Source organism: Barbus barbus, assembly GCF_936440315.1.
Source record: "Barbus barbus genome assembly, chromosome: 13".
NCBI classification, from domain to species: domain Eukaryota; kingdom Metazoa; phylum Chordata; class Actinopteri; order Cypriniformes; family Cyprinidae; genus Barbus; species Barbus barbus.
This window is the reverse complement of record NC_136741.1, coordinates 27,641,192-27,785,370: the sequence shown is the minus strand read 5'-3', so window position 1 is coordinate 27,785,370 and position 144,179 is coordinate 27,641,192. Positions and strand designations below refer to the sequence as shown.

The following is a 144,179-nucleotide window of genomic DNA, read 5'->3' as shown; positions in this document are numbered from 1 at the left end:
ATGAGATGTTCCTTGTTCCAATCCATGAACAAACTGTATATTTATTTGTAAATCCCTGTTCTCTCTTCCTTCCTGCTGTCACAGAAACGTTGTAATGTACCACTTTGTTTCACCAAAGCCTGATCATTGTCCAAATCTGTCCCTTTTTATGTAGTATAAGACCATAATCGGAAAAGTCAAATTCCATTGAAGATAGTAGATATATAAATTTTAATAAAAAAAAAATAAAAAACTGGCATGTTTTATGCCACTTAGTTTACAGCCATAAATTGATGTTGTATAGTACAGTAAAATCAGCAATATTGTGAAATATTACTGTTTAAAATACCAGTTTTGTATTTGTATATATTTGAAAATGAAATTTATTTCTGTGATGCAAACCAGAATTTTCAGCATTAATACTGACATGAAGCATCAGTGTCACATGAACCTTCATGATTCAGAAATCATGCTAATATGCTGATTTTCTGCTCAAGAAATATTTCTTATCATTATCAATGTTGAAAACCTTGTTTTGTGTGCATCCTGACAATTTGTTTTTTTTCAGGATACCTTGACAATTACAAGTTGAAAAGAACAAACATTTGTTTGAAATATAAATCTTTTGTAACAATGTAAAAATCTTTACTGTTGCTTTTGATCGGTCTGAATCCATAGATCATTATTGATTTATTTTAAATTAGTTTTGGTTGTAATTGACAGAATGCCACAGCTTGTGTTGTTAGAGCTTAATTTGTATTTAACCTGGAATATTCCTTTATTGAGCCCATATGCTTTGATACAACACATAGGCTTATTAATAAGTACATTCAACATCACAAAACCATTGGAGACTGAGTATAATGTCTACTAAAATGCATTTACTCCCCTTTTCCCCTGAGCCGTTCGGCAGCGTAACAGATGGTAACAAGCCAAAACCCATATATCAAACTCTTAAGGAGTTGGAAACTAAAACCGTTAGTGAACCTTCCATTGAGGCATAAACAAGTAGCAGAAAACCATGTGGAATAAATGCAATTAAGGCACTTAGCCAAAGCAAAAACACATGCAATTAATGCTCGCATAACAACAGGAGGATATCCGGCAATACTTCATACAGGTAACCTCCACTAAAAAGTCAGGGATGTAGAACGACAGCACGCCAGCTTGTTAAATATCGCCCTTTTACCCACACTCCTCCACAGTCTTCATAACTCCAACCTAACGCTTAATTAAGTTCCAACGACAATTCAGCCCATTTTCTTGGCCAGGCGTTTATTTTCGAGAGCTGGGACTCAAGGTGCGCGCGAGTGTAAAAAATGAAGCACATTTGTAAGGAGCTTGCCAACAGCTGTGAGACAGCCAGTTGGGTTGTTTCTCAATGTAATTAAAATATAAAGGCAAAAACTCATTACTGTATGAAGCGAGTGATATAGCGCTCAGGCAGTTTAGCCCTAGAGCATGTTACATAGAAGTGGAGACAGTTTATGAATTAGATCTGTTGGTGGTTATTTATTTAGAGGCGTTGGTTGGTTTAAATATGTTGATGTGATGAATTTGGGTTGAAACTGTGTTCAAGCAGCCCACTTTCAGCATTAATTTCCCTCTTTTTAAGTTTGCATGAGGTTTCCACTCCTCTTGCTGCTTTTATGCCTTATATACAGCTTGATTTGGCATTTGATTGAGCGGGTGGATGCCTACTGAGCTGGTTGAATCAGAAATGGGCCTTTAAGTTGCTCTCGTGGTATGTTATTCACACCACTATACAAGCTGATGAAGAATTTAAGCAGCAGCAGGAGCGTGCTGCTGTTCTCACGTCAGTGCTAATGGCCGTCCATTGTGTGCTGATGAGGTTTAACTGCAATGCAGCTTGGTTTTATCAGCTATTTCTATGACGTTTTAAACAGGTCAGTCATTATGAGATGGATTTTGAGCTCTCGTTGACATTTCTTTGTGTGGTATAGGTTGGCACATTAAGGTCAAATGCGAGGGGGGCATATAAATACTGAAAGGATTTCAAACGTTTTAGTGCTGAAATACCGTGTAATCATATGCTACATGGGTGAAACCTTTCAAGAGCATGTCTGTGTCATACCTTAATGTCAAATGATAGATGTAAGGAATTATATTTTGCTTAAAGGAATACTTCACACAAGAATGAAAATTGCTGAAAATTCACTCACTGTCAGGCCGTCCAATATGCAGTGAATGGGTGCCGTCAGAATCCGAGTCCAAACAGCTGATCAAATCATCCACAAATAAACAACAAAACAACCAAAGACATTTTTTTAACTTCAAACCATTGCTTCCAGCTTAAATACGAGTCCTTAATCATTAATATTGCTACAGTAAAAACGTCTCGTCTGAATCAGGAGACAAATGCAAAAATCAAGCATCATTTATAAGTGAAAACAGTTCTAAACAAGACTTTTTATGTATTTATGGACACAAATTTTGGTCTTAATCGATGGTTTAAATTTAAAAAACCTTGCAGACGTGCAGCTTTTCACTTCACAAGATGTTAATTGATGGACTCGAGTCGTGTGCGTTACTATTGTGATGTTTATCATTGTAATGTTGAGGGGGAAAAACATAATTTAGATTTAATTATTACGTCATATTAGTATTTGTTACGGATTTAAAAAATGTATATCAATCAATATTAAAGTTTCTCTCCTTCAGACTCTTGTTTTATTGTTCCCCTGTTGTCTAGGAGACCAGGTCCAGGTTTCCATAAACAACACTCACCAATAATAATCATTATGAGGTATGTCTTTCCTTTGTATTGCTTTTGGAAATCAAGAGCAATAAACACTTGTCTTGTCACTGCTTCTGTCCTCGTAATTGCATTCAATTTACAATTCTATACTGTTTTCCCCTTGCTAGAGTTTCTCCAGGTAAAAGGACTCACATGAGTGAAAGCTGAATAAGGTGTGCGACACTACAAAATGAAGACAAAGTGTGCGAACAAAAGCAAAGCCTTGCTTTAGCAATGTGTAGCTGAAGCTACATATTAATATTACTAAGTATCTGTATGTAAAATGTACACAAGCTAGTGCTGTTTTTGTTAAGACTATTAAAAATCATTTTGAAAAAGTAAAATATAAATAGATGCAAAACAAACTTATTTAATTAATTTAATTTCATTTAGAAGCCAAAAACAGATAATATACAGTATATACAGGTGTGTATATATAAAGGTTATGACATAAAAACATGACATTTCAAGTAGCACCACTTTTTTTGTAAATGTTTTGATTTAAATTTGATTAAAACAGTCGATCATTAAGCTTAGCGCAACAAATTTGCTTAATTAACTATTTTACTTAACACTGTGCTTTTCGGTGTCTTTCCAAATCTAAGTGTAAGAACCTCATATTTGAATACTGAGTTCACGTTGGAAATCAAAATGAATTATCACCTATTACAGTAACTGAAGAGAGAACAGCATTAGCATTGAACCTGCAAGTACTTTCTGAAGGTGTTCTTTCACTGGCAGACAGGTTAATTATAAGCATGCTGATCTATAGTTAAGTAAAAAAAAAAAAATGTAATTAATGGATTTTACAGGTCATTTCATGTAATGAGCCGTGCATTTGCATGTTTTTCAGAGCTAAAAACATCCAGTCGCTTTTCTAATTTATTTGGACAATTCCCATTCTTAGCCAAGCGTCTTAAGGTGGCTCCCCACCTCAGTGCGTCAGTATTTAAAAATGGCTTTGTCTCCCAATAATCTTCTGTCTCCCCCTCAGCTGTGATTTGTTTCCTCAGAGAAAACAGAATTTCCATATTATTCAATTACTTTCCCAACACATCACCGTTTTAATTGAATGAAGCATGTCTCCAATTTAGTGGCAAAGTCAATTGAGGTGGGACCAAACTAAACTAAAGTGCTTAAAGCTCTTGCTTATGGAGGCTCCCAGATGATTGTGCGAGTCTGAGGAAGCTAAGCAGGTTGTGCAGTATTGCTGCCATTAGCCCTTTTGCTATAGCGTGATCAATTACGGTATCTGATGATTCACCGCTGCGGTACAGGACGTCTCCGGTGCCGAGGGCACGGTGTGATTTATTTTTCTTCTCTGCAGACCTCTTATGATGACGGCTGGAATGTGGAGGGGCAATTTGTCCACAATGGTTTTGCAGAACCTTGCAGAAGTGGTGATGATTTCAAAGTAAGTTCGGCACTTGTGGCCATTGTAAGCTTTATAAAAGGAGTTTGTTCCCCACAGAACACTGAACTTAGTAATACTCTGGACCATTTCAGTGATCTGCTGCCTGGCAATAATGTGAGCATGCACTGCAGCACTACAGTTCTGTTCTTTTGTCATGTCTTCGAGCTTCAGCTCACAATGGTTGACTAGTGCGACAACTAACTAGTTGATTAGTGAGGTTAACTAGTTTCTTTTTTTATTATTATTAATTATTATTATTATCAGTAGTAGTAATTATAAATAAACAGGGTTAAAATAAATATAATAACAAATAAACAGTTTTTGGTCAGGAAGGAAGGAAGGATCTATCTATCAGTTTTTTTTTAAGTTGTAAGTTACAGTATGTTTGTACAGTAGAGTATATCTGACTCTTATTTGAGAAAATCAAGGATTTTTATACAAGAACATTTACTGTAAAAGATGAAAAATATTCATGGTAACACTTGAATTATTATATACAATATATTGTATTATAAAAGTATTTAAAATGCATTACTTATGCCTTGTAATGCACCTTACAATGCCCTCTCATAAGTAATTGTAACCACAGTTAAATTTATTATTAGTGGTAGTACTAATAATAAATAAACAAATGGGGTTAAAATGGATTTTATAATAATTTATATTATAATAATATTATAATCATGATAAATAATAAATAATTTTTTAGAAGGATTTCCAAGTTGAAATTCACCAGCTAAAATAATCCAAACAAAAAATAATACTAATATATATTTTTTAATTAGTTGTTGTTTTATGCTTTAGTTTTGATGCACTAACAAGTGATCTTTAACAGTGAATATTAGTGAACAATCTAGTTTAAGCTATGAGTTACAGTACACCTGCACGGGACAGTTATTATCTGAAAAGATCAAGGATTTTTTTAATGGTATGAGCTAAAGGCTTCACGTGAAGTTATACCATATTGATTTTTAACATTTAAGTCAGCTGACATTAAAGGCAATGCAACATATATTGACACAGATGTATAAATTCACATTAGTTCATCACTTTACAGTAAAGAGTCCTTCACTTTTCATTCAGATCTTCCAGTGCTCAAGCAGTAATTTGTGAATGATGGGGCTGCTGTGTTCTCTTATTGTGTTTAAGGTTACAAACGGCTCTCCTGTGCTGCGCCTGTAAACTAATATGGATCACATTGGTGCTTCCCATAAATTAAAGTAAAATACAGTGGGGTTTTTTCCTACTCCTTTTTTCTTTGATTAAAAGATGTGTGCATCATAGTCCCTCAGCTCTTGGCTAAAAGAGTAAATTGTGCTGGTTTAATAAGTTGTGAAAGCAAATCTCCCTTTCTGCACATGATTAATAAGCTTATGGTAATTGGGTTGGAATGTCCTCAGAGTAAAACAGATACTTTTCTTCTAATTTACAAGACAAATTACCCATCATCAATAATATTTTGCCTAGAGAAATCTTTGATTTTGGCATGGTGTTCCTGCACTTTTAATCAAAAATACACACACAGCATTTCTTCTTTATTAAAGTTGTACGATTCATATTAATTAATACATATCCCCAATGTCTGCATGCAGTGCGTAGATTTTATGTTTGAATGATTACATTTCTTGTGTTTTTGCACAGAGCCTTGAGAATAATGCAAATGGATGAACTGAGTGAGATTTGCTTGAAAATATAGATTCATGTTTAACCACAAACTATGCTTTAGAAAAAAACACCATTTTCATTTAACAATATAGAGGTTTATGTGAAATTGTGCGGTTTCAACAGATCTGTAAGTAATGATAACTAGAGGGGTTTGTGATTACTATAAATATATATTCTAATATTAATAATAGTGTATGAAGATGTATTGTGAATCGACTGTGCGTTTAGGGGAGGCTCATTAGATTTGATTTTTTTTTTTGGACTGTGGAAATCTTCAGCGTTCCCAACGTTCTTGAAGAGGGTGAGTAAATGAAAAATCTCCATATATTTGCTATTCTGTTTGGTTCCGCTTGTGGTGTTTAAAATAACTTCCGGCACTGTAATTGAATTCTAGAATAAGCCCACTCATAATACAAACACAGCATAGCTCATTATGCGTGTGGGGATTACACTGAGAGTTAGTCTGCCCACTGACCTAAGATGAGCCTCAACACACAAATCTTGATGCAGTCCTTGTTTACAGCACACACACAAGCACATATTCACTGCCAACTGACAACAAGTGCTATTACAGTCAGTATTAGAACAATACAGAAACCATCTGCCGACCAGATTTAATCTGATCCAATTAGCACACCATTTGCATTGATTAATCCACAAAAATGATGACGTAATATATAATTGACGCATAATATAATTTCTGAATGAGTCAGTTCATGCCAAATAAAATCGCTAACAGACAAATTGATCCTAAATCGCTGTCTGGGAATCGTAACCCATTGCATTTCATGTAAATTAGAGGTAGGAGTGAGAGAGAGCCGGGTAGAGAAAGAGAGAGAGAGACCGTGACAGAGAAAAAGAATTCAGAATCAGGTTAGAGATGGACTCGTCATTTTTCTTGCTGTCAGCTGTTTGCCTTGCAGTGGTGAGGGTGAATGACAATTGTAGCTGTGACATTCTACCTCACAAGAAAACTGTAAAACTTGCATGCATGCAGTGGGAAAGTAAAATGCACCTAGTAAACCGATGTTCCATTTGTGGTTCTGTTTCATCTCACTGCAGTCTCTTCAAGCTCGTAAAATAAATACTTAAATAAATATTCATGTGCGTGTATTTATTTATTTAGATAAATACACTATCCTTTACATAATGTACTCTTTACTCAAATCCACATAATTTTTTATCTGTGGGGCTCCAGAGCACATCAGGTGTTTCAAAACCTTTAAAGGTTAAAAAAATATAAAGTAACTGTTTTCTATAGAAATCTGTTTTAAAATGTGATTTATCCCTGTGAGCAAAGCAAAAATTTCAGCATCATTACTTCAGTCTTCAGTGTCACATGATCCTTCAGAAATCATTCTGATATGCTGATTTGCTGCTCAAAAAAAATTGATCATCAATGTTTATATTTTTGTGGAAACCCTGACACATTTTTAGGATTAATTGATGAATCCTAACGGTATAAATCTATTTGAAATAAAATGTTTTGTAACAACAGTGTAAAAGTCTTCTGTCCCTTTTTGGCAATTTAATGCATTCTAGCAGAGATTTTTTTTTTTTTTTTTTTTAGTGCTGTCAATGATTAATCGCGATTAATTGCATCCAAAATAAGTTTTTGTTTACATAATATATGAGTGTGTACTGTGTATATTTATTATTTATATATAAATACAAACATGTATGTATGTATGTATGTATGTATGTATATATTAAAGAAAAATATATAATAATAATATAAATAAATGTATATACATGTAAATATTTTCAAAATATATACTGTATGTGTGTGTGTGTGTATATATATATATATATATATATATATATATATATATATATATATATATAAAATAAACACTACACATGTCAACAAAAACTTTTAATTTTAATGTGGTTAATCGCGATTAATTGTTTGACAACACTTTTTTTTTTTTTTTTTATTACTTACCCCAAACTTTTGAATAATAATGCATATAGCACTCCATTTTAACTACATTACATAGATTGACTAATTTAATTAGTTAAATTAACTTTTTAGTTATACTGTTTAGTATTGAATGAAATTTTCAGTTCGTCCACCACCTTCACTGTGCTTGTCGCAGTGCATTCTTGGATTGTCTTCTCTGCTTTTAGAAGGCAGCATAAGCAGGCAGCTACTCTCTGGAAAATCCTTTGTGCCATAAAGCACCTCGAACGTCATAAAGCACTCACTAGATTTTGGAACAGAGTTACAGAGCCATTTAGTTTTATTGCCATACTGTATATGCAAGTAATTTCAAAGAGATTTTACCTTGATATGCTAGTGGATACACTAGTACAGAATTCCAAAAATGCACACTATAGTCATTTATTTGAACATCAGCTTGAGTATATCATTATTTATATTATAATTGCATTGCTCCCCATTTTCTCATTAAATACAACTAACAGTGCTTTTTTTATTATTTTTAATAGGGGCAATACCCCTGGAGCAACCTGGGTTTACGTGCCTTGCTCAAGGCCACTGTGGCGGTGTCTTGTGAAACCATACTACTCGCACTGAAGTAGGTAAGCCAATGCATCAGATGAGTTCTGCTCCAACAGTATGAATGCTTCTTGCTTTCAGTAAAATCTTTGTGCACAACAACCCTGACATAAAGCCTTTCTTAATTCCCATCTTCGCTTTATAAACTCAATGAAATATACTTCAGCGCACTGTTACAAAACTTTGCTGTGTCTTTCTCAATTGTTTGCCATGGAGGATGCACAACAGGACACAATGACTCTGTTGTCCCACTCACAGGCTCTTGGGTGCATTTGTACACTTGCATTCTGGTATTTCTTATGGCTGCCCTGCAATAGACACGACTTTTAACAATAAAAACAACCTTCAGCCAAAGCTGTGGCACTTAAAGCACAATCATTATGCAACATTTCAGCAGCAGATAAACACACAAACCAAATATCTCTTTGGAACATAATTATTATAAAGGCATTTCCCTTGTGAAAAAGTGCACTTAAGTATACTTTTACAAAATGTACTTATTGCAGAAATATTTTACTTTAAAAGAACACGCATAAGTGCAAATTAAATGTTATTTTTGACATTTAAATATTTGCAATTAACTTCAAATGTATCACATTTTAAAGTGATATTAAATGTAATAAGTTGAACTTGAGTGATTTTTAAACCACTTAAGTGGGACTTTTTAGTACATCTTTATATGTACTTTCATAATTGCTTCTAGTGTCTTTAAAATATGTTAAAAATGTACTGCTAATGTACTGACAAGCAATTAATGTTAACTAAACATATGTAACCATGGTTCCCCTTCAGGAACTCGAGCTGCGTCGGAAAACGCTAGGGAAACGAGATGTCCACGCCGCCAGACTTGCAAATCCCTGTTTAGTGTGGAAGAACACAGCTATGGCAAGAGAACAGAAGAGCCAGGGGTGGCTCGCAAATCTAGGTAATAGAACCTGACGAACGTGAGGGGCGTAGACCATCCCGCAGCATTGCAGATGTCCTGAATAGGCACACTTGCCAGAAAGGCCTTGGAGGCCGCCATACTTCTTGTTGAGTGAGCCTTGACCCCCAAAGGTGAGGGGAGATCAGAGGACTCATAGGCAACAGTAATGGCATCAACTATCCACTGGCTTCGGGTCTGCTTGGAAGCAGGATGACCTCTCTTAGGGGGACCATAACAAACAAGCAGTTGGTCCGCCCTTCTCCTGTACCTGGCGACAACGGAATTGACGGAGTCGCCATACAGACCAGAAGGCGCAAGCGGGGCGTCCATAAGGAAGACCCTGTCTTTCTCTTTCATATCAGACAGGGTCAACCATAGGTGCCTCTCCGCCACCACGGAGAGCAAAATCAGCGGTTCTCCTAAGTTCAGTTATATCATCTGAATTAAACTGCTCTCCTTCATCTAGCTCTTTTAGCAGGTTGGCTTGGTACGCCTGTAACACAGACATAGTGTGCAGACACGCACCAGCCTGACTCGATGCCGTGTACCCCTTGCCCACCAGCGCTGATGTAGTACGCAGCGGCTTGAAGGTAGTTAAGTTGGCAACCGCACGAGTAACTTCCTCCAATAACTCCTCATACTGTGGGGACTGAGGGAGCGAATCCTCAACGTTCTCCACATTAACCTCCTCGGAGGAAGATAGGAGAAGCGCTGAGCCCGCTCCCCGGGGGGAAGAGGCCGCAGAACGGGCTTCCGATCCGGGCAACGGATCCAGCTGCGAACCCCACGAGTGCAGCTGCCGCTCCACCTCGGTGGAAGTGGGGCCAGCACCGTGAGGAACGCTGGTGAAAGCTCCCTCCTCAAAGAGAGCCTTCCGGGAGCGAAGCGTGGCCCTCGAGAGCAGACTCTGCGTGCTTCGCTCTCAAGCAGACCACGCACAAACTGTGTATCCCTGCTCGTAATCTAGCGTTGGCAAGGAGGAGCACACAGTCTATAACGCGATCTGCTTAGCACTTGCTTTAGTCACTGCTGGATTTTTGGTTGCTGAATGCTTGGTGTAACTTGACAGACAACAGTAAATACGACTCACAGACATAGATCGTGACTAACACACACAGAGAGCTTTGCTAAATGACAGAAAGCTGACGCCGACTGCACCTCACATAATTTTAAGCTTCCTGGTCATGACGTCACCCGCCTCTGACGTCTCGCCCATCGTTTGGTCTGATTACACATATGATTCGGAGCTTGATATCGCTGTAGGCGTTCCCCTAGCATTTTCCGACGCAGCTCGAGTTCCTGAAGGGGAACCCTCTACATTTATTGACAAAACAATCTCTAAAACAAACACAAAAAAAGCTTTTTGCTGATGCACAAGAAAAACCCAACATTATACAGAGTTGCAACACTTTAACTCACTTATTAGAGTCCGGAGAACAATGCAAAATCACTTACATACTTACAAAAGTACCTAATATCGCCATCATAGAAAACATCATTCTGTATGATGTATAAGCCTCTTTCCTCATTGGGGACCTAAAAATGTCCACAAGGTCAAAATTTACTGGTATTACTATCCTTGTGGAGTCATTTGGTCTCCATATCGTATAGGATTAATAACACACAAACACACATACTTAATACAAAGACATTCAAGAAAATTATCATTCCATGTACAACAAATGAGACTTTATTGTAAAACATTACCAAACTGTGTTAATGGTACCCTCAATTTCACAGACAAGGCTTAAGACCAGCCTCAGACTAAAATGTAATTCTGAGCTGTTTCAACTGAAAGAAACTTGCACTGACTGATCTTTAAAATATCAGTGCCTTTGTTTTGTCTCAAGATGCACACCAGTAATGTTTTTTTTCTAAAGCATGTTAATGAAAATGACTTAAATGTCCTAATTGAACTATGGCCGAATCTTGGCTTAGTCTAAACCCCGTCTGTGAAACCAGGCTATAAATTCTCACTTTTCAAATGCAAAAAGAAAATAAAACACACACAACAACATTATTTCTAGAGGTGGCTGATATATTGAATATTACTGGTGGTTATAATATCGATTCTATACATTAAATATTACAAGATCGGATCTTTGAATTGCTTGGTAGCATTAAATTGTACTTTCAGCAGCCAAATTTCTTGGTCCACGCACGCGATAACATTCCGATATCAGAATGCATTCATAGATAAATTGTAATACAGTCCATACAGCAAGAACTGCCGGGTGTGAATGAATGACAAGACTAAATTTAGACTAAAGAAAGCTTATAACAAGATATACATACTTGATTCATTATCTGCAGTAATAAAGTCTCATCTGTAATCATCCAAACTCGCCGCTCCTCTGTTCTCATTTGATCAGCCAAGCTCCCTCGAACGTCATGCGTCGCAATTACAGAAACATGGCGCGCAGTGCATTTTTCAAACCCTGCTGAAGTAGCGCGCCATCATGACGTAGTATTTTTGGCACATGAGCATAAAACAAAAGAGATACTTTGTGTGGTTACATGTTATTCCAGGCTATTCATTTCTGTTTAAGTTGTCCTAATTCATTGTGTAGTTAGACCAAAGACTATTGTTAGACTCATTCACGACTCATTCAAATTAATTTAGTTTAGATTTGTTCAACTTTTGCTTGCAATTAATGCAATTAAATGTGTGTTTAAGTGAGAACAACATAATGATATTGAAAGTGTTCTGTACACTGATGTAACCGTACTATTACATACAAATACAGTACTCTCATAAATGACACTGTTTGGCAAATATTATGTCTCAAATTAAACTTCATAGAGTTCATAGCGCAAGAGCTGGTGACGAAAATTTCAACAAGTTTTATTAGAAAATACTGTATAAGAAGTTCAAGTTTAGAAGAAAAATAAATTTCAAGTCCATTAATGCACACTATTTAATTACAATTAAAATACATTAACAAATGTAAATTTGAAGAACACACTTAAGTTGAAATTAAAATAAATTATTTTACATGTGCTTTAGTATATTGATAAATATATCAAAATAAGTGTACTTATTTAAAACACAATAAAATCATAATTATGGAAAATGTATGCTTAATATTTAATTAGACATTATTATTATTATTAAGTGCATTTTTAAAAAATGCACTTAAGTATGTTAAGACCTATTGCCATTAAAGTGTACTCTCTTTAAGTACACTTAAGTGGCCTTTAATTTAAATTATATTATTATTTGCAAGTGCACTTTTTAAAAAGTATACTTTTAATAACTGAAGTGCACACTAAGTACACTTTTACTGCAACTAAGCACACTTCTTTTTCACAAGGGTTTATATGAACCTATTAATATTAGGCAGTATAATGCAAGTACGTAACATCTGATCTACACTACAGCTGTTAAAGCTGTTGATTTAAGGGTAAAAGCTAAATCTGTTTCTCTGCGACCCTGGTTTTTGAAAAGAGTTGTAACAATCAGATTTTAAAAAGTTTTCAGAGTTTCTCTATGGTGTTGAGCAAACGTTGATGCTTCAAGCCTTTGTAAGACCAAAAGTTGCAAAGATGGGTCTGTACTGTGATGAAGACAGCAATCTCAAAACAGAAAATTTCTAGCCAAAAAAAAGTTTAAAATAAGAAAAAATGTAATGGGTGGCTGCCAGGCGTTCTGTTCAATAGTACTGCAATTAATTTTTAGCAAGTCCATTCAAGGTGAAAGGCAGAAGAAGAAAGGTAATACCATTGCCATAGATTTTTAACACAATTTCTTTCAAAGAATTTCAAAGTTATTTTTGTACTTTACAAATCCTGCAGAAAAGAGCTATTTTATATTATTGTATTGCATGGACTTGAAAATTATAATGGATGCAATTGACCCCTTATTGAGCTCCGCCCCCTTTAGATTCATTACTGTTGTACTTGACAATACGTCACGACTTTACTTTACTTTACTTTGTCATAAATTAAACCATTTGTGAAAGTGAATGGAACGGTTCCTGACATTCCTACAATGCATACCCTATGGGACTTCTGACCTGGATTAATACAAAAATTAACTATTAACATTATTTATCTAATACGGTAGATGTTTACACTGGTCCTTCATAGAATTACATTAGAGAAACTTTTGAAGAATTGGTTAGCAACGTTTTTATGGTGGGGTGTAGTGAAGGGTCAGTTGTAATTGTAGTGTTCTTAGTGACACTGTAATTAAATGACATTGATTGAATCTAAATTGCCAACCTGACCTAGTTGTTCAAAGTCATCTAAGGTTTAGAAGAAATTTAAATTGTGTAATAAATTAATGCAATTCTCATCAGCTGTGAAATGTTTTTAGCAACAAAGCAGGCTAGGTGTTTTCTTGACTACCAGGTGCACGTGCATTTTAATTCAGTTACATCAAATGCCGTACAGATAAGCTTAGATTAGTTTTAATTAATTAATGCGGATACTTGTGATTAAATAAGTAATTACAGGCACATAAACTATTTTACTACATCTGTTGCATAAACACATGCTTAATGATCATGGGAATAAACACTCTTGAGTTAGTCATAAAGGATAACTGGCTTAAAGGGAAAGTTCATCCAAAAATAAAATTGTCACCATTTACTCAGCCTTATGTCATTTAAAACTGTATTTAATGTCTTCCATTGACTCTAATCACATTCTTTTCTATTTACATTTATGCATTTGGTAGTTATCCAAAGCAACTTACACTGCATTCAGGATATATCAGTTCTTGCTTTCCATGGGAATCAAAACCTTGCCAGTGTTGGAGCCATGCTCTACACTTCTTTAAAACTAAATAAAGACTAGCACTAATTAAAATATTTCTTTAAAAGGTTGATATGTTTAATTTTGTGCCAATGGTGTCACTAAAGGGTTTCAAACAGATTCCTCTGAACATTTCACCCCATCTTCCATTGGTCGAACAAATTGGTAGCCCCGCCCCAATCTCACACTATTGGTTGAGCCAGTGTTGGGCTGGTTGGGAAGTTTTACCATAAAAATTGCCTTTTTGAAAATACATGTTTTTTTTCAATAAAATAATCTGGTTGGAAGTCATTTTTAATTGCCAGTTTCTCATTTGGACTCAAACTTGAATAAACTGATCAATACTTTTGTCTTCTCTCGCATCGATTACTGCAATGCTTTGCTTGCAGGTGTTTCAGAAACCACCCTAAATAAACTGCAGTATGTCCAAAACTCAGCTGCTAGAATCCTGACAGGGACCAGAACTAGGGAGCACATCACTCCAATATTGGAATCCCTACAGTTGCTCCCTGTTAGGTTTCGTATTGACTTCAAAATTCTCATGCTTACTATAAGGCCTTGGTTTGGCACCGAATTATCTATCAGAACTTCTAACGGTTTACTCCGTTCCTCTGATTCTGGCCTTTTGACTGTTCCCTCAACTCGTTTACGCTCTATGGTGACCGGGCATTTTCCTCCCTTGCTCCAAATCTCTGGAACACTCTCCCAATATAATATTAGACATGCAGAATTTTTTAATGTGTTTAAATATTCTCTGAAAACTCACTTTTTTAGACTTGCTTATCTGTGATTTGTAAGGTGCTGAGGGGAAGGGTATTGTTTTCCCCTTCATTGTTTTTGATTGTTTTTATTGTTACCTCTCTACTTTTTTTTCTTTTAAACTTTGTACCCTCTTAAGTGTAAAGCGCTTTGAGAATGAACTTTTAAAGGCGCTATATAAAAATTTATTTATTATTATTATTAATTAGCATTTTCTTTTTCTGAGTTTCTGTCTCAAGATGTCCAGGGTTGGGCAAAATTCAAAAGTTAAGAATTGGCTCCCTTTCAATCTATGAGTGTAAATTTAATAGCATTGGCCGCAAACACAAGAATCTGGAATTTGAATTAGAATTTCTATTTTCAACAGGTAATGTTGAGCTTCTTCCACCCTGGTCAACACAAGGTAAAGTATTAAATATGATGAAAAACATTTTTGTCTTAAACTGTACTTTAAATGTTCTTCATTCCAGTTATCTATATATATTTCAATTTCCATTTGTTTTAATTCTACTTCCTTACATGCTAATTCAAATGGAAATTCTTACATGATTGTTTTAGCTACTGAAATAGTCTATATATATGAATATACAATGTGTACAGGTATCTGTCCAGACCGACGCATGAACTCTCCCCTGCGCCGGATCTCCAGTTGCCTCCCCGTGAGCTGTGTTTACCTGTTCCAGGACATTAATACAGACACACTGATATCTTCCCACTGTGCCGTGCAGTGAGTCGGAGCTATCAGACATACACGATCATCCTTTTGAAAAATCAAAGCTGGGTTTCCAGCTGAGCAAAGTTTGATATCCAAAGGCATGCTGCCCGACGAGGCTATCTCTGCTATGTTTTGATGAGGTGAAGTCTCACACTGTTACGACGGATGAATATTTATTTTGGATGACACTTTCTAAATTTGCTTCTATCATTTGATTGGCCAGGTCTCTTTATTCTGCCAGCGACATTCATGCATTTGCACAATTTCCCTGTGATTTCAGGCACTAAAACTTGAGGATGACCAGCGGACCACTATGGCCAGAGATCTTCGAACACGTGCGTGCAATGACAAAATCAACCATATGGTGCATGGCTTTTATAGCTCAGGATTTCAGCTAAATAGCTCTCTCTGTGGAACAATGCAACAGAACAGTGAGCCGTGATGGAGTCTGGAGTGCATAGCTTGAGGTGTTTGATAAGACCTGCACAGGCTTAGCTCTGAGGGGTTACTGAGGTGGGCTGACAGCATTGTGTGAATCCTCAGGGACTCTCTGCCTCTATGATTACAGCTCGCTGCACTTTCTCTCTCTCTCTCAGCTGTTTGACTCTTAAAATAGACCCTCAAGGTCTGGCTGGCTGCTATTCCAAGCTGTAACTCGAGAGATTTCTAAAACAGAGTGACCACTTGCTCTTTTGTCCATAACCTGCAGAGTGTGAGATGTGGATGGTGTCCAAGGTGGAGGACAAAGGTCTAAAATGCCACTTCTTGTCTTCAGAACATTTTTCAACCTTCAATGAAGTTGATTCCCCAATTTTTTAGCACATTTTTTTTGAACATGGCTGTACCAACAACAAAAGTCAATCCAAGAACAGATCCTACTTGATAAATCAGGTGAAGCTACCAGATCAGTAACTACTGTTGTTATAGATCTCTGCACTGATCGTTTGACTCCTAATTTAATATCCCATTCAAATTGAATGTTATTTGATGCCTCAGACTCTGAATGCATTGCCGTGTCTCTTGGGATGATGTATGGAAACAAAATTGCAATAATTGCATTAGCTTTACAGTTGTTCACAAGGAAGGCTCCTAACAATCAAGCACAGGATAAATGTAAATTAGGAAAAAAAATAATTAGAAAAGCATTTACCACTGGTGAAGGTTTATTGTTAATTACTGTACTGTTCAAAAGTTTGGGGTTTTTTAAAGAAGTCTTTTATGCTCACAAAGACTGCATTTATGTGATAAACACACTGTAAATATTGTGAAATATTATTTCAATTGGAAACAACAGTTTTCTGTTTTAATGTTGCAAAATGTAATTTTTTCATGTGATACAAAGCTGAATTTTCAGCAGCCATTATTCCAGTCTTCAGTGTCACATGATCCTTCAAAAAATAATTCTAATATGCTGTTGTGCTGCTTTATTTATTTATTTTTTGCATAATGCAAAAGGTATTGCATAATGTTCAAGTGGCATTCTGTTTCACTTTTCCCAGTAAGGAGCTTGATAGTCTGACTTCCGATTTGATGTAACTGTCATGGTAATAAATTCTAGCTGTTAATTCCAAGATATGAGCAGTCTGATTGAGTAACAGCATGTTTATCTTTTTTCTTTACTTGGTGGTCATTCTTCATATCCCTTGTGCTAATTAAACAAATGTATTTTCATATTTGTGGCAAATAAGGATAATTATGTAAAATCAGAGATGGTACATGTGAGACTGGCCTTTCTCAGAAATTAGTTTGAACACAAATCAGGGGCTTTGTTCAAGGACTCCTCTTGAAAGTGTACTTTTGCTCTATAAATGACCAACATTTCTACTAAAGGAGTGTTTTCATGTTAAAAGCACATTGAATTCATGAGGATTGTGGGTTTTTTTAGTCAAAGACATTTTTTCAACAACCTTGAAATGTGTTCTAACTGGCAAGTGGTAATAATGTACTAGTGACACTGAAAATTCATCAGCAGTTTAACCTGCATTCAGACCTCTTGCTTTCAGATATTATGAAAAGTGTTTTCGTAACGAATAAGCACAAAGTGAAGTGTATAAGAGGCTGCGCTTGAAAGAAGATGAGAGGGCCGAGTTGAGAGATGGTTTTGCCGGGATACTTGTGGTGTGGCGAATGCTGACCGCCACACCACAAGTGTGCAACCGAATGTCTACGGTTGATGCGTAGGAAGAAAGCACTTCACCGTCCAACTTCATGCAAATATGCTCCTATTAATCCCCCGCTGTGCCAGAGAAGGTAGAACTTCCTGCAGAGAAACACACACACACATACAGTGCACGCGTACACACACGTGTAGTTTCATAGATGGTAGGCTGGCTAATGAAGCCGTGGAATTAATCACTGTGTAAAATGACTAAGCATTTTCAGTCTTCTGCACTGATGGCCACTGTGGGGAGTCATTCATAAAACAGCAGGTGGGGATGCCACTGTGATGTCACTTCCATACTTGTTGTCTCATATGGCAGAAGAGAACACATTCATCTATACTCTGCATAAATCACTATATGAGCTCTTGATATGATTGGCTGTCCAAGTTGCAATTAATGTATTAATATAATATATTAATATATAGTATGAAGTTCATATGTATATTTTATATATATATATATATATATATATATATACAGTGGCATGCAAAAGTTTGGGAACCCCTTGCAGAATCTGTGAAAATGTGGATAATTTTACCAAAATAAGAGAGATCATACAAAATGCATGTTATTTTTTATTTAGTACTGTCCTGAGTAAGATATTTTCCATAAAAGATGTTTACATTTAGTCCACAAGACAAAAAAATAGCTGAAATTATTAAAATAACCACATTCAAAAGTTTGGGAACCCTTGGTTCTTAATACTGTGTGTGGTTACCTGGATGATCTTTTCACCCCCGGCTCTTAATGCATCGTGTTTCCTTCAGGAACATCAGTGAATGTTTGAACCTTTTTTAATTGTTGTGCTTGAGTCCCTCAATCATCCTCAGCGTGAAAAGGTGGATCTCAAAATCATACAGTTACTGCTGGAAAGGGTTCAAATATGCAAAAGATGCTGGAAAACTGAAGATTCTGCAGGACCTGGAGGATTTTTCTGAAGAACAGTGCTCAGTTGAACTGTTCAGAACAAACAAGGGACTCATGAACAACCATCACAAAACAAAAACACTGTCGTAGATCATCCAGGTAACCACACACAGTATTAAGAACCAAGGGTTCCCAAACTTTTGAATGTGGTTATTTTAATAATTTCAGCTATTTTTTTTGTCTTGTGGACTATATGTAAACATCTTTTATGGAAAATATCTTACTCAGGACAGTACTAAATAAAAAATAACATGCATTTTGTATGATCTCTCTTATTTTGGTAAAATTATCCACATTTTCACAGATTCTGCAAGGGGTTCCCAAACTTTCGATCCCCACTGTATATATTAGTGCTGTCAAACGATTAATCGCGATTTGTAACATGCCAAAATAAAACCAGAAATGCATAAAGATTAAGAGAGATATTTGTTGTGTTACAAAAACAGGATCAAAAATGCTGTCACAACCTTTTTGTTTTTTTGTTAACCTTCACTTTGCATTAAAGACGCTGAAAATGTGTCACTTTTGCCAACATACTCTTTGAATGTTAAAGAAACACGCATCATCTCAGTGAAAGCCGGAGGAGAGATCAGTAACATGCACTGACCCATAGATGAAACCTGTCCTGCTTTCTATTTTCCAGAAGGAGGGTTTTTAGAACCAATAAGGTCTGTAATACCTGGAGAGAATCATCTGATAGTTTCCCCATTCATCTCAATGGCAGTTTGTTGGCTGGCGCAGGAACCCTTAGAAGTATGTGACCTGCTTTCTGCCATCTTTGCGTGTGGGCAAAGATTGTGATGGGTGAGTCTATTACACACTTTTAGGAGCCCTCCAAATAATTTGTCACACAATAACATTGAATAATCTGAGCTGATGTGACTCATCACTGAGCTGACTTGTGATTTGTTTCACTTCTAAACAAATACAGTATTTTGGTGGATTTTGATATGAGAGGACAACAGGGGATGGACATACCACTGGAGGAATTATGGACAGAGGGCTCATATTTTAGCCAGAAGCAACTTTTTTTAAGGTAAGATGCTTTAATCGTTTCTTACAAACACATAGCTTTTCACTTCACAAGGTGTTCATTGATTCGTGTGGATTACTTGTGGATTTTTTTTATGTTTTTATCAGCTGTTTAGACTCTTTCTGATGGCACCCATTCACTGCAGAGGATCCAATGGTGAGCAAGTGATGTAATGCTAAATCTCTCCAAACCTGTTCCAATGAAGAAACAAATTCATCTACATCTTAAATGGCTCGAGATAAGCACATTTTCTGCAAATAATTGTTTTTAGGTAAACAATTAAACATTTTTAAACATTTAATGTAATTAATTAGATTAACATTTTTCAATCCCTGATAGGACTTCTTTAAAAATATCTTATTAGATCCAGAAAAAAAATGATGATTTGACATGAATACAAAGTACTCCTACAGCTAGCACGTTTTTTTTTTTTTGTTTTTTTTAATAGTACTGGCATACTTGTATGCAGTCTTTTATTTTACAAGCATCACTCCAAACAACTGATCATGCATGCGGCCCATATGCTGAACTGACTGCCTTTGTGTCAAACAGCTGAATAGGCATTGAGAATGTGAATAACTTTGTGCTGCATTACAAAAAAAAAGCCATGTTGTTGATATTGAATCTTTTGTACAATGCTAGACAATGCAAAGCCTTATATTCTGAGAAACTCTTGAATCTGTGCCAGACTGACAGTGGTTGGATGCAAGCATGACAAATGTGTTTAGGGCTTACGGGACAGTACACAGCAACACGGACGTCTCTGTTTGCCGATTCCTAAATTTTAATTACAAATTTGGGGGTATGTCAGAGATACAGTTCCGCTACGTCTTCCAAATATGGTGGCGGCACTAACATACTAATAAGTAATGGCACGGATCTGTTGGAAGTTGGAAAGTAACATGAATACTGATAAAGACGCTGATTGATAATGAATACTTGCGGCATAAATATTCAGCACTTGCAGATCACCATGGATTAGCGCAGTTCTTTCAACGCTGCGACTTCAAGGCATCGTGGGAATTACGAATTTCAGTTTGGTGGCACTTAACATCAAGAGAGTCAGTGATGTGAGCCAAAAACTTTGTGATATGTCATAAAAGAAAGTCAGTGGAATAATATAAATGGAGGTACATCTATGCATATCTATAAACATCTGAAATCGCTCAATAGATGATTAAAAAGGTGTTTGTGACTTGATGGTATAATTATGTTGTAAAGGAAGGAACATTGTGTCATAAAGAGGACTTAAAGCTTAAGTGCACTAAAAGTAGAGAACACAAGTACTGTAAGTAGTCAATCATCAGATGCTTTTATCCCAAGCAACCCGCAGTATACTTATTGCAGTGACAAGCCCCAGGAGCTCCTGCTGTGAAGTGCTCTGCTCAAGGGCACAGTGGTGATCGCTCAGACCAGTACCAGCTCTGAGCTTTAACCAATAAGTCACATGAACCCTACATATGACCAGATCAGGGTCTTGACAGGGCGCGTCTTTGGAGCCCCCTGCTCGCATATTACAGTATACTGTTCAGTAAGATATCGGTAAGATTTTTTTTTAACAAAATTAATACTTTTATTTAGCAAGGACACATTAAATTGGCCAAAAGTCACAGTAAAGACATTTATAATGATACAAAATATTTCTTTGTTATATGAAGGTCACATTAAAATTGCATTTAAAGGACGTCACCTTTTCAAAATTTGTGTGATGTGTGGAGAAAAAAGTCAAGGTATTACGAACAGAATATTTTGGGGCATTGTCTCCTATCAGCATCTTTGTTAAATTATGCAGAAACTGTGGAGATTATTTAATTGTGTATTTATTAATTTTCAGTTTGCATTCACGTATGGATGTCCACTATTCACAATCCAGTTAATTCCTAATGGATAAAATTCTCAGGCTTCATTTTCCCCACTGATTATCCTGTTTCACTTAGTGTCACATTATGGAAATAAAATTGGTTTATGCTAATGGTTAAATTGTTGCAGATGTTGTACAGCATTTATAAGCATGTAAAAATTTAGCTCAGCTCATACCAGGCATGAAAAAAAAAAAATCAATCTCAAATTAATTTCTTGTCATTTCTTTGTAGAGCTGCTGTTTCAGTACTTTGCATATGACGTTGTTATTTTTCATTATTATATGATTATTTTTAAGTCGTGTGACTTTCAACCGAACAATCAATCCATGTTCGTTCTTAGCAGATCAGAGGAGAGGCTAATTATGCAGATGGCCTGGACTGCAGGCACATTCTGGATCTTAGTCACATACTTATTCTCTGTACTTGTAGACCTATGCATACAGAATTATTAATGATGATTAATGCATGAGTTCACACCTACTATCCGTGGCTTCATGGCTGCAATATTCTGACTGGTGCTGAGACGATGAAACGGTGAACATGCCGCGCTCACACATTCGGTCGTGCATGTACTGTATCTTCTTTGCCTTGCTTTTGTAATGTAAAATGTGCTGATGCACGATAACACATCACACCATGTATCGCTAACATCTCCATCGTTACTGATTCCTATGCTCCATTTCTATGAATAACTCCATTTCTCCAGGGACAGTAACACAATCAGCTGCTAATGCTATTTCATTAGCTGTCCCCTCATGTGGGCACAAGCGCACATACACAGAGAAATCCACAAACATACAGACGCTGCACATAGTTCTCTCAATTTAGCTTGACACCGGTTCACCGCTGGAGAGTTATAAGTCACATAATCTAGTTTAATTGGTGAGGAATGGTTTATTTTCCAATTTCTGCTTTTATGCTAATGAATTTTGACTTGTGATTATTTTTTCAATAGCAATAGTGACCATTATGTCCATTTGATCTGTTTTCCGGTTTATTCTGAATTGGAGTTTTTGTCTTTTTATTATTATTAGCTCACATAGCTTTGAAGCTATTTATATTCTAGTGGGCTCCTAAAAATGAATTATATGCATGTATTTATGTATGTAATTATTTGTTTATTAATTCATTTGTTTTTATTGGAACTCTGTATTGCAGAGAAAAATGGATTGACGGCAGCTCTGAGACGCACAAAACACCGTAATCAATAAACAAATTTACATTCACGTTTATGTACTATTGCTAGTGTTTATATTAAATGTATATAGAAGAGAAAGCTACACTTATGATGCAGTTTCATGAGGTCTCTGTGCAAATCAAAAGATCTGTTGCTGTCGTTTAGAAATGAGGCTTTAAATCTCACTGAAGTAAAGAAGCAAAAGTTATTGGTGCATATTTACCATTCTTTTTCTTTTATTTCCTGTTTTGTCTATAGTTTCAATTGTGTGGTTTGAAGTATAGTGGAGTAGAAATATGGATTGACAGCAGCCCTGAGACACACTAAATGCCATAATAAATGAAGTAATATACGTTGACATTTGCTTTCATACTGAAGCAGCATACTCGTATTGTGTTTGCAACAATTACATAGGCGGTTAACCAAGGAAGGAAAACATCAAGTACAAAAGAAAAGACCTTGGTGCAAATAAAAATGACACATAACTACAATTGCAATAGGGAATACATGTTCATAAAGTTCTTAAAGGCGCACACAGTGTTCTGGTGTGATTTCAGCATGTCTGCGACCATCTCCATGTGGTTTTCTAGAAAACTGATATGTCTGGAGTCTTCATTGCACGTGAGTGACCATGATTTTAATGATATTTCTCAAAAGTACTATTCATTTTTTCAGAGTTTGGAAAATGAATGCACCTTTCAACCACAAGGTGCCAATAAAAAATTATTGTAGTAGAAAATGGGAGTTATCCTTCATGTAGTTAGTAATGGTCAATAGGGGTTATTATTATTTTTTAATTGATTTTCTTGACAAGCTAGATGACTTGTTGTGGAAAACATTGTGCTGTTATGGTGCCAATTGACCTTCAAGACAGGTGATGGAAATAAGTGATTGAATTGTCCTGATGAGTCAATAAGACGTCTGACTCTGAGCATATGGTTTACCTTCTATCTAATTGAGCGCTGTCTAACTGAATTATTGTATTGAGCTGTTGTGTCCTTGAAAAGTAAGTCCACATCATCGGCAGAGTTTATAGATGTTATTTTATCAGTTAAAGGACATATTACTATTCATACTTTAGAGACCGGGATTTGAACAAGCCCTGTTTTGCTTCCATAGTGTGACATACTGTATTTCCAAGTAAAAAGGCTATTTGATGAGGGGGGAAAAAATGCATTAGACCGTGAAAAGTGAAAAGTGTGTGTTTCAGACCTGAATGTTCATCAGTTAACATCTTGCGAAGCAAACATGTTTGTAAGAAACAAATCCATCAATAAAGCATTTTAACTTAAAACTGTCGCTTCTGGCCAAAATAGTTCATAATCCATAATAAGGCTTCCTCCAGAGGAAAGGTCCATCCCCTGTTGTCCTCTCAAATCAAAATCCACAACTGTTCTGGACTGTTTTTGCATGTAAAGTGTTTTTTAGATTTGTGCATATTTCTCTCCTGATTGAGATGTGCTGACTTTTTCACTAGAGAAAGCAACATTATGGATAAAGGATTCATATTTTAACAGGAAGCATCAGTTTGAAGTTAATGTCTTAATGCTGAATTAGTTTATTACAAACATGCATATTTTTGCTTCAAAAGAAGCAATGTGGATCACTATTGTGATGTTTGGACTCTCAATCTGACGGCACCCATTCACTGCAAAGGATCCATTGGTGAGCAAGTGATATAATGCTAAATTTCTCCAAATCCTTCAGATGAAGAAAAAAAACTCCTCTACATCTTGGATGGTCTGAGGGCGAGTAAATTTCCTGCAAATGTCCATTTTTGGGTGAACTATTCCTTGAAGGTATCTGATTTAACGTGTCATTGTCAAGATTTTGTCAAAGCCTGCAAATTATAAATTTGTCACTTCCACTTCACTAAATGATAGTAGAAACTGTATGTTGTTGCATTTTGTATCTATAATGGAATGAACAATCAACAAATTTTTAGATTGAGGTCTTTTATATATTATTCAGAAAAAAACGACTTAGCAAAGTTTAGGAGCAAGCAAGGGAAGACAAGAAAAGCAAGAAGTGATTCCTGTTCTTCTAGACCTTTTGATTTACTCTCTTTCGGACGTCTTTATGGATGGCAGAAGGCACTCCCTCAGTGCATGCTATAACAGCACAGTAATTGCATCCACTGCATGTCCTCCAAAGTGCTCAATTACTCTTTCCTCATCTTCACCCGACCTGGAGGCGCGCACAACAATAACCTTGTCATGAGCTGGCTGTTTTAATGTCTCATATATATATCTCTTTAACATCCCCCTTCTCCCACGTCAGCACAGAGCTCGGACCGTGAGAGCAGATGGACGTTTTAAAAGCATATGGGAAGTTTTAGCATGTGAACGTGTACATCACTGTGTACATCACTTTGGCTTATTGAGTTTGTGAGGTTGTCAGTAACCATCATATTTGCGAAGAGAGTTGTTTACTTCAATTTGTAGTTTGTATGATGCCGGATAATTAATAAGACATCCTAACAACAGTTGACCAGAGCAAACCATCAGACGGACTTCTTGACTCACTGATGATATCATCACCTATTTCATGCAATTTTTCAAAACATTTCGCTGCTCAGCATGAATATGATGTGTTATTTCTACACTCAGTATTGTGTAATTATATTGTTCTCAGGACTGTTTTAGATGGTGCAGATATTAGTTTATGGTAAGGTAATTCTTTCACATCTGTGACATGTAAAGAGATGAGATTTGGAGATTATTTCATCTAAATGTATACAGTTAAAATCTTAAGATTAATTAAAAAAAATGGTAAAGTAAAACTGCATGGTCAGGAGTTTTAAATGATCTAAAAAGTCTTCGGGGAGCTTATCATTGACTGCTGACTGGTATTGGGGGTGATAATAGAGAGGATCAGTCTGTTCTTTTAACTGATGCATATTTGTATTAAACATTTGTGCTTAAAATTGGAAAAGATTGAAATTATTCACTTCTAAAGTGTGCAAGCAGCCAAGCATGAATTTGGTATACATATGCTACGGTTTAAAAGTTTGGTATCGTTTTAAACAAAATAAATTTCTTAATTCAGCAAAGGTGCAAAATTCAAAGTAAAGATATTTATAATGTTTCCAAAAATGTGAATTAATATTAATCAAATATTTTTTGACTATATAATTTAGTATTTTATATTCACCAAAGAATCCTTAAGATATATCACAGTTTCCACAAAGACACTCTGCAGCACCACTGTTTTCAACATTGATAATAATAAGAATGTTTTTCAGCAGCAAATTAGAACGATTTCTGAAGGATCATTTGACACTGAAGACTGGAGTATGGATGTTGAAAATTCAGCTTTGGATCACAGGAATAAATTACGTTTTACAATATTTGCATAGAAAACATTTAATAATAATAATTTATTTTAATAATTTCTGTATTTTTGATTAAATAAATGCAGCCTTTCTGAAGAAGACCTCTTTATTTTCTAATTAATTTTCCTGTTCTTGTTGGGCATGATTCATCGCTGCGCAATATTCTCCACCCCCTTCAAGCATCTGTCGAGCACTTTTCACCATCCAGTGTGTTCCTGATGGATAAATTCAAGCTTTTTTCTAGATTTATTCTCTCTGTAAACAATAACAGAACATGTATTTTATGGGTAGCTGGTGAACAGGTGTTTTTTGTATCATTGCTGTTACTACATTGTGCGTCGTAGCTTGGCTGCTGTCTGATTAGCATTCAAGGACCAGAAATCTACATGGATTTATGTACATGGATACTAATCTCCATTTTAGCAGTTTTTTTCAGTCCCCTGAAGTTGATAAGAATCTCTCTCAGTGGTTCTCTCTCTGTCTGCCCCTGAAATTGTGCATCAAAATGCAGATCCATCCATGAGAACTGAGTGCAATGGTTGCAAGCTTCTTGTGTAAAATAGTAAGACCCTTTGACTAAATCTATTCCACATCTGCCCTCTGCCTCACGGTCTTTCTTTCTCCATCAGCAGAGTTCATCTCTCAAAAGACATCCAGTCAGCAAGACCACCAGTACGTAGACAGTTTATTCCACTTCTCAGTCTTTTCTTTATAATCTCCAACTATTTTCCTGCTATTTTCCTGTCAGCCAAATGGTAGTATTTTTGAAGCTTCAGAAAGTGGCACAAACTGTATTGTGTGTGTGTGTGTGTGTGTGTGTGTGTGTGTGTCTGTATGTCTGTATGTATGTACTGAAACTGAAAAAAATTAAAGACTAACATGTAAAATGTCAAACCATTGTTATGGCCAAAACTAATAGTAAATATTGAAGTGAAAACAGCATAAAATTACAATGTATAAACCACATGGGAAAATTTATATAATTAAGTAAACACTGAAAAAGTTTATAAAGCCCATTGGAGCCAATATACATTATAAATAAACATTACTTGGACCTTATATTTGTCAGCTTATTGATGGATCAGACTTAGCAGTGTGTAGTCGGACAAGCCACTCTTCCAATAAGACCAGGCAGCCCTTTGCAGGAGCTAATCACAGAGGAAATGCTACACTGCGGCCATCATTGATTAAACCTCCTAGAAATCAGCATGATTGTGCATTACCAATTAAAGAGATGTGAGAAAAAAGACGAATTAGCAATATTTCTCCCTCTTGCATCCTTTCAGACTCATTCTGTTTTCTCTGGTCTTTTCTGTCTCTCTTGCTCTATGAGCATGACTCGGCTGTTGTTGTTGTGTCTGGTTTCAACCTGTTCTCCCTATGCTAACATGCTAAGCTAATGTGCTCATTACAGTTGATTCATATGTGTCTTGGCAGCGCAGTAGTGGGTCAGCAGGCATTGGTGCGAGCGAGGATGGATGGTAATTAAAACGCACTTGGCGTGGCCCGCAACCTGTCCGCTCCAATACGCAGCACATGTGGAGCAAGAGAAACCTGCGGTGTGAACGCGTGTACCATTTGGAGTTTTGATTAAGAACGTGGCAACACTGGCAAGAGCATTTATTGACCTGCAAGAGATAGAAATCATTATTGTTTTATAAATTTTAATGTTGTATAATGTTATTTGGAATGCAAGTTAGTTTTTCTCGCTAAATTTGACAGGACTAGAGACACTGACAATGGTGACACACAAAGCTTGGTGCTTTGGCTTCATTTGGAAGAATTTTATGGTTGGATTCAAAACTATAGGAGTCTGAAAAGCTATTCTTGATAATTATGTCTTGCAAGTACAACTTTTGCATGATACGAAGGCTCAAAAAATTGGAATCAGGCCTAAATAAAGGATTTTACGTTATCTGAGAAAAAAATGGTTGATTTCAAAAGTTTAGTGTCTAAGATTTTTTTAATGTTTTTTGAAAGGCATCTCTTACACTCACCAAGTCTGTAAAAACAGTAATATTGTAAAATATTATTACAGTTTACTCCACTACTTCAGTCTTCAGTGTCACATGATCCTTTAGAAATCATTCTAATATGCTGATTTGCTGCTCAAGGTACATTTGGAAAACAGTTGTTGTGGCTTTTAGTGTGTTTCTTACAGTTGCTAGGGTGTCCTGATGGTTGCCAGGGTGGTGCTATGCAGTTGCTTTGTTTTGAATGTTTTTCGCTGTATTGCTTGAATGCGTTTTCCAAAAGCAACTATTGTTGCAAGTTCTGTCATTACCAATAGAGTTCAATGGAACTTGCAAGTTGCAACCATAATTAGCTAACGATGCTTTTGGGAAACGCATCCCTGGTCATTTCTAGGGTGTTCTCGATTGTTGCTTACAAGCTCAAGTCAAAAAACAACACCAAAGGAAGTTGCCCAAGTCTCTGATATTGTGACTTGAGTTTCCTTCTGGCAGCAGTAAAGAGAGAATGAATACTGATAATTCATTAGCTCTGCATAACCGCTGTCTCTATGGTTTACATTATCTTTTGTTGTAAACAACAGCAGGAATGGATTATCAGATTCAATCTCTTTGCGAGTCAGATATGAGGAAACAGAAAATTCAATTAGATCATCCCTAACCAAACAGATGAGCGCTGTTTAATTTCTGTAACACGTCGGACGTCCACCAGCTGTCACTGAGTCAGTCTGAAATTAAACATTGACAGGTTATCTGAGATAACAAGCCTGTTTGACAGATACGTGGCATTTGACCAAACATCCACATCTGTGACAAAAATCCAAATTTATTCTTAGAGATTAAATGATACTGTGTACTGCTCTGGACTTGCGGCTTCTGTTTGTCTATCTAATTATTGTATTCTATTTTTGTTAATTCATTTGTTATCTTACTTTGCAGTGTTACATTTTTTAACACTACGAAAGATGCATATTACCTTCAGGAAGATAAGGGGTCAGAAAATGTCTATAAATCCTGGACACCTGAGATAAATGGGGTCTAATGCTACATGGGATTGAGAAAAGTTTAAATTTTCAAGTTCCTTCTTGGAAAAGTGCAATAAAATTACTAAATTGTATTTCCAGCTTGTGCAGAAATCCACAGACCAGTGATTTGTAGGTGTGTGAGTTCAGATTGTGCCAATGTTTGCAGAAACGGGTGTGCAACACTTCCAATGATCCTCTCTGTTGATGTCCATACAACTGCAGAACAGATATTCTTTGCATGTTTATCCAATTTTATCCTTATATCCCAAACCTCACTTTTTGAATGGAACGTAGCATAACATGAAATAAAAATTGACATTACATTTATTGGTGAACTGTCCCTTACAGACACAGTCATTGAACAATATAAGTGTGTTTTCATAGCTGTAGATAGATGAGTCACACGTAAAATAATTATATTCAAATGTCAATCCACTGTAAATCAGCTGCTGCTAATATTGTAATACTACTCATGCACTGATTTGTGACTGCGTGTTTGAGCTTCATCAAGTTGATTCTTTATCGTCTATCTTAAAAACAATTTTATACACTATAATTTTTGTTTCTATAACGTGTAAATATATCCCCTATAGCATTCTAAAACAAAACCAATCAGAGCGCCTTGTTATCACTAGTTTTATTTTGATTTCTCGAGTCTGCTATTAGCTTATAGCCCATTAGCATCGGCAGCGTGGCTGCCGCTAATCTCTCTTAGATTGCTAATACTCTATACACATTACCATTGTTTCACTGTTACTTGCTTAAATGGCGGATTTGTGTCTTCTTTTGAGTGCAGGTGAGGATTTGAGCTGCATTCGGAGCAGCTGGAGCTGGAGGCTGTGGAGAAGCAGATCCGCAACCTGGTGGAGAAGCAGGCCCAGCTGAGAGAGCGGAGAGCCGCGCTGGAAACATCCCGGGCTGACGCTCACAAGTCCGGGGTAAGTATACAGCACACTGTTAACACTCCCACCACCTCTACTCTGTGTGTTTCTCTGCACAGACCCTGTGCACCCAGGATGCGATCTTCCCAGATGTCCTTCACTCCGGCGCTGGGACGCCACGGACCCTGGGTGCATCAGCAGCAGAAGACGCGAGCCAGACCCCGGGTGACGACCTCTCCCCCTCCACCGCCTCCGGTCTTCGAGATCTCCACCAGGAACCGCTTCGCTCCCCTCCGCAAGACGGAACACGATGCTGTGAACGTCGTAGACTCCATCGTCCGGCATGTCCGTGCTACGTTAGCTGAAGGTAAAGTGCACACTCACTGTTTCCCCGGTGCTCGTGTTCTTCGATGTTTCTGCGCAGATACCCGCGATCCTGAAGGGCGATGAGAGCATCGGTGCTGTCGTGCTGCACGCGGGGGTTAACGACACCAAGCTGCGGCAGACGGAGACACTGAAGAGGGACTTCAGGAGCCTGATCGAGACGGTACGCAGCACATCGCCCGCGACGACGATCATCGTGTCAGGACCGCTTCCCACGTATCGACGAGGACACGAAAGGTTCAGTAGGCTGTTTGCTTTAAACGAATGGTTATTGTCATGGTGTAATAAACAGAAACTGCTCTTTGTTAATAATTGGAATCTTTTCTGGGAGCGTCCTAGGCTTTTCTGTGCTGATGGCCTGCACCCCAGCAGAGTCGGAGCGGAGCTCCTGTCGGACAACATCTCCAGGACGCTACGCTCCATCTGACTAGTAAGCCAATTCTCAAATGACTGCTATGATGACTTTTGTTCTACCCACTTTAAAGATAGAAATACTTGCGTTGTCCAATCTATACAGACTGTGTCTTTTCCCCGAATAGCGAGGTCAAAATATAAATTTAATGCAGGATCTAGAAAAAATCTGATCGTGATTAAACCAGAAAAACGCAAAATAAATGAACAAAAACTATTTTTAAAGCTTGGGCTCCTAAATATTAGATCACTTGCACCCAAAGCAGTTATTGTAAATGAAATGATCACAAATAATAATTTTGATGTACTCTGCCTAACTGAAACCTGGCTTAAACCAAATGAATGATCTACTCCACCAAGCTACTGTTATAAACATGAGCCCCATCAGACTGGTCGTGGCGGTGGTGTGGCAACAATATATAGTGATATTCTCAGTGTGATAGAAAACAGGATACAGGAGGTTTAACTCATTCGAAATACTTCTGCTTAATGTTACACTGTTAGATATGCAAAAGAAATCTCTCCTATCTCTTGCTCTGGCTACTGTGTATAGACCGCCAGGGCCATATACAGATTTCCTAAAAGAATTTGCAGATTTCCTCTCAGATCTATTAGTTAATGTTGATAAAGCGCTAATCGTCGGAGATTTTAACATTCACGTTGATAATACAAATGATGCATTAGGACTTGCGTTTACTGACCTAATAAACTCTTTTGGAGTCAAGCAAAACATCACCGGGCCCACTCATCGTTTTAATCATACGCTAGATTTAATTATATCGCATGGAACTGATCTTACCGATATAGATATCGTACCTCAAAGTGATGATGTTACTGATCATTTCCTTGTATCGTTCATGCTGTGTATTACTGATATTAATTAGGCTCTAAAAGCTGAAGGATCATGTGACACTGAAGACTGGAGTAATGATGCTGAAAATTCAGCTTTGAATCACAGGAATAAATTACATTTTAGAATTTGTTACAATAAAAAACTGTTATTTTAAAATGTAATAATATTTCTAAATATTACAGTTTTTACTGGATTTTTCATCAAATAAATGCAGCCTTGGTGACTTCTTTCAAAAACTAACTTAATGTTGGATGATTTAATCAGTAGCCTCAGAAATGTAAGTCTTGCTCAACATTTCTCCATTGAATGTTTCTCTCAGAAATGTCACAAAAAAATCCAATTAATATTGACTTTTAAACCCAATTAACAAACAGTTCAATTAATTATAGAATCAATACCTAGCCTTCAAATTTGCTCCAAATAATTTCAGGCAGGTTTGTATATAACAGACTGACCGTGCTGAATCTAGATTCATGTGATGGCAATTTGCGGTGGAACGGTACATCTCTTCACGTAAGCTTACAGAACTAGCAGTGTCCTGGTCAAGGGCAGCTGTTAGTCGATAGCCTGTTGATGAAAGGATGCTGTGATTGAAAATTGTACCTCAGATTGCCGCACACTTGGGCATGTGGAGAGTGAAAGACTCTCGATTGGCCCTGTTGAGCTCACCCTATGGACTCGTGTGTACGTACGAGGAATTAGGAGATGGAAGATCAGTAGCATTTCATTTTAGATGGAACATTAGAAGGGACGTGTCTCCACCCCAAAATACATAACCTAGGAGATTTAAAATGGGTATCCAACGTTGAACAATCATTTGTCAATAATTGCGCAGTAACGCAGGGATACATATTAGCAACATGCCTTGCTGCGTGAACTGACTATTTGAACAACAGTAGCAGCATGCTCATTTTCAGCTTTATGTTAGAAAAGTGCAGCTTGTTTTGCATGTGGACAGGATATGAATTTAAATTTTTAGTATATTTTTTTGCCAAAAATGGGGCATTGTATAAAATACACTGTATACAATACTGGTCAGAATTATAAGCATACTTGGTAAATATGTATTAGAGAACATTTATTTAATTAATGTGATTTTCTCCCACTTTCAATCGTTTGTCTATAAAAAGGTTAGATTTTTGTGAATTAATTGAAATATCAAAAGGATAATCAAAGCAGTTTAATTTTTACAGCCATCTTTACTTATATCATTTTTACCAAGCGTGCCAATAATTCTGATAAATTTGTAATAAAATGAAACAATTCAGGTAATTCTTGTTTTCTGCAATGGTAGCTTTTTATTTTGGATTATTTGAATTCAAATTAAAATTAATTTTGGTAATTTGATTAATTGACAACATTTCAATGCAAATTGAAATCAGTTGGTATCTCTAGTGAGCTCACTGTCTATTATGCTGTATGTAGTAAAAGTCACTCATCTTCATGCAGATGGGTTTTGTTGACATTCGCATCACAAATATTTAATATTTTCTGATTGGCTATCATTCCACTTTTGTAAGATAAATGCAATTTTCTCTCAAATGCACCAGCAGTCCATCTCAGCACTTAAGCTTTTGTTTGGGCACCCACATTGTTGGAAGGAAACGTCGAGAGCTTTCACCTTAATTTACTGAACACCTGAATAGATGGATGGAAGGCAGATGAATGGAAGTTGGTGAGCGTTTAGTCGCGGTAGACATCTAGTCTACGCTAAAGTGAGCAGAAGTCTGTTGAATTATCGCTGCAGTCTCTTATGCCTATATTGGAACATTTTTCTTTTTATTCTGTTTCCGAGACATGCATTTAATTTGCTTGTTCTGGAATATTGTATCACTGAGATAAGCATATTTAGTAGTTGAATATGCTGTCTTTATTGTTCATTAATTTATAGCATTCATGTCTGTTGTCATGTACTCTGACTGTACAGCATGACATTATGTATTAAACGGCATGAAATGCAATGTTCCTGATGTGCTCATTTGATTAGAAAACCAAGTGGTGTCGTCTGCCTGTTTTAGCTTTGTAAATGACAGGAAAATCATCCTTTTTTTTCTTTTTCTTTTTTTTTGAAAAGTTGTGCTTATATAATGGGAATAGGAGGGAGCTTTCAGAAAAGTTTGCTCTTTTACCCATTGATTATTTTTTGGATACGCTAGAAGTGCATAAAGGTCAACGTTTTATTCATGCCATCTTGGCTGTACAGTAAAATGGACTCATTCTCGGATTAGGAAAGACTGACTTCAATAGAGTTTATGCAGCAAGAAAATCAAGTATGAAAAATGCATATTTTAATAAACTTTAAAACAACAAAAGAGAACTTTGTTCTGTGTGGAGTCTTTTGAATCTATTGTGATACACAAAATTGCTTTGTCAATGTCCATCTTTTACTTTTATTATTTAAAGGGTTAGGGTTTGTTGTTTGCCAAGTGCATCACAGGTACCAAAGGAGTATGGTTTAAGAGTAAAAATGAATGACAACCCCACTTGAAAATACAAAAGTGTCATTGTTACCTCAAGGAGCCATTTCTGCCTGATCCATAAAAATGGCTTTTATAAAGTATAATGTAACCCAGTGCAGTTGTTTTTTATTTGATATATTAAATAATTTATTTGACTTTAAAACTATTTCATTTATGTGTTACAACATGGAACTCAGTTTCTAGGTTATTCAGGTTTTAGTTTTACTGCCTTTTCTTTTAGTTGTTTTTTTTTCTACTCTTGTCTATTGACCTGCATTTCTGAGTGCATATATAGAGGTCAGCATGGGTTATTTTTCAAGAATTGCATCAAAATCAACTCTTGCGTATTTTTCATCACAGCAGCTTGTGCTCGTGTGCTTTATGATGGGAAATCCCTGGCATTTAAAGACATTTGAACACTGGGGTTTCATGAGACTTTGCAAGCGCAGTGGGAATTGCCTCCCTAAAGGTGTGAATTGGGAATGAAATGCCAAGTTTAAGATGTTACAGTGGACAGATATTGTTAGTAGCTGACAAATTGCCTCAACATTAGTTCTTTTGAACTACCAGTCATGTCTAAGATCTATACAGTACTGTCCTCAAATGCGTGACCCTTCTTAAATGCCAGGGACTCCCTGCTATCAGATAACTGGACAAGCCATTCAAAGGAGGGGCAGGCACTTCTCAGCAAATGCCAAACAAAGTCCACCGAGTCAATTCTGTCATGTGTCTTATGGAATGCGTTTGTTTTTGTTGTTGTTTTGTCAAGCTCGAGTTTTTATTTTGCGATGAACTTCCTTGGATGTCTCAGACACCTGGGCTTTGAAAAATAAATTGAAAAATAAATAAACAAATAATTTAAATTAAGTGTGTGTGTGTGTATATATATTGTGAAGAGTCGGCTCCCTCCCCCCTTATTATCATCACCACCCCGTCCCGTATTCGCCGCCCTTCACCAGGCTCCCGACGGGAGTGGGTGTGTGAGAGAGGAGGGGTGCTGAAACAGCCAGGACTGGCGGCGTGTGATGAGGCGCACCTGATGTGAATAGAGCCTCATCACCGCTGCTGTTTAAATGCCGAGCGCACCTCTCCTCGGGAGACCGGTCTCTTCCCCGTGCATGCACGCTGGTGTCCTCATGGGTTCAGGAAGGGCGCATCGAGTAGGAAGACTGCCACACCATTGATCTGCTGACGGGCCAGGATGTTGGGCCATCTAATCCCCAGAAGTGGGCCAAGGAATAGGACGAAGCCGCTCGAGAGAAGCCACCGCCACTCGGTCCCGGTCCCGAGAGGGTAGCGTGTGCGGCCACCGGACTCCGCCCCTTACCTGGACCCTTCCTTCCTGAACACTGCCCTCCTTCACGTACCCCGCAGCACGACGAGGACACCAGATCCCCTGTTTATTTTGGACACTTTTCCCCCTTGGACACTATTTTGATTATTATTGTTTAATAAAAACCTCTCCGAGGCCTGACTCCACACCCACTGTGTCTGTCGTATGCTCCTCCCGCCACAATATATATATATATATATATATATATAAACAGTTGGCAAAGTACTGTTCAATCTCAGCAATTATAGGAAGCATGTTTATTTGGAAAAGGCGATTGTTTCCTGTACCCTTAGAACTGTTAATCCATAACAATGTGCTGATTTGTTTTAATCTGTTGATCATTCAAAAAGTTTGATTCCTAATGATATTTGACTTGTAATGTGGAATCAAATAAAGTATATGAAAGTGAAAGGGAAGTGACATACGGCCAAGTATGGTGACCCATACTCTGAATTCGTGCTCTGCATTTAACCCATCCAAAGTGCACACACACAGCAGTGAACAGACACACACCGTGAAAACACACCCGGAGCAGTGGGCAGCCATTTATGCTGCGGTGCCCGGGGAACAGTTGGGGGTTCGGTTCCTTGCTCAAGGGCACCTCAGTCGTGGTATTGAGGGTTGAGAGAGCGCTGTACATTCACTCCCCCCACCTACACACACACAGAGACAGACAGGTCACTTTATTAGGGACGCCTTGCTAGTACCGGGTTGGACCCCTTTTGCCTTCAGAACTGCCTTAATTCTTCGTGGCATAGATTCAACAAGGTGTTGGAAACATTCCTCAGAGATTTTGGTCCATATTGACATGATAGCATCACGCAGTTGCTGCAGATTTGTCATACAGATTTGGCACAATATGATAGTGAGTTACAGTATGACAGAATTGTCATTTTTAATTCCTTTAACCATTTTGTAAAATATCCATTGTCTTATTTTATTCCATTTGTTCGTTCTTGTTCTTATAGCACAAAAGAATCTACAGAGCAAGTCTGGACATCTGGCATTTTCTCGACCATCTTCACCTCCATCACACTATCCACCTCGCGTTTGACGATGTGTTAACACATGATCTCCGGATGCTGTGGCATCATCTGACCTTTCATTTTTCTACATGCCCAGGATTGTCCTCATTTAAAAGGCCCCTCAGTGTTGACTTTAGGTGTTCAGCATCCAAGAATTATTGAGACTCGCGATTCATCAATATGTTTACAGTCAATGAGGGGCTGTATTAGTTAACGGCTGGCCATCGCTCTACATAATTACCTCTGTATTGACCATTTAAATGACCAAATTAGCATGGGGTATTTTCAACTGATTTTTTTTTTAAAGCAAGAACAATTTAAGAGAAAGCATCTCTATCATGCTGCTGACAGTCCAGACCTTTTTCTGCTGCTAATATTCAGTAGAGTAAGTAATACGCCCATTTATTTCACTGCAAAAATGTCAAACACCCTCCCAAACATGGCCTTCAGGGCTACATCCACCTCAGGTTTTTGTTACCTACTGTAAGTTGTTGCTTTTTGAAAGCATCAAAATTGCCTTTGTGACTAATGACTGTCTGGAAGGAAGACGTTGGAAACATGTTCGATGAATTTCCAAAGCAATTTCTTTGTCGTCTTTGCGTAATGGTCTCTTTTTACAGACAAGCATAAAATCGAGGCTCTTTTTGATATTGTTGTGGTGTTTTCTCACAGGACCTGTGTGGCATTTAGCTTCTGTTTCTGAGCAAATCACAGTGCGACAAATCCACACAGATATCCAGTCTTTTTGTCTACACCAGTCAGTTTTAATAGGATCTCTTCTTCGGGGCTTTTTTCCCCGTTAACAGGATTCAACAAATCTTGAGAGCACTATGGAGCGAGTTCTCTCAAGGGATAGTGTGAAGCTGTGAATTTGGAGGAGTTTCAACTGGAGCAGATGTGCTAGGACTAATGTGCGTTATTTATGCTTAGTTTTTCTCTCTCTCTCTCTCTGCTGCTCTTCTGTCTTTTGTTTTCTCACTTACTGGCTTTCTGTTTCTTTTTTGTACAGTTGCCATTTTCCTCCCACACTCCCTCAAAGTGTCACCTGTGCCTCTCACCTCCCGTGTTATCATTAATAGTGGCATATCTATATTTGTTCACCCTGATAAATTTTTACTTCCCTCTGAGGAATTGAATTAAAATCTCGAGCTTTCAGTTTAATTTTATCTTGTAGCTCAGGGCTCAAGGCTAAGCTGTTGCTTGCACACAGTATGATGTCTCCATCACAACATAAACAAAAAAATAGATGTGAAATGGGCGCATAAGCCCCGCGGAGATACGGTAAATACCCGAGAAAAACATCTCGGTAATCCTTGCCCTAAGTGTCGCTGTGTCATTGTCTCATATCTTTGAGAGAGGCAAGGCTGCTTGAGTGTGTAGTGCTATGTGTGTGTGTGTGTGTGTGTGCGCGCAGAGACACTGTGTGGTGTGATGTGAACTTTTGATATACATTTTTTTTCTTAAGAAAATATAATGAATACAGTTTGTAATCTCAAGATATTTGATGTGCACACAAATAGTCCAACTATTTTCACCCTTAAATCAGACGTTTTGTAATCTGACAGCTACAAATTGCAATTATCCTCAAAATTGCCTATAATACAATAGACCCTCTTAATGTTTGCTAAAACACTGCAATACAATAAATAATCTTAATGGCATTGATGAAGAACCTTTTAAAATCCATGGAACCCTTTAATTGCAGAAAAGCTTCTTTATGGTGGTAAAAAAAAGGTTCTCAAGAATACTAAAATGTTAAAAGAAATGGTTATTTTGACTAAACGGTCCTTTAGAGTACTAAAAGTGGTTCTGTTATGGCATTTCTGGGTGCAACCCCCCCCCCCCCCCTTTTGGAACTTTTATTTGTAAAACTATATGTTAGCTGCAGTATTCAGTATGCATACACTACTATCACTACTATGCTGTTGTAGACATTGTGTATTATTTCACATTGTATTAAAAAATCCCAGCAAACACAGGATGTTACTGGAGGGTTGTGACAACGTGCTGAAATGGTCGACATTATTGTCTGAAGGTTGTCACTATGCTGTCAAAATGTTTTTACTACAGTTCTGAAACATAAATTAAAATTCTCCTAAGGTTACCACTGTACAACATGTACACATCACGGCCCTGAAGCGAAGTTCCGATGTCAGACTTTTTTGACATTACAGATATAGAATATAATATCTTTGTTGGGTTTGAGCACTGGATGGAAGCGCTATAGGAATACTTGACAGACTGTTGAATTATTAACCTGGTCAGTTGAATGACAGATAGTTTTGTGATGTCAACTCAACTCGCCATGTAAAATAAAGCATGGTAACAACAACACTACACTAAAAATAAATTTGTGTAGAAACACTTTTCACTCAGAAATTGCTTGTAAATTGTCTCACAGTTTTATGTTCTGTAATGCCTAGGTTTTAGCCTGTCATTTCTGTTATGTTGCAATAAAAAGAATAAAACAGCTTTGACTATTCATCTCATGTGAGTAAATATCATTTTAATGCTATTTCTCAAAAAAATACGGTTCCTTACTTAGCTGCAAAACTTTTTTAATTAACAAATTACAGAGTTTAATTACTAAATTACTGCGTGCACCTTTAAATGGACAGATTGTGTGTCTGTCTCCCCCTGCGCAGACGCGATGGTTTGCTCCACACCAGCGCTGTTTATACTGTGGAGCCGCTGCTTTCCTCAGTCATTGCGCCGCTGACAGATCCTCACTCTCTCTCTCTCTTGTTGCTCTTTCCACATTTTTGCTCTCTGACATTTTCACCGGTGAGTACTTTCTTCTCATTTTCTCGTGTCTTCATCTTTACCTCTTTTCTACGTCCTCTTTTGATTTGGGATGTGCTTGCATTTTGTTCTTCTTCTGAGTTCAGCTGACACTCATCAGTTTTTAATGTTTTACCTTCTTGGAGAGGGGGAACGTCAGGTTTTGAGTATGTTATTTTTTATTTTGTTCAATATCCTGTAAAGGAGCGAGTGCTGGACACGATTTTGTTTTGCTTTTAAATATTTTTTCTTTGTATTTATCAGTTGGACATTCACATGTTTTTCCTGACGAATTACATCAATGAGAAAAGACGTTTTTCTTTTTTTTTCTCTCAGTTTTGACAGAACAGCTATGCTTCTTTTTTATATATATTGATCAAAATGGTATTTTTGTGTGGGGACTGATGTGATGTTTGTGTGTTCTGGAGCTGCAGATCCTGAGAACATTTAAACACGGCTGGACTGTTGAATAACATCCTAGATCTGCTATTCCACCGCAGTTGTCCATGTTATGCTACTGAGACACCGAGAATGTGGACATGCTGCGCAGATATCTTGACTTGATTTAGTTCACTGTGGGTTCTGTTTCCCAGGGTCACTCATTCCACGTAATGCGTGTCTTTTCCGTTTTGAAAAGGTGATAAAAGTACATTTCTTTAAGATATGTCAGACAAATAATATTTTTAGTGTTAATAAATTGCATTTATTATATCTTGAGCAAAACTATCTATCTATCTATCTATCTATCTATCTATCTATCTATCTATCTATCTATCTATCTATCTATCTATCTATCTATCTATCTATCTATCTATCTATCTATCTATCTATCTATCTATCTATCTATCTATATCTATCTATCCATCTATCTATATACTTTATAATAACAAAAGTTGGTGTCAGATTTTCATTGTTAGAGACATTGTTTACATATGTTAGCACTAGGGACACCAAGGCACCCTATTTGTGGAATGACCCTGCAAGCATGTTGTGAAATTGCTTCTGTGATTTCCTGGCTGTGTCTCAAAACCTAGTGAGCTGTCTACTTAGGCAGCATTTTAGGGCATCTTATGTGCCTGCAGCAGTGCACAGCTTACTGGAAGCATGCTTTATGATGCCAAAAATGCAGCCAAGGTGGACTTCCTTTTTTCAGCTCTTCTGTTATGCCGGTCTCATACAAAGTCTTGTATTCTTGCAAGACCGCTGTAGCTTTTTAATTACGTCTAATTACTAGAGCACTAGTTTGATATGTAGAAGATGTAACTGGACTAATAAGTATTTGAGATGTGCAACAACATGATGGTTTGAAATGCAATGCCACTGAACTAAAATAAAAATAAAAATATTCAGAAGTTGTTTAAGGTTTGTTAGTCATGTTCTGCCCATGTTGCCACTTTATCTGCCACAAGATTTAGGAGGTCATGGCAAACAAGTAAAATGTATTCTCCTGTCTCTTTTCCAGTCTCATGCTTCTCGTCTCTACATATAGACATATATGCCTGTCTTTTGAAAGTCCTCCATGACTCCATATGATCTTTAGTGCATGCACTTTCGCTTTGAAAGTCCATTATTGCCAGTATGTGGCCAGGTATGGTTTTTAGTATTAAGAAAAGCATACGGTTTGACCTTCCAAACACAGTGAAGCACTTTAAGCCATTTGTTCATACATTTTCTACAGTAATGCTTTGTATTACTCATGCCCTTCAATTGATGTGCTTCTATATTTGATTATGAAAGATTTTATTCTGTTTACTGTCATGCCATTAGATGAATATATTTGGTTATGTTTACATCTTAATGTCTGTGTCATTAAATAGCAGAATGTTCTTTTAAGGTAGAGATGTGACTGTGTAGTGTTTTTGGGATGAATTATTTTTATTGTTTATATTGGTTGGTCCATTACGGTCTTTCTCCGCTTGTACCGCTGTTAGCTTATCTAGGGCATTAGCTGCCTACCTCAAGGACAGCCAACTCAAGTTGACCACTTACAGCTGCTGAATTCAAATAACACACTGCAGCGGCAGCACTAAAATTGAGGCTTTTATAAAATAATGGGCCCATGCATTAAAATGAATCTACACATTAGGACAAAATGGACAAAAAAAAATTATGTTTGAATGCCAGTAAAATGTTTGCATGTCAAAAAAAGGTAGGATACTATTTACACTTGTAAATAAAAAATAAGAATAATAATAAAAAGTAAAAGCAAAGTGATTAATCCAGGGAGAAAATGCTAGAAGTGCTACCAAATTTTAATGATTTAGTGGTTAGTGATTCATTCAGAAACTTCACACTTGTCAAAAGGTGGTTTTCCATTGCTATTAATTATTTCTCAACTTCTAGAAATGTACTGTTAAGGTCACATGCTGTGTCTTGTGACTTCCCAGTGTTCAAGATACTAACTATAACCCTGCTTTAAGTAGTTAGCACCACTGACGTGACATTGACATGCCAGTTGGATATATTTGGATTAGCTTGCAGCTTTGTCATGAAAAGTTCAGATATTATTAGTCACTATACTTTTTTTTTTCTTCCATTACAAGGCAGTGGCAAAAATTCCTTTAAACCAGCTAAATGTCAGGAATATTAAAGTCTCATGGGCATTTTTATGTTGGCAAACTTTTTCAAATTCAGACCATATTCATATTTTTCAAAATATCAAAAATTAAAAAGGCTTATCAGACTAATTAATTATTTGGTCAAAAGTCAAGCATCATGAATTAGAAATTTAGATTACATGTACATTAAAGTTTAATGAGTAAATTGGCAGCTGTGCTGTTAACACACTGTAGGTCTCTGTGATGTGTAATGAATTCAGTCAGTTAGTCAGAGGAAATCATAACCTCGTTATTTCACCCACATATACCAACACACACACACCATAATGCTCTCTTTACATGTGTATGTAAACCATTACTGCCAGTAAACTAGTTAAGTTGCATTACCATATAAAGAAAAATGCTGAAAAATATTAAAAGACAATTTTGCTTTAAAATATTGTAGTAAAAAATGTACATAACCTACATTTTATGGAAATTATGTATGTGTCAAAGCACTTTTATGTATGCTGTTATGGTAAAATATTTTTACATTTGTAAAAATTAATGTAAAAATTAATTGTTCCTATTTTCCCTACATAAAACCTCATATTTGTTTAGGTCATAAATTGTCTACGTTTAAGTGTTTTATGTGCATTTTATTTTATTAAGTTAAAGATTTTTACAATATTACAATTATATTTGTTGTTGTTATCTTTGTTGTTATTTACAGTAAATTACTGTTTTTTTTTTTTGTTTTTTTTTTTGCTTTGTATATTTAACATTCTATAATTTCATGCCAAATACAGTATGCAGTCACCAAAATGGCATCCTTTAATCTCTGTAACTTCAACACTGTTTTTTTTTTGTAAAGTTCTGCCATCCACAGCTCCTTTTTCTTTTTTTCTTTTCTATTTTCTTTTCTTTTCTTTAAGAATTAGTTCATTTAATCCTAGATTTTTGGCATTTCATCTTCAGTGTTTGATGTTGTCTAAAGTTTCTTTTTCAGTTAATGTATCTGAGTGATGTTTTGGGGGGGATGCGTGGCATGACTGTCAGTCCTTTTTGCAGCAGGGGGCAGTGGCTGAGTGGACGGGATATTGTATGACTGGAATGCGCCTCAAATGTCAGTGGCTGCCGCCACCCAAACAACTAATCCCACGATAAAGCCCCTGCAACACATTCAGAATTAAACATCAGAACTGTGCTTAGATTGATCGTCCCCCACTTGACTCTCCATTTGGCCGGCCTTGATGTGAAACAAGCTTATGTTTGTCAGCATCTTCATGATTGAAATGATGGAATAACTCAAGTTACTCACGAGTTATGCTGTCAATGGAAGTTTCCATTAGGCGTGACTGTGAAAGAGAAGACTTAGGATGAGGGTCAAGAGTGAGACACTGAAATTAAAATATTTATTTATTTTCTCTCAAATTGAGCTTCCACTGGAAAATTAAAATTGGCTGTGCACTATTGGAGAACAAATTCCATCATGCATCATTATTATTGCTCGTACTGTACACCCTTACATCATATGATGCCATAGAAGAACCACTTTTGGTTCACCAAAGAACCTTTCATACCCCTTTTCCACCAAGGCAGTTCCAGTGCTGGTTCAGAGCCAGAGCCTAGTTTCAAACCAGTTCTTTGTCTTTCGACACCCAAAGCACCAACTCCAAACCAGGAAAAGCAGTTTGTAAGTAGCACCAAAACATTGCTGGGCTAGAAGGAAGAACCGCTTGCGTCAGCGGCTGGGGGCGGGGTTACCGTGACCAACAAGACCAACAGAAACTTTGGACCGCCATATTTGAAATAGCAGCTAAACACAAACGCGTTGGATTTGCCATGTTTGGATGCCGATGTAGGTTCGCAAAGCCATGAACATCAATAGCAACGCAACGTCCGCCATTGTTGATAGTTTGTTTAGGTTTGTTCGGGATGGATCGGTGCTGCGTGGATCGGTCGGTGCGAGGCATCGGGGTGCTGCTGGAGACAGCTCTGCTTTTGGATCGCTCTCGTGGTGCTTTAGTGTGTTGTGTGCCGATCGATCGATCGTTCTGCATGGTGCCGATGCACTCAAACAAGTCTGTTGTGTTTGGCGCTGCCGTGGCTGCGCTAGTGAAACGAAACATGAAATGTATTCAGTGACATAAGACCTGGCTCTGTATTGGCTCTCTAGCCTGTGGAAAAGCAACCGGTTCTTAAAAGGCTTGCCAGTCAAACCAACTAAGAACCGGCAATAGCACTGGCTCTGAACTAGCACCTGGATCCTGCTGGTGGAAAGGGGGTATTGGTGAACAATTCTTAAGAGAACCCTTGGTTTAGTTTGAAGATAATCTAAGGAACCTTTTTACACTATAAATAGCATTTAGTGGAATGGAAAGGATAAATGGAACCATAAATGTCAGAGAACCTTTAACCTTTGATCCATAAGTATTTAAATTCCCCTCCCTTCACTGTTTGTGTTACAAACATGAATGATACTTCAAACCTTGCAGCTTGTTGAGGAAATGTGTACTTTAAGCAATAAAGCTTGTGATTCTTCACTTGATGGGTGAAAAAAAACTTAACCAAAGGGACTTCAGCCATATCTACAGACCCTAATATCAAAGACTTACTCTTTTCACTTGGGCCAGTAAGAAACCACCCGGAAAACCAGAACCTGCATAGCTACATGATAAAAAAAAAATAACGCTCAACGTTTCAATAACGCTCATAGGAACGAGAATACCAAAGCCGCTGCACTGGAAGTGTCTAGACCCCCCAAGGTTGTGTAGTGTGTGCGCACAAACATTGAAGAGGTCTCAGACATGACTGGGCACAGCCTCAGGACTTTCTTCTGGTCGTAAAGAGCGTTTTTAGGTCCGGCTCCCTCTTGGCTGTTGAGTGCTATGAACTGTTCCCCAGTCTTTCATGAGGGGGTGCATGGCTTGCACACTCTCTTTTGCTTCTCGCCTCAGAGGAGCTGGGCCAAATTGGGACTGGGTGGCCAACAGCCCCTACACTAGAGCTTGGTGGGAGAGAAACTTATTGAAAGCTTTCTCGGGCTTCTTTGCCTCCCTGCGCTCAGATATTTATAAACGTCAGTCTGATATGCCTGCAGAACTGCCGTTGTATGCAGGGCAGCACCAGCATGACGTGCTGCATGAAACGCTCTCCCTACAAGTGTAGATGTTGCTCTACATGGCTTGTTAGGGAGCATTGACTTTTTCGAGTGATGTACCCCCAGGGGAGAGATAGCCCGTTAGCGTCTTCTCCACCTGGGGTATCATCATCATAGCCCTGTGCCTTTGAATCCACAATAGTTGAAAAATTCAAGGTTGAGGCACAAAAAACACAGGACAAATATGGCTCACTCCATGAACAAGTTCTCATCATGGAGGTCACCAAAGAAGGGGAGAGACTATCGCTGAGGTCCCTGCCCCTGACCACCTGACAGAAACCTGTCATCTAATTTGGAGCATCTAGGGGTCTACTGCTCTTGTGGGCAACATCCAGCTTTAATCTGATGACACTGATGATAGGGAACACAGAACACCACCTATAACATTGAGGCAGTTTGCACAGGGAGGCACCACAATTTTTTTCCTCAGAAAATGTAAAAATTTGTTACTCTTATGCTCTCATGTTCAGCTGCTGAAATCCTGCTACTATAAGTATTTGCTTTGTTTTGAACTGCAGGATCCCTCACGCACTCCAGATCACAAGCACTGGGACCAAGCAGTATAGCCGCATCCGTCTCCTGCTCACGGAAGAGATCTGAGAGGTACGTGCAACTTCGGTTCCCAAGCCTGAGTCTCTACAAACATAGATCAGCAGTAGTGTTTGATCTGAGCGGAGTTAAAGTTCAGCATTTATACTGACAAATGTTAACAGGGCTTTTGTGCAGCATGCTTGTTCTCTGGAAATACTGAATGGGGATTTTAAAGCCGCTGCAGGTCTTCAAACACACAAAGTCTGGTTCACACAGAATGCGTGGTTTTTTAATTGACTTTGACTGTTGCCCTGTTTCCCGCTGCTTTCTCATGCATGAGCATGACATTTTTAAAGGGGTCATCGGATGCCCGTTTTGCACAAGTTGATATGATTCTTTAGGGTCTTAATGAAAAGTCTATAACATACTTTGGTTAAAATTTCTCAATGGTATTGTAAAACAACACCCTTTTTACCCTGTCAAAAACAGCTCTGTTCATACTGAGCCGTTTCGTTGCATGTTCCTTTAAATGCTAATGTACTCTGCTTACCCCGCCCCTCTCTTCTGTGGGGCGACAAGCTGTTCTCATGAGACTGTAAACTTTAGCCGCATTCAGCCGTGGATCTTGCTAACTAGCGCATTATTAGGAAAGGCGATTTGCAAAGATTAATAAAAATCACAAATGATTCACGTGAACATAGACGCATTTAAGTAGATTGGGGGGCGCATTCCCTTCAAAAACAAAGGTAATTCTCTCCATCTTCAGCGGCTCAGATGTCGGGAGTAAATGACGATTGCCATGTTCATTATTACATTAACAACAAAACACCTCAATCGCTTAGAAGCCATTCTTGTCTACAACCGCTCCGGCGTAGAAACAATGGCGGACTGATGACAGCTGATGATTTTGTGATAAGTCTGTGTTGTGCTGTTGATTTCAGAAGATCTTTTGTCATTGGTTTATCAATGTTGTCTTCTGAGTTGGTTTTTTGAAAGCATAGTTCACCCAAAAATAAAACTTTTCGGTAGCACTTTACAATAAGGTGTCATTTGTTAACATTAGTTCATGTATTAACTAATGTGAACAAACAATGAACAATGCATTTATTACACTATTAATCTTTGTTAATGTTAATGAAAATACAGTTGTTCATTGTTTATTCATGTTAGTTCACAGTGCATTAACTAATGTTAAGAAACACAACTTGTGATTTTAATAATGCATTAGTAAATGGTGAAACTAACATTAACATATAAATGCTGTAGAAGTGTTATTGTTCATTCTTAGTTAATTTTTTACTAAAGTTGTTAACTAATGTTAACTAATGAAGCTTATTGTAAAGTGTTACCAACTTTCTGCTCACCCTCAGGCCATCCAAGATGTAGATGAGTTTGTTTTTCATTGGAACAGATTTGGAGACATTTAGTATTACATCACTTGCTCACAAATGGATCCTCTGCAGTGAATGGGTGCTGTCAGAATGGGAGTCCAAACAGCTGATTAAAACATAACAATAATCCACAAGTGATCCACATGACTTCAGGCCATCAATTAACATCTTTTGAAGTTTTTGTAAGATTGGTTCAGAAGAGACACATGCACAGTTTACCTAGAGGACCCATTGGTGAGCAAGTGGTGTAATGCTAAATTTTTGATTAAGAAACTAATCAGCATCTTGGATGGTCTGAGAGGCAATACATTTTCAGAAAATATTCATTTCAACTAGGCCTATTCCTTAATGTTAAAGGTGTTAAATATCAGAAAGCAGACTGCGCAAATCATTCGCAGATAGAAGTTGTTTCTCTTTGGCTAAAAGTGCTCTTTGAAAAACCTATAAGGCTTTCAGAGACAGGTGTTATTTCTTAGGACACCAATATCAGTGAGATCTGTCAGATACAGTAATAAGAACATTTTATATTTGTTATTAAAAACATTGCTTACAGCACCTTTAAAGTTTAATAGCCAAAGCATAAGGAAAGAAAAACTCAAATGAGATCTCAAATATCTCAGTTGTTTCACCTAGACTGTGGACAGAGATTAAAAGCAGTGCAAATGGGGAGAGTGTTGCTAAAATTTCCTCCTTTGAGACATTTCTCTTCTGAAGTCTCCTCTGGAGTTTCAAAAGACATAGTAAGTGCTCAGATTCCCAAAATCTGCAATCAGTCAATATAGATTTGAACTTTCAAGGCCAAACTGTCTGAGCTAGATATTATTATTATTATTATTAACAGTTGTCTCATTTATATCTATTTTGTATGATTTCTCCTGAGAAATTTTAAAAGAGGCATCTGAGACAAAGTCGATAATGAAATATAATTCATAATCTTCTGTTTTGATCTCAAAGCAATAAAGTTATTTTGGAGAGTTTTGTTTTAATAATACAGCATGCATATACTGTTATGAACTGCACATATTAAGTCATAAAGTGTTGGACTGAAGATTTTGTGTGAGAGGTTTTGTGTTGTGTAATAACTAAATTTGAAGCAAATTAAATTTTGATCTTTTCAATCCATGTATATAAAATCACTCTTCATTCAGTCACTAAACGGCAAACAATCTTGCAATCTGGGGAATATGATTTGCAAATTTGTTTTGAATGTGGGTGGGCTGAGTATTTTTAGACAAACTGAGCTAAATGTGTTTGGCATGAAAGTCTTGAATGAGCGTTAATTAGAGGAAGCACTGCAACAAGGTCGGCTTCGGTTTGGCGTTTTTGACAAGAATGTCTGGAACGAGGATCTTGATGAAAATGTTTTGAATAGTAAATGTGCATCAGAGATGCAGCGAGCAGATCCCGGCAGTGATTCAAGCATCTCTCTCTAATCAGCACTAGCTAAGAAAGGGCATGAGAATTATAGATACACCTTTATGAAAATTTCATGAAAATGTTATTCATGCGTTCAGATATGTCAAACACCGACCGCAACATTGGCCAGAGAGCATGGCGAATCCTGCTTACTGAGAAAGAGAGAGGAGGTTAAGGGAAACTGTGCACCGCTTCACTTTGTTAAATTAGCAGTCTGAATTCAGTCATATCCGCGGAAGAAAAGACAACAAGTTCTTTTGAAGTCAATTTCATGAGCTATTTCCATCACCTGCCTCACCAGGACTTGCACTTAGGCTCATGCTTTGCAAATCAGACCCAATTATGTACGTTCAGTAAAAGCACCTTTTTTTTTTTTGAGTAAGAACAAAATGAGCTTGCAGTGAATATATCTGATGTGTTTTGTGGAAATGAGTAAGCATTTCCTTGGAACTCAACCCACATGGGGAGCCACCACCAGAGGTTAAATTGGGATTTTGGAGGTGGGCAAAAACATTATGTATGCTACTGTTCACAAATTTGCGGTCAGAAGGATATTTTAAGAAATTAATCCTTTTTTTAAAGCAAGGATGCATAAATTGATCAATTTACAGTAAAGCCCTATAAATAAAAATTAATTGTAATATTTCACAATGTTGCTGTTTTTTTAATTTTTTTTAAATGCAGTCTTTTTTTATGCGCATAAGACAATTCTTTCAAAAACAAAATTGACAATGTTAAAACATTTTGTTATTATGAGGTATATGGTGTTTACATTAAAGTAGTGCATGTTTTGCATTAAAGTCAATGGCAAAATGTGCCACTTTAGTACCCTTAAAATATTTGTCAGAAAACTAACAAAGCCTTCCCTTTAAAGCAAAATCAAATAAACATATGCAATCAATATACAAATATTACTCAAGTCTATATGGTATATGTTGTCTTGGCTCAGTTTAACCCCAGCCTGCAGCTTATTTACAGAAGTGCTCTTGTTCATTGTACAAAGCTCATGACTGGTCAATATTGCTAGACGAAGAGAACTTTCATTTGATGGATGAAATTCCAGTGAGCTTTAAGCCAAGTCATTGGTTTATTATATATTGCTGTGTGTTTTTTCTATCAATAATAAATGTTCTTTTCCTGCAGTATTTGCTGAAAGGAATATTTTCTATATAAGAAGGCCTGACCTATGCCATGAGTTATGGGTTCATTTAGGCTGTGTGTGTGTGTGCGTGTGTGCGCGTGCGTGTGTGTGTGTGTGTGTTTGGTGATGCATTACACAGACGTTGCATCCCCGCTATCTCTCACTCTTTGCACCAGCTTGTCTTAAAAGAAACACACACACACACACACACAGAAAACACAAAAAAATTATAATGAAATATTAAACATTCTGGCACCTAAAGGGAAATGCTCGAAGTATAAGATTTTATAATAAGGACAATTATCGCAAATATTTGCTATATTCTTGTGTAATATTCTGCTCATTTCAATCCAGATCACTTTTATTTTTGTATTCAGTTGTTTTCTGCTTAAAATTACCTCAACTAAAACTCATTATCAGCCAGCAGCTGTTATATAAATCGACAACATGTTTTGCAAATGAAGAGTTTCTTTTTTGTGATATTGGTTTTGCTGGCACTAAGAAATGTGGTTTATTGCATAAAGCAAAGGATCACAAATGCACGTTTTCTTTTCATTGCACACTTTTTAAAAAGATACAGTCAATGTTACTCTATTTTTTTTTTTTTTACCTTTGCCTACTGCAAGTCTACTGCTTCTGAGGATTTTTTTCAACAGAAAACATTAAGGCTCTAATAATCTCACATGAGTTTCAGATCTCAGTGTGAGCTCAGATATTTTTGATCAAATGATCTAAACCATGTTATTTTATTCACAGTGTTAGCTCTGTACTCTCTGAACATCAACAGTTGACTCATTTGTTTGTATTTGCATTTCTCCCAAGAATAGTCAGACAAATTTGATATTTTATTGAAACCGAATGAACTGAAAACTCAATTAGGTTTAAACAGTTAGCCTCTTCTCCTGAGCTATAAAAGAGCAACCTCTAAGCAGCAAAACACAGCAGAAATGCAGTAACATGCAACAGTGCCTTATATAACATTTAACCAATTCTAAATATTGTTTAGCATTTCATTTGGCGTGATAAAACTGAGATGTATTTTCCATGCTTTATCTAGCTTAGTAAATGCGTTTCAGCCAAGCTGTGGTAGTGCACATTGGTGTCAGGTTGTATAGTTCATGAGTTGTTGCTCGTAACCCCGGGGGTCAAGCTTTTGAATTAATGAAGGAACCCTTTGCTGCTACAATATGATGTCTGACAAGACTTTTCCCAGTGCATGCCAAAGACCTTCGGTCTCTTGCTGCAGCTTTTCAGCTCTAATACGTTAGATATATTGCAGTATATAATATTAAGCATTTTTTGACTATTTATCGTGACTATATGGCAAAAAAGTAAAGATTTTTAATATTTTAAAATATACAAACAAATGGTTGAAATATATTTTATTATTTTTAATTATTACTTGTATTTTCTCATATATTTTAGTATATAAAAAATATTGGATTTTTTTCCCCTTTGAAGTACATTTTGTTATATATTTTTAAATATGAAGGTTTAATGAAAATATATTTTCATTTTGAAAAATATATTCCCTTAATCTGCACAGTTTATATATTTCTAAATATATTTTCCTATATTTAAAATAGATTTTAGCCAGATTTTTTATGATTGATTTATTTCTTTTTTGATAGTAGGGCAATGGGTGGTAAACGGAAGTGGAATTGTAATTTTAGTAATGTTCTTGTTTAGTAATTCATCAGTTTGTTTTTAATGATCTATATAGGTTGAAAGGGCTGAGATATAGCGGTTAAAGCACAGTGCTTCAGTGCTGAGTCTTGGTTTCTCTGTTTTTGACTGACTTTTTGCTGGCACAGCCCAAGTCATATCCCATCATGCCTTTCTTCTTGTCATTGTGTCATCTTGTCTGAACCAATTTGGCAAAGAATGGAGCATTACAAGCTTTTATTGTGCATCAAATAAATGCTCTCTTTACCATCTACAGTATCGAACATGTTGGAAGCCCACTGTTGTCAGTCAGCTTCAGCGGGGCTCAGAAGTACACAAGCCCTCCATTTTCTCCAATATCTCTGGCTCAGGCCTAATCAGGCATGACTGATCCTTGAATCATTTACAAGAGGAACCCGTTCCATCGCATAGAGTTCTGTTTTTTCGCCTGCTTGATACTGCCAACAAACAACATGCACGGATCAAGAGAGACCCCTGAAAGCCTCACATCCAGAAGAGCTGCTTATGTGGTCTTGGGTAAGAAAAGATGCATCAGTGTTCAATCCTCGTCTTTGGCACACAGATTCATTTCAGGCTATTCACCAGATGAGATACGTATTGAGCTTTAAAATCTCTTCTCTTCAGGAACACGAACCCGGCGACTTTACATCTCAGACTTCACTGTGTTCTGTCTGGTTGTTAACCAGAAGACTCACAGGGTCATTCCTTTTGAAGTCTGTAACTCATAAATATTTAATATGCTTTTGTTGAAATTTAAGTTTTTCATTAAAATGGTATATCAGACTTTCAGGAATATAATCTGGTCAAGCTCAGACACTTATAGGTTATAATTAATAAAGTTAAATTGGCTGAGCTTGTCTAAAGCATATTTTTAATATTAATGTGTTCTTTGAATATTAGATATATCATCAAAAATGCATTAACATTAAGTAATACAAAAACATGCACTTGTCAGTCTCAATCAGTTAAATTTATGGCTTGATTATATACACATTGTAGCAAGAACAAAGGTCATGAAGGAACTGACAACAAAAGAGACATGAGAACTTATTTACCAATTCAGTTTTCAATTTGCAAGAAAGTCATTTTAGTTTGAAACATTTTGATTAGAGCAAGACCAACTGAATTGCCTACTTTGAATATTTAAAAGCAATGAAGAATTAAAAAAAATGACCTAATTGATATGGTTTCCATCTCTAAAGAATGTTAATTAAATATTTAATCCACATTTAGATATAGATGATGAGGACATAATAAATGAACAGCATAATAGGAACAACCCATTTGACTGACTGGGGTAGTTCACATGTGTTTTCTTGTTTAAAATGTGTACAATTATGAACAGATAGTATAAAATGTGTAATTTTGAGTAAATTGGCCATCTGCCGTCCAATCGTAAATTGATTTAGGAATAGTACTTTACATGAGTGCAAACATTTCCCTCTGTCCTCAGATATAGCGTGTAATCCTGAAGGAGAATGAATGAGTGTGTGGTGCTGTCCTGTTATCCTAGTGGCTGTATCTGATAGGAAAATCACCACTTAATGGGAAGATAATGTGTCAATTAATTCTCCCTTCATGGCAGCGGAAAAAAGGTGAAAAGGAAAGAAGATAATTGTTACTTTTGGCTCAGCTCCTTTATCCAAAGACATCCAAGTCATGTGTTTCTGCTTCTGTCTTGAGAGCTGTTACTCAGATAGATCTGTTGATTTATTTTGTTTTTTTGCATTGCTTAAAATAAGCTTCAATTAATGCCAAAGCATGTCTTAGTTGCTGCTCAACCATTTGAAGCAGTGTACCCTTGTTTTATATGGAGGTCCCTAAATAGAAGCGTTAATTTTGTTAATGAAAACTAGGAGGAAAGAAATTGTTTACAACATTTTTTTCCATGACTATGTATTTAAAATGTATAAAAAATCATACAAAACTTTCTAAATCCAAATCTACATTTTCTTAAAAAAAAAAAAAAAAGAGGAGGAAAAAAATAGACTTCTGAAGAGTTACTGTCTAGGGTTGCCAGTAGTTTAAATTCCCCTATTAGAGCTTGTCGCTTAAAAGGACAATATTTTTCTGCACAGCGTTTTACTTAATCTTCACAACCTGGCAACCGTGTGGTATTAACTGAAGCTTATATTAAGCAATGCATGAAGAAGAAAATAGTGCTGATGAGCTCAAAACGTCGACAAACAAGTACAAACCCGATTCCAAAAAAGTTGGGACACTGTACAAATTGTGAATAAAAACAGAATGCAATGATGTGGAAGTTTCAAATTTCAATATTTTATTCAGAATACAACATAGATGACATATCAAATGTTTAAACTGAGAAAATGTATCATTTTAAGGGAAAAATAAACTTATTTTAAATTGCATGGCATCAACACATCTCAAAAAAGTTGGGACAAGGCCATGTTTACCACTGTGTGGCATCCCCTCTTCCTTTTATAACAGTCTGCAAACGTCTGGGGACTGAGGAGACAAGTTTAGGAATGTTGTCCCATTCTTGTCTAATACAGGCTTCTAGTTGCTCAACTGTCTTAGGTCTTCTTTGTCGCATCTTCCTCTTTATGATGCGCCAAATGTTTTCTATGGGTGAAAGATCTGGACTGCAGGCTGGCCATTTCAGTACCCGGATCCTCCTTCTACACAGCCACGATGTTGTAATTGATGCAGTATGTGGTCTGGCATTGTCATGTTGGAAAATGCAAGGTCTTCCCTGAAAGAGACTACGTCTGGATGGGAGCATATGTTGTTCTAGAACTTGGATATACCTTTCAGCATTGATGGTGCCTTTCCAGATGTGTAAGCTGCCCATGCCACACGCACTCATGCAACCCCATACCATCAGAGATGCAGGCTTCTGAACTGAGCGCTGATAACAACTTGGTTGTCCTTGTCCTCTTTAGTCCGGATGACATGGCGTCCCAATTTTCCAAAAAGAACTTCAAATTTTGATTCGTCTGACCACAGAACAGTTTTCCACTTTTCCACAGTCCATTTTAAATAAGCCTTGGCCCAGAGAAAATGCCTGCGCTTCTGGATCATGTTTAGATATGGCTTCTTTTTTGACCTATAGAGTTTTAGCCAGCAACGGCGAATGACACGGTGGATTGTGTTCACCGACAATGTTTTCTGGAAGTATTCCTGAGCCCATGTTGTGATTTCCATTACAGTAGCATTCCTGTATGTGATGCAGTGCCGTCTAAGGGCCCGAAGATCACGGGCATCCAGTATGGTTTTCCGGCCTTGACCCTTACGCACAGAGATTGTTCCAGATTCTCTGAATCTTTGGATGATATTATGCACTGTAGATGATGATAACTTCAAATTCTTTGCAATTTTTCTCTGAGAAACTCCTTTCTGATATTGCTCCACTATTTTTCGCCGCAGCATTGGGGGAATTGGTGATCCTCTTGCCATCTTTACTTCTGAGAGACACTGCCACTCTGAGAGGCTCTTTTTATACACAATCATGTTGCCAATTGACCTAATAAGTTGAAAATTGGTCCTCCAGCTGTTCCTTATATGTACATTTAACTTTTTTCTTATTGCTACCTGTCCCAACTTTTTTGGAATGTGTAACTCTCATGAAATCCAAAATGAGCCAATATTTGGCATGACATTTCAAAATGTCTCACTTTCAACATTTGATATGTTATCTATATTCTATTGTGAATAAAGTATTCACAAAGTTTATGAGATTTGTAAATTATTGCATTCCTTTTTTATTTGTAATTTGTACAGTGTCCCAACTTTTTTGGAATCGGGTTTGTAAATTGTAATTTAGCGCAATCTAAAGAATAAATGAGATTTTCCGCTCAAATTAAAATGTAATACAGACAATCTGGGTTTTTTGACACAGCTTTTGCACTGCATAAATCTACCATCAGACCTTAATAATAAGACCAATCCAAACTGTAATAAATCTAAACATGATTGTGGTTGCTGAACAGTCTTTTTTGTTCCTGTTTAATTGAAAAACATGACTGTAATTTGGAATTAAAATTGTGAATTTTACTGTTCCCCTTCAGGAACACGCAATGTCTCGTTCCCTCTGGGAACTAGGGTTACATACGTAACCTTGAGTTGTTTTAGCTTTTGATAAAAGAGTTTTTCAAGTTTTCATAATGTAGTGAGTGTGTTAATTTATGATAATTTCATGCCTAAATCAGAAAACTGTGCATGAGTTGACACTCTCTTTATTTGTGCTTTATCTGTGCAATGAAATGTCTCAAATAATTAATCTCAAATGATTATATTTTGAGAAGTAATTGGGATTATCAGTTTAACCATTATGACTAAGTTTTCATTGAATAAATCTAGACTGAAATTCCCAAAGTTTGGAAGAGTCTAGCGATAACACTTAAAAACAAATGTAAGTATTGTTCCTTGTTATGTGTTGGTTTTCCTTTTTAAATTACCCACCGTGGTCAATAGGTCTTGAGCTACATGGACACAGAAACAATCTCTTGGGGTAATTATTCCTTTCTTTTCTGCTTGAATAGATGTTTGGTTGCTTGACCCTTAGAGTTTCTGAGTGGTTCCTTGAAAAGCGTCCTTGCAAATGAGGCTGATGATTAGCACATCAGACTTCCACGACATCAAAATGCACAATGAATGAGAGCTGAAATTAGATTTGATTCTGTTTTTGTAAAAAATGGTTTCAAAATCCAATATCCACTTCCATAAAATAGCTGAAGGTAAAGCTTTAGAACTAGTCAAAGGGAATTTATTGTTAGATGTTAATATGATTATTGAAGCTTAAGACTTTGAGTCTGTCCGCCTTTTGAATTTGTACAGGCTTAGAGATGGAAAGATGGGATGTTAATGAAATTTTTCTACATTCCTACATTGCTTGAGTTGATTACCATCGGTTACAAATAGTGATCCTTCACCTTATGAAATCACTTCGGCATCTTTGAAAGCTCGCTATAGTCTTTTGATTTCCACCACTGTCATTTGAACACATTTTTGAGTGAGACTTACCACGACTGAGGTGCCCTTGAGCAAGACACCGAACCCCCAACTGCTCCCTGGGCGCCGCAGCATAAATGGCTGCCCACTGCTCCGGGTGTGTGTTCACGGTGTGTGTGTGTGTGTGTGTGCATTTGTTCACTACTCACTGTTGTGTGTGTGTGCACTTGGATGGGTTAAACGCAGAGCACCAATTTCGAGTATGGGTCACCATACTTGACAATACGTCACAACTTTACTTTACTTTACTTTAACATGATAAATCTGAGCGTAATCCAGGTAGCACATCTTGTAAACTACAGAATTTATACTTAGCCTCTTTTAATGAGTGTCTCTAAGGGTTTCCACTAATCCTGGTTAATCTCCTTTAATGGTGTGATGTATCCAATAAACAATTCAGCACGGAGGACCGGATCACCAGAGGGTCTGCATACTTGACCGCAAACATGAGGAACTTTGGAGAAATCTGGGGCATGTACTTTACATTCACAGCTTCCATTTGGGGAAATCATGCATTGAAAACGAGCTTGGAGAAGGTGGATAGTCCTGATAGACATGGATATGACGTGCGTTTGAAACGTTAGATATCCATTTTAGATACTGAGATGTTGTAAAAGCAGCATTTTGGTTGGCGTGCCTGGTCCTGCATGCTTTTTCTGTGGATGCTTCTCCAGAGCTACAGTACTAGACATCTCTGGCTTCCAAAAGAGCTCTGAATTTGCTGTGAAGTGCATGAATTACAGATGTTTTCACTTTTCACTCGGTTTCGTTCGACTGTCTCTGATGATATGTCATTGCACATTTCTCCTGTCAAGCCTTCTGTTGCTCAATTAAGTCCTTAAGTCAGGATGTCACGCATTCCTTTACTGAACCTTTTAAGCATTGAATGACACTTGGAGACGACTTGGCACATATTCTTGATACCATAATTGATGGGCGCTGCGTGCATGAAGACACCTTTGAAAAATAATGAGCATGTCAGACGCTTTATTTAGTGGTTCTTCACACCCTTTTCAGTGACTCCAATTGAGATATCAGCGCCATCATTCATACTGTCTTGTGACTTGGGGTGAAGTCTTAATGCAATCTTGACCCATTTATAAACTCTTGTCAACTGAAAATCCACAGTTGGCTTCACTTATAGGCTATTTTGGCTTTGCTAATGAAGCAAAAAGCCCCGGAGGTGCTGTATTATCGTGTATGTTCTGCGTGTTGTTATTCAGCGTGAATTTGATAAGTGAGTCATAAATTTAAATTAGACTTTATGGAAATCAACATCTAAGTGACGGATTCAAAACAGTGCCTCATTGCTTTTTTCCTTAGATCTCAGTCCCACACTTAAAAATAAAGGTTTTAGAGTTAACAGTCTTGATGCCTGGAGAATATTTTTACTTTTATAGGATGCCATTGCAGAACCTTTTTTAAGCTCTATGGTACTTCAAAAAAATAAATAAAGAAAATGTGCAATTTTATTTCTTCTAAAGAAATGGTTGGATGGATGGATGGATAGAATTTATTTATTATATATTTATATTATTATTATATATTATTTGGCATTTTATTTATTTGTTTATGCTGGAAAGCACTTTGGTCAACGGCAGTTGTTTTAAATGTACAATAGAAATAAAATTTGTTAATATTTTTGATATTTATATAATATTTATATTATTAATTAATTTATATTAAGTCTTTTTTTATTTAAGTTAATTGTGTATTAAAATTAAATTTATAATTAATTGTATTTGTGTAATTAGAAGCATCACTGAGAATAATAGGATAATAAGTAATACATAATAAATAATAAATTAAATATCTGGACATGTTGCAGTAATAGAGTTAATAAAATATACACTATTTTTATTATAATTATATTTAAATATATGTGATTTAATTGTCAAAAATCTTATCCAAAACAATGCTATATATAATTCTTTTATTATTATGCATTATAAAATGTTTTAATTACTATTATTTTATTTATTTGTTCATTGTTTTGTTTTTTTTTATATGGGGTGAAATGTGACTTCCATGTTAAGAAATGACAAAAATGGTTCTTGCTAAGCAAGTGGGTCTTTGCTGAAAGAGTGAACTGATCTTTGTACAGTAGGAGAGTTTCTCCATAAGATCAACAAGAGTTTTATACAGGACATGCAAATAGATTTTTTCTTTTCCAGTAGATAGTTAGTGTGACCTTGACACAGAGTGTGTGAAGAGGAAATATTATGCCAGTGACATTTCAGATCAGCTAGAATATTCAGAAACAGTTAGCATCACATTAGAGGGGCAGAGTGATCCAGACGAGTCCCGGTGGCAAGTTCCGACACTAAAATGTCACAGGCCAAGGGGTTCGGAAATATGGATGGTGATGTATTTTTAGGTTGGCGAGTCAGAATTAGCACTTTCCTTCAGCAAGATGTGAAAGTACACAGCCGTTGATAAGAGACTGCACTTGCTGCACTCTATGTGGGCTTTTATGTGTTTTATTGTCAGTTTATGTTTGATGGAAAGGCAGGTATATAGTCGCCTCACCATATGGCTGTCGGAAATGGAATTGCCGTGTGGATGTCACATTCATTGCCATAACTGGATTTGCTCAGCCGACCAGCTTGCAGAGATGACCCCCCTTCAGCCTCATGCACCTCTTAAAGAGAGTCAGAGTCCATGTGAATGTTTCGCTGAATAGATTTCAGAGGCCTTTGCGCATATATCTATCTCCACAGCACTCATATTGCGGTTATGACCGCTGCACAATAAATGACATTACCAATTTTATCTTCATGAGAAATGAAGGATTGTGATCTAATTCACTAGCATTACTACACTGGAGTACAGATCATATCCGTATGTATGAAAAATTGTTTATCTTAACATCAGCCTATGTTAGCCTTTGATTTTTTTTTTTTTTGTCCAAGATAATGTATCTAAAATTTATATTGATATATTAATATATGTAGATATGCAGTAACTTGCCTTATGGATAGTTTGTTTTACTAAAAAAAAAATGGACATGGAGGCCAATTAAAAATAGTAAATTAGTTCATACATCTTTCTTCCATCAACGTGGTCTTTCTGCTTTACTCTCAATCTGCAGCTCAATTTTCCTTTTTTCTTTTCTAAGCCACATTTCTCGTAGGCAATGCGTCTTAATAATAAAGACCCAGGGTGAAACACTTTTAACATGCGAGAGAAAAGCAGCATTGCTCATGAAAAACACGTACTGGCAAATATCTTATACAAGCAATCAGATGTTTTCAGCCCAGAAGCATCAGTCTTCTCTTTATTGAATTCTGTGTGTTTTTCTATAGCATTTCTTTGACAAGACACTATACTGATCTGCAGTTCTGCGTTTGCTCTGAGCTATAACCTGTACTGCTTGGCAGTGTCTTGTGGTACAACTTCCAGAGGCGTTTTTTTTATTTTTTATTAACATTTCTTTATTATTCATCTCTGATTATTCTTTACAGTTTAGCTCAATTTAAAAAGCAACACATGCATTTGTGTTTGTGCACATGCATGCACATTTGAGTTTGTTTCTTTAATTTCAAATAGTTTTCTGTTTAAGGTTTGCAATAAATTGCAAACTATTTTAATAGTTTTTTTTTTCACATTGAAAAATAAATGTAGTGTTACTGAAACAGGCCTCGTTTTTCCTTTTTCTTTTTTTTCTTTTATGGAAAACATAGTTTGATTTGACATTTGATTTTTGATCTTGGCCTCCACCTCAGCATCAGCTTTACCACTTTGCAGATCCTCATCCCCGAGGCAGAGACGCTCCACAGCAACGTTCTCAAGGCTTGAAACTTCACCAGTAACAACATCATCAGCTGTATCTGACATAGGGAGAACTTTTAACTCAATCAAGCACTGTAACAATTTACTCTTTATGTCTCTCTTATGACTTTGCTTACTCACAACAATCTGATAGTGGTCAGCTATCAGAAACAAATCTTGCTTCCTGCATGAATTAATCTGCTCTAACGATGGAGTGATAATAAAATTCTGAAGGCTAAACATTCTCACAATGCACAGCCAGCAACAATCACCGCTACACAATTCCACATAACAAAGAAAAAACCGCTGTCACGATACTCCAACTAAAGTACCGTCAATTACCTCCAGCATATACACGACATGGTCACAATTTATTTACGAGCCCCCATTAAATGTTATCTGGCACCGTAACAACATCCCGGACGAGCCCCCATTAAATGTTACGAACCTTTTAATTTATAGTCTAGAGATAGAAGTAGTAACATTGAGATTGTGACCAGCCTTGTGGCAACGCAGGTGGCAAGAGACAAAGCACAACCAGAAGTCAAATAGAAGATAGTTTATTTTACAAAGTTAAAGAAAACGTAAGAAATAACAATATTAAATGGCAACAACAATAATATAGGTAAATTTATAACAATAAAGGAAAAAGATAAACAAAAAGTAAATAATATACAATGATTACTTGAGAATAGTCAAAACAAAAACTCACACAGGAAAAAAAGGACACAAGTGGCACTAAAGAAAACAAAAGAGCAAAACAAAACCAATCTAACTCAATTTCAACCTCTAACCTAACTAAAGAGAAACAAAACAATGAAAGCAAGTCTTCGGCATTTACACGCCCTTACTTTCCTACCCTGTACTAACCAAACAAAAAGATACATAAACAGCGCTCACTTGTGATGTATCACTTGTGATGTATCAATGTATAGATACATCACAACCTGATGTATCTATACATTGGGATCACTACGTGTTTGTAGAGTGTACGTCACATGACATATTACCTGTCCAAAACTCCTGTGACAAACGAAGGTTGTCATCAACTAATAACAAAGCAAGCTAAAGGAAAGGTAATCACAACAGTTAACAAAATGACATCTTAAATAATAAAAAGAACAAAACAAACAAGAGAGGAAAATTAACAATCACTAAAACGGAGCAGAAAACCAAAAATCTAGACGTCTCTTTTAAAAGACTAGCGATGGCCCAGATTGGTAGCGAAGACCATGACGTCACTTGAGTTAATGAAGACTGACAGCCTCCTAAGCCAATCACAGTCCTGAGGGGTTGATCCTAAGAAAATGACAGGGAGGGAGAGAAAAGCGAGAGAGAAAACGAAGGCACACCTGCCGGGACGTAACAGGAACATGACCCAAACATGTTTCATATGATTCACCCAGATGCTGGCATGTGCGTGAGCAGTGGATCAAGTGAGAGAGAGACTTATTGTGTATGTGAGTGAAGCATGTGATAATGTCTGAGGAACTGGTCCAAGTCATGTAATCTTGCCCTGTGTGTGTTTGCTAGTCTTTGTGTGTGTGTGCAGTACACAGTTGAAGAGGGCTTAACAGATTGCTTGCCCATTGAGGTCTGACCTTTACTGTCAGTAGAACGCTATAAACCCCAGCGCTGTACCCTACAGTCAGGCAGAATACTAACTAGGCCAAGTCCAGCTGTGCCGGCTGTATCTCTTTGCCCAAGGTGGGGATGTGGAACTGAAGATTTCACAGTCATGTCAATGTAATGTGGAGATTTTGAGGGGCCTTTGAACTGCCCCGAAGGATAACCTCCTGGCAAAATAAGATCTAGTTTTCATCACTTAGCTGGGAAGATGGATCAGAGTACCGAGACAGAAAGTATGGCCCGGAACTGATCACTGAAAAAGCCAAAGACAATGGAAAATAATGGACTGGCTCTGGAAAACACACAGTGTACGACTAAACCACAAGAGTTCAGATAAAGAATGGATCAGCAAAGCTGACTAGTCGGTTAGTGAGTTAGAAAGCATATGTATTGTGGTTGTGTGTCTAAAATATTCCACTTTAAAGTCATGTTAAACGGAAACTCATTTTATGGTAACACTTTATTTTATAGTGTCTGTTACATGTTACTTGTACTTACTATAGTGATAACAATAAATTATGCATAGTTGCATGCAACTAACCCTAAACCAAATCATAACCATAACCCTATAGCATGCAAGTAGATGTTGTTAAATAATATTACTCAGTACTTAAAAATTAATTACACTGTAAGAAGGGCACCTTAAAACACAGTGTAACTCATTTTACTTCTGTAATTTCACATTTCTATATACAGGAAAAAGTTGTGATTATAGTTTTTCAGCATAATTATTTGTCAGTTTCACATTGTAGGGTTGCGCTATATATATATTTCTCATAATTGTTCTTAAATATAATAATTTTCATTAAAATATTGCATATCATATAATTATATCAGTATATATTAAAATAAATGTGCAAATAAAAAAAATTGTGAAAGTTAAAAAAATAATATTAAAAACTAAAATATTAATTCATTTATAAAATGTATGACAAACACACACACATTTATAAATTTTTATTGCATTAATAAACTGAAAATATATATATATACATTTGTTTTAAACTTTTTTTCTTATTTTTCTATTTGTATAGATACATGGATATATGTATGTGTATGTGTATATTTCTTAAAATTGTATTTAAATAAAGTAATAATTTTTTTACCATATATTTACCATGTAATTATATCAGTATTAAAATTAAAAATATGAATTTATTAATAAAATGTATGATATACACACACAAACACACACATTTTTCAAGAATGTTTAATGTGTGTGTGTATGCATTTATTTTAAACTTTATTTTTCTAATAAAGATAGATAGATAAATAGACAGACAGACATATAGATAGAAGTTTATTTAAATAGAAATACATTAATTTCAATAAGAATAAATAAAGTTTTAAAAAAAAAGTATGTTGAGAAATGCATCCGATCGTTGACTCGTTGTTCAAATATCCTACCAATTGCTTGGCTAGTAGGTCATTTTGCCCGTTCTGAATAAAGATGCAGTGTAAATAGGAAATGGGTGCAGCGAGAAGGGGAAATGACAGCATGCCAGCATCCTAACCACCTTGCATTGCGAAAAACAAGACGTATTGTGTCATACATAAGAATGTTAGAACATACACAGCTGTATGAATGTTATTATTATTTTTTGGTGGTCTCAACCGTCTGTTGTCAGTGCTGACAAGTTCAGATTGCGTCCGTCACACTGCAGGCTGTTTGAGGACCAAATCTTTTCCCTATCTCAGAGCGCTATGACATTTAAAGTGGTGTTTAGAGTACTGTACTGCTGTCCTCAGTTTGCCCCCTGTACAGCAGCAGCAGCAGCACCCGTTTAGTTAAAGTCACAGCTTTTTCAAATCTGCCAGGCAGTGCAGTGTGTATGAACATTAAAGTCTCTCACTGCTTAGATTATCAAGAAGGTGTATGTGTGTGTGTTTGTGTACCAGAACAATCCCTTAAATGAATTTGCTCAGCCAGTGCTCAGTTTCGGGTTGGATTCAGCTTTTTTTAATTCAGAGCTCAGTTCTTTATTAAGCTGCATTAAAACCTGGTTTTGCTTCAGGACTTTGCATTGGATATCATACAAAGTTAAACGTAAAAAAAGCCTCGAAATCAAAGCCACACATTCCACTGGGTTTCATCATTGATTTCTCCATGCCACTTGCTATCTCAGCAAATTCTCTCTGGTTTGCAATGCAAATGTTGAGACAACTGTGTGTACATCATCTAAATCTCACCAAAGCAGGGCAAATATGTGATCGCAGTGTGTACTCGCTGGTATTACAAAGTCTGTTTGTATTGTGCTGGGTATCAGTGCTCCACTGGAGTTCCCTGCATGCGACGCCTTTAGTGCGTCTTTGCGAGGTTCAAAGACTTCCAGAAATTATGGATGTAAATAGAACAACACAAATGTGACATGAGCAGAATCATACACAAGCCTCCCCCCCACTGTGAGAATCACTGTGCAGCGTGACTGTCTTTCATGTCCAATTGTAAATAAATCAGTCAGCCTTGCTTTGAAAACTTACTGTTTAATGAATACAGATTAGGTATGGAGGGACTTTCAGATAACTGTTATTAATGCTCTGACACCGTTAAATATTGTTTAGCTTTACGCTAACAGCAGTTCTTCATTTTTTTATGTGGATTAAGTTTTTATAACATGCAGATACAGTCAAATGATACAAATTCAGGATATTAGAATGTAATTGCCTTAAGATTGTGGGGCAAAAAGTCTGAGACCATAGTAAAATGTTTCAGTATACATATTATGTAGAAGTTGAACTCTTTTGCAGAAGTATTATTTAATGTCCAATAATTTTATTTTTAATAAATATTAAATAATACTACTTAATAATAATAATAATTACAATAAGGCTTATTTAATTAGTGCCTTATAACAGTAAACTGTGTTTAGTTATATTCTAATATCTGTCTGTCTGTCTGTTTACATGTATGCATACATACATGTAGAAGTTGAACATTTTTGCAGAAGTATTATTTAATATTCAGTAAAAAAAAAAAAAAATCAATTGTCAAAAAATCAATCAATTTCTCCAAAAAGCCTTTTAATAAATATTGAATAACAAATCTATGTCTTAATACATCCAACAACTTCATAATATGTGTTCAAATATAATACTTTTTATTGAGGGTCTCAGACTTCAGTTTTCAATTTGTCGTTGAATAATACTTCTGCAAAAATGTTCAACTTCTTCGTGATATGTATTCAAAGATACAGTTCTCGGAAGAGTTTAAAAAAACATTTTGCAGTTGTATGTTCTGGATATGTGGCCTTGCTTGCTTATTGTCCAAGAGCATCCTCTCCATTCTCTTGCTTTCGGCACTTTTCACACAGCTCCCACTCAAGACCTTGACACTTCGGCTTAGTTATATTAGAGGAATCGAAACAAGTTTAGACAGAAACAAAGTTTTTACACAGTGCTACAAAATTGTATTTGCAGAAGAAACAGAGACAGCATAATACTACAAATTATTAAATAAATAATTGAGTTGGATTTATTTTGTAAGTTGTTGAAAGACTTGAGAATCTAACAAAAGCATGGTTCAGGTTGCAGTTCACTCCAAAATCAAAAGAAACAGTTAAAAGTTATTTTTGCTGGACAGTCAAAATGGACAGTAATTTGTTTTTTTTAAGTATGAAAATTAAGCACACCTTCCTCCAAAATCTTGTTACTTTCTGTTAAGCATTGCAATTATAAAAATGAGCTTTTGTATTATAATGAGAATGTGGAGAGGGACATTTTTTTCTAAAAAAAAATTATTATTGGCGTGTGTGTGTGTGTGTGTGTGTGTGTGTGTATGATCTCTTATGCTAAACAGGACTGCATTTATTTCACAAAAATACAATGAAAACAATAATAATGTGAAATATTATTTTTAAAAAGATTTTTCAATTTTAAAATATCTTTAAAAAGTAACTTATTCCTTGTTTAGCATCGCTCTTGTTTAGCCTGTATATGCTCCCACTAAGTCAGATAATGAGGAAGAACCAAATTGCCTATCACAGCTATGCTGATGATACCCAGATTTACCTAGCCTTATCTCCAAATGTCTATAGCCCCATTGACACCCTCTGCCAATGCATTGATGAAATTAACAGTTGGATGTGCCGAAACTTTCTTCAGTTAAACAAGGAGAAATCTGAAATCATTGCATTTGGAAACAAAGATGAAGTTCCCAAGGTGAATGCATACCTTGACTCTAGGGGTCAAACAACTAAAAATCAAGTCAGAAATCTTGGGGTGATTCTGGAGACAGACCTTAGTTTCAGTAGTCATGTCAAAGCAGTAACTAAATCAGCATACTATCATCTCAAAAACATTGCAAGAATTAGATGTTTTGTTTACAGTCAAGACTTGTTACAGAGAAACTTGTTCATGCCTTTATCACCAACAGGGTTGATTATTGTAATGGTCTCCTCACCGGCCTTCCCAAAAAGATCATAAGACAGCTGCAGCTCATCCAGAACGCTGCTGCCAGGTTTCTGAATAGAACCAGAAAATCTCCACCAGTCCTCAGGTCCTTACACTGGCTTCCAGTTACATCTAAGATTGAGTTTAAAGTACTTTTACTCGTTTATAAGTCACTCAATGGCCTAGGACCTAAATACATTGCAGATATTCTAACTGAATATAAGACTAACAGACCACTCAGATCATTAGGATCAAGTCAGTTAGAAACATCAAGGGTTCACACAAAACAAGGGGAGTCCGCTTTTAGCTATTATGCCGCCCACAGTTGGAACCAGCTTCCAGAAGAGATCAGATGTGCTAAAACATTAGCCACAACATTTAAATCCAGACTCAAAACTCATCTATTTAGCTGTGCATTTGTTGAATGAGCACTGTGCTACATCCGAACTGTCTGCACTGTATTTTATGTAATAATTTTCTATTCTTTACTGTTTTAAATTAATTTTAAATCAATTTCTATATCATTTTAAAATTCCTTGTTTTTATAATTTTTTTAATTCCCTGTTTTTATTGCTGTGATGACTATTTCACTTTCTTTTATGTAAAGCACTTTGAATTACCACTGTGTATGAAATGTGCTATATAAATAAACTTGCCTTGCCTTGATGACAAAGCTGAATTCTCAGCATCATTACTCCAGTCTTCAGTGTCACATGATCCTTCAGAAATCATTCTAATATGCTTATTTGCTGCTCAAGAAACATTTTTTTACTATTAATAATCTTTCAAATAGTTGTGAAGTGAGTAGAAAAGTTCAAAATAATTATACTTATTTGACTTAGAAATCTTTTGTAACAATATGATAGTCTTTGCTGTCACTTTCAATCAAATGCCCTTCCTGCAAAAAATAATTCCTTTCAAAAATAAATAAACAAATTAAAAAAAAAATGTATATATGTAATTTTAAAATAAATAAAAAAATCTTACCTCCAAAAAATGTTACGGTATATTTTGGGGTGAAATTATTAACTGACTTTGTGAGATCCACCTGGACCAGAAGAACCTCTATCCGGTATCTGTCTTGTGAACCCAGTATCGCTTGAATGAACCTCTGTGGAGGTGAGAATGAAAAGTGTGAGTCAGTGACCCTGTGGTCAAGTGGGTTTTTTATCGGTCAAGTCCTAAAACTCTCCAGCACACTTGAGACATTTTTAGCACTGGGACAGTGTGAAAATGGGATGATGAATTCAAGCTCACACATATACAGGCAAACCTTTTCTCATAACTTCTATAAACTACCCATTTACTCTGGGCTCAAAGAATGATGAACCCTGTCCCTAAAGGTCAAAGGTCCCATGGTGTTGTATGATTAGAATTAAACACGAGAAATGTCAGTTATGTTGGTGTTAACTCTATATGAGCTCATATTTTATAAAATGTGCTTTCCAAAATGTTTTTGAAGAGGCACTGCCTCTGTAAGCTCCTCAGAGAAGCCGGCCCTGGTTGAGAAGTGTCTGGATATGCTTGTTGTACCTGCTTCGAACAACAATGAAGAATTTCACAGCTGGTCTGCAGTATAACCGCCCAAGACAGGAACAATGTATTATTTCCTCTCTGCATTATAGGCAGAACGTTGACTGAATAACACAAGATAAAACATAGTTACCTGTGACAGCTGCTAAGGCATGACATTTTTTCATTTCATTTCATTTCTTTTCTTTCCGCTTAAGATTTTTCTTTTCCCCTCCATTTAAAGTCAACATAAAAACAAAATGGATATCACCAGGAACATGCATTCCTGGTCTCATTGTGCAAGATTCATCAGTGCATTTTATTTTAAAGAAAAAAATACATGCCATATATAGACAAATACATACATTACTGATAGAATATCCTGTTGAAATATGTAATATTTTGTATTGAATGTCCGGGTCCATCCACATGTTCTTTGAATGTCTTATGTATGCAAATACTATCAAAACAATATTTGCTTTGATGTTATTGTGCAGGTCCCTCTTTTCATATAGCAGTGATATAATTTCACCACATTGATTTCTGTTCATCTTGGTTTGAGGAGCACATCACAGCAAAGGTTTTCTAGACAATCTCTTCCAGTCAGTGAATCCAATCCATATGTTGTCTTTTTTTTTTTTTTTTTTTTTTTTTATCTCAGGCACTGTGCTGTGCCGTCAGCCTGGAACAAATATGAGGATCTACTCAACATGCATCAGAGAACCACAATTCAATATAGAGGCACCTCAGTTATGATGTTTGGTTCTGATTCAATTCTGGGACGCAGATTGTGTAAATACATTTCCGCAGGTTTCCTTTTAGATTCAGTGTTAGCCTTTGAAATGTCTGAGGTGCGGACTAAAGCAAGCATGTAAACAGACAAAAGCTCTGTTTCGAAACCTAGTGTGTTGCCTCATTGCCTATTGTCTGCATAATCAGTGGTTTGCAGCAGAATACATCGGCGCTGTGCATGACAGACTCGATTCAAATGATTTCACTGGAGTTTGGCATTAGCATGTTGGCACAATATTCTAACATAAGTGAATAACACATACTATTATTGTAATTGAAATATTTCTGTTGATGCTTTTTTAGTGTATTGCCATCTTTTGTTTAAAATGTGATCAATTAATTGATCATAGTGACAGTAAAGACATTTACAATGTAAAAGATTTTGACCGTAAATAAATGCTAATCTTTAGAACATTCTATTTATGAAAGAATCATAGTGCATCACAGTTTCCACAAAAATACTAAGCAGCACAACTTTTTTTTCAACACTGATAATCATAAGAAATGTTTATTGAGCAACAAATCAGCATATTAATGATTTCTGAAAGATCATGTGACACTGAAGACTGGAGTAATGATGCTGAAAATTCAGCTTTGCATCACAGGAATAAATTACATTAAAAAAAAAAAAACATCCAAATAGAAAATGGTCATTTGAAATTGTAATAATGTTTCACAATATTACTGTTTTTACTATATTTTTGTTCAAATCAATGCAGCCTTGGTGGGCATAAGAGACTTCTTTCAATAACAGACCCTAAACTTTTGAACAGTTGTGTATGTTTTAGAAGACTTCATAATTAAGATGCCTGGTGTATATACATTATGGAACAATGTTGTGTATGGAGCGCACCTACAATATAATGAATTAAAATGTTGTCTAGATAGACAGCTCACTAGTTTTTTTTGGACCGAGTGAATGTGTGAAAGAAAAAAGGAAGAAAAAACGAGGATGACAAGTGCAAGGAACAAAGAATAATGGATATTTAATGAAATTTTCAGCATTTCAGAATGCTTCAGAATTAAAATGCCGCTACTTCAGCAAAAGAAGACATCAGCAGTTATGTGAAAGTGAGTGTGCTCATCTAACAAAGTTTCCTAAACACAACTGTCAGAGAGCCAAAACTGTGATTGATTCTTTTGTAAATGCTGCTGCTTTTTAAAAAGGCAGATTTAAGTCTATTTATGTCAGAATGATTCTTATTTAGTTGTCATAAGTAGGCTAGTTTTGTACTGTTATTCTGTTCATACAGTTTATATTTAATGTGGTATTTCAGCATGGATTTAAATATGGATATCTGCTATTTCTCACTCATTTGTACAGCATGTTTGCTGTTTTTCAAACTGTTTTGTAAAATGTGGTGTTCAAAATCACATTTCTGATTGGATGAGCCACATATATATATTAGGGCTGCCCCCTAATAGTCGACTAATTGTTAGTCAACCAGAAGAGGCTTGGTCCACCAAAATTTTATTAGTCGCAGAAAAAATAAATAAATCCACACGCGAAGTCATGCAGTTTATTTGTAATATAATGAAAGCAAACAGGATGCGCTTTCTGCCGTCTCGGTCTCTGTGAACTTGAGCACGAAACTCCTTTAATGCCTTACAGACATTAAACATATATGTACACTCTATGGAAAGTGAAATGTCTACTTTTAAATGAACCAATTAAAATGAAAAATGATGACTAGTTTATCAAATGATTAAAATGTTAATGCAATCTCCTCACTGTTTTTCCCTGACACAGTCATAATCATTCCTTCTGCCGGTGCGCTGTGGCAAGCGTTATGCGTGTGCTTGAGCGCTTATTAGGCTATGAAGGCAATTAAAGCCTCATTAGAATGATTTAAATAGTTTATTAAAGTGGTCATATGATGATTTTTTAAAGATTATTATTTTGTGTATTTGGTGTAAAAGAATGTTGACATGCTTTAATGTTCAAAAAACACATTATTTTTCAAATACTGTATATTATTGTAGGTCCTCTATGCCCTGCCTCTCTCAAACGCTTCGTTTTCTAAAAAGTCCCTCCTTCCGACAAGCGCAGTCTGCTCTGATTGGCCAACTGGCACAGTGCATTGTGATTGGCCGAACACCACAAGCACTCGTCGGAAATGTAACGCCCCTTTCCATAATCGCTTCAGCTTTCAAAATAAAAGTAAAGACTGTTAATAATGTCCTTAGTTTTACCATCAGTTCAAGCCCAAGAGGGGAACAGAGTCGCGTGACAGACACAGTAATGATGCTCGTATGTATTTGCACACAAGCCGCAATTAAGATAGCTGACGTGCTGTGATGTGACCCTGTCTCTCTCTCACACACACACACAGACACGCAAAACTGCGCATTTGAACAGTCAATAGCAAATACTTAAACTAATAACAAAACATACTTACAGTCGCTGATTCAGAAAAACCAGATTGTCATAGCAAAGTCAGAATTACCTCCTCTCCTAGGTTCACGAAACGGTTGTCCATAATATGCGCTGTGATAACATCTGGGTTGTGCTGTTCTGTTGTAAGTAATCTTAATGATTCCTAAATGCATCTACTTTCGGAAGGTCAAATAAAGTGCTTTTGCTTTCGCCTAGAAACACACAGCGTCTCCCCGTCCCTGGCTGCATCAACACTACTGCGGTTACTGCACCACATTTCGCAAATATTACGCAAATATTTCCACATCGTGACATAGACATGTGGCGGCGTGTTTGAATGAGCTGTTTTAGGTGGGCGTGGCAGAGTCTTAACTTTGATAAAGAATATCTCTTTGGGTGTGAGACTTTAGTCTTTGCAACTTCAGGGATCTTATCCATGCACAATCAGCTTGTAACACTCCAAAGAGAAAGGAAAACTTGAAATCGCATCATATGACCCCTTTAACAAATGTGCAATTAGTCGACTAATGCTTAAAATGAACAGCTACTAGTCAACCAGAAAAATCCCTAGTGGAGGGCAGCCCTAATATGTGTGTGTGTATGTGTGTATATATATATAATGAGCCATGTTGCAATGTTGCTTGCCATTGATTAGGTTAAAACTGTATTATTTAGCTATTTTTTTTATTTCAGTTTAACTATACAGTATTACCAAAAACAGGAAAATTCTGTCATCATTTACACATCCTTGTATCATACTGTCTATTGTGGAATTGCAAAAGAAGATATTTCGAAGAACTTTGTGTGCCAAATAACATTGGAGTTCATTGACTTGCTTTGTGTGGACAAAACAAAAACACTAAGACATTTCTCGAAATACCTTCTTTTGTGTCCACAGAAGAAAGGCAGTCATACGGGTTTGGAACAACAGGAGGGTGAGTAAATGAGAGAATTTTCATTTACAATTTACATAAAATTCTGATACATTTAACTGTTTATTGAATGCATTTACCATTATGCTGTTGCTGCTGCTTTATTAAAGGAATTTAAAACTGCTACTTGCTTTGCTCAAAAACACCCTTTACCCTGGTAAAATCACTAAAATCACAACGCATTGTTTTAAGAAGTGGCTAATTGCTTTGAAGCTGTGACCTAGCAGTTCGCTCACACACTGAGAAAAGGTACAAAAGCTGTCACTGGGGCAGTACCTTTTCAAATGGTACAAATATGTTCTGTTAAATTACTAAAATCTACCCTTTAGGGGTAAATAAGGTACAAAGGTGTACTGTTTGAAAGCGTACCTTCTGACAATGTAAGGCTTATTGGCAGGCGATTCGAGTTTAATCCAGCTTGTGTCATTTCCTGTCCCTGATTTCCCCTAGTAGAAAGGTCAGGAAAACATAGAATGACAAAATTGAAAATTTAATTTTGAAATAATTGTTTTCATACCTTAATTCCCCCCCCCCCCCCAAAAAAAAATAAAAATAACATAAGATGACCTTTTTGCTGATGTACAAGCCGTTGAGAGTGAAGAATGACATTGTGGGTGGAGCTCTAATTCAGCTTTTCTGATCGGTCATTTATGAGGTATCCATCAGCGGAGCGTATATATGAGGGCGATAAATCTGGCACTGGAAGGACGTGTGTGTTCTCGCCCTCCGAGTGGTTTGTATTGCCTGACTGTCGGTTTGATGGATGGTCTTCCGTTCCTGCCGGCTTCGCCAGGTCTCACGGCAGCAGCAATGTCAGCATGTAGCTGGCCAATAGCAGCACCATAAACAAATTTGATTGACGGCTCGGACACGCCCTTCCTAGCAAACCTGGACACAGAGGGATTGCAGGGACGTTGACACTTGTTGAGAAGAGCCAGGGTAAAAGAAGCTACACATTAAAGTCACAAAACAACGATGCGGGCTTCAACCCGCTATTATTGCAGGCTGTTGATGTGGAGTTTGACAGAAAACAGCGTGGCCTGTCACACAAACCCACTTCACTAAATACATGCGGTGTGCATATTAATGGGTGCCATTGATGGAGATGGAGAGCTCTTCCAGATATCATAAATATGCAAAGATTCCCATTACTTTGTTTGGATGGGGTTTTTAATTTTGGTGGGGGTAATTTATGTATTTAGGCTTGTGAAATGAACGGAGAACAATCGGCAGGTGTCTAAGAGTTGCTGCAGCTCTTTGTGTTATTAGTGCATGGGAAAACAGAGGAAAAGTAACATGATGAACTGGTTTTCAGACTGTCGGTGAAAGCATGCAGATTGAAATGTAAATGCATATCGATCAGTGGTAGAAGAGCCCTTAAATTGTGTCAGACTATGGCAATGTGGGATTGTTGTTTGTGCAATAATCTAAATGCATTTCATTGATATTTATCGTGCCAGGTGTTAGGGCTGAGCGATACAGTATATTGAATATTCACAATGAATTGCTGGTGAATTTGTGATGTTTTTATGTGACAAATGTGTTTTGGCAGTCTTTTCTTGTATTTTGATCCAGGAGAGCATTAGATTCACTCATTTTCGAAACTCGTCAGTTCAGATTTTCTGTTTCATTTGAATCAAACATTCATACAATCCTTTTTGCAGCATCCAAAAAATAAATAAATAAAATAAAAAAGATTAAAGTGTTAAGTATGCATTTCTTTTTTTCAAGATATTTGAACGCAAGTAAATATTGTTCAAATATCTTGGAAAAAATGAAATGCAGGTCATTGTTATATTGGTGCATATTCATGGAAATCATAAAATCATATTTCTTTGTGTTCATTAAGTCAAAAAAGTGTCAAAGACAATTATTTTAAGATTTCTTTCTGTATTTTTTTGTAAATATGTGTATGTGTGTATATATATATATATATATATATATATATATATATATATATATATATATATATATATATATATATATATATATATAAAATGTTTTTTTTTTTACTATAAACTTTTTAATATTTTTGGCTGCAATGAAATTTGCCTCCTCTTCATCCTTTGAAGCCATTTAATAGATTATAAATTATAAAATATGTATTTTAATTATAAAATAAATATATACAGTGGTGTGAAAAAGTGTTGGCCCCCTTCCTGATTTTTTTTTTTGCATGTTTGTCACACTTTAATGTTTCAGATCATCAAACAAATGTAAATAATAATCAAAGATGACACAAGTAAACACAACATGCAGTTTTTAAATGAAGGGTTTTTTTTATAAAGGGAAAACTAAATCCAAACCCACATGGCCCTGTGTGAAAAGTTGTTTGCTGAAGCGAACTTGGGTTCTGCAGCAAGACAATGATCCAAAACACACCAGCAAATCCACCTCTGAATGGCTGAAGAAAAACAAAATGAAGACTTTGGAGTGGCCTAGTCAAAGTCCTGACCTGAATCCTATTGAGATGCTGTGGCATGACCTTAAAAAGGCGGTTCATGCTCAAACCCTCCAATGTGGCTGAATTACAACAATTCTGCCAAGATGAGTGGGCCAAAATTCCTCCACAGTGCTGTAACAGACTCATTGCAAGTTATCGCAAGCGCTTGATTGCAGTTGTTGCTGCTAAGGGTGGCCCAACCAGTTATTAGATTTAGGGAGCAAGCACTTTTTCACACAGGGCCATGTGGGTTTGGATTTAGTTTTCCCTTCATAATAAAAAACTTCATTCAAAAACTGCATGTTGTGTTTACTTGTTATCTTTGATTAATATTTAATTTGTTTGATCTGAAACATTAAAGTGTGACAAACATGCAGAAAAATAAAAAATCAGGAAGGGGGCCAACACTTTTTCACACCACTGTATATTATAAACAAAACATGAAAAAGACCAATGTTTTATGATTCATTAAAAGGTTTTAGTATTTTTACTAAATTGAAGCTCTTAACCAGCTCATAATCCCTGAATTGTTGCTACTTCCTGTATCTTTCCACTAGTTTCAGCGCTGTTCCCATCTAATGGTTTTGTGAACACAAGTCTTTGTGGCAGACTGTGTTTGGCGTGTGATATCAGCGAGGAAACAGCGCTTTCTGCCCTGCTAAACATCCTTTGGGGTTGTTTAGGTCTGGTTGTTTGACTCTTTATAAAGAGTTACACCGGTGTTCCCCCTGAGAGGACGGGAGAACAGGGAGACGAGAAGAATGGCTGCTGTGCAGATTGCTTTGAGGATAGATTGCCAGTTTCAAACTGCCATAGACACAATCAAACTGCCATAGACACATTGCAGCAGAGGTGATTTTCTACATCCCCTACTTGTCGCAACAATCAGAATACGTCTAATGAAATAACACATTAATACCTGATGCACAATATCTGAGAACAAATGTCATATTCTTTGCATTGTTATACCAATGACATTGAGGTCATATTGTTGTTTAATCTTTCAGGTATTTTGCTTATTATCTGTTAGAGGTGCTTCAAATGAAAGTGCCGTTCACACAAGATGTGTATTTATGCTGTTTTTTAATTGTTGGTCAGTGTGCTCGTGTGTGAGATGGATGTCTTTGGCCATTGCATCATATTGCATTTTTGTTTTTCCAGTGTCTCCCTTTTGAGCTTGTTTTGTAACAGCAAAGCACACTGCAAAATTCATCTCGAGACCCCTGCAGTTTTTTTGTTTGTTTTTGTGCTCTGTTTCAACATTTTTGAATGCTCAAACATGCCCATGTGTTCCTGGATCAACATCTTTTGGCCTCTCAAACAAATCAACCTTTATAAATTATTGGTTGTTAAAGCCCTGACTGGTTAATAGAAATGTTGTGAAATCACAGTAAGCTACGCTGAAAAAAGAAATTGGTGCAGGATTTATTTTGAAACAATTTTCATTCCAGAATAACAAATTTCACAAATAATGACAAAGGACCAGCAAGTAACTATGCTGGATTCTGATTTTGTTTAAACTCAAAATATAAACTTTCAACTCTGACTTTCTCACAATTCTTTGTCTGTATCTAGCAATTCTGACTTTTTTTTTATCAGGATTTGGAGCTTAAATTTTGGATTTACTGTATAAGTTTTTAAAATCTGAATTTGAAGTTTGCATCACACAATTCTGTTTTTGCACAATGGAATAAAAAAAAAAAAAAGGTAACTGCAACTTTTTTCTTACTATTTTTCTCGAAATATTTCACAATTCTGATAAGTGTCTGAATTGTGAAATATTTCGAGAAAAATAGTAATCTAATGGCAATCTAAACTCACAATTATATACTCACAATTGCGAGTTAACATCTTGCAATTCTAATTTTTTTTTCTCAGTTATATCTCACAATTTTGAAAAAAGTCAGAATTGTGAGATATAAACAGAATTTTGAGGGGAAAAAAGTCTTGTGAGATTAAAAATTGCTTCGAAATTTTGAAGTAGAAAGATTAAAAATGTATTTTCTTGTAAAACATACTCCAATAATCTTCGGGGGAGAAAATGCATCGTATACATTTCAGAGAGGGATACCTATTGAAACTTCTCTTTCCTATTAAACTATAAGTATCTTATTGATACTTCAAATATTTCTCTTGAAACATCTTTTCTTTGTCTCTATCCCTTTATAAGCCTTCCACGTTTTTTTTCTCCATTGATCAGCCTTCCGCGTTTTTTCTCTCAATTTATCAGCCTTCCACGTTTTTTCTTTCCTCTGCTAAAAAGCGCTCTTGATTGTTGTGCCAATTATTTTGAAATAGTAAGACCCCTCCAGCCTCTTGTAAGTGATTGTACTCAGTGCCAGAGCTCTCTGCAGGCCTAATTAATCTATCCCTGATGCAGGTAGGAGTAAATTATCACAGGAGGACACGGTATCTTCAGGGGTGGACACACTCCTGTGTTCTGTATGACGGTATGTGTGAATCCGTGTTGAGGTTGGGGTCGTTGCGTGTTCCCCGCCTCTATTTCCAGAGACCTCAAAAGGTGGTTTGATCTCTGCTAACAAGTAGCTAGAGACCGAAGAACCATTGATTCCTGGCATGATAAATTCAAGAGGCTAGTCTTTCTACTGACTGCTCTCTTGACTTCTCTACTCCCCTGAGAGACAATCGGCAGGTTAAATCAGACTCTTTTCTTTGTTTTCACCTGGATATGTCAACATTTTCACGCTATACTGTGTTGTTGTAGAATCATGTAACCATCTGCTCTTTTTAGAGATTATCTTGTTATTTTATAGTGATACTACTTTTTTAATGTTATTGGTAATCTTGTTTATTTTATTTTATTATTATTATTATTGTTGTTGTTTATTTTATTATTTTACACTATTACCATTGCTGATTTTTTTTTTATTTTATTGTACAGCACTTTGGCTAAATGTCTCTTGTATTTAAATGTATTTTAAAAATGCATTTAAATAAAAAAAAAGATAGATAGATAGATAGATAGATAGATAGATAGATAGATAGATAGATAGATAGATAGATAGATAGATAGTCACGTTCTCTGGTTGTATTTTATTTTATTTTATTGTTTTCTACTAATAATTTTGCTGTTATTTTATTGTACAGCACTTTGGCTGAATGTCTGTTGATGGTGCAAAGAGATTTTTTATATTTTATTTGATCTTATTTTAAAAATAATCAATTTTAAAAGTAGACTTGTCTGAATGGCTGGATGGATTGATAGACTGTTGCATGAATGTTGCATGTAAATCTCGCAAGATTTTCCATAGTTCAGGGGTTACCATGTACCATTTCATGGCTGGTCCTAAGCTGAAGGACAGGGTGAGGAGGAGAATGTAATAGGAGGGGGATGTTATTTACCGATCTGACCACATGCCATATATCCTTGGACAGATCTGAGATGACACAGCTAAAGAGGAAACATTTGGTACAAGGGACTGACAAGGGACACAGGCCAAGGAGAGACTGTACTTGCTTCTTTGTGCTGAAGTGGTGTGTCTGATGTGTCTTACTTTAGTTTGTTACTAAAATAGATTTTTACATTTTCTGAAGAAAATTTGAGAGGAAAACTTCACTATAAGTTTACGGCGTGATGGGAGGTTGCCAGGGTGCTGCTATGAGGAAAAAAAGTTAAAATTACTAGATATAAACTCAGAATTGTGAGACATATCTCAGATATTAACTCAAAATTCTGACTTTCTCGCAATTCTGATCTTGCATTTTTGACTTTTTTTCTCATAATTGTGAGATATGAATTGCGGTGTATTAACTTTTTTTTTCCAAATTCTGAGTTTACATTTCACTATTATGACTTGCAATTGCGAATCTATATACTTTTCAGATTTTTTTTTCTCAGAATTATGAGTTTGTTTCACAGTTCTGGATTGTTTCTAAGAATTCTGAATTTACATTTCACAATCCTTTTGCCTTTTTTGCTAGTTTATATCTCACAAATTAGATTTTTTGCAAGTTTTTCTCAACTGCCCACTTTTTCTCACAATTGTCAGTTTATATCTTCTAAAAAAAAAAAGTGAAAATTGCGAAAATAACACAGTTACCTTTTTTATTTATTTTTTAATCCCAAACAAGCTTCCATAGAAAACTTATTAAAAAACATATAATGTTTGGTTATTTTAAACTGTAATAATATTTCACAATATTATTGTATTTTGGATGCAAATACTACAATATTACTGTACTTGCAGTGAAAATTTGTGCGCCACATTCTTGTATTCCAAATCAACAGCAGTGTCAGTGCAGCGAACCGTCAGGAATTCATCAGAAGATTTCTGCAGGTTGCATGAGTTGGTGTTGTACTGGAACTCTATAATGTAAAGCATGAATAGAGCAGTTCCCTGGGATGCCCCATTGTTCCTCAGCATCTCCTGCCAGCAATCCGAGAACCTCACAGACTGCCGGCTGTCAGCCTTTGATTTGGAAAAACTGCAGCTATTGCCCAGAACACTTGATACAGAATACCACTGTAAATTTACACTGATTTATTCATGAATCACTTTTTTTTCCTTGTGCTGCTTTAAGGAAAAAATAATGTTTACTATGCACTTGATCAATATTTTTTCCTTTCTGTAGGGTCACATAATAGGAAAATGATTGCCTTGCTTGAAATTAATTCACTTATTATTATTGGAGACTGAATTAGCGTGTTGATTGCTGTGTAGAGTGATGTTTTATTAAGAATGAACCTTCCTTTTTCACCGTTCTTCTCCATTGTATTTTTGATCACGTACTATAGTATATAACAAGGTGCCCTAATTTTTGAAGTTGAAATGAATTTAATATGGTGACAAACTGTTCTATGTTAATTATTAAATGTGTTTGGATTCATTTACATACCGCTGAGGCCAAGAAGTCACTAGGGAAGGTGGTGGTTACACAGTTTGATAGTTTAACACTTCAAACAGCTCATTAAGATTCTGCAAAGAATCACAGGCGTACATAAAGATGTGATATGAATAAGGGACTTATGTCCCTCCGAGGAGCAAAAATGTGGTTCATATTCAAACATGCTTTGAATATAAATATTCTAAACTGTTATTGAGTTCAATAGTAAGGTGATGGTTAACAGTAAGTGGATGGGAAGTGTGAGTTTTCTGTTCCACAAACGAGTGATTTTTAACCCATTTTCTTGTCACAATTCCACAATACATTTGCATAATCCCAACACTGGCTCCACTTCAGAGATGAACCTAATTGATTTGTTTTGTCATCGAATCCCTGTCCGTGCATAATTATCAGAATATCTCAGACATCGCTGTCCTTTCAATGTCATCACACATCGATTCACATTCTGCCGCCGTGGGTTCATCTGACTCTGATATGCTGTGATTAAGATAATTAATCTGAAATAAGGATCTTCATCTGGATTTGGCGAGAAGAAATTATAGCGATGATCAGAATGACCGCCACATTATGGCCGTATGGCACCGCAACCAAATCAACGCAGTGTTGCAATCAGACACGCTTCACTTGAACCATTTCTATCGCTCCCCTCTCTAAACAACCGTTGCAGCTTTTGCTCTGTGTGTTATGAATACCCTGTTATTTCCTATTGCGGGTGGATCAGCGTTCGACCGAGTTCAAACAGAGAGAAAGATAATTGAGTGGATAATCATTCGTGTGGTTTTGCAGCAGAATTTAGCCATGAACTTTTGAAGCAAGGATTCTGATACGCTGGCTGTGAATTAAAAGCTTTGACATTTATTGTGGGCAGATGTGATGCAATTTAAAATCGTAGCTAAACAATATGGATTTCCTTTTGCGATTAAGCAAGGTCAGTGTATTGACACAGAGGTGATTAAATAGTTCATTGAGCCCTCCGATGGTCATGTTTGCACTAATTGATTACTGCTGATGCTGTAAGAGTTAATAACGCTGACTAATGCCAAAGCTTATAGGTAAATATAATTAGTTATGTTTTTACATAACCAAATGCTAAGACATTTTCAAATTAATTAAACATTTTCAAGACAATTTTATTTTTTCATTTTGTTTTATTTTATTCAAGGTAGGGTGTCTGTTGGGCATATATACACAAAAATATTACTTTTTAAAAACAAATTATGTTTCTATGAATTGGCTAATGACCTGTTAAGCATTGAATAATTTATAAGGTCCATGGACCTGTAAAGGTTAAAACTCCTTTATTAGACCAATCTTACCATTTTATTTGTATGGCTAGCATACAATGACTGTCCAGAATGTGGCCATTTTCTTTTTTTGCCACCTGAAACTACTGGACCACTACAGCAATATACCAAAAAAATTAAAAAAAAAGATATTTTCAGGTTATATCATTCATAAACACTAATAAATTAATCTTGCTAATATTGGTGCTTTTACACTTTTCAAAAAATGCCATGGGATGAACATTCATCTAGCGGTTCTTCTGTGACCACTCAGCTCATAAAAGTTTACTTTGGATTCAAAAAGCCTTTATAAAAGTATTTTTCCAGAAGCCCATAACGTCATCGTAATTCTTTGCCGTGTTCCTTCCCTCAGCTTTTTTACATTCTTATTGTGACTGTATATGTTTGAAATCACAGTTCTTTGTTAATGTAGGTTGAAATCTCTTTTCATTCTTCTGAGGCTCAGGAGCGCAGAGACAGAGCAAACATTTCTTTGTACCGCTCCTCTTCTTCCTTCCCCTTACCTTATGTCTCTCCCGCTCTCTGTCTCCACCCTGCCTGCTCCCTCTTCCTCCATCTCCCAGAGCAGTGTCTTTTAAGTATCTTGCCGTCTTCTCTTCTCTCCTCTCTTCGGGTCACAAACATCAAAGAGAAGTGCAAAGAATGCCTCTTTATTCTGACAACAGCCCGAGAGAGTATCTGACTGCAGAAAGCGGCAGTGGCTCAGGAGAGGAGAGACGAACAAAAGGCATTTATTGTAAGCAACAAAAAAAGGATACAGTTTAATTTAACGGTCCATTAACAATCTATTAATTTAATAAATATGCGAGTTTGTGATTAAATGAAGAGGTGGTATTGTGATGGCAGTGATTGAGATCTGGAATGCATTTTGTATGCATGTCTGTGATGGGTCTGAGCAAGGTGACGTGACCGGTGTCAGTCAGAAAGACTAAAGTACGCTCAATGTTGTCAATGCAGATTGCATAATATTGGGTGGTCATGCTGCTGGTCCTGTTGGGATGAATGCGAATGCGATTGTTTTCTTGAGGTAATATACACCTCCTTGTGTTAGAAAGCTCAATTAAAGGGATAGATCACCCAAAAATAAATATGCTGTCATCATTTACACACCTTCATTGCAAACCTCTATGACTTTCTATCATCTTCAGAAGATATTTGATGTTGGTAACCAAACGTTTTCGGCTCTTTATGACTTCTATTGTATTTTATTGTCTGTACAACGGAAATCAATACTTAGCCTTTACTCACACTCATTCCAACTCTGTTTGACTTTCTATCATCTGCTAAAGGAGATATTTTCAAGAATGCTGGTAACCAAATGGTTTTGATTCCCATTGACCCCCATTGTATCCGCTGAGGTTTCCTTCGAGGCGGCGGAGCTCGTTTCAGGCCTTCCCGAAGCGGCGGAGCCTGCTCATGGTTCCCTCGCGGCAGCGGTGCCCGCTCGCGGTCCTCCCGTGGCGGCGGTGTTCGCTCACGGTTCCTCCGCGGCGGCGCCGCCCGCTCACGAGGTGGTGGTTCCCACTCACAGATCTCCGGAAGTGGCGGTGTCTGCTCACAATTCCCCTGAGGCATTCCCCTGACAGAATTGATATTTTTGTGTAAATTATCCCTTTTAGCCATCTGTAACCGCAAGCTGGAGTTACTCCCCTTTATTTTTCTCTCTTCACACCATTTGAAGAGTGAGAAGAGTTTCTGGATCGTTCTGCTATGAAAGCAGCACAGGTAGCTTCACTCTGATGGATGATCCACTGAGCTAAGCAGAAACCTTGAGTGTCAGCCACAAAACCTTGAGACGGGGAGCACATAATGAACCTCCCCTTCAGCAAGCCAAGGAAAGAAAGAGAGGGAGGAATGAGAAGAAAGATGAAATAAATAGACAAGGTTTGGAGGAGAGGGAAGCATTAGCATTAGTATGGCTGCATCCCAATTCAAATACTTATACTTCACACCAAAAGTACAGTATGCTTCTCTGAAAGTAAATTACGTCGTTTTGAGCAGCAGGTATGGACTGAAGGGTCACAGCTACAATAAATATGGGTTCACTTGCAATGAGGATAAATACATGTCAGCTTTTGGCATTTCAGTCCAATAACGAGTCAAGAAAATATGTGCTCTGCTTCTGAATAACGCCTACTTCCCTAATGTAATGTGTGCCAAAGTGAGCTGAGGAGCCATCAGATTGGAAAAGTTGAAAAATTAAAAATAACTATTTTTAGTGGCTATTTTTCAGTATAAATTCTTCGAATCCCATATTAAATTGTTAATGTTTTAGTATACAATACCATTCAAAAGTTTTTTTGACTTTTTCAAATGTTTTTGGAAGAAGTCCCAGCATGGGTGCTTTGATTTGATTGAAAATACAGTCAAAACATTAATATTGTGAAATATTTGAAATTTGAGTTATCCATTTTAATATATTTTAAAATGTAATGGCAAAAATGATTTTTCTCCAGCCTTCAGTGTCACATGATCTTTTGGTAATCGTTCTTATATGCCAATGTGTTGCTGAAGAAACATTTATTATTATAATCTATGGTGTTTTTGATGCTTAATATATTTGTGGAAACCATGATACATTTTTACAAGATTCCTTGATGAATAGAAAGTTCAAAAATATTTATTTTAAATATAAATTTTAGCATTACTGTCACTTTTGATTAATTTAATACAAAGTATTCATTTTAAAAAATTAACTAACTATACTAACAAAATTTTGAACGGTTGTATAATTTAAAGAGATAGAATGTTGATAATTAAACAAGTGACATTTTTCTAGTCCCCACTGACTTTTTGATTTTTATTATTTTTTTCTTTCCATACTATGGAAGTCAGTGGCTACCAGCAACTGTTTGGTTACCAACATTCTTTTGTGTTCAGCAGAAGAAAAAAATATATATATTTGGAACAACAGGAGTAAATGATGACAATGTTTGTTTGTTTTTTTGGTGAACTCTATCTCTATAGTGTAATTTAGAGTTGTTGATATTGCTCACAAGTCAAAGAACATACATGGTGCGCACCTGCATACCAAAATAACATACTGTTCTTCAACAACACTCAAAATAGAAGTTCTTTTATCATACTGTGTGCATTTCATTATAGGAGACAGTACCCAGTGTAACATTTTGCTCATGTAGTCATCTGGGTATTCCATGTGTGTAGAAAATTTGCATACTACAATACATGCTACATATACTGCATAAACAGAAGTAGAGTAGTACAGTAAAGTGCTATTCTGAACATAACCTTTACGTTTGTACTGTATAAAGGACAGGCAGGATGAGAATTGGGATGCAGCGTGTGTCTGATAGAGTAAAAGAGAAATAAAGAGAGATATCGGTGCTTACAAAGCATGTAGCATCTGTCTAGGCTGCCAGTTGGAAGTAACGTACTGCCTGCAAGAGCAAATTAGCCTCCAGGGAGTTCTTCACCTCAAATTGAAATTGACAGCAGGTGACACTCACAAACTCATTAAAATACCTCTGGCAGAGGACGGCCTTATGCTGGGCCAGTGCAGGCCAGACAGTTTATCAACAGGGGGGAGATCAATTAAATATTTCATCCAGGGCCGGAAACAGGGAGAAGTTTTGTTTCTGGCCTTTCGAATTATTTAACTCCGTAACTTGTCAGAGAGTTCAAAGTATTCTGGATGGTACGACCTGCTAAGTTTAAGCGCTGAATGTTATTTATTGCTAGTATTGTTCTTATTGCTGCTTGGCCAGTGCGTTTAGAGACGAGGTGCTGTGATAGATCCCATTTAGAGAAGGCTAACCTGATGTTCTTAGTAAATTTGGCCACATACAGCCATTTGTGCACCGCTTTTGAGCCATTTGGCTCGGAGAGCCTGCTATGTCAAGTTTTGGTCTGTTTGGATGAAAGCATGTGCCTCAGTGTTTGTCCCACCCATATGGCAAGTGCTGGTCATTAGCGGTGATTTTTGTTTCATGACTAGCGGCACAGCTTGTGTGTGCCAGCCATTTAGCATTTGCAATATCGACTGTTGATCTTTTGTGATTCGGTTTAATCCACTCGAGTCGAGCGGCGTGCGGTGTGTGGCATGCATGAAGGGAGTTAGGTGTCTCTCAGGCAGGTGCTTAATAGCGCTCATCCAAAACAGTGACTGCTGTGATAGCTTCCTTACTGTGATGAAACTTCCTGTGTGACTGATATGAAACACTTTACATAGGTAGCAACTCATCGCACAACCTCCATTGGAATGGGAAGAGCGCTATTGTGTGGAGTCTCTTTTTTATTTATAGCGCCTTTGACACGTTCAGACATGTTTACAGAAAATAGATTTGTATACGCTTCTATTTTCTGTAAAGTTTTTTTGAAACTGTATGAATCGCAATTGATTGCAATAGATGTTATGTTTCTAAGCTAACAACCCAGTACTCTAATAAGCACAAAAATATACTGTACATAGTGTATAAGAAAAAATCTTTATTTTTTTTTATTTTTTTTTACTATTTATACTCTACTGTACTGTATGTGTATGTTTATGTGTGTTGAAATATTCATTTTTATAATATTAGTTTTACTAATGTGAGTCTTTCATTTTTACCTTAAGTATTACATAATGTGAAGCTGTTTCTCAAGTTATCAAGTTGAAGTGAAGTGAGTATTTAATTGATGTCATTCGTTATTATTGCATGTATTGAATAAGTTAATATACAAAACATTTTTTGGTTGAATGTGCTGCAAAAAAAAACTAAATTGTTTGATACTTTCTGTTACTGTGATATGAAAAATGTATTATACTGTGATATACGATTTTAGTCATACCCATACCATCCATAAATTGAAATATTTTTTATCTATACTTTTTCAGTATTGAATTAAGTAGCATTCAAAAGTTTGGGGTAGGCTGACTTTTTTTTTTATTCTCTTCTGCTCACCAAGGCTGCATTTATTTGATAAAAAATACAGTAAAAACATTAATGTTATTACAATTTAAAATAGCTGTTTTCTATTTGAATATAATAATATAATTTTAATATAAGTGTAACTTCTGATTCTATGTCTTCATGGTCCTTCAGAAATCATTATGCTGATTTGCTACTCAAGAAACCTTTCTTATTATCAATGTTGAAAACAGTTGTTCCGCGTGTTATTTTTGTGGAAACAGTGGTACTTTTTTCAGGATTGTTTGATGAAAAGAAACTTCTATACTGTCACTTTTAATTAAATTAATGCATGCTTACTGAATAAAAGTATAATTTCTTAAAACTAAGTCTTACCAACCCAAGCTTTTTGACTGTATTGAAATGTATGTATTAGATTTTGGCATAATGAAAGTGTTTTATGATGCGGTCTTGATAGGTTTTAGAAAACAGCCCTTTTCTCTTTTTTGCATGGTCATTCCTTCGTTCTCTTTTTCACCCATATTCCCCTACACACTTTTTCCTTTTTTTCCCTTAAATACTGGGTCAGGCTACCCTTTCCTTATCCTCTCCTGGTCATTCCTCCTTTTAGCCTCCAACCATCCTACATCCTCTCATATACTCTTCCGTTCTCCACCTCATCCCCCTCATCTATGTGTGTGGGTTAAATATATAAGAAGGAAAAGGCCTAGGCTTGTAGAAGGAGAGGCCTAATGAAGAATGTATCGATTTCCTATAAGAAGGATTTAATCAAAGTCCCACGACACATCCACTGGGACAGAAGCCTCGCTACAGCACCAAATTACACTTCATACACCATCTATTTTTCAGCCACGGCGATAAATGGAGGTGCCGAGCAGATAAATGAGAGTCGCTCCAGCTCGTTCATCATACCCAAACTAGAGGAGCAAAGCAAAGTGATTGAGACGGGCAGCAACAACAGCCAATGATGAATAGACCAGGAGGTGTCGACGGGGCGGGAACAGCATTCACCATTGGACAAGAAAGCTTTAATTGAATTTGGGAAGAGAAGGTTATATAATGATTCATTTGATCTATAAAAAATATATATGACATTATGTCAGAGAGTGCTATGTTGTTGTTGCATAGAGCATTTTATAGTTTATTAGACAGTAAAGATAAGTAATTCAATTGACTGAGCTGTTACTATGGCTCATTACTCACTACAGTGGAGGAAAAGTTTATGAGCACAACAAATCTGATGTGGATTTACATCAGCAAAATGCTGTTTGTCAGCAAATACAAGGATTAGCGCCTGAATTTGAATATGCTAATTTTATCCAAACACAAGCTAATTATATATATTATAATATTTGGCTAATTAATACCATAAAACAATGTCCTCTAAGTATGATTATCCCTGATTTTGAGGAAATAAAGAAACAAATATTATTTCAGAATATTATATGTAAGGGTTTCTGCTTGAGATAATGATTCTCTGGTCACTGGTTCAATAGCTGGAACCATAAACAATTACATACAGTGCTTCTGCTGGTCTTATAAAAGGGCTTTAAAAGCCTCGATTCGTCCATCCACAAATTTCAAAGTTCTATAAATCTCCCTCTGCATTTGTTTTTTGTTTTGTTTTTAATGAAAATGTCGAAACCTCTTTAAATCAAGATGCATTTACTTGAGATGCAAACTGAACATATGAAGTCTTGTTTTCTGAGAAATCGGAACAAAATAAGTGAGCTGAACAAAATTAAGATGAGTGAGAAGAAACATCTGGGGAATTAAAACTTGTTTTACCTTTGAATTAAGTTGTTTTCTCAGCCTATTGACAGGTATTTGTTCTTGTTTTAATCATAAACTTACTTGATTTTGATCAGTTTCTCATTAAACAAGACTTTTGTATTTTGTCATCTTGCTTGTATTTTGATTTTAAGAATCTGTACACATTTGCTTGGAAAATGAGACCAAAATATTGATGAAGAGCATCACATTTTTTGCAGTGCGATCAGAAGGCACAGTGAAAGTTATTTACATATTCTAGCTAAATTAAAAAGTGATGAAGAGATATGTTTTAAACAATATTTTCAAACTGAAACATTTACATTTAGAGACCATATTGATGTATTGTTCCATTAAATTTATTCCTTAAATTTTCTTTACTTGATCTTAAAAGTCTTAAATTTACCTTCATGAAACCAGCAGAAACCTGTACATATACACAAATATATATTACATAATATGAAATCAAATGTGACCCTGTGTGACATTGTCTTTACACCTGCATGAAAATGTAATAACATGCATTGCCTCTGAATCATATTTTTCTCTAACATCAAGGCCGTGCATGTAGGAAAAACTTTGCTTTTGTTAGTAATACATGATACGATTAAAGCAATACAATTATGACAATAATAGCATATAATGACACATCTGATAAAGAAACTGAAGATACATACAGTACATTTGGAAATGCTCTCAAAAATAATTTAGACCTTTTGCCTCCACATCCCGCATAAAAAGTATCTTCAATTAGGGTGTTTCAGTAGAGCAGACCTTCACAATCCCAAAAATGTTGGCTTCATTCTGATGTATTCTTTTCTCGCTCATAAATATGAGACATTACTGAAGTGAAATGAGTTGCAAATGCTGTTGGCTTCAAAGCGTTTTTCAATTAGAAGGCACACACATTTTAGAGACTTCTCTCCCCTTTTTCTTATCGGGCTACAAATGAAGGGCCTTTTATGTTTTTGTGCTACTATGGTGACCAGTTATCCTGTGCATGCTGGGCTTGAAAGACCCCCGATGGTAAAGTATGCTGTAAATAGTTGTACAATAGTTCATCTGCATTGCTGCTTCTTGATTGGAGTGGTTGATTCATGCATAGAAATCTGATTGGGAACTCGTAATGAACGTGTTTGTGCCACAATCCAAACAGAAGGCATGAAAGTTTTCTGATGCTATTGGAAAGTTGTTGAATTTTGATTGCTTTTAATGTTTGTTGTTGCAAATTTGGGCTTTTTTCTTCTCCTGTTGAGTGATTTGAGGGAAAAACACTTCAGGTTGTGTGATTTTAAAATATCTACAAAGACACTCCAAACAACAGATGGTTTTATATAGGCCAGCGTGCATTATTTACGATTTTCTAATCCAACAGAATAATAAACACCTTTAGAAGAAAAAAAAAAATGGGCAGCACAGCTTGTAGATACTTGTGGATTTGTTTGTTGTAAACCGTTCCTGCATCTCATTTGTGTCTTTTCTCTCGCTCAACACCAGCTAGTCCCTCTTCGTTAATCCACACTTGAATTGTCACATCCTGACAAATGGTCCAGCAGTCAATGCATGCTATACATAGCGGTCTGCTGGGTGGTCTTTAAAATGCTGCTCTTTTAGTCTCTCTGGCAGTAAAGTGAATTGCATGAGTTCGGTGAATGTTACTGTAGCTTGTCAGATAGAATCGCTGTGCTGGTCTCATGTGGTCTAGTTAATAGATGTGTGTGCTGATGCAGTTGTCAGGTCAGTGCGTTCTGCTTGGGTCATCCTTGATTCTTTGACCTGATGTTTACTCAAAAGATTATGAGATGTCTGGTGAGTTCAACGGTTGTTCTGTACTGAATAGTAATGGTATGGTACTGAAAATTCAGCTTTGCATCACAGGAATAAATTACATTTTTACAATATATTCAAATAGAAGAAATTTTTAATTATAATTTCACAATATTGCAATTTTTACTGTAATTTTAAACAAATAAATTGCAGCATTGGTGAGCATTAGAGACTTCTTAAAAAAAAAAAAAAATTTTGAGAGGGATTTTATCTCATGCAAAAAGGAAGAAAACACTGTCCATTTCCTTCTTTTAGTTGTCAATGTCAAATTTTCTTGCATCCATTCCAAATATTTTGGTGCAACTTAGGTAGATGCAGAAAGAATCACTAAAAATGCTCACCACTACTGCACAGACAACTGCAGAGATAAAAAACAAAGAAAAGTGCTGTTAATTAATTAATACTCTGTTCTATTCAAGCATGGCAATTGTATTGATATTTAATTCTTTCCAACGGTTTAGTTTTAAGATTTGAATTCTATGCTTAATTACCTGCCTAAAGCTGCTGCATGCACATTTCTGTTTTTAAAAAAAAGTTAAAACAAGTGTCAAACAGATAGTCTCTCTCCAAATGACGTCACTGGCAAAGAGCCGGAGTATTAAAAAAAATGCTTACAGTATCAGAACCCTCTCGGGACACAAGGAGCGAGGAGACACGGAGATTCTCAATTCAATCCTTTATTGAATTTCACATTAAAATACGATGAGCTTGGGGAGAGCCGAACATAGACGACGATCAGACCGGACACAGAGGCAGGGAAACACAGGGCTTATAAACATGGGGAAATCAACGAGGAACAGGTGAGGACTAATCAAACGGGGCTCGGGACTAATTAACTAATGATCACAGGAACGAGGCAGGTCAAAAAGAAACACGAGAGGAGGGGAAAACAAGACACAGGACTGACATACAGCAGCTTGAAGTCTTATTTTTACACAATATATGCACTTTCATATCAGCTGAGTTCGAAAGTGTCTGACCTTCCTAAAATGTGTTTTGTAGACATTATGTTAAACACTAAAAAGTTCTTAAGTGCATTCACCATCGTAAACAACTACACTAACAATATTTAAATGTAACTAGAGTTTTTAGCCTACAAGAAAATGTGTTTTCTTGTGCAAAAGTTGCCACTAAGTGCTTTGGGTGGTTGCCAGGGCATTTCTACATGGTTGTGCAGGTATTCTCAGTGTTCGCTAGGGTGGTTACTTTCTGACTCAAGTCCATAGCATCTACCTTCATGCATTAGGCAGACGCTTTTATCCAAAGTGACACACACTGCATTTAAGCTTTACGTTTTTTTCAATGCATGCATTCCCTAGGAATCGAATCCATAACATTGGCATTGCTAGTGCCAACCTACAGGAAGACACAAATGGTGCAAGACAAATTAATTTTAGCATTTTTCAAAGCCCCTATGCCTGATTATGAGTAATATTGTGCAATCTAGTAAGTGCCTTAGCAAGCATCACCAATTATAATACTCGGCTTTGTTACAAAAGCACACAGCTTTTCTTGTATATAAAGCTAGCGGAACAGTCCCTATTCTTACCGAGACACGACGTTCGCATATTTATGACTATGCCGTGTGTCTCTTTAAAATAAAAGGCTGAGATGCAACATGATTTCTTGTTGCTTTGGGCAATTTCGCTGTAGGCCAATTTGTTTTGAATCTGCGGAGTGCTAATGCAATTGATTGTATTTGTCTTATTATGTACAGTTTGAAGCACTTCTCTTGTTATAAAATGCGCACACATGTGGAACGAGAGGGGGAGGGAGTCTTCGCAACATTAAATCTGCATTAACTCTGATAAACCAAGGACCTGGCCCAGCAACTTGAATAAAAATTGCCAGAGGGTCCAAATCTTCCCTGGCGTCTTAGTGATGGCATGCCCTCTGGCCTAGCTAGTCTACAAAGGCCACTGAAGTGCTGCTGCTTTGTTGATTTAGTAGTGTTCAGCTGAGGATGGGGAAAGTCAGACTTCCCAAAGGAACAGCCTGCGGAGTCCTAAAATAATTTTATGATATATCTGGTTGGAGGAGCCACAGCAAGACTTTATCAGCAATACCAGATGTAGCCTGGAGCCATTTAGAGCGGTCTCAGGGAAAAGGTCTTCTCTGTCTCTGGGCATACTTGGATGAGTTTATGTAAAATAGCCTTTTTATTAATATTTTTGTATGTGCTTTGGTTTGATACAGTATACGTTTTGCACTTATCCATGGGGGGTGAAAAGAGTCTGCTTTTGCTTTAGGAAGTATTTTTTTGTCCTTTTTTCTCTATTTGACATCACTTTTACCTTCTTTGGTAGTTGCCCTTTTCTGACTGTTTGTATGTCGTCTCTTGTGTCATGTTTGGAGTGTGTCTTAAATGAAGAGATCATGAAAAACAATCTGACTTCTCAAGCTAATTCTAAATATATTTGTCATTTTTTTGTATAAGAATCATTGCATGGATCTCTGAACACTGAGAAGTGAAATGCTTTTGAGTCATTGTGCCATTCATTGAAATAATTCATTCAAAAATTCTGATTTATTCTGGGATGAAACAAGTGGCTTCTTTCTAAGTGAGTCACTGAACCATTCATTGAACCGATTCATTCAAAAGCATGGATTCATTCAGGAACAAAACACTTTTGAGTTACTGATTAGACTCTGTTTGACTAACTATTCTAGACTCTGTTTGACTGACTAGTTTTGTTGTTGGAGCAAAAAACGGACCAAGTAATTGGAAATATTGTCCCTAAAATGTAAGTTACCTGATATTAACTGTTATTAAGTATTGTGTAATTATGCACTTATAAAATATATATAGTTAAACTATTAAAGCAGGTCATATGCAATTGGGGAAGTCATGGCCTAATGGTTAGAGAGTCGGACTCGTAATCCAAAGGTTGCAGGTTCGAGTCTCGGGCCGGCAGGGATTGTAGGTGGGGGGAGTGAATGTCCAGCGCTCTCTCCACCCTCAATACCACGACTGAGGTGCCCTTGAGCAAGGCACCGGACCCCCAACTGCTCCCCGGGCGCCGCAGCATAAATGGCTGCCCACTGCTCCGGGTGTGTGTTCACGGTGTGTGTGTGTGTTCACTGCTGTGTGTGTGTGTTCACTGCTGTGTGTGTGTGTGTTGGATGGGTTAAATGCAGAGCACGAATTCCGAGTATGGGTCACCATACTTGGCAGTATGTCACTTCACTTAATGCATTTTAAGATAATAATACACACTGCTACATTCCACATCACTTGCTATCAGTAAGATTATTGCGTAATAATGAATATATAAAAATATATTTTTTTAAATATTCAAGCTTGTCGGTTAAACTTTATTTTAAGGTGTCCTTGTTACGGTTTAATTATACATTTAAGTACTGAGTAATATTAATTAAATTCATATACTTACTACTGTAAATGTTTAGAGTTAGGATTAGCGTTTGGCTTAGGAGTACTTGCATGTAATTATGCATAATTTATTGTTATTATAATAGTAAGTACATGTAACGTATACACCTTAAAATAAAGTGTTACCAGCATGTCATATGCAAATATTAATCAAATATATTTTAAAATACTAACTTGCAGAGCTACACAAACAACAACATATATTAAAGCATATACAAATGTTAATAATATATATTTAAAAATAATATTTAATTATTAGTTGTTTCAAATGACTGGAAGCTATCTTGCACTGGCCATACTTGTTGAGTACCGCGTAGTCCTCCTTGTTTCATGATTTTCATTTCTACACACCAACACCCAATTGCTCATGTATTGAAAAAAGAAGCCCTATTGCACAAAGGAGACAAAGCTGTTTCCTTCTCCCTGCTTTTGTTTTTATGACTTATCACAGTACACTTGACATATAGGTGCCTGTAGCTCAGAGGACACATAAACATATATAACCAAACAAACTCTATATACACACGAAACATAGCTGGTGCCAGCCATTAAAAGCATATTTCCCAGTGCTGCCAACCAGCACGTGCAAGCGCAGCACATATCCAATAACTCAAAGCAGAGAGGAAAAATAATCAATAATGTCATCCGTTCTTCTGCAGAACCCCCCCCCAAGTCCCTTGTCATCCAGCTCACAGTGAAGTATGACACCCAGTGACCTTCATGCATCCGTGGGCACCTCGTGTTTATTTTCCTCGGCTAATTATTCTGTGGATTCAGAGGCCACTGGTAATAAGCAAGACATCAGACGCTGACGGGAAATTAAAGAAGTGAGATAGAGAAAAGGAAAAGGAGGGATGAGAAGGGACCTCATCATTACAAGCACACTCATTTATTCTGCGTTCTCTTTTATCTCTGGCAACACCTGCCCTCAGAGTCGAGAAAAAAGAAAATCGAGAATTTGGAGGGAATGCGTGCCTGTTTTTTTTTGGGGGGGGGTAGAGATATAAATTTGACACAGGCAGCCACCAACCGTGCGTATATTTCCTCAGCCGCTGTGCTGTCTGACTTAAAGGGATAGTTCATCTAAAAGTGAAAATTCTGTCATCATTTGTTCAGCCTTGTGCTGCTGCAAACCCATTTGACTTTCTCTCCTCTCTGAAACACAAAAGAAGAAATTTTGAATAATGTTTTGGCTATTGTGTTTAGTTTAATGAGGCTGTCAAGCTCCAAAATCACAATAACACACTTCTAAAATATTATAAAAGTGGTCCTTATGACTATATTCCAATCGTTTTAAAGCGTATGATAGCTGTGTGTGAGGAAGAAACTGAAAAAGTCAATGAGTTATTGATGTCTTTAAGGTTTTTTACATCCTTTTTGAAGCTTAATTTTGAAGCATCCTGTTCAGTCATTGCAATTACATGTTTTTTTTGTTTTTGTTTTTGGGGGGGTTATGAGTTTTAGTTACAAAGAAGAAAACAAAGCAGAACAGAAGACAAGATCAACTTAACTTAATACAATATATATATATATATATATATATATATATATATATATATATATTTTAAAAAGGGTCAATAATAGTGTGGCTTAGGAAAACAATGAAAATGCACAATCAATATCATACAATAGAGTTTAACTGAAAGGAAAACAAAAAAAGCTAGAACTAAGATTCAGTCTATGTCCGACAGTGAAACATGATCCCATGAGACAGATTCAATGGCTATCCATGATAGGGCATCAGCCCCAGGATCTTCATATAGCCAGTGCAGTATAGGGCGAATATTTGAGGCCCAATAATAAAATTGAAAATTAGGCAAAGACATTCCACCCAGCGACTTAGGACGTTGTAGAACACTTTTACTCATTCTAGCAGGTTTTCCATTCCATATAAATGAGCCGAGAGCACTATCCAGCCTACGAAAAAATTAGTTGGGAATAAACACTGGGATGCACTGAAACAGATAGGTGAACTTAGGCTTCACATTCATTTTAATAGAATTTATTCGACCTGCAACTGATAATGGGAACAAGGCCCAACGCATTAAATCCTGTTCCACTCGTTCCAGTAAACAGGGGAAGCTCTCAGTAAAAAGTTTAGAAAAGGTATTAGGGACACGTATACCAAGGTATGTAAACGAGTGGGAAACTTTTAAAGGGAAAGAAGTGGCAGAGAGCTCTTGGGCAGCATTGTTGATAGGAAACATTTAACTTTTCTGTAAATTCAATTTATAGCCAGAGAGTCTTCCAAACATATCAAAAATGTTGAGGACATGAGATTGATGATTTAGACAGGTCAGAAATATATAAAATCAAGTCGTCCGCATACAAAGAAACTTTATGCTCTCGTCCTCCTCTGATTATATCAGCTATTTTTGAACTTTAGCGCAAATGGCCAAAGGCTCTATTGCGACTGCAAACAAAAGAGGCGACAGGGGGCAACCCTGTCTTGTGCCTCAATTAACCAGAAAATATGCGGAAGAAATATTGTTGGTAAGAACAGAGGCAAGTGGAGCTTTGTATAATAGCTTGACCCAAGAAATAAAACTCGCTCCAAAACCAAACATCAGCAGAGTGTGGAATAAGTAATCCCACTCCACCCTGTCAAACACCTTTTCTGCGTCAAGTGAGATCAAAACTTCAGGCATTGATGAAGACATGGGATGGTAGAGGATGTTAAATAATCGTCTGACATTGAAGAATGAGAATCTGTTTTTAATAAAGCCAGTTTGGTCAGTGGAGATGATACTAGGAAGAAATGTTTCTAATCGTGAAGCAAGAATTTTAGCTAAAATTTTTACATCAACATTTAAAAGAGATATTGGGCGACATGAACTACACACATGGGGATCCTTGTCCTTTTTCAGAATTAAGGAAATTGAAGCTTCTCGCAAAGTTTGGGGAAGGCAGGCTAGATCAAACAATTCATTTTACATATTTAGCAAAAGGGGAGCTACTTCATTAGAAAAATTATTTAAATATTCAGCCGGAAAGCCATCTGGGCCAGGGCTCTTACTACATTGCATGGCTGAAATGGCATCGCGAACCTCATCTAAAGAAATAGGGCCATCCAAAAATTGCACAGCATTGGTACTGATGTGAGGGAGTGAGAGCTCTTTGAAAAAAGTATGAAAGTCCTCATAATCAGAGGTTTGTTCTGAAGAATACAATAACCGATAAAATTCCAAAACTGAATTATTGATTTTGTGATGATCTGGCAATAAGGTATTATGTGTTTTAATAGCTGGAATAATACGGGAAGCAGAGGATTGTCTGAGCTGATGGGCTAAGAGCCTGTTTGCCTTCTCCCCATACTCATAATGATGGATGAAGGGTTATTTATATATTGATTTTCTAACTGCGAGATACGATCTGTCAGATCTGCCATAGACCTCCTCTGTTTGTTCTTCTTTGAATGTTTCCCAAATTGTGCTGTGTGTTATATCTGGGGTAGCATTCACGCTAATTAAAAAGTCTATTTGGGAAGAAATAGTCTGGACAAAGTCCTCAATAGTTAGCAGGTGAACATTCAGCCTCCAAAGTGGGCATTGTGTGTACCTACATCCAAATCTTAGGCTTAAAGTAAGAGGAGAATGGTCTGAAATGACAATTGCGTTGTAAGTACAATGTTGAAACAATGGTAAGAGCTTGTTGTCAATTAAAAAGTAATCAATGCGAGAGAAAGATTGAGCATGAGAAAAGAAAGAATAGCCATGCGTAATTGGGTTCAGAAATCACCAAACATCTGTGACAGCATAATCATTAAGAAAATAATTTATTATTTTTGCTGACTTTGAGAGGATTGCACCTCTTTGAGAAGCTCTGTCAAGTTGTGGATTTAAACAAAGATTGAAATCTGCCCCGATAATCAAATAGCTTGAATGTAAATTTGGTAGAACAGAAAGAAACTTAGTAAAAAATGTATTGTCATCAAAGTTAGGTGCATAGATATTAGCCAGTACCACAGGGGTGTTAAACAGTAGCCCAGATACTAGGATGTATCTGCCATTACGGTCAGCCAGCACATCTGAGGGATTAAAAGAAATATCTTTATGAATAAGGATAGCGACTCCCCTTGCTCTACTAGAAAATAAGGAATGAAAAGATTGTGAGACCCATCTTCTACAATTTAGTGTGGTCAGAGATATTAAGATGGGTTTACTGTAAAAAGACAATTTTATCTTGTAAGCCATCCAGGTGACTTATCACTTTGTTAAGCTTAGAAGGACGGCCAAGACCTTTCACATTACATCTTACAAAATTAATAACTCTGTTCATAGATATAAAAGTGAGAGAAAAATATTAAAGATATATACAGAGATGTACAAAAAGAACAGATTGTGCAATGCATAATGTATAGCCACAACAGTAGGAAAAGGAGAGGGAAAAGGGAAGAAAGAAAAGAAAAAAGGAAGAAAAAAAACCTGAAAAACCACAAACCTGTAACCCCACCCACTTCAACACCTTCCTGAACCAGGTGTATGCAAGTCCCCATATAAGACAAGAAAACACAGACGATGAACTTAGCGTCTAAGATACGCAAAAACTAAACAGAGCGTATCATCAGGTGAACAAGCATAACTTAAATTTACAGACCACAACATAGGTGTCTATCCCGTTAACATTTAACAGAAAAAAAAGACTTTAGAATCAAGTCAAACCGGTTTCAGATCAAACTATAGACACACTACAGACCAGCGCATTGTGCTAAATAATTATTTTTAGGAGCAAAAAAATTATAACAGTAACAAATAAATAAAAAATAGCACCCTGGTCTACGCATGCTGCGAAATTAAACAGCGATTTTTATGAGTTCAAATAGAAAAAGTAACACACGGGTCAAGTCAAAGTGTGATCCTTCCATATCATCACAGAGGTAAAGTACCTTTCAAAACTGCGGAGTGGACAATGTCTTCAAAAGACGGCCAATAGAACAAAAGGAGTTCTCATCTACTACGGTGAGTCTACAGTTTCGTTCGCGCCAGCTGTCTGAGTGTTTTTAACATATTCCATCGCTTTCTGAGGAATCCGTGAAAAGCTGCTCTGTGTTACCTGGCAGAGTGATTCAAAATCTGGCAGGATGCTGAAAGCCGAATCGAGCTCCTCGCGCACTTCACCAAACGCCGCTCTTTTCTTGGCCTCGCTAGCTGTAAGATCGGGGAAGAGAAAGACAGCTTTTCCCTTGTAGGTCAATTTTCCCTGTTGGCGTGCCGTTTGAAGAATCTATTCACGAATGTGGTAGAAGTGAACCCTAATAATGAAGGGACTCGGTGGCTGATTGGGTTTTGGGCTTTGGCTGGAGTGACCTATGAGCTCGGTCGAGCAGCGGCTTCTCTTCCAAGTTCAACAGGTCGCGGAGGAAGTTCGAAACAAATTCCTTCGGACGGTTGCCTTCTTCTCCTTCACCGATTCCGATCAGTCTGATGTTATTTCTCCTTGATCTGCTTTCTAAATCTTCGCACTTCAAAGATATAGCGTTGACCTCGGTTTGAAGCTTGGCCACCGTAGTTTCAAGGTGCACAACAATATCACTCGTGGCCGTCGCTGAGTCCTCAACGGCTCTCAGCCGTTCCTCCTGCGAGCTAAGCGATTGCTGTATTGTGGCAACAGCCGATGTCAGCTCTTCTTTAACACCGTTTATGTCTGATTGTAGACCACTAATCCCACTCTCAATCTTGATACAAATGTTATTTTTCATGGATTCAAGCGATTGCTTGAGTATTTCAGCTGAGAGTGATTCCCCCTCATGAGTACCTCTGGGGTCAGCCGAGCTAGCCGTGTTAGCCTGTGTCTCTTTGCTGCCTCATTTGCTGCCAGGAGCTGCCATTATATGCACAGTATCCACTAACTTTGTGCCAGTGTGTGTTCACAAATCATATCACACTGAAAAAATAAATGAAATAAACTTCTAGGTCTGTTTGTTATTTAGTTGAAATTTCACCTGCGAGGAGCTCACTAAAAACGCGTTCCGCATCACGTTTGCGCAACAGCCCCCCCCCCAATTACATGTTTTTTAACAGTAATGACAGATCTTAACTATAAATACTTATCTGTGTGCAAGGTTATGAATGTTTTATATAAATGTTTTTAATGTTTCCCATAATTGTGGGAATATGTTCTTCAGTACTTGTCTATCCATGACGCACTGAAATGGCGTTGTAACTAACTTGCATGTTTTTGCTTTCTATTTGTAATTTATTAATTGGAAATATTTAAAGCTGTTTTCTGAAATGTTCAGCCTAATTTTCAGTGCATATACACATATTTTTTATGTTAATGAAAAGTACTTTTCACTAACAATACAAAAACATTTTGTGAAGTATTATTGCAATTTAAGTGTTTTTATTTTAATATGTTACAAAATATAATTTAAAAAGCATGATCCTTCAGGAGTCATCCTAATATGCTGAGTTGCAGGTTAAGAAATGTTTCTTATTATTAACAAACAGTTGCAATTGTAATTAATTAAAATAATTTAGCAGCTTAATACTTTGATGTAAACTGCGATACATTTTCAGGATTCTTTTATGAATAGAATGTTCAAAATAACAGCATTTATTTGAATGAAACATATTTTGTACCATTAGAAATATGTTTACTTTTGGTATATTTAATGCATCTTCTCTGAATAAAAGGAATAATGAACAAAAAAAACATACTGACCCTGAACATTTGAACAGTAGTGTGTATTTGTTGTGATACATGATACGTATTTTTCACAGTCAGCCTGATTGCAAATTGCATTTGCAGTGTTTAATTGTTATCTATGGGTCGAGATGTAAGCTTTCCCTCTGAAACCCGGTGATTCTGGCAGTGACATACTGATCATAACGAGGTTCACTGGGTTGCCAGTATTGAGGTGCACAATAGGGAGGTGAGAGCTACGCTTGAGGGACATTCACCAATCAAGAGGTGGTCTGCTCTTTACTCCCTGGAGTGATAACGGTGACAGCGGTGCTGCACAACACTGCAGTGCCAGCAAGTGCGCCCTTGGGTGTCAGAAAATAAGAGGAAGAAGGCGAGCCAAGATGTACAATATCCCAGTCTGAAACTCGTTTGCACAGTCTGTAACAAGTCACGGAATGTAGGTTTTGTTTAGGCGAGAATGTAGTTGATTAGAAAATGTGGTTTGTTAATAAAGATAAATTTTCTATTTGAAAATTTGCTTCAATGTTTTTGGAGATGTGAGCTTTAGGGCTTCAGCAGTCGTTCAGAGCTCATGAAGCTTTTATGATAGCTGTGGTTGTTGTTTATTAAATATTATTATTCAATAAATATTATTTTATATAAATCATAGTAGAATTTAATAATAGTAGAATTGAGAAATGGTGTGTGTGTTCGTGATGGTCATATTAGTTACATTATTCCGCCATTAGATGGCGACAAGCCATTGTTTCTAGGAGCGAGTCAGCATTAAAGACTTTTATATTGAAAGAGACTGCAAAAGGGTTGTAATCAAGGAAGTTATTTTTACTTTCCACAACACCTTATAAGACGCAGCCAACAGATGCACTGAGCAGCCTAACCAATAACCAATATTTCACCTGTTAAAGGGAGTATGATCCCCCAAAAAAAATCTAAGTAAAAATATTAATGCTGACAGATCTAATAATTGAATCTGCAATAGGGAAAGTGGAGAGAAGAGATCCAGTCTGGAGATGACCAGGAACAGTATATTTGCATGGCAGACATGGAGATCCAGTTTTTCTATTCATTTGTTTTAAATATTCAACAGGCAAAGTTGTTCTGTATCTAAATGCAACAATTGTTTGAATAAAACAGACTACTGGGGGAAAATATCTGAATATTTATCTTGTGACCATCTTGTAACTATTTTAACAAAAGCAACAATAATATAATAATTGTAATAAAAATAATAATTTATATATATAGGTCAGTGGCCCTTGGCTTGGTATTGTTGGCAGAATTCTGCCCTTATTGAGGAACCCTGCTCTACATAATACAGTAAGCTTTTAATGAAGCAGCTCGATCATCCTTCCTTACTAATTCTGAAGTGATATTTTCGAATTAGTAACGGAGGCTTGGGCTCAGCTGTTAAACTATCAAAACTCAGATTTGAATCCGTAGCGGAAGGAAGCAGTTCTGCACAAAAGAGGGTTTTTAAAGATACTCTCTTTTTTATTTATACACTTGTGTCGTCGAACTGTTGTATAAACGCAATATCACACTTGTAGCCAGGCGATATGTTTGTATATCAGCACGCTGTGATTGCCTACACCTGAATCACAGCCGCGCTGATAAACTGTACAGACATATCGCACTGCAACATATCACGTATCACATTAGTCCTGTGATATTGCTCATATATAACGACACAATTTTAGTTTCGGTGTAATTTTGCAGCTGTCGGGTGATTTTTCAAGCATTATCTAAGTTATGATGCTTTCGAAAAACACAGCCCAGTACATTCCTCAAAATCTGTTGTTTGTGGTTCTCAGAAAAAAAAACTTCTACAGATTTGTGGTTTATTCCTTTAACAATCAAATGCCACAGAAATATCTTTAGATTCCTGCTCACACCACAATTGTGCACACCACACCGGGTATAAAGCGTCTGTTTGAGGAGCTGATTGGCTGATGAATTGATGCTTTCCTCGATGCTCAGACTCTGATTTAGTTGCCTTGAGCAACAGTGGAGGAAACCTAATTCCCAGGCTGCTGTTTCTAAACAGATTTGATGCTGTTTGATCCCAACAGAGGGCTAGCAACATTGCAGGGAAAGATAGCAGGCAGTTTGGTGCTTGTTCCAGTAACATCTGTGATTTGTATGTGTGGTGGGGGGGCAGGTGCTCTCATTTCTAATGAGCTATTAAGTGACCTCCAAACACATTTGCCTGCCTGTAAAACACCATTAATGACAGGGATGATTTTGACACAAGCTCAAATAGAATATAAATTATCCCCAACAACCACGTGCAGTACTTGTGGTGTGTGTGTGTGTGTGTGTGTGCGTGTTTATGTGGTTTATGAGGACACAAATTTGTATAATGACATGGGTATGACAGAGGTATTACAATATGAAGGTGGTTTATAAGGACACTGCCTATGTCCCCGTAATTCAAAAATCTTAAAAAACATACTAAATGGTGTTTTTTTGAAAATCTAAAAATGCACAAAGTCTCCTGTGAGGGCTAAGTTTAGGTGTAGGGTTGGTGTAGGACAATAGCACACACAGTTTGTTCAGTATAAAAACCATTACGCCTATGGAGTGTCCCCATAAACCACAAAAACCAACGTGTGTGTGTGTGTGTGTGTGTGTGTGTGTGTGTGTGTGTGTAAGAGAGGGTTCAAGCACATGACTTTGTAAAGTCAAGCAGATTTCAATTTGTACAGCATTATGAGTTGTGCATAATTGATACTCATGATACTCATGAATATGCCATTTCAGTTTATATGCTCTTATATTATATTATATTATTATTTGTTATTTTATCATACAAATAACAAAATTATAACATAAGGTAGATGGGGGAAGTCGTGGCCTAATGGTTAGAGAGTCGGACTTGTAATCGAAAGGTTGTGGGTTCGAGTCCCCGGCCGGCAGGAATTGTAGGTGGGGGGAGTGAATGTACAGCGCTCTCTCCACCCTCAATACCACGACTGAGGTGCCCTTGAGCAAGGCACCGAACCCCCAATTGCTCCCCGGGCGCCGCAGCATGGCTGCCCACTGCTCCGGGTGTGTGTTCACGGTGTGTGTGTGTGTGTGTGTGTGTGTGTGTGTGTGCATTTGTTCACTACTCACTGCTGTGTGTGTGCACTTGGATGGGTTAAACGCAGAGCACCAATTTCGAGTATGGGTCACCATACTTGACAATACGTCACGACTTAAAGACTTAAAATTATGTGTGTTATAAGGAATATATTGTTAATATGTTCAGAAGACTAAATACCTAATTGCAAATTACTGAATTATTAAATAAATTATGAATTTATTCTTACTTATCTATTACAATAAATTCAAATGTTTGGTGGTTTTATGTAAATAAAGCTTTTAATATAAATATATATAAAAAAAAATAGAATAGAATATAAAATGTATAAATAAAATATAAATATATATATGATCACTTATCTGGGAGTTTATTATTTGTTTTTAAGGTGATTCATACTTACCAAAACATATATTATTTACATGATATATTAAATAGAAAATGTATTATATAAAAATATTATGTATTTCATTATAAATTATATTAATATAATATTGATACATATTTATATTAATAAAATAAATAAAATTAGAAATAGTAATAAAAATAAACATGCGTTTAAAAGTCCATTGTCTTGTTATTTAACTATATTACATGTAACCAATTAACATGTTATCATGTGACAATTTCAATTATTGAATTTTATTGAATTTCAGTTATGTCATTTTACATCTCAGTTTATCTTGTGTTCTTTAAGAAGTCTTGAATGCGCTCTGAGTGATTGAAGTACTCCTGTAAGCACATTATCAGCATGCTGAAAGTGCTGAGAGTTCAGTTTAAGATGCAAACCTCCAGCACACTTTAACCTGGACTGTTACTACAAAATGCAAAACTGGTTTCAGGTCAGCAGTAAAGGCCGATGAACATTCAGCCCCCCGGACATTTTAATAACCTAGTATTAGTGTGTTGTGCAATGCAAGCAGCAGCAGCTTCTGGGAAACTTGTGTGGTGGGACAGCGCTGCCAAATCTCTGGAGAGTCAAACATTTGCGTGGCAGAGTCACATGCACGGCCTGAGAGAGAGAGAGAGAGAGAGAGAGAGAGAGAGAGAGAGAGCGCTTGGTGTCTCTATCCCTGACAGATCGTGCTGCTGTTTGGCCTGGACTCTATCCAATCCAATCTCTGCTCTGTTAATTTCATCCATTACACTGTTAAAAAACAGTTCCCTCTGCTCACCACATTACTGCTAATTGAATATGCCAGCTTTTCTTGTTTTTAGAGATGCCTTAGCCAATTATGTATTTGCCAATTGTTAATCAAATCATTGAGCATGAACAACACTGATTATTAACTATAATTTATAATAAACGTAATAATTTAATCAAATCTATATAAAAATGATGTAAAATTAGTAATTCAAATTAATAATAATAATAATAAATTTGTAATAATAATTGTAAAAATTGTTTTGTTTCTATTTCTGCTCATAATCTGTTTTAGATGTTTCTAGTATGTGTTAGATTGATGTTGTCAAGCATCAAGAACAATAGTCTCACGCCATGATACAAGTGTTTGTGTTTTTATATGCACAGTTCTCCTATGTGGTGTATTTACAATCAGAAGATTTTTTTTTTTTCATGACACCAGTGATTAAATAAATGTGATATGATATATAGCTTGCATTGAATCACCAAAAGTTTATACATATTTGATAAGAGGTAGTATCTTGCATTTGCTGCGAGTGACATACTTTGGGGAAAAAAAGATTAAAAAAAGTTTCACACAGAAATTGCTAGTGAATTTCACAAATAATTATGAAGAAATGGCAAGTAGCACATTGAATTAAACCTTTGAAAGAAATGTTGAATTAGAAAAACTGTTATAGTATTGTCTTGTAACACTTAATCCGGTAATGTTTGATTAATTTATCAAATAATATGTTTTAAGTGGAATAATCAGTGGAGTTTGTAAAGTAGAAGAAAAATTACAGCAAATATTTAATTATCAAATATATTTTTAATAAAAAATTATGCAAAATATGGTTTCATGGCTGGTAATTTTCATAATTCACTCAAAAAGATTCATACATAATAAAACACAGATTGAGCTGTGAAAGAAAAGAAAATGCTTTTAAATTACCTGAACTTCTGAAGTCTTTGTAATGTGTTTTTTTGTTTGTTTGTTTTTTATACAATATACATACACATACATATTTAATTGTAATTTTCATAATCATAATATTACTGTTCTTATGTTTTTCCACAGTTGGTAAAAAGTGGGATTTATTGTTTAAAAATGCAGACACTATATTAAAAAAAAATATGTATTTTTAATCATTCTAATAGAATATTACATTAACATTCAAAAGTTTGGGGTCAGTACGATTTATTTTAAGAAATGTATACTTTTATTCAGTAAGTGATTTATAATGTATGATGCTCCAATAAAAATATATCTCAGTAGTAATTTACCTTTTAAAATATTTTTTTAAGATAATAGAAATCATTAAAATATTGGAAGACCGTTATTTTAATAATAGTATGTAATAATATTTAATTTGGTGTTTTTACTGTATGTTTGATAAATCTTACTGACCCCAAACTTCTGAAAGCTGTATATTATGATAATATAGTGTATTTATTTAAATGTGTATTTTAAAAAAAAAAACTTTTTTTTTGTTGTTTTTGTTTAATCCAACAAAAATGTCCAAATTGATGCATCTTCATTTTTCTTTTTGTCACACTTCGATTAAACTCATGCAAAATAATACGCTTGAATGGGTTAATTGTGTGAATGACATAATGAGGAAAAATGGGAGTGCTGAAACCCACAGCTCATTAAGTTAGCCGGAGGTAGTGTGAGTCTTTCAGCCGCACGAGTGCTTTCTGTCAGGATGCTGTCCAACATGGCATGATGTAGGAATCCGGTCCAGTATTTTCCCAGTCTAATCGATCATTTAATTACAATCCATGATCCCTAAACCTTCTGACGCTTTCAACAACCAAACTCTTTAGAAACAGGTGTTAATGGGCCCCACGGAGGCAGGACTTTAGAGGCGAGTCCGAACAAAGCAGTGAGTTATTTCTGCAAACGGGATGATAGTGTGCAGTTCAAAAACCTTTATTGCGTAAGTCATTATAACAAGGAGGAAAGAAAGACAGCACATGCTTCAAAGACTTGTTGAATCCCCAGCAATGTGAGATGTACAGAGGCGCTATAATTAGAGGAGAACCGTCTCTTTGGCACTAAATGACCTTCCTGTTTGCTTACTATAAAAATATTGTGTGATTAGCAGACTGTCAGAGGGGAGCCGCGGTGTGAACGGCCCTCACAGTAGACCTGATTTGCGTCATACCTGGGACACAGTCAATTGACCCTGACAGACTTGAATATTTTTTGGTCTTTACTTTCTCCTGATTTCACGTTTGGAGGCCGCTAATAAGGAACAGCGGTGGGCCACTTCTGCAGCGGTCAGAAGCACCACGACTTTAAACCTCAGACTTCTTTTTTGTCCCCCTAATAAGGTCCAAATACTCTTATCTTCTCATGTCCTTTCACTATAAAATGTATGAGAAGCAAAGCAGAGCCTTCTCCTTGGAAAACTATTGATTGGAGTTTGATCTTTTGAAATGCAGACCAATTTACTTCTATGTAATTTATCCATTGATTGGATTGTGAATAGTGGGTGGGTGTTTATGTAAATTTACGTGGATCGAATCACTCAGAAATGCGAAATGTTTGAGTGTGGAAAAAATACTATGGAAGTCAATGGCTACCGTCAACTGTTTGGTTACCAGCATTGTTCAAATTATCTTCAATTCTGCTCAAAAGAGGAAAGAAGCTCATACAGGTTTGGAACAACTTGAGGGTGAGTAAATAATGACAGAAAAGGGAACTATCCCTTTAAGAAACGTCTCACTTTCCTCTCAGCTGAATCCCATTACAGTCTAGAAGAAACAACTGAAATACTATAGCGATCTGATGTGTGATTGTTCTTTCTTATGGCCTGTCATTAACACTTTGATCAGTGTGCTAATTACAGTTCTGTCTGATTTTACTGCGTAGGGTGTAGCCGGTCTTGCCCGTGAGAAATGGCGCACATCAGACGTGCTGTGCTGGTGTCAGGAGAGCTTTGATCACTTATTCATTAATTAGGCAATATATATTGGTCAGGACGTGTCCGTGTTGGTCAGGATGATTCATAGGGTAATGTTTGCTCAAGAGCAAAATCAGCACCTTTAAGGCCCCAGATATATTTTAGGCCTATCTATTATATCTCTCTGTGGATTGTCTGGCTTGGGAAGTGAAGTGAAGTGACATTCAGCAAGTATGGTGACCCATACTCGGAATTCGTGCTCTGCATTTAACCCATCCAACGTGCACACACACAGCAGTGAACACACACACACCGTGAACATACACCCGGAGCAGTGGGCAGCCATTTATGCTGCGGCCCCCGGGGAGCAGTTGGGGGTTCAGTGCCTTGCTCAAGGGCACCTCAGTCGTGGTATTGAGGGTGGAGAGAGCGCTGGACATTCACTCCCCCCACCTACAATCCCTGCCGGCCCGAGACTCGAACCCGCAACCTTTGGATTACGAGTCCGACTCTCTAACCATTAGGCCACGACTTCCCACGTTGAAGTAATTATATGACCTAACAGAGGATTAAAAAAAATTATAATTTTAGAGGATTGATTCATTATTATTATTATTAATAATAAGTATTTTTTGCATAGAATTTTTAATAATATATACTAATTAATATTGCTTGTTGTTATATATAAATTGTTAATAATAATAATAATAATAGTAATAATAAAACTTGTTTAAATAAATATACATTATTCATATTAATTTATATAAATAATTTACCAGAATATTGTTTTTAACAATTATTAATATTATGTATAAAAATATTAAGATCATGTTAATAACAATAAATACTAATAATACACACATTTTTATTGCTAATAATAATTAATCAAAATTAATGGAAGTTTAATCACAAAAGTAATTGTAACACTGCTTATGGCTTGTTTTAAGTCATCTTTTTCAAGAAATCTATCTATGCAATCTATGATTTTTTTTTTTTTTTTGTCTGTTTCAGTTAGAAGTATGGTTTGTTCATTTCACCGTATCTTGAATGTACCTAATTATACAGCGATTGGTCTAAACTTATGTGATTTGTTTTTTCTCCAGATTGTTGTTCACATTTGAACCAAGATGTCACTGAAAGTCCAGACGAGCAACATTACCAACAAAAATGACCCCAAATCTATCAACTCGCGCGTGTTTATTGGCAACCTGAACACAGCGGTGGTGAAGAAGAGTGACGTCGAGACGATCTTCTCCAAATACGGCCGTGTGTTGGGCTGCTCGGTTCACAAAGGCTACGCCTTCATTCAGTACGCTAATGAGAGACACGCTCGTGGAGCCGTCATTGGAGAAAATGGACGTGTGCTTGCTGGACAGACCCTCGGTGAGTTGGACAATAATATGAATTGTATATATGTGTTATATATCACATCTGAATATCATCTTTTCAAGGTTAAAAATAGTGCACAACACTTGCTGTAGGAGCAAACTGACTTTTTAAGCGCCCCGTAGAGTGTTTGGTTTGCATGTGCTTTGACTGCTGCCAAGAGCGAGCCCCATGACACTGAAGCAGTTAAGATTAATATCTATTGATGACAGTTTCCTGTGGCCATCACTGTGACAGGGTCAAAGCAAGGTCAATATAGTGCAGAGCAAGTACATCAACATTATAAGGAGGCCAATGTGACATCAGTGCCATTTGGTTTCTTGACCTCAGTGAATTTTAAGTTTGTATTGAGCTTTTTCATGTAGTTGTTGAACACTTGTACTGATTATTGTTTTGTAATAATTTTGTTAGCATGCACTATACCAAGAGATCAGTGTGCATGTGTTTAGACTGAAATTAATAGCATACTGATTACAGGATACTGACAACTATATTTAAAAATAGTTTGTGAAATATATGTATGCATTGACAAACATTTCAAACAGTTTATAACAGTTACATATAACACACACACACATATGTATATATATATTACAGTATATAAATAACAAAATTACAATAACAATAATAACAGCAATAATTATAATAAATATTATATATATATATATATATATATATATACTGTATATATATGTAGTGCTGTCAAATGATTAATCATGATTAACTGTATACAAAATAAAACATTTTTGTTTACATAACATGTGTTAATACAATATTTTCATTATTGTTGTGGTTATTATTATTTTGTTATTATATCCTGTAATAATATTAATGAATACATTTATGTAATTTTTAATCAATACAATTATTTATTTATATAATACTAAATTTATACTATTATTTACTGGATAACAAATTTGTGTCAAAAACAATTGCTTAGCATTTTAAATTCTTTAAAATCTTTATAATATAGTAGATATGTATAATAATAATAGTTGTTGTTATTTAAATACTCCAAAAATAATGCAAATATAATTAATATTATTATATAACTGTAAATATAAACATATTTTGATGATGATGATAATAATAATAATATGTATTTAAAAACAAATATTTATTGGACAGTTGATATTACGGTTAAATAATCACTCTAGAAAAGAAAATTCAAGTTAAGTGCATTGCATTGTGCGATATACTATTCTGTGGCATAGCCTATGCTTTGTTGTTGTACACTTCACATTTTGCCGTACAGAATACATATGCATGCTATTTTACTGGAAATATCAAGAGTGATATTGTAGTATGTTATTCTAATCTAAACAGCCTTAGTGTTCAGAGAAGCTCAATAAACAATTCCTTTCATGCCCTAGACTCAAGTACACACTAGCTAGGTTCTGTGAAATCTATATATGTATGTCTTTAGCATGTGCCACTTCAAGTGAATTACAGTCAGTCAATGTGGGGTCATATGATTACCGCGCTATTTCAGTTATCAAGTTGTTTTAAGCCTCATCATACCAGCCAGTAATGGTGCGTCCTCTACGAGGTGACCTCTAGACACTGATTGGTTTCTCAGCTGTGCTGGTATCCGGGCAACAGAGCGCTGATGCCCCGCCCCCCTCAGATAAACGAGGAGCAGGACAGGTGTGTCAGCGGCAGGTGTTCGTGTCACGCTGAGGACATCAGACAGTTGTTCATTTGCTCTCTTCCACCTTCTATGTCTCTATCGCTCCTCGATGCAGTTCGATATCTGTCTCCTTCGCTTCCAATCTTTGTTTGTCTGGCTCTCATTGTTTGCCCTCCAGCCCTCCGCAGCTGCTTGATGACATACGTGTTTTTTGGGGGCGGTCAGATTAGCCGCTGTTTCGCGCTCCACGGAGCCTTTGGCTTCCACTTGACAGCCCCGGTGACCTGTCACTCACGCGGCCCCACTCGTTCCCTGCTGGCCAATCAGTCCCGGAGCTGAAGGAAATCATCACGCCTGACAGCTCTCCCTCAAACCCTTGTGTCTCTCACTGTCTCAGAGCTCACCTCTGTATTCGCTTGAGTGTTGGAAATATGAAATCGGGTGACAGAGGGATGTCTTCCATTGCTTCACGGCTATCCATTATTCCCTTTCTGCTTCTCCTCCTGTCATAAAGTGGAAGCCGAGGACGTGCAGAGAGTTCCTGAGGGGCAGGGGCTCAAATGTAAAATAGGGGCAATGTAAAAAAATAAAAATAAAATATATATATATATAGGTCAAAAGTTTGGATACATTACTATTTTAGATTTTTGCAAGAAGTCACTTATGGTCATCAAGCCTGCATTTATTTGATCAAATATTTCATATACTTTAAAATACATTTTATGCAATTCTGATTTATTATCAACGTTGGAAACCTGTGATACTTTTTTCAAGATTCTTTGATTAAATTGCTAAATTGATAGGAACAGTGATAGTAAAGATTGACGTTGCTAGAAAGCATCTATATTTTGAATAAATGCTGTTCTTTTAAATTTTTTATCTATTAATGAACCCTAAAAAAGTATCACGGGTTCCGAAAATAAATAAATAAATAAAAATTAAAAAGCAGCACCGCTGTTTCCAATATTGATAATAAATCAGCATATTAGAATGATTTCTGAAGGATCATGCACTGAAGACTGGAGTAATGATGATGAAAATTCGGCTTTGCATCACAGAAATAAATGATATTTTAAAGTATATTAAAATAGATAAACATTATTTTAAATTGTAATAATAGTTCACAATATTACAGTTTTTTTCTGTAGTTTTGATCAAATAAAATGCAGGCTTGATGAGCATAAGACACGTTCATAATGCTGCATAATTATCAAAAATGGTAACATGATAAAGTCCTGTCACGTCACCATTTCTCCAGCCTACACTTCACATAACAGGTCTGTAGGTGGCACTTGGGCTTCATTAGCTATGAGAGTTTCATGATATAGCTAGTAAACGGTGCATCATACATAAATGTAAGTGAACTGAATACTGATTACCATTATTGCGACTATTGGTGCTGCACGGTTTTATGCAGTGCTTTTGTAGTCATCTATTTTCTCAGCGACGTAATTTGATTTATAAAATGAGACAAACAGCAGATCCAGATCACTCCACAAATAAACTCTTCTCTCCCATGTAATTTTCAATTGATGAATTTATGAATAAGAACAGAAAATGACTGCTCCACTTCACATTATAGTCCAATGAAATTTGTACTTGAGCCAGATCATGATTGGTTGGTGTATTATACAAGATAAACGGGCATTGATGAATTATGTAATATTCTAAAATATATAATGTATAGATTTTTAATTACATCGACACACTAGCTTTTATTATTTATGAAAAAAAGTTTAAAATATTGTTTGGTTTATGTTTTTCCTTCCGTCGACCCACTCACTGAAAGAACCATATATGGCTTGAGAGCCTAAGTTTCCGAACAGACTGTAGAATATCAGATTGACAGATAAAATAAACAGGAATGTTCCGACTTTTGAGCAATTAGTTACCATTTTGTACACATTGTCATGTTAATTCAAATGCATTTAGTTTTATTGACTACAATATCATTGCTGTTTGTCTGAGAGGGGCACTTTTGAATAATTTTGAAAAAGGGCAGGGGCTTGAGCCCCCAAAGTCCCCCTCTTCTGCACGTGCCTGCCGAGGAGACTCTGGAGGCTGGAGTGTGCTGGGAAAGAGTGCAGACGCCGGATCGTTCTGGGCCGGTTGAGTGGGTGTCGAGTGCCTTCTGGTGGGCGCATTGAGCGTGTGGTTATCCAAATCGGAGCACTCCCACTTAACGACAAGTGTCCGTAATGTCAGTGCACCGTGATAATTACAGTCATTAGATAACAGCCTCAAGTGCACCCGGTAACTTACAATAATCAAAGAGCTGCAGATGTCACTTTGAAAGGCGTCCTCCATCTGTCATTGTTTAATACGTATGTCATCTAATTACTCTGTGCACTTTTTAAAATCTGCTTTATATAAAGTAAAACTTTCATGTTTTCCGCTTCTGTTCACAGACATTAACATGGCAGGTGAACCCAAACCCAACAGGCCTAAAGGACTAAAGAGAACCGCAGCGACATTATACAGGTGATTGCAGAAAGAGAATAGAGTGTATTATTAACCAGCTCAACAACATATTTAGCTTGCAACACGTTTTGATACTGTATAGGAGTCTATTTTGAGCAAAACAGTGGTTTGATATTTTTCTGTTACCTTTTCATTTTTCATGTTTTAGAATTGTTTCATTGCTTAAATATTGCTAAAAAAAAAAAAAAAAGATAGCTTTTGAATAATACACTACCATTCAAAAGTTTTGTGGTCAGTAATTCTCAGCAAGGATGCATTAAATTAAGAGTAAAGACATTTTATTATAATATTACAAAAAAATATATATTTCAAAGTAATGTGGTTCTTTTGAACTTTCTATTCATCAAAGAGTCATTTAAAAAAATCATGGTTCTACAAAACCATGCAACACAACTGTTTTCAACATTTATCATAATGAGAAATGTTTCTGGTGCAGCAAACCAGCATATTAGAATGATATTTGAAGGATCATGTGACACTGAAGACTGGAGTAAAGATGCTGAGAATTCAGCTTTGCGTCACAGGAATAAATTACATAAAAAGTTAAACATTAAATAGTTTACCAACCCATAACTTTTGCACTGTGGTGTAAGTTTTACTGGTTTCTATATTTATACAGTTTGCGTTGACAACTTGCCCTGAATAGTGTGACATGTAGGGGTTTTTTGTTTTTGCTTTTCAGTGATGTAAAGGTTCAATTGCTTTTTATCAAGCAAAAACTGCACAGTATCTAAGTGGAAATTGACTCATTTTTGAAAATCCTGTGAATCGCCTATATTTAAAAAATAATGTATTTTTTGTGTTTAATCCCTGCAGCGGTTATGATTTTGACTATGAATACTACAGAGATGACTTCTATGACAGGTGAGTCCATGATTTTGCACAAACGATTTGTGTTGAAATACAGGAAATGCACTGAAGTCGCATCCAGAATGCATAAGTTCACAGTCCAGGTATAATAATATGCCAGTCCTTGTCTTGACTGGCCCAGCAGTGTTTCACTGTTTGTATCGCCATTCATTTGTGTTTGCACCCTTCCAGAGCAGGGTATGTGATCGTGATGTACAATCCTTTTGATTTTTTTTACCACCTGTAATAAATGGAATTTTTTTTGGAATGAAAGGCATAGTGTAAAAACAGTAATATTGTGAAATATTATTACAATTTAAAGTAACTATTTTCTATTTGAATGCATTTAGAATTTTTTTCCTGTGATTTTAAAGCTGAATTTTCAGCATCATTACTCCAGTCGTCAGTGCTACACGATCCTTCAGAAATCATTCTAATATGCTGATTTGCTGTTCAAGAAACATTTCTTAATTATCAATGCTGAAAATAATTGTGATGCTTCATATTTTTGTGAAAACCGTGATTCTTTGATGAACACGAAGAGACTGTTTGCTAAGAACGTTGTCATGCATTAGTTGTCACACTAAATAAATAAAATCCATGTATTAAAGAAAAATACCTATAGTTTACTGATTGAGTACAGAAGCACTTTTTTCTTGTGCTGAAATCCTCTGACCTGAACTCATAACCCAGCAGTCAGGCTTTATATTTGGCGTTTTTTAGTGCAGTAACCCAGCAGTGACTTGTAATGAAGTCAGGCACACTGTTCTATCTCTAGCACACTGCTCTTCCTGTCATAATAAATTTTTTCACAACTTGGCCGAATTAAATGAACTCTCATAAAAACAGTCACACACACAGCTGTAAGCTGCAGAAAGAAAGGCGGAGGAAAAAATATGCGTTTCACAAGAACTTAAGCAAACTTTGGCTCGGGGAGCGTGCGGTTGGCCGGCGTCCCTATTCGGTAGCTATGGAAACCCTGCTGCGAGACTCAGCTGGACGTACTTGCTTGCAGATGTAGGGGATATTGCGTCCATATGATGAGCTGACATGTTTATTGATATCTCTCTTGTGATCTCTGCTCCCTGACTTACAGCCGTCTTAGGGCGACGCTGACTCCAGTCGATATTTTACAGCAAACATATCCAATAATTTAGATCTCTAGGATGGCGGATCAGTCGGTGAAGCCGCGTAGATGGCATGTGGGAAGCCAGCTGGTTGCTTTTAGGTTCCTGTCTGGGCAGCAGACATGCTTCTCTTTGAAGGCAAAAGTATCTTCTTCTCTCACTTCATTCACGCCACATCACCTCCTTCATCCCTGACAGCAGAGCTCAAGGATCGACTTGGATTGCAAACTATTGGCTTCTGGCCTCATTTTAGCTCATTTGGCCACAATGCAAAGACGTACGCTGTCGGTTTACGCTATGAGACGGAGCAGTTAAGCTCTCCCGGGCGCATCTCCCGCTCTGTTCGTGAGGAATTGATGTATGATGGATGGAAAGCAGGTATGCTCTGATCGTAAGAAGACTCAAAGATTGCACTTTACTCTTGCTTTCCCCAACAGTACATGAACACACTTCTACAAATGATGAGTTTACCAAGCAAATCACCTTACAAAAGAAGATAATACCTGTGTTATTTATTTGGTATTATTTATATATTTTTATAGTATTTATTAATTTTTTGAATCAGCTTTTTATTTTCATATTTTAGGTTTTCATTTATTTTATTTTTCATTTCTTTTGAGTTTTTTTTATTTCTATTAAGCTCTATATTTATTCCTAGTTTAGTCATTAAAAGTGTACAACATTTATGATTTACATTTAAGTTTTTCATCTAATATTTATATTATATTGTATTTCGTATTTATCTCACTTATTGAAAACAATTTAATAATTTTAGCTTTATTTTAATTTGATTATAATTAGCCTATATACTTATTTATTTTCTAAAATTCTTTAAACGGTGAATTTTTAGAATGAGTTTTTTTAATATAATGGTTTTATATTTCTGACATCCTCACATATGTTGGATTGGTGATCATATTTTAAGAATTCATTATTGAAAACTAACATATGTTGACTTATCTGAATATTACAGAGAAACTTGCAATTGCATATTTTCATGTCCCTTGTATTTGCATATATCTGTACGTACATATATTGTCTATTTTGTATATTGTGTTTTTATCAATTTTATCAAGTTAATTTTTTTTATTCATGTATTCTATAATTTTTTTTCTGTTCTATTTTTATGACCCTTTTATTTATTTGTATGTACTGTAAACATACTTGCCAATAAAGATCTTTCTGATGGTGGTCCCGGAGTATTTTGGTGTTTACTTTGGGCCTGAGATGGGAAAATATGATTTCTGAAAAATTTAGCAGTAAACATATTAAAGCAAACACCACAGTTTCCTGAGCATGACCTATAAACTCACTGATAAAAGTCATGTGGTTGCATGACGCAGTTTGTTTCTTGATACTTCTCTTTCTGCCTCCAGACTGTTCGAGTTCCGAGGCAGAGTATCACCGGTCCCCAGAGCGGTTCCAGTAAAGCGCCCCCGTGTGGCAGTGCCGGTCGTCCGCAGGGTGAAGTCATTACCTGTCAAACTCCTGACCAGATCCACTATCCTTCCCAACAGCTCTGTCAAACACAAGTGTAAGTTCAGCTTCTATTTTGCACCAGTTTTTTTTATGTATCCCGTTTTTCTGACCTCCACATTCTGTATGTTGAATGCTGAAACATCAGAAGACCTTTAAGATGCTTAAGAAATGTCCAGAAATGTATCTCGTTCCATCTTCTTCAGATTCAGTGCGCTGAGATGATTTATGGACCGCTTGAACTCTTGAACCGGTGTTTGGGCCATTTGATAGATTAACATGCCAGGTTTAGCAATTTAGGATGTTTGCAATACTGCACCAGAGAAACCTTTTGTCTTGGGCAGTGCGCCATTATAGATCCACAACTAAATACCAGTGTCTTGCTTTTATATCTGTTTTTGGTTTTATGGCAATATATAAACTTGATTTATTCATCTAAAACACTGTGTTCTTTTGTCAACCTTGTGTGTACATGTGAGCAGTGAAATCAACCGAGCTGCAGGCTATTAAATCAGAACTGACGCAGATCAAGTCCAACATCGACGCGCTGCTGGGACGCCTTGACCAGATCACAGAGGACAAATACTGCGCCACAGGTATAATGGCATATGACAAATATATGTTATACACACGCAAACAAATACTGCTGTCCAAAAGTTTGGGGTAATTTTTTTTTTTTCAGAAATAATACTTTATTCAGCAAGGACACATTAAATTGATCAAAATTGACAAAGACATTTATCATAATGCAATATTTCTCTTTCAAATAAGTGCCTTTTTCACTTTCTAGCCATCAAAGAATCTTTAAAAAGTATCAGTTTTGACCAAAAATATTCATGATGTAGTTTTAGCTAATGATAACAACACTGGATAATGCCGTAATACTTTGATGTATACAATTATGCTGAATTATTAAAGTGTTTAAATACAAAAATAATTTCTATTTCAGTTGTGCTGCTTAATGTTTTTGTGGAAACCAAGATACATTTGTTTCAAGATCCTTTGATCAATAGAAAGTGCAAGAGAACAGCATTTACTTGCATAGAAATCGTTTGAAACAATGTGCAAGTCTTTACTGTCACTTTTAATAAATTGAATGTGCCCTTGTTTAATAAACTGACTGTAATGCATATATATACAGTATGCACACAATACTATTATTCTGTATTATACAAGCCTGGTTGTTCTGTGATAAATCAAGGTTGTATTCTATTAGTAACGATTTCATCAAAATATGCCTGTTATACCCTCCTCTCAGTAATTATTTTTTGAGAAAAGCTTTCAAAGGGCTTTTAATCATATGGAATCCGCAGCAAGCAGTTTACTCTCCACACATATCGCTGATTCAGTGCAGCACCGCCGCTGTCTCATGAGCCGTTTCACATCAGCGGTCAGTCTGACAAGCATTGCCACAGAACGCCACATACCTCTGTGTTTATTTACACACGGAAACCAGCTTCATTGTCTATGAATTATGATGTGGCTAATGGTTTGTGGCTAATCAATGATGATGTCCCCCCAGAGTGAAGCACATTTCTGTGCATGTATGCAAGTGTTGCTGACTGTTGAGGATGAGATGCTTTAAAAGCCCTTGTAAGGGAGGAAAGTCGACTAGCACTTACTCTGGCCCTCTCATAACTTTTCAGCTGGGCTGATGTGTAAATAAAAGTGAGCTCCAAGTTTTTCTTTACCTTGGCAAGGTTTTTTCACTTGTCTGCTCTTGAAATGTGTCCCTTCAGAGGTGTCTTGGATGTTTAGGATGTGAGAGAGGTTCACCCAATGGTGGAGAGAACAGAAAATCCCCAACGCATACTGACATACTGTGTTTAAGCGGTGGAAATAAAGCTGAAATCACTCACAGCATCTTTAACCCTGTAAAGACTACTGTATCATGTTTGATATTAATTTATCAAAACTTTTCTGAAAAACCTGTTGTGCAAAATCTACAACATGCCTTCTGTCCTCTGATTGATACAGTATTTTATACTATTTTACCAAATACAATTTGGTGTAGAAATATTTTTTACTGAAATTGGAAGTAAATTTCACCAACAATTATAAAGAATTGCTAAGTAACACATTGAATTAAATGTGAAATTTTGAAGTAGAAAGACCGAAATAGTATTTTCTCTTAAATTATACTTTAATAATCTTTGTTTTATTTAAAACATAAAACTTATAAATTGCAGTTTATAATAGTAAAAATGTCCATCTTCATGTCATGGTACACTTTTGTCTTTTTACTGCAAAAGTTTTGCTGATTTTTATAAAGTAATTTTCGATAGCACTTTATTTTACAGTCCTGTTACTCATGTACATACTATGTAATTATTATGGTAATAACTAGGGAGCTAACCCTGTACCTACCCTTAAAGCCCATGTAGTTATCTTATATTACCAGTACTTTCATAGGTGGTACACTATATGTACACTGTAAGTACACGTAAGTTCACGTACTGTTAAATAAAGAGCAACCTAGTTATTTTGGTAGCAATATTTCAAGATGAGTATTTACTGGACTGAAGCAACTTATGTTTTCTTGATTTTCAATACTTTTATCAATAATTTTTCAGAAAAATCATGATAAACTGTATCAAATCTGTGTTTGAGGAATGTTATCATTGTATTGTATGTCATATGTTTTGCTCCCCACAATGAAAAATAGCTTTGATCATAAACCTGAGATCTTCCTAAGACATATAATTGAGAGATTTATAGTGACAGCTGATATTTCTACGCATTTTATGCAAGTATTCTTCTATACTGTTAAAGATCTCATTGATTTACATTACAAACTATACCAGAATTTCAGTTTTCTTCTTGGCCATATAAATATCAGCATCTGCACCAGATTACATATGTTTGCTTAATTTGGGCCTCTGAATAAAATCTGTGAGTATGAGCACCATATTCTACCTATGTTACGGGTATATGAGCCATAAAAGCCTAATGCATGATATATATGCCAAAAAATAGCTTTTTAGCTTTAAAAGCATTAGATTTTCAGACTATTATTTTACGTGTCAGGCGTTACAGGGTCTGATGACAAGCTACAGCAACACGCATTCCCATAGAGCTTAATTATTGATGTAGTGTAGGTAAATGTACAACACGTTTGTCTGTGTGCACACAGAGTTGCAGAAGGCAGAGGAAATGAAGAGCGAACAGTCTCAGGACGAGTCGGGCTCAGAGTCCGAGGAACTGCTGCACAGTGATGTGGAGGACGGAGAGGAGCACACACACGAGGAGTGTGACGAAGACATGGTAAGAGATTTATGGATAGAGGTTGGAAGACATTTATATGAAAAATGGAAATGAAATTGTAAGGTCAGAGGACTAGAGACTATGAAAGAAGGGAAAATGTTCTTAAAAACAACTTGACATTAGTTTCTAAATCATCAACGCTCACACATCTTAGCATGTGGATGTTAAAGTTAACAGTCTCTTAAAAATGATTTGTCTCTTCTCTCTTCAGGAAAACAATCACATATCTGAAATGGATTCCATTCTTCAATAAAAGGCAAGAGCTCAAAGCTGGGACAATGGCTTTTTGGATCACAGTGATAATTCAAACCATGAGATGCTTTACAAGTTTCCAAGCTTGAGTTTCAAGATCTAATCAAGATTGTTCTTCATGCAGAAAACAGATTGTAAAAATGAAGTTAGTGAGTACAAACCACTAAATCTGGTTTCACGGGGTAATTCATTCAGTTCAATTTAGCGTGTCTCTAAAGATCCATTAAGCATGACAGCGGGACTTTATTTGGGAGTTTCTTGACTGTGAGGACTTTAGAATAAAAATTTTCTAGAAGACTTTTCTAATAAAAAGCTAACTTTTCAAGGGAAGCATCTCACAAGAAGGTAACTTAAACCATACAGCAATATATATTCTACCATTCAAAGATTTGGAGTTGTCAATATTTTTCATATGTTTTCACAAGAAGTCTTCTATGCTCACAAAGGCTGCATTTATTGGATCAAAAAATAAAGTAAAAGCAAAACAGTATAAAAAAAGGATTTCAATTTGAATATATTTGAAAATGTAATTTATTCCTGTGATCAAAGCTGAATTTTCAGCATCTTTACTCCAGTCTTCAGCGTCACATGATCCTTCAGAAATCAGTCTAATATGCTGGTTAACTGCTCAAGAAACATTTATATTGAATGTTGAATAAATGTTGAAATCAGGTGTGCTGCTTCAGCTTCAGTTTTGTGGCATTATTTCAAAAGTATTTATTTGAAATACAAATATTTTATAACATTACAAATGTCTTTACTGTCCCTTTTGATCAATTTAATACATCCTTGCTTAATAAAAGTATTACATAATCTTATTGACCCCAGACTCTTGAATGGTAGTGTATAATGTTTTGTTTACATGTGTGCTCAAATGTACTGCTGAGCCATTGAATAAAAATAAAATAAATAAATAAATGGAATAACCTCAGTTAAAAACCTCTGGAGTTCTAGTCAGATGTACAGTATTGGCACGTGTCCTGTATATGTTCATAAACTGACTGGCAACAAAAATCCAGACAGCTTGAGAAAATAATGTTCTTCCAGAAGATGGGTTTTGCACCCCAAAATACATTTTTGTAAATTCTCTAGAGGTCAAATACATCTTTTGCTTTGGAAAGACGAAGAACACCAGGTGTTTGCCACGTATATGTCACAACAGTTTAGATCTGATTGGAGTAATTACGTTAGCATTGCTTTATCAGGTCCGTCTTTGGTGGTCTGAGCGAGTTTGACATACAGCGCCCTCCCCGTCTGTGACCTAAGAGCATAAAGTTTATCAAAATGAAGGGAAATAGCTGTGGTTATTATTACTAATCTGTTTTCAAGGTGTAGCGGCCCAACTTCTGCTGTTTCAGTATAAACATTGCCACATGTTTGGCTACATAAAGACACAGGACAAAGTGGAATCTGATGGTGGTTTCCACCTGATCCTGCTGTGTGTTGTTTGTGGATCACCGCTCTGTTTGTCCGGCTAATCTGCCTGACCACAATCTTATCGCCACCAGCAACTTCTGCCCTCCTCTTATTCTACCAACCGCAGTTGCCCTGAAAGGCGAAACCAAAGTTAATATCACATTGAGCACAAATTAGCGATTGGTCACGCTGGCCTCTTATGAAATTCTCTGCATTAGGAGAGGTACTTTTCATTGGCTGTCATGCTGCTTTGGTTGAATCTCACGAAAAAAACACCCAGGTCAGGTTTCCCCGCAGATTCAAAAGAAGAAAGAAATTATATTTTGTATTAGGAAAATGAAGCCCATGTTTAGGATTTTCTGCATTGCATTACTTTCATGAGTAAGCACATATTCCACCTACATAATGACATGTATTGTGGTCAAAAATATTGTTTAAAGAAATACAAATATATATATATTATTTTAAATAAAATATACCTTATTATTAAAATTTGTCTAATATCAGCTAATTTCTCATTTTCATTTAGTTTGACTTAAAGCAGTAAAATAAGACTGAAATAAAAATTCATAAACTAGAGAGGCATGTTTAAAAAAAGAGAAAACAAATAAAAATGACAACGCAAAATTACTAAAACTTTCAAATTAAAACAGAACAATGCCAGCTAATTCAAAATATTATATAATCATATAAAGAATCTAGTTCTTGACAGGGTTTTTGAGATTGATCCACATGGCTTTGCGGTCCAGGAGACTAATACATCTTGAAAGTCAGATAACACTCGTTCTGGACCACAGAGAAGTTCAGGTTTCCCGTTAAAAAAAATCTCTGGATCGATTTCTCTCTCTCTGAGTGGTAATTGGTGCAATAAAAGTTGAAAGATACCAGAGACACTTTCAAAAGACCATTTAGTCCATTTGGATTGTAGTTCCTGTAAATTTACCATGATATATTGATTTCTGGCAGTGTTTTTGGGATGTTTGCTGTTATTAGTTGTCCTTGAATTTCGACAAAACATACTTTATATTGAGTTTTAACTTTAAAGGCAGCTGGGGAAGAATAAAACCACATGCGAGCACAAACGGAGAGCTCTTTTCATTTCAGCCCCCTTCCTTTGCGCATCTCTTTTTTCTCCACTATCACATCTTAATGCTTGTCTTCCTTTTTGTATTTATTACAGCAGGGAGTTGGAAAACACTGTCGACTGGAAACTTTTTTAATACCACAGACTCAGCGGGAAGACACCGAAACCAACAGGCGCCGTCAAACTCCAGCATCCGCTGTCAATGAGACAGACAGCTAAACTAGCTGTTTGGTGGGAGGGAGGAGGGGGACGTCCCCTAAACCAGGAATCCATCACAAAAAGGGCCAGAGTTCCTGAGAGTAACAACATCACACACACGACAACAGATGGGGATCAATTTCACAGACATTCTGCATTCATGCTCCCAACAAAACACTATAACATGCAGTTTTTCTACACATTTGGTCTACTCATATGTAAATAGCTTCATCTTATTTCCGTCCGTCCTTCTTTCATGTCTGTTTGTGCTTTTGGAAAAATGTTTTTCATTTTATTTATATGCCAGTCGGAATCAGAAAGGTTGGCTATTTTTAATTACATATGCATATTTCTTCTGCTTGCACTTTCAAGACTGCAAGAGATATTTACAGATGTAAATAAACTATGACTTGTGAGACATCTTTCTCTGCGTGTTCAAATGTTGCCCGCTAGGAATACTGATATTTAGGCGAATTCTCCGCACCCTGTCTAATATAATCTTTACCTGTAAGACAAGAGATTTATTCCACCTCTGTTAGATTTGTCGTTAAGAGGATTGAAGTAGCAGTTACTTGAAGGCACAGCTTGTTTTGAGGTCTGGATGGGAGAGAACGTTCAGTCTAACGCAACTTGTAGTATTACTGTAAAAAGGATCATTGCTATATTGCAACACAAACAGCCATCACTTAGGTCCAAAACATTCAGAAGAACACCACAGTTGCCTCATTTGAAAGAGCAGATCCGCTGGATGCTGTTGATACAGTTTGTCAATTCTATAGTGAAGTTGTACTTCCTTCATCCATGCTTTTCTTTTGCTTTTTTTTTTTCTTGACTTCATGTTTAATCATAATTGGAACTACATACTTTTTCAGAGGTCTTCAATTTAAAGTCTTAATTTTTCTTTTGTGAAAATATTTTTTTGGAAACTTGTTTCCATCACAGCAAAAAAAAAAAAAAAAAATGACGACGATTGCAAAATTTTTTCTCACAATTTTTTCTTTCACTTAGTAGAAAAAAAGCCAGAAAGCAAGATATAAACTCACAAATCTAAAAAGTCTGAATTGTGAGATAATTATCTTCTTTTTTTTTTATATATCACAATTCTGAAATTTTTCTCAGAATGTGTGCAAGTCCAAGAAATGCGAATTGCACACATTCTGTGAGATAGTCACAGTTACCTTTTACCCAATAAATAAAAAAAAAATTGTGACATGTAAACTCATCATTTTGAGAAAATTATCAGAATTGCAAGACAATCCCAAAACTATACGGAAATTTTGAGTCTTGAAAATTCTGACTTTTTTTCTCAGAATTGCTATTAAAGAATTGCAAGGAAAAAGTCTGAATCGGGAAATAAAAAGTTACCTATGGGGTACAAAAATATAAACTGAAACAATTTCATACAAAGTCCATATAACTTTTTCAAAATATTTTTTACAATTTGTTTTTACAAATCTTTCTCATAATTGAATTTATATCACAATTCTGACGTTTTTCTCAGAGTGTGTGCAAAATGATCTTGCAATTCTAAGAAAAAAGCCAGAATTACCTGAGATCAACTCAGAAAATAAACTTGGAATTGAAGTCAGAATTGAGTCACAATTAACTTTTTCAAAATAAAAAGCGAATTGTGACATGTACATTTCGATTTTTGAGAAAAAAATATCAGAATTGCAAGATTCTGATTCTGAAGATTCTGACTACTAAAAAAAGTGTCAAAACTTTGAGTCTCAAATTCAGATTTTTTTTTTCTTCTCAGAATTGTAAGTTTTTATATAGAAATGCAAGAAAAAGTCTGAAACGCCACAATGACCCATTTTATTTTGTTAGTTTGTGACACAAATGGGCTTCCATAGGAAAGCCATACAGCTTTGGAATGACATGGTAAGTAAATTGTGACAGAATTTTTTTTTTCTTGGGTGAACTGTCCCTTTAAGACAGTTTTAATACAATGGCTGTTGATGCAACATGCCTCTGAATTTAGAGAAAAAATAAAGTTATAAAGACATAACTTAAGAAAGATATATGCCAGTGGTTGGGATTCTGGTTTTACATGTGATTTACAGTATCTCACATTCAGGCTGCAAGACATTACGCCAGCTATAATTAAAGATAATGACAGAGAGACATTTCTGAATCAGTTTAAGGCGTTATTGGCAACAAATAAACTAAATTCGGCTAAAAAGTTCAGCTTTGTGCATAGCAGCCAGACGGATGTTACTTTGCTGCATGGGAGGAAATGTGTTGGAGTGCTATAAGAGACAGCCTTGTCCGGGTCAGTCAAGAAACTCCGCTCATTATTCATCCCTGTGTCACCTCGTAAGTGAGTGATGTTAACCAAAAGCTGCTGTTATGACTCTCCTTCTAGTCCCTGGAGCTGGTAATGTCTTTAATCACGGCCAAAACACATGAACTACTTCAACACAAAAACACTGAAAATAGCCAGGTACGTACTCTACAGATGCCAGTTAATACAGAACTTGCATTAGGTAGCAATTTAGCAATTATACCGGTGCTAGTGATTTCTCCAGAACACGAGGCGAAAAGGCCTTTGCACCACATCAAGTGTATTGGACGAGAGATGGGGTGTAAAGTTCTGTTCATATTGTGCACACTGATGAGGGTCGTGTTTCATATTTACTTCATAATGTGTTTTGCTCCGGGATGACTGACTGACACATCAAACTCGGTCAGCTGTCATACTTTGAGCAGTGTGTTGGTTTACAGAAAGAGGCCCACGGCGCTGTAGAGAATCACATGTATAGGAATACACTGGAATGCTGGGTGTCAGAATAACATTCCTTGATTTATGTCAGTGGGATTTTGAGGCTCTATGGAGCTTAAACAGGCAAAAACTGGATTCGTTTGGACCGATGCACAGTAAAGGCTATACAAAGGTCGATTTCACATTTTTTAGGGTAATTATCAGTTCTGAGCAATTTCATTTTAAGATTAAAACACCCATTATAATACCCTTTATTAATTTAGTTGTCATTTGTTAACATTCAATGAGAACTGTTTTAGTAGAATAAAATTACAGTAAAATTTTAATTACTTTTTTTCTCTCAAACAGCTGTATAACATGGAGCACAAAATAACTAACAAAATAATCACAAAAAGTGATTGAAATGCCTTAAAATGACTTTTGGGGGGGGGGGGGGGTGTTTAAATATCTGTATAATCAAACAATGAGATGAGATCAAAAACAGTAAATCTAGAGAATGAGCAACCTAATTAATTTCAATTATGGAAAAGTACAAACTGGCTACTGCATTTTTCTTATTTAAAAACACTTCCAGTTCTTTTAAGAAATGTTCAGTCAACACATATTCATCTTTTATTAGCATCTGTTCACAATCATACTATACCACAGTACATTTCAGGCCAATTATCAGGCTCATTTCTCAATCACATTCAACCTCTCTAAATGTAAAGCAATACGCCTTCCCAGAAACATACGCTGCACGTGTTTGCCGAGCTGGTATGCGTTTTATTTCAATTGTTTTTCTGAAGGTAATACAGCAACAAATTTCTCCACCAGTTCATTCATAAAATCGTCCAGGCTCTCTCTGCTCCACGGCCAGACTGAACAAATCAACACTCTCTTCCTGGGCATAGGCCATTTCAGAGCTCAGAAGAGCTGAAGGAAAGGAAATGATGCATTTGAGATGGCCAAGATCTTCCTGAGCAGACGGGGTAGTAACCTGCGTGAGTGGATTTGTTGAGTTTGGTGGTGGAGCGCAGGTGTGTGATGGAGGAGGGACAGGCGTTAGTTGGCTTTGGCACGCAGCTGTGCTCTCTTGCCCGTCACGGCCTGGAATCCAGTCTTGATGCTAGCGACGGAGCAGCGGGAGTGACACGTCTCACACTGCAGGAAATACAGACGCGTGTCCTTCTGCAAGATTGTGTCAGGAGACCGACACGTGTGGCACGTCACATACTCCTCTGCAACACAAAAACACACTGCTTAGTGCAGGTTTGTGTAGATAACATTTATTTAAAAAGCATTTGTAATACAAGTATAAAAATCATTATTTTATTATTCAGTGAACCCCTTATGCAATTTAAAGAGCAATACTGTCTTTAAGAACTTTTTTTTTTTTTTAATTCACCAGTAAAATAAACACTCACTTATATATCTTCTCAAGACATTCTCTATCTGTTTCTGCTGGAATCTGCCTTTGATGACGAGCTGATTGTTTCCATCTATGGATCCGCTGAAAAGTCAAAACAGTGGTTAGTGCATATCTAAATATAAAAAAAATTAATAAAGGCTAATCTTACACCAATTAATTTCTATTGTTTCCAAATCGCACAGTTCCTGTTTCTAGCTACAGAAAGAATTCTGCTCTCTTTCAAAACCAAAATCGATCGGTTTCCTTTCATGCGTCTTCTCTGAGATACAATGAGCCTGCTGAAATCAGCCTGCTTATCTTTTAATAATGCCTTCTGAAAGCATCACGGGGTCAGTCGCTCTAGAGCAGCAATGCCTTTCTCAACTGATTCAGGTTTCTCCCTGACATCCTGTGAAACGCCTCCAGCAAAACGTGCAAATGAAGGGTTCTGGTGGAGGGTTTCAGTCGCAGAGACGCAGGAAAAATAATGTTTAATGATCATCCGATGAAGGAAAACAACCATTGGTTGAGTGGTGCTGCCCATAAAACAAAATAATAGTTCACTTAGAGATTACATATAGACAGAAGATCATTATAGGCTCTTTCCACAAACAGGGCATAAAAAGGCCTTAAATACGTCATTAAAAAAATTAAGTATTTCTTCGTCAAGCAAATAGTTAAGAGATGCTTAACTTATAAAATTTACTTAAATATAAAAAAAAAAAAAACACACTTATAAAATTAATTAATACAATTTCAATACAAACATTTGTTATTCCAAAACATTATTGCAAGAATTATTTATTAATATTTACTGCAATAAATTAAACATCAGTTTAACGGATCACATTTTTAGGTTTGCTGGAGGTAGAAGAGCTACTTGCCATGCAGTGCTAATTGTATGCTAGATAGCAAGCATATCAAGTTTATCAAGCATATTTAACAGTTCTCAGAAAAAAGAAATAAACTCACCTTGTGCCCAACTCAGCCAGCAAAAAAGCCAAAAGATGTTTTGGTTGTCGATGCAACCTGGGAAAATAAAAAAAAGATCAAGGTAAAGTGCCATACAAAATAAAGGTTGTGTGCGCTAATATACGATTTAATTATTTGTTGGCAGATATGAAAAGCCCAACAATGGGCATTTTACAATTACACAATATGAGTGTTATGAGGAGTGAACATTCAGAAAAACAACTTGGAGCAAATCAAACTCAACTCCAGAAAATCAAGAGTTTCATTACGGCTCTATAAAACAGCTTGACCATTTCTAGTTTAGACTTACAGTTTGCAGATGTCTGTGAAGTTTACAAAGGAGGTCTTCTTTGTGCCGACCCTGACAACCTGAGGCGGCTTCATCACAAACTTTCTCTTCTCTCCTGCCACCATGTCTGGGTTTTTTTCCCGCATGATGTTAAAGACTCTATTCAAAAGCTAAAATAAGGTGATATTATCAATAATAATGAGAGCAGATGCAAGCAGCCATTATCTTTATTAAGGAACAAACTAAAAGTAACACACTCCAATGATTATTTAGTCTCAACTTTCCAAAGGGGATCAAACACGTTCAGTCAGCCGATATGCTTAATATCAGAAAAATAAAAGTACCTTTTACAGAACTTTATTAAAGGAACGGTTTACCCAAAATAATCATTTGTTGATCAAAACAATATAATGGATAAAGGACACAAAACGTCTAAATGATGGATTTGTTTTGATGGAATTGATGGACTGGAGTCGTGTGGATTACTGTGATGTTTTTATCGGCACCCAATTTTGGGTGAACTATTCCTTTAAATATACAGTGGATCCAAAATGTACTTGGACACGTATCACATACGTGATGTATGACTGTCATTACATAACATAATATAGCAAAACAAGCCATGCGTGTTAAAAAAAATAATAATAAAAACACACATAATACATGTATAAGCTACTGTTTAAAATAAAGACATCATGTGTAAGCATTGAGACACATTCTGACTTTCAAACGTTACATATCCACAGTTTATGTGATGAACTACACCTGTGTGAACTTGACGAGAACTTTATACATCTAATAAATATCATCTTGACACCAGCTGTAATGATGCCAAACGTGTCTCAGAAAAGAGAAGTTAACAGAGAAAAGCTATTCTGCCAGCAAATGCACCAGATGGCAGCAGGTTCTGGCCCTTTGTCAAGTTATCACCTGAAACAAGCGCATATGTTCTGAAATGCCAAGTCCAGTAATAAATGTGCCCATTTACCTCATCATATGTGTAATCCCTCTCCGTTCCTGCCCAGGCAGGGCCCGTCTGTGTGCTGAATGTGATATCATCCGTGTTTTTACTGTCTTCATCTTCCACACCTTTCACACAAACAGCACAGAATTAGCCAGCATTATAGTTATTTACAGAAAAATATCCTACTAAGGCACTTACCATCATCTTTGCTTTGACTGTCTGTGTCCTCTTGAAAATCTTTGACTTTTCTTGATTTCTTCTTCTTCGTGGGCAGCATTAAGTCATCCTCCTCTTGTGTCTCTGATGGCTCCGTTTCAATCTTCAGCTCCTTTGGAAATTTATTTAGTATAAGTTGATGCATGACTGCCGTCAGTGCTGAACAGATCGAACTTCAAACACAAAGAGAATCTGATGTGTAGGCTCAGACATCAATTTATTTTTCAAAGGAATCCAAGGCCACTGAAGGATAACGCTTTCGTGGTCAAAACATCTTTCGATGTGAAAAGCCATTACAGACACGAAAACAATCGAGTTTAACAACTATACATGTGCAAACAATCGACTGACCTTCATTCCTTCTTCAAGCTCGGCTTCAAAAATCTTCTCTTTTTTGGACTTCTTTTTCTTTTTTTTCTGGTTGAAGAAATTTAAGTCATCCAGGTCATCTGATGTTTCTGGAAAATCACCAAAATCAAATCAAATAAGCCACACTTTTTGGATAATTTTTCACATTTCAATAATCATTCAGTGTGCAAAGAAAAGCTGGGCTATATATTGGATATATTTATTTATTCATTGTCGATTGAACAAGACACTTTTAAATAGGGCTGTGCGATAAAGAAAAACATGTTATATATATATATATATATATATATATATATATATATATATATACACATACATACATATACACATACATACATATACATACACGGTTACAATTCTGATTTTAATCAAGACTTTGGGACAATATTTCCTTGCTTTACATTTAAGAATGCCTTTCGGTGTTTATGACATATTTCAAAAGGAAACCGATTAGAGCTTTATCAAAAAGCTGTAACAACATGTCTCTAGAACAGACAAAACAATACAAATATAGGTAAACATCAAAACAATTTAAAAAAAACAAGCCAGACAAAAAAGTCCCTCAAATAACTGAAACTAGAACAGAGACAGAAAGGGCAATATAATAATAATAATAATAACATGCAATTACAGTAGGAAAGATGCAAACTTCCTTTGTGAATGCCCAAAATACAGTGTCATTTTAATAAACATTTAAACAAAGCCAATTCATAAGTAAATACACATCCAAACTGCAATTTTTTTAATCCAGCAGAAACATGAGCATAATCAGCATAGTTTAAACACCCGTAAGACGCAACTACTTGCTTAGAACAAATCCTAGTGATTGTCTGACGTTCTGCGCTTTGCCATTGATTATTTTCATAAAGTTGAGCATCTCTGAACTTCTAGCTGCTCTCAAAGCCCAACTCCCGCAGTAATGAACCGAAAACACTCACTCTGCACCAGTGGATATGCACCGTGAGAAGTCTTGCATTCTGCGCTTTAGAAAATGCACATGCTCGCATCATGATTTAATTACCATTTTGATTAATTGCACAGCCTTAGTTTTTAATCTGTTTTAACGTGGCCATTACATTACTTAAGCCCGTTGCACACTGGAAAATATTCAGACAATTCAGTCCTGTCAAATCTGTGTTAATTGTTTCAAAAACACAGATTTGAAGAATTGTCATTTACATGCAAATATTGCTGTTTATCATCATGCATTGTTATCCTGATGCAAAAAGAAAAACATTAAATGTTCTTGTTTTCATTTTGAGAAAAACATCCCTTCATTTTGTGCAAAAAAGTTCCCTTTTAGGGAAATTTGTTCTTGTAATTTATTGCAATTTGTTATTATTGTAAAAATAGAGAACTTATGTTTTGGACACCTGAAATCACTTTAAGCATCTGTTCGAAATCAAATATACATTTGAGTTATTTGAAATATTTTGTAGTATATTATAAAAATCAAAACGGCTGGTATGAATGAGGCATTTATTTACATGAGGGGGGGGTCTCTCCTCAAACACCATCAGTGTGCAGCATCCAGGTAAGATAAAATGGGGAAGAATGGGCATTCACTAGCCAGGCAGGTGGAAAAGCCCATAATAATCTGGCTTTGTGTTCTCTATTCAGTATTACTACAGCTATTTATCTAGGCAATCAAAAAGCGGCAGCATTAAAGCAGAATACAATCATGATGTGCTTTACCTTTCCTCCTCCCTTCATCTTCATCAAGATCGAACTCTTTCTCCTCAGCCCCGTCAGCCTCTATCTCCTTCGTTTCCAACTGTTGGCCTTCATCTCCCTCTCCACCATCTTCCTCCAGCATGAAAGGCTTCTTCTTTTTCTTCTTCTTCTTGGTCATAGTGGGATCAAATATCATCTAGAAGGACCAGAGCACGAGTTTAATAATGAGATGACACTGAACAGAGGCTGTCAACGGACATCAAAAAGGTCATAATTAAGCAAGCAATCGTCAACTAACAAGACTAGTCACAACTAATCATACTAAAGCTCTCTAAGATAACGTCAACCATGATTAGTTTCAAAAACACAAAATGATTGAGCTTTTAATCTTAATTTTGGTTTGCACAATAAAAACAATCAATTATCTGGAGTAGATGAACTCAAGATTTCATTTAAAGCATCATAAAACAGTTTAAATGTTATCATTAAAGTGGAATCTTCTTTACACAGGTTTGTATATATACCATGGTGCTGAAGGGTTTGTACCATGGTATTTGCAAGTACTCCAAGAATATCATGGTTCTTTATTACATTGGGGCACGTTTTGTATGAGTTACTGCTTAATTAAATAATCTCCATATTCATATACCATAGTATAATTACATCATTCTTCAAGAACACCATGGTAATGCCATGTTATGTGTAAAAAAACACAGTAAAGTAGCAGAAAATGTCCAAAGAAACCATGGTAGTACCACAGAAACTGTATTACTTAAAAAAAAAAAAAAAAAAAGTACCATACTCGTCCAAAACAGCATGTCTTTGCAACCTCCAAACAACTATGATATTACCATGGTAAATGTTCAAAGAACATGGTATCATATGTAAACTTCCACGGAAGTACCAATAACGTTTTTTCAATAAAATGGCAAAACAATTAGAGAAACGTAAGCTGTTTGCTATCCAACTAGCTGACAAATGACAAAAATATCTAGAAAAGACGAGCTGTGCATGTGTTTCCTCACAGCCTTTACTGGTAGGCCCAATTGCCCTTCTCTTTTGAATGACTAAATAAATTCATGACAACAATGAATCTTCCTAAACAACGACTGTTTACTAACCTCGTCTCCTGACATGGTTTCGGCTTGTAGTGAAAACGCAGGAAGCTAAAATAACGTTATTATAGGCTATTCTACACAAACTCCCTTCCTCGATAAACGCGTTGCCTGCGCCAGGCCGGGCGGAGCTCCGTACGCATGCGCGTTTGTAGGCGCGTTGCATGATGGTTGTTGTAGTTTTGGTCAGGCAGACTAGAGACATCTGTTGTTTCAACGTTTGTTACTTAATGTGTCTCGAAGTATAATATTACCACATTAAACTAATACAACTGTGGCACAAAATGTTGTGATTTCTACAGCATCTCAGCAGGCATGTATGATATTACAGAACTCTTTGGTCCCTCCATATCATGTTTGATCAAATTATTGGAGCTCATGAACCAAAACCCTTGAGCTTGCATGAACAAAGATAGATTCTTATGTGATACAATAAATCTTTGGAAATAATGCCCAAATTGTTTTCTATATCGCATCGCTTGAAGAGGGGAAAACATCATGCCTCTGCAGTATTTTACTTGTATGCTATAATACTCTCAAACCCTTCCACCAGAGACAACCCAGACCTGGTGCTTTTTTCTTTATTGTTCATAATAGCTTGCAAACCATTTTATTCCTGTAATCTGTTTAAAATTGCAGTGGGATTTCTGGCTCCCAGACAGCTAAAACCCTTTCATGCTCCCTCCTTATGGTCTTCTTTTTCATAACAATGCTATCTGCAGTATGTTACAATGTTACTTCTTCCAATCAAGAGTTCAAATAAATGTGAACTTTTCACTTGTAAGATCAAATACAGCCACAGGGGTAAATGGTCATTTTCACTTATTTTCTCGCCAAAATAGTCCTATGAATAGCAGCAAACACCACCACAGTACTTTCCTAAACACCTGAAACGTTTCCTGATACGTGAGATCATCAGCCATGAGAGGTTTCTGACATTCAAGGATTTTTAAATTGCTGCAGATCTTTGCATCTCTCATTTTATATGTATATATTTACTATGTTACTCCAAGTAATAGTAGTATATATATATATATATATAACCTAGTTCCTAAGTTCTAGGTTCAAAACTTAGTTAAAAACTTAAATTAAAATGGTCTTAACCCAAAACCATTGCATAATGTCTTTGTTTAATGTTTGGTTTCAGTTGTGCCGTTTTAAGCCATTCAGGTTTGTGTATCTAGAGTATCAAGAATCCCAGCTAGCCATGGTCTCCCCTGTAATATATCACAGACGGTATACTGGAGGCCCAGCAGTGTATCAGGAGCGGTTTTTTAGGGTATGTATAATGTATATTATAAGGGGTGGAACGCTGCTAATGTATGCATTCTCCATACTACATTTGCTCAGAGCAGCTCGATTTTCAGTAAAAGAGCTGATGCACTCTTACCACAAGCTGTGAAGTGACAGAAAATATATTAAATCTGTTTACGAAATAATTCGTTTATGCTTTTTTAGCATGGGAGGGAAGACCATGGGAAAATCTGATAAGTGCAGAAGGTAATTTGTTTTATTTTTCCTTCTCTCTCTCACTCTCTCTGTCTTAATTTGAGTTATTTTCATCATGAAGGTTACATGAGGTCCTCATTTGATCATATATCTATGTTTTACATTCAGCTAATCGCTTCACAAATTTGAAATTATTGCTTTTGAGGGTTGTAAAATTACAAAAGTATTTTTAATGTAATAAATCTCTTTGTTACTGTAGTTCTCGCAGAGCCTGAGCCTTGTCTTAAGACTGGAAAAAGAACATATACACATTACTAATCAAAACACTGAAGCTATGCCAAGACGTCTTATTTTCATTATAGGCCCATGTTTATGTGTATAGCTTTAGCACCGATGAAGCTGAAAATATACAGTGTCATAGGTTTTGGAGAATAGAGAGAAGTCTGCAAAACCTTAAATCAGGTAGACAGATTTGACAGATAGTGAACAGTGCTGCTATTTGGAGTCTGTGGGCACTTATTCACATGCCAGGCAGTTTTCCACTGATCTCAGAGACATATTGTTCTGTGATTTCTGAAACTGGATCGCAATAAGGCTTTGAAACTAAATGTAAGATGTTGAAATCAAAGGTTTCTCTACCCGTTATTACCAAACAACATAATAGCTTCAACTATATGCTGAAAATGGAAACACATGTAGAATCACTCATCACAGTTTATATGGTGTCAGTTCCTACCATTATATACTGAAAATATACTACGTCTTTTCTGTGATGTGGACATTTCTGTTTCTTCACTTCATTTTCACAAGTGAATATATATCTCTAATGTTATCTTATGTTAAAACAATTGAAAGACTGTTTTACAAAATCTCATGTTTCAAAACCAGGACCCAAGGGTATCAAATATTTTTACTGAAAGATTAGAATTGTGAAAAAAAAAAAAAGTTTTCTTTTAGATAACATAAGATAAAATTATGCACATACATATCAGTTTGTGAAATAATCTCATATTTCAGTGAGAATGTGTGACTTACAAAACAAAAAAACACATTGACAAAATATCAAATAAAACTGTTTATTATTATTATACTGCTTCTTTCAGTTATTATAACAAGCAAATTTTCATTCATTAAAAATGTCAACGTTTGTGATTGAGGAAAAGCGCTCATTATGGTGAAACGATTTTCTAATATTCATAATTATGCAAAAAAGTGCTGCTGGGGTGTAAAAAATCCATTAATCGGTGCTCTTGCGGGATTCTTTCGTATCATCAAAAAACTCGAATAGTGTGAAAAAATTAAAAAGCCTTTATTCACATGGCTTTATAATTTAAAAACAACACATTTGTGCACCGAAGCATTGCGGCTAACTCGCCTTCATCAGGGTGTCAATTTACAAACACACACAGAGTTCAATTAAGCAATCAGATTGGCTTTCTAATAATGATGATTTAGTAATAAAAAGAGCAGACAGCGCTGTTGTGGTATGGGGCAGAGATCAACGGCCTTGCAACAGCTACAGAATTGTGATACTCTCAGCCCCTGAAGTCTGATCCAACTGAGAGGATTCGAGTTGAATTGACTGACATATTGACACATGCAAAGACCGAGGGATGGATTTCACAGAATGAATTAGATTTTTTGTTTTTCAAAGAGCCTAGAATTCCTACTTTTTATATGTTGCCTAAAATACATACAAATGTAGAAACTCCACCAGGGAGACCCATAATTAGTTGTAATGGGTCTATTACAGAACCAGCTCCAAGAGTTGTGGATTATTTTATAAAAACAACGGTTCGTGAACTTCCTTCCTATATCCAAGATACAACTCATGTATTAAATATTAAGAATTTGAAAAATACAGAAACCTCTATATTGGCTACTATGGATGTGGAATCATTATATATAAATATAGATCATGAAGAAGGTCTTGAAGCATTATCACATTATTTAGAAAGGAGATCACATTTAGAGAAACCACCGGCTAGTTTTATTTTACAACTTGCAGAATGGACATTGAAAAATATTTTTTTTGTTTCAAGATCAGTTATATAAACAAATTAGGAGTACAGCAATGGGTGCTTGTTTTGCCCCTAACTATGCAAATTTATTTCTAGGACTTTGGGAAAACAGATTTGTATTTTTGGGTTCTAATCCATATTTGAAGAATAATGTGAGGTGGGGAAGATTTATAGATGATGTCATTTTGATATGGTCTGGCTCTGAGATAGATCTGTTGGCTTTTCATTCATATTTGACCAGAATCTCCTTCCATTGTGTTTCAAAGAGCTCCAACTATTAAAGATAAACTGGTGAGAAGTCATCTTTCCCCATAAGACCAATCACCTGGTTATATTCAAATGTGGGAAATTACAGATGTGGTAATTGCAATCATTGTTACAGTATGGTTAAGACAAATATATATATATTGATGTAACATCAGGTAAATTCATTTATTAATTGCAATACTTAATTTGTTGTGTATAGGTTGGAGTGTCCATGTGGTTGTTTTTATAGGGATGACTAACAGGAAAGTAAAACTGAGATTAGCAGAACATAAGAATGCTATACGAATCTGTAATCCTCAATAATCCTCAATATCCCATGGCCTTACATTATAGAGATAAAAATCATTGAAGTACATTGAAAACAGTGGGTATAGAACATATTCCGAGGTCAATAAGAAGAGGAGATAGGATAAAAAGTTTACAACAGAGAGAGTCTTTCTGGATTTGCACTTTGAAAGCAACACAATTTCCAGGTTTAAATGGAGAATTGGATTTTTCTCCTTTTTTGTAACTGATTTCTTTGTTTCCTTTAATTATGATAGATTTTTAGATTACTTTGAGATTTATATATATTGTTTAGTTTTTTTCCTCTTCACTTCAATATTGTTTTGAATTGATTTTAATTGATTGATTATGACTAAGTAATTCTCTCATTGTTACTTCGATACCGGTTCCGTACGTGATGTGATGAACTGATTGCTTAAATGAACTCTGTGTGTGTTTGTAAATATGATGATGAAGGCGAGTTAGCTGCAACGTGTCGGTGCACAAATGTGTTGTTTTTAAATTCTAAAGCCATGTGAATAAAGGCTTTTTAATTTTTTCACACTACTTGAGTGCCTTGGATTTTTGAGTTTTTTCATTCTCTAATAACCTTTAAATGTTCAGTCTATATAAATGTAAATTCTGATGTCTAGTGGTAAACTCAGAACTGTTACATTTGTGATACTCTTAGATTGAATATGCAGCCAAAATCACCTTAATTAAAGGACAGAAATGAACCATTTTAAGTGTTACAGAGAACAAAATATCATAAATGCAGCAAATAATTTAAAATATGCAAGATCCTGTGCTGAAAAGTTGTTCATGTTAAATCACTGCATGTTTAACCATTGACTTGAATTGTAAACATGTGCTTCAAACTATTGTTTTTGGTGGAAGAGAATAATATTTTTAAAATGCCATATATTATATAACTTTATATAGCTTTTCTTTAGCAACTAAATCAAACTGACTATGCAACCAGTTTATCACCTTGGCAATTCAGCACCCAGCCTATAAAACGTGAGACATTCGTGACTCACATGGCGAGACAGTGTGCAAAACCGGTTCAAAGCATGTTCTCTCTCAAAAAATAAAATGAAATCAATAAAAGCAAAATCACTTGATACCCACCGAACACCATGCATTTTCATTGTACAGAAAAGTGTTTGATATTTTTAATATAACACCAAAACATCTTTAAAACAACATTCATTTATTTGAGAGGCAAGATTAATCATTTGAATTGTTCTTTTTTATATATTTTAGTTTGCCCTAGTAATTTGCTGTGCGTTTTTGTCATTTTTCTTATTTTGTTTTTTTTTTATATTTTAAATGTTTATATAGTTTGCATTGATTTTATTTCACTTTTAGCTTTGGTTATTTTAATACATCAAGATAAACTAAATAAAAAAAAAAATTATATAATATTTTATTTCAGTTCAAGTTTGTTTTTCAAACCAAAATTGTTTCATGTTTTCAGTTTAGTAACTATAATAGCAATGACAATTAACTAAACATGCAGTGAAGATACAGTATATTGTCTTACATTTAAAAAACGAAACAAAAACAGCCCTAAAATTAGTCTTTTTTTTCTTCTTCAGTAAATGTAATAATTTTTAGATGTCCACTCCGCTCAAAGATCTGTCTTACCATTTTTAAGGAGCCAAAACATGATCATGGTAATTTATGTTGAACTCATTCAACTTTCATGTTTTTTCTCTTAGTAGGTTCTGCTTTAGTTTGGGCACATTTTCTCCATCCCATATGAATGCTCATGGGGGAGAGTTAAAGGTAAAGCAGCCCAGAAGACAAAGCTGGTGTTAATGACCGAAAATAAGTGGCTAAGAAACACATGCTTTCTTAACTTGTCCAGACCCTGTCAAGCCAGCCTTTATAGCATCTCTTCAATCTGGACGATTCAAAGGTTTCCCAAATCTCTTGAGAGCAATGTTCGGCACTCCCTCATTTGGCTTTTTTACTTCCATGGCTTTGATTTCACAACTGTTGTCAAAGTCTCTGGCAGCATCCAGATGAGCAAACAATGGATGTAATTACCTAATGTACTTGCATACTTTGGCGCTGAATACGTGAATGTAATGTCCCACATTGAGCCAGCCAAAAAAAACAAGAAAAATCTAGATTTTTACAGATTTGTCACTTTAAAGTAAACACAAAATGGCATTTGCAACCCTTTTATGTCCGTAATGGGATTATGTCATTGTTCAGGAAAACAGGATCTTCAAAAATAAAATGTAAACTTTCTGAAAAATGTCACTAATGTACCCTAATGCACTAAAGCTAAAAGGTCCATCTTTGTACTTTATTTAACCTTAAATGTTACATATTAGTGTTGGGGAAAGTTACTTTTAAAATTAATGCAATACAATATTGCATTACTCCCTAAAAAGTAACTAACTGTGTTCATTTTTGTAGAAAGTAATGTGTTATGTAACTTTTGCGTTACTTTTTCTCATTTGGGCAAGGCTGGGCTTGCAATATTTTTGGCAAATGTAAATGCCTTTCGCCCCAAAAGTGAAATGAAGAAGCCTCAAACAAACCTTTCAGCTGTGCTGCCATTCTAGAAGAATAGGACGCAATGAGAGAAGAGAGTTCACGCATAAGTAGGCTAATTTAAAAAAAAGAAGAAAGAAAAAAAGAAAAAAACACTCATTTTTCTTATTAGTATGGTTGAATTGGATCATTGGTAAATAAAATGGAATTAAATACATAAAGAATATTTGTGACATTTAATTATTGCAGGGTAGCATCATATTCTAAATGAGCATTTTATTCATTCTGAAGAATTCGGAGTCTGTTTTTGTCCAAATAAGATCAATAAATGCATGTTTAGTCTAGACGTACAGTTTACACAGCGCTCACATTAATGTCTCTGCACTCCCAATTTCTCTCAACATGAGGACAAGACAGCTGTCAGTCAATAAATGAGAAAACAAAACTCGTGTTACATATTTGAAAAAGTAACTCTGATTACTCGTAATGCGTTACCTCCAACACTGCAAGTGAATACTTTAAAAGTAAAGTACTTATTATTACCTTTTGAAATAGTACCGCCCCAGTAAATATTTGGTACATTTTTTATGAGAATGTAGGTCTGTGCATTTTATAGAAAATCTTGTCAAATTAATATTTTACATTCATTCCATCCTATTTATTAAGATGTAGAAAGCAGTATTGTATCTGTGTGTGGGCTTTTCTATTGCAGCCTAAAGCACATGGAATCAGCCCATTTATGTGTTTATTGTACACCATCAGTTCACATTGAATCTATTTGTAACATCTGGGCCCTTCCTTTGGAAGAATATTTGGAAAACAATGTTTACCAGTACATGATTTTGTTATGACCATTTGCCTCAAAGGTCAGAAGGTAAGAAGTCTAAGTCAGAAGTGAGAAGTCATCTAAAGAGAAAACAAGTTTCCCACTGGCCAAATGTGATTTTCAATTCAGTAGACGAACTTCAGGGCTCAGGAAAGCAATTATAGCGTCATCTTCTGGTCAAAATGTTCCTCCCCACTTTACAAATATAGCTCTTCATTTAGCCTCTTGATATTGTGCAACTCTACCTGAAGCGTAAACTAGAAGAAAGATCAAAAAGCATGCATGCGACAAATCCATATCAAATAAATGTCCAAATGCATGTGCTTTTGGTAATTTGTTCAGATGATCTTGTAACAATCATACCTGCCCCGAGAGGAAAACAAAGCAAATTCTTGTTGTTTTCTGTGTGTAATTACTGATTATGTCATGTGCCTGCATCGGATCTGATGACATTTGAGTCACAAATGAAAAACAGGCTCTCGTGTCTCATTTTTTTATACAAAAAATAAAAATAACTCTCTCGGTTTTCCCTCACAAACACACACAGTGTCCCTAAAAAGTATTTGGACACTTGATGTCTGAATGTCATTGCATTAGATAAGAAAATATCAAAGCAAGTGGCATCTGTGCTTTTCTGAGCCTTTCTGTGCAACTGGTGTTTTGGAGACTTATATTAAGGCAGTTCTTCACATTAAATATGAACATGTTCCATTAACGTTTGACAATCGGAGAGTGACAAATGCTTTAATTTGATCTGTATATCTATTGTTTATTATGTTCATTGAGACAAAAGTGTTTCTGACATTCATTTATACATTTCTAAGAGTGAACTAAGTGTCCAAATATGTTTTCGGAGCACGATACACACACACACTTGCTCTCTCTTCATACACGTACTTATCCTTCACCGTTTCTCTTTTTTTTATGTCGGTCTCTCTCCCTCTGTCCCATCTGGGCATGTGGATCCGCCCCTGCTTAATTTTATCATTTCGCCAAAAAGTCTGTCTGACATTTCTCTCTCAGTCTCAGCAGGGGAGCGGGGAATATCTCAAGCCAGCTACACAAAGGGAAAACAGGGGGCCCCGTTACTCACCAGGACAGGTCAGTTTGTAAATTCCCAACACCGACTCCTGAAGATTACCAGGGGTAGTTTCGCTTTTCAATGCACCCTGAAAGAGGATATAAAGAAAACAGGAGGTTGTCAGAAACAGGAGGTTGAACATGGTGAGACATGATGAATTGCCACTAGAAATACTGTAAACCGGAACTGTAGCTCTGCTTGTGAACTTGTGGGTATTAATATAGAACTTACTGCACTGGAATATAACAGTCCTTCTTGTTTTCTTGGTACATGATATTCGGCCTACTACAAAAACAAATGACTCCGTTGGTGGCAGGAGAAGTGGTTTTGTGCAAAATCTATAGAAAATAATTTTAACTACCATTAAACTGCTTTGATAGATGTTTTTTTGTATGTGTACGATGGCATACAGAATTATTTTCCGCTTACATTTGTTTTACGTCTAATTTCTGCGCATGTACACAACGATTTGAGCTTCTGTTTGGATAAATTGTACCTTCAAAGATAATTCATAAAGGCTAGTTTTGTCTATTGCTTGTTTGTTCAGGGGTTTAAAATAGCACAAGCCTTTAAAGATTGGACATCCAGCTTTGCGTATGGCTAATTCTGTTTGTGTATGTATGTGATTATTACTAAATCTGCAGCTTTTTGTTTTTGATGTTTGTGTTTGAAACTACTGTCTCGTGCAGGGTGAAGTCTTAATATGAATCCGTCAATGTTGCTGTGCTGTGTGCTGCTCTGTTTAGCCTGCTGTGTTACGGTACACACACACATGATTATGGAGGAACAATACAGATCCAACCAAACAGCCATCAGCTTACAAGCAAATAACCAAACAGATGCACCTTCTGTGCTCATAGTCGGTAAGGCTTCTTTCTCTTAGAGAAACTATTCGAAACAAATCATCATCATTCATAAACTGTAAAAATGATCAACAGAAACGTCTAGCCAAGTGCTGCTTATGTTTGTTTTTTTAATCACATCGGTATGAATGTATCATTCTCTATTTTACATTTCTTTATGTTACTAATTTAGAAATGTTAAACTTAAATGATATATGTTCTAATTTATTTGTTTTCCGCTATCCAAGGGCTTTCAAAAACTCCTAAGAAGAACAAGAAAACGGAAAAGAAACCAAAAAAGGTTTGTAAAGTTAGATATTAATTATGGTTACCACTTTAATACATTTGTATCACACAAATATAATCATGAGTAGCTGCAAAATCACACAAAAAAATATCTTAGGGTGTTTAATTTAGTTTATGGTGATTTAAAATAGTTTTATAACTAATATGCTGCTAATAAAAAAACAAATTCAGAGTACAAACTGTTCACATATGTATTCAGTCTACCGCCTTGTATCAGTCTTAAAATATTTTAATTTCAGGATGTATTTATTGATCTATCTGTCTATTTAGGGAAATACAAATATGTTTATTAACATTTAAATAGCTGTATTGAGTTTAGTACAGCATTCTGTGGCGGAAATTACATTTTAAATATTTTTATAATCTAGTCCACTCCTTTGTTTTGCTAAGGCTAATTTTATAGCTAGCATTTTACACAATTAAATAACATTTTTAAATACGATAAATTGCTTGGAAATGACGTGATATTTACCTAGATCTTTGTTTTCTTCACACATCACGCGTCAGGCTCTTCTCAGGCACTTTTTTTTCTCCCTGGTAACCAAGTTCACTTACTTTTGACAGAAGTTTATTTACAGACACATTAGTTGGTCGAGGTGAAATGATGTCTTAACTAGAGTACGGTCGTAATTTGTGCTAACATTTAAATCATTTTCGGTTCAAGTTAATCATTGGCTCATGTTTACTTCGTTACTTTCAATAATAAATATGAAATGCACCATCTTCATTTGGTACGTGTTTCAGAAATTCAACAACCATGTGAAGAGACCTCCGCCGCCGCCGAACTGCGTCCCGCTCTGGAGCAGCTGCAAGACGCCCAACGCCGTGTGCTGCGACCAGTGCGCCTTCTGCTACTGCCGCCTGTTCAAGACCGTCTGCTACTGCCGCATGGGTTACCCGAGATGCTGAACACCCGCTGCCCTGATAGGAGGAGGATGGGACTGTCCCGATCCTAGAGGCTTGTGGGATTATGAACGTCAGTGCGCTCCATCATATAATCGGAGATTTCCTGACCAGATATTACATTACCTACTGCTCGGGAATAATGGAGAAGAGCCACCTGGGTTACTTTAAATCACATCTTAATCCATTGTAAATGTATTTTTCAAATGCTCGCGTTAATGGAAAGAGTAAGCACTTTATGGAAAAAAAAAACCTTTTTTGAGCTGCTATAAACGAAAAAGGGGATCCGCCAAAAAAGGGAAAGTCACCATGACAACCACAGTTGTTGTTTACTACAATAAAACCGCCAACACTGTCAAAAATAAATAAAAGACAACAAAAATAGATTTATAATTACACAAAACGACATATTCAGAGAGATTATTTAATAAGAGTAAACAGATAAATACAACGTTTTGGCGAACCTATGTCTGGTGAATTGTTTTAAACTAATGGGGATTTTTGTTGAAAGACGAAGTTGATGAGTAAATATAGTTCTTGGGTCGATTTTTTTAAAATTACGTTTCTGTACATTCATGTGTGTATATATATATCGTCTGAAAATTATAGATGCAATGATCATTATTGATTCAAGCAATGAATGACTTCAGACTAAATCCAATTTACCCGTTAAAAACTCGTGCTTTTCATTGTAAAAATTCAAAAATAACATTGTAAATTTATAAAATAAAGAATTAAACGTGTAATTTGTCTACTGCATTCTGATTTATGAAAATAAAACTGCTAGTTTTCAGTATTGTTTTATTATTTTTTTAAGTTTGAGGACAGAATTCCCCCAAATTATAAATATACTGTACATAATTTTGGGGAATTCTATAATCTAGAATTCTATCTAGAATTTATAAATAATATAATGTATTTTGCATTTTATATATATTCCTCTAAAGCTTACTTGTGGTGCAGGCCTCTTTCTCAAAAGTCAGGCAGCGAGTGATTTCTCTTCATATGGTGTAGCAGGGTTAAGGCAAATCACTGTAAAGTCCCTGTATGGAAACTATAAAACATTAGGCCCATGAGAGAAACAAGACTTTTAGATGTAAAGGCACCTGATTTAGCTTAAATTAACCCAAAAAACATATATATATATATATATATATATATATAAAAAACAAAAAAACTTTATTATAATACTTATTAATATCACTTGTACCTATGCTGTAAACATGCATCTTTGGTAAGTTGACACAACATATCCATGAGGTTATTATTATTATTTTAAATCAAAAGAAAAATGTGCATTTTGAGTACTTCAATGCGTACCATTTTCAGTCATAATTTGTGACTACCAAGTGAACTGTTTTTGAAATAAAATCGTTACTATAAACAATTTAGTTTACATATATCCCATGTAGTCTCTCATTTAATGAGGTCATAAAAATCTGCATGTGTAAAGAAAAAATAACCAACAAAATGGTGTTAAAATCGTTTTAGTTGAAGTAAAGCATATCACACCACAGAGTATACTAGCTTCACAAAATGATTTAATACAAACTAGAATGCAACTACTTTAAAGGTCTCGCTTTAGAGACAACTGATTATGCAAAGCAAGATCAAAGCGTATGGCCACCGGTTCCAAACACCTCAAATAATTATCGGTTCAACACAGGTAATAAAACACACATTCAAACACACGCACAGGGTGACACTAAAGGCTCCAGACGCCACAGCTGGTTCACATTGAAAGGAAGCAATGGGTGAGAGAGGAGAGGAAAAAGAAAAACTCAAAAAGATAGGCCCTTGTTATGTCTCTCAGGGGACACTTTGCAGGCATTTTAGGGGTCTGGTACATCTAATGGCCTACAGACTATTCCTTTACCCCACAAACACTAACTACACCATTTTACATTTTTCAACTAATAAAGGCCAAATTAGATTGAAGCCATGTGTCTGTATGACAGATTGAATTACTAAGGCAGTGGTTCTCAACCGGGGTGCGTGCGCCCCAGTTATCCTCCAGGGGGGGCGCGAGATAACGTCTCCGGTTACTCATGTAGCCTGGTTTCCCTGAGAGGAGGGAACAAGACATTACATATGGGGAAACCCTTTTTCCTCGAAATGCTGAAGCCTGATTGAATCACTCTATTGCTTTGCAATAGCCAATGGTGTCCGAGCAATCACCTGATCGGCTGGCTTAGCCGTTATATAAGCGATGTCGGGTGCCAAAATATCTCAGAATCTTTCAACTGAGAGAGAGCTATTGAGGCTGTAAAGGAGGTTTTTCTACACGGCTGTCTACGTAATGTCTCGTTCCCTCCTCTCAGGCTGCAATGAATATGGTCCGGTCCAGTTACGCCATCACAACGTAACTGTGTTAGCTGGGTAGTTATAACCTGGGCCCTGAACGGGGTTGAGAGCACTTTAGGTATGTAGCTGAGTCTAGGCGTGAGTCTGACCATACAACTGTTTGAGCCAAACTGCATACAAACACTATTGACTGATAGGGCATGTAAATCATCCACCCGTTTTCCACACGCTAGGGCGAGCAGCAGCACCGTCTTAAATGAGAGCACTTTCATGTCGCTAGACTCAGCTGGTTCGAACGGTGGGTCAGACAGCGCTCTGAGCACCAATGATAAGTCCCATACTAGCATTTGGCGCAGGCGGGAAGGATTCAGCCGCCTCGCCCCACGAAGAAAGCACGATATTAGGGGGTTCTTACTGACCGAGTGGCCCTCCAGCATATTATGAGAGGCAGCGATAGCGGCCACATAAACTTTTAGTGTAGAGGGAGAACTGCCAGCATCTAGACGTTCCTGCAGGAAGGTCAAAACAGCCGGGATATCACAGCTTATCGGGTCTTCCTGCCTGCTAACGCACCAGTTCGCAAACACTTTCCATTTCAAATCATACAGGTGCCTCGTAGAAGGTGCTCTCAGTTCCGTTATCGTGTGCAACACACGCTGTGAGACAGTTAACTGATTCACTTCATACTGACTTGCCACACATGCAGATCCCATAATTCCGGTCTGTGGTGCCATATGGTGCCGCTCGCCTGGGACAATAAATGCCTTCTCACTGGAATCTGCCACGGGGGGGCCGACGACAGGTTTACCAACTCTAGAAACCATGGTTGGTTGGGCCATTTCGGTGCTACCAGAAGCACAGCATCCCTCTCTCCTCTCTGATCTTTTGCAGCACTAGCGGCAATATTTTGACTGGGGGGAATGCTTATCTCCGACCGGTGGG

The 144,179-nt window shown here is 36.3% G+C and overlaps 3 protein-coding genes across 15 annotated transcripts; 2 read left to right on the top strand and 1 right to left on the bottom strand.

The window, feature by feature from the left end:
- The first annotated feature begins 39,035 nt into the window (after nucleotides 1-39,035).
- LOC306879463 (RNA-binding protein Raly-like) lies at nucleotides 39,036-121,169 on the top strand. 11 transcript variants are annotated; one of them, XM_079432422.1, is made up of 12 exons: nucleotides 39,036-39,114; nucleotides 45,330-45,414; nucleotides 71,319-71,355; nucleotides 85,683-85,884; nucleotides 106,690-106,969; nucleotides 111,011-111,083; nucleotides 111,900-111,947; nucleotides 114,436-114,593; nucleotides 115,018-115,131; nucleotides 117,669-117,799; nucleotides 118,011-118,055; nucleotides 120,648-121,166. In XM_079432422.1, the coding sequence occupies exons 5-11, from the start codon at nucleotides 106,714-106,716 to the stop codon at nucleotides 118,050-118,052; spliced, it is 822 nt and encodes a 273-aa protein (XP_079288548.1). In that variant the 5' UTR covers nucleotides 39,036-39,114; nucleotides 45,330-45,414; nucleotides 71,319-71,355; nucleotides 85,683-85,884; nucleotides 106,690-106,713; the 3' UTR covers nucleotides 118,053-118,055; nucleotides 120,648-121,166. The 11 variants fall into 11 exon arrangements, 8 of the variants coding, with proteins under 8 accessions (XP_079288548.1, XP_079288549.1, XP_079288547.1 ...); XM_079432423.1 differs by lacking the exons at nucleotides 71,319-71,355; nucleotides 85,683-85,884 and adding an exon at nucleotides 39,546-39,748; XR_013785011.1 differs by lacking the exon at nucleotides 85,683-85,884 and having other exon boundaries at nucleotides 39,037-39,114; nucleotides 118,011-118,200; nucleotides 120,648-121,169.
- A 1,375-nt stretch (nucleotides 121,170-122,544) lies between these two features.
- Nucleotides 122,545-141,233, bottom strand: LOC306879459 (eukaryotic translation initiation factor 2 subunit 2-like). 3 transcript variants are annotated; one of them, XM_079432414.1, is made up of 11 exons: nucleotides 140,787-140,953; nucleotides 140,503-140,584; nucleotides 138,895-138,970; nucleotides 129,370-129,544; nucleotides 127,657-127,763; nucleotides 127,288-127,417; nucleotides 127,114-127,214; nucleotides 126,147-126,295; nucleotides 125,837-125,893; nucleotides 124,881-124,966; nucleotides 122,554-124,694 (listed from the first exon to the last, which is right to left on the bottom strand). In XM_079432414.1, the coding sequence occupies exons 4-11, from the start codon at nucleotides 129,542-129,544 to the stop codon at nucleotides 124,519-124,521; spliced, it is 981 nt and encodes a 326-aa protein (XP_079288540.1). In that variant the 5' UTR covers nucleotides 138,895-138,970; nucleotides 140,503-140,584; nucleotides 140,787-140,953; the 3' UTR covers nucleotides 122,554-124,518. The 3 variants fall into 3 exon arrangements, with proteins under 3 accessions (XP_079288539.1, XP_079288540.1, XP_079288538.1); XM_079432413.1 differs by having other exon boundaries at nucleotides 122,545-124,694; nucleotides 140,503-141,233; XM_079432412.1 differs by lacking the exons at nucleotides 138,895-138,970; nucleotides 140,503-140,584; nucleotides 140,787-140,953 and adding an exon at nucleotides 130,470-130,608.
- On the top strand, nucleotides 139,586-141,671 carry asip1 (agouti signaling protein 1; the record flags this gene model as incomplete). The annotated part of the gene is made up of 3 exons (XM_079432428.1): nucleotides 139,586-139,745; nucleotides 139,973-140,025; nucleotides 140,775-141,671. The coding sequence occupies 3 exons, from the start codon at nucleotides 139,586-139,588 to the stop codon at nucleotides 140,937-140,939; spliced, it is 378 nt and encodes a 125-aa protein (XP_079288554.1). The 3' UTR covers nucleotides 140,940-141,671.
- Between the last annotated feature and the right edge of the window lie 2,508 nt (nucleotides 141,672-144,179).

Coding starts and splice junctions, on each gene's coding strand:
- LOC306879463 (XM_079432420.1), top strand. CDS start 106,714: ATGTCACTGAAAGTCCAGACGAGCAACATTACCAACAAAAATGACCCC. Junction 106,970..111,010: donor GCTTGCTGGACAGACCCTCG/GTGAGTTGGACA, acceptor TTCTGTTCACAG/ACATTAACATGGCAGGTGAA. Junction 117,800..118,010: donor AGGAGTGTGACGAAGACATG/GTAAGAGATTTA, acceptor TTCTCTCTTCAG/GAAAACAATCACATATCTGA.
- LOC306879459 (XM_079432412.1), bottom strand. Junction 126,296..127,113: donor GGGATTACACATATGATGAG/GTAAATGGGCAC, acceptor ACCTTATTTTAG/CTTTTGAATAGAGTCTTTAA. Junction 124,695..124,880: donor TGTCTTGAGAAGATATATAA/GTGAGTGTTTAT, acceptor TTTGTGTTGCAG/AGGAGTATGTGACGTGCCAC.